Source organism: Rhineura floridana, chromosome 8, assembly GCF_030035675.1.
Source record: "Rhineura floridana isolate rRhiFlo1 chromosome 8, rRhiFlo1.hap2, whole genome shotgun sequence".
In the NCBI taxonomy this organism is placed as follows: domain Eukaryota; kingdom Metazoa; phylum Chordata; class Lepidosauria; order Squamata; family Rhineuridae; genus Rhineura; species Rhineura floridana.
In genome coordinates this window covers 20,377,217-20,521,395 of record NC_084487.1, presented here as the reverse complement: position 1 = coordinate 20,521,395, position 144,179 = coordinate 20,377,217, and the positions used below count along the sequence as shown (strand labels likewise).

At 43.7% G+C, this 144,179-nt stretch overlaps 1 protein-coding gene and 1 long non-coding RNA gene across 4 annotated transcripts; one reads left to right on the top strand and one right to left on the bottom strand.

The window, feature by feature from the left end:
- Nucleotides 1-56,887: 56,887 nt before the first annotated feature.
- Nucleotides 56,888-71,911, bottom strand: LOC133390249 (uncharacterized). 2 transcript variants are annotated; one of them, XR_009764353.1, is made up of 3 exons: nucleotides 71,825-71,911; nucleotides 69,612-69,662; nucleotides 56,888-58,416 (listed from the first exon to the last, which is right to left on the bottom strand). XR_009764353.1 is itself a non-coding variant. In XM_061638465.1 (3 exons), exon 3 carries the CDS (start codon nucleotides 60,289-60,291, stop codon nucleotides 58,846-58,848), a length of 1,446 nt encoding a protein of 481 aa, XP_061494449.1. In that variant the 5' UTR covers nucleotides 60,292-60,737; nucleotides 69,612-69,662; nucleotides 71,825-71,911; the 3' UTR covers nucleotides 56,888-58,845. The 2 variants fall into 2 exon arrangements, 1 of the variants encoding a protein (XP_061494449.1); XM_061638465.1 differs by having other exon boundaries at nucleotides 56,888-60,737.
- A 315-nt stretch (nucleotides 71,912-72,226) lies between these two features.
- Nucleotides 72,227-121,412, top strand: LOC133390248 (uncharacterized). Of its 2 annotated transcripts, XR_009764352.1 has the most exons (6): nucleotides 72,227-72,316; nucleotides 87,057-89,433; nucleotides 92,493-92,558; nucleotides 98,219-98,390; nucleotides 116,900-117,230; nucleotides 119,478-121,412. It is a non-coding gene; the product is annotated as an uncharacterized LOC133390248 (long non-coding RNA). The 2 variants fall into 2 exon arrangements; XR_009764351.1 differs by lacking the exon at nucleotides 119,478-121,412 and having other exon boundaries at nucleotides 116,900-117,456.
- The last annotated feature ends 22,767 nt before the right edge of the window (nucleotides 121,413-144,179 follow it).

Genomic DNA, 144,179 nt, shown 5'->3' with positions numbered 1-144,179 from the left:
CACTACACTAAGAAGGATGCAGACAAACTGGAATGGGTTCAGAGGAGGGCAAAGAGGATGATCAGGTGACTGGAAACAAAGCCCTATGAGGAGAGACTGAAAGAACTGGGCATGTTTAGCCTGGAGAAGAAAAGACTGAGGAGAGGTATGATAGCACTCTTCAAGTACTTGAAAGGTTGTCACACAAAGGCAGGCCAGCATCTTTTCTCGATCTTCCCAGAGTGCAGGACATGGAATAATTGGCTTAAGTTACAGGAAGACAGATTTCAACTGAACATCAGGAAAAACTTCCTGTTAGAGCAGTAAGACAATGGAGCCAATTACCTAGAAAGGTGGTGGTCTCTCCAAAACTGGAGGCCTTCAAGAGGCAGCTGGACAGCCACCTGTCGAGTATGCTTTAATTTGGATTCCTGCACTGAGCAGGGGGTTGGACTTGATGGCCTTATAGGCCCCTTCCAACTCTATGATTCTATGTAAACCATTCCAAATGGAACAGAAAAGTATGAATTCAGCAGAAGAGGTAGGGAGGTGGGTCCTACCCACCTCCAAAAAGAGATTATTATTATGTATTAATTTATATACTATCTCATGCCAAAACAGACTTCTACAAAATTGAGAACGTATAAAAACCAGTTACACAAATATGCTGGGTGACCTAATGGGAAGGGGCCATGCCAGGGTAGACGTGGGTCGCTCCTAATGGTAAAGGCTCCCTATTCTTGCAGGTAAATTTTGGGAGATTGGAACTTGGGATACTTAAGGAATTTATTCCCTTCTGCTCCTCCCAGAGTAACGTGCAGATCAGAGCATAGTTTGCTGTGATACACTTCTCAGCTCCAAAAATGGAGCAGAATACATACAATATTTCAGGGTAAAATGTATTTAGAAATGCATATATTATGAAAACACACATTTGAAAATATGTGTTCAAATGAGTATTTAAAAACACATTTTTACAAGGCTTTTTTAAAAAAAAATGCAGATTAATGTTGAAGTAGGGCAGAACAGATTTATGAATGACTCCATGCAGAACTGACACAGGCTGGAAATAGATTGACCCCCTCCCTCATTGGAACTACAACCCACCTCACCTCCACACCCAGCAGATGAGGGTGGTATGCAGGCAGGCAGGTGCTAGGCTTGAGCAGGAGTTGGAAGGGGAGGTTAATTGCATTGTCTGAGGAAGCGAGCAGAGTGCACATCTCTCAACCAGCACGGTCGGAGCCGCCATCCCTCTCCCCATAAGCTGCATCTGGCAAGGCTGAACTTTCCTTTCCTTTTTTGAGCTGTGTCTGTGATCTAATGGCTCACATCCAAACCACTGCAGGTGCGTACATAGCTGAACAGAACGTAGGCCCCATTGAATGGGGTCGGACACAGAAAGCTGTCATATACTGAGACAAGTGCACCATTCCATCCACACCCAGTGCTGTCTGCACTAGAAATGGGCCGATTATTTGAAGGGCTGCAAGAAGTTCTGCTCCAATGAGAGGGGGCCCGGGTTGAAGTTGGTACAGCCCCACTCAGGGGTTGTAGCCCACATTGACCATTTAGGGCTACAAATAGGATTGTCAGTGCAATGACCTTTGGCCGTGTATATGACGCTCTGCAAAACCTGCCAGGAGAAGTCTCAGAGGATCCCTGCTGAGCTATGTAGCCTGTTCTGCTTCCCTGCCCCCCACAGTTTTTTCCCCCTTGGGCCACTCCTGGCATCAGCACCTGAACTTCCAGGGCAGCTGCCAGAGCTCCAGTGCTTCAGCACAGTCCACTAGTGTTGACACCTGCTCTAGGCCCCCGATATCACATAACTAAGTTGGCATTAAAAGAGCAGTTCTCAACCATCCTCAGTATCCTGCTGTACCACCAGCACTTTGCCCAGGTCTCCCACAAACCTGGACCCGACCCTACTTGGGGAAGAAAAGAAACGGACAGGGAGAATGGTGGAATATTTTATTTATTTATTTACTTATTACATTATACCCCGCCTTTCTTTCACCATGGTCTCTCATCTAGGAACTGACCAAACCCAAACCTGCTCAGCTTCAGCAAGGTGGTGGCCTCATGTGCCTTCAGACCACAGAGAATGCAGGGAGCAAACTGGGCTGGTTGCTGTTGTTGTTGTTGTTATGTGCCTTCAAGTCGATTACAACTTATGGCGACCCTATGAATCAGTGACCTCCAAAAGCATCTGTCATGAACCACCCTGCTCAGATCTTGTAAGTTCAGGTCTGTGGCTTCCTTTACGGAATCAATCCGTCTCTTGTTTGGCCTTCCTCTTTTTCTACTCCCTTCTGTTTTCCCCAGCATTATTGTCTTTTCTAGTGAATCAGGTCTTCTCATGATGTGTCCAAAGTATGATAACCTCAGTTTCATCATTTTAGCTTCTAATGACACTTCTGGTTTCATTTGTTCTAACACCCAACTATTTGTCTTTTTCGCAGTCCATGGTATGCGCAAAGCTCTCCTCCAGCACCACATTTCAAATGAGTTGATTTTTCTCTTATCCGCCTTTTTCACTGTCCAACTTTCACATCTATACATAGAGATTGGGAATACCATGGTCTGAATGATCCTGACTTTGGTGTTCAGTGATACATCTTTGCATTGGAGGACCTTTTCTAGTTCTCTCACAGCTGCCCTACCCAGTCCTACCCGCCTTCTGATTTGTTGACGGTTGTCTCCATTTTGGTTAATGACTGTGCCGAGGTATTGATAATCCTTGACAAGTTCAATGTCCTCATTGTCATCTGTAAAGTTACATAAATCTTCTGTTGTCATTACTTTAGTCTTCTTGACGTTCAGCTGTAGTCCTGCTTTTGTGCTTTCCTCTTTAACTTTCATCAACATTTGTTTCAAATCATTACTGGTTTCTGCTAAGAGTATGGTATCGTCTGCATATCTTAAATTATTGATCTTTCTCCCTCCAATTTCCACACGTCCTTCATCTTGGTGCAATCCCGCTTTCCGTATGATATGTTCTGCATACAGATTAAACAAATAGGGTGATAAAATACAACCCTGTCTCACACCCTTTCCTATGGGGAACCAATCGGTTTCTCCATATTCTGTCCTGACAGTAGCCTCTTGTCCAGAGTATAGATTGCGCATCAGGACAATCCGATGCTGTGGCACCCCCATTTCTTTTAAAGCATTCCATAGTTTTTCATGATCTACACAGTCAAAGTCAAATTGAGTGCAAATCAAACGCTTGGCAAGCTTAAGACCAGTTCATCTTGGGCAAGTGCAAGCTTTCGTATCCCTGATCTACTCTGATTGGCAGCAGCTCTCTGCTGTCTCTTAAGTGTGGATATTACAAGCAGAGAACGCTGACATTGAACCTGAGATCTTTTCCACGCAAAGTACCTGTGCTACACAGGATGCTGCCTTATACCAAGTCGGACCATTGATCCATCTTGATCAGTACTGTGTACGCTGATACATAGTGGCTCTCTGGGTTTCAGAAGCGGGTCTCTCCTGCCTGATGGCTTAATACTGAGCTATGGGCCTAGCATTTAGGAATAGACCCTCAGAATATTTCCAGTGAACAATGTAGCTTGATGGCAGAGAAAGAGAGAGAGAGAGAGAGAGAGAGAAGCTTGCATATTAATATTTATATCTTCTTCTTGAGAAAACCACACTGCTATAGTGATGGCTTCTTTCTTTGGCTAAGATATGCACTTCCATGCTCAGAGTTGCTTTTTAGGAAGTGGTTCAAAAAGTTTCTTTGTGTCAGAAGCCTCGGGAGGGGAGAGTGTTCTTGCACTCAGGTCTTGCTTGCGGGCTTCCCCCAGGCACCTGGTTGGACACTGTGAGAACAGGATGCTGGACTAGATGGGCCACTGGCCTGATCGAGCAGGCTCTTCTTATGTTCTTATGTCATATAATTTTAGATAACATTGTAAAACATGCTTAAGAAACTTTTGTTGTCCTCCCTGAGCTGGAGGCTTTACAAAGGCTTTCATTTAAGTCCCGGCTGAGAGGACAAACATTCTGTTCAACACTTTTTTTTCCTGGGCAGTTCCGTGAAGGATAAATGCAGCAAAGTTGCATCACAGTAATGAGAAATGACCATTCCTTGTCGCTTTAGCTCGTACACCTTCAGTCTTGCGACACCGCCACATTTGTTGCTGACACCTAGTGGCTGACTGCTGCCACTGCACAGTACTAGTGTGAAATGCTGAAGGGCTCAGTTATAGGTAAAATGTAAATGTGCTGCCCAAGTCGATTCTGACTTATGGCGACTCTATCAATAGGGTTTTCATGAGGGTGAGAGGCAGTGACTGGCCCAAGGTCACCCAGTGAGCTTCATGGCTGTGTGGGGATTCGAACCGTGGTGTCCCAGGTTGTAGTCCAACACCTTAACCACTACACCACACTGACTCTCTCAGTTATATGTAGGGATGGAGAAATACATCATTTCCAGTTTCTAATTTTTCCAGTCTTAAGTTCAGTTCTCCACCTCTCAATGTTTTTAAAAAAGTCCTCATGAAATTTCATCAACATTTTAATGTGTATTTCTCCTAATTTACACATCTTTGAATGTAATTTTTCCTAATATATACATTTTGGCAAAGCAATTTTCCAGACTGTGCTACTTTATTGTATGTTATTTCAATAATATATGCATTTATATGCACACTTACCCTAGTTTATGCATTTTTGTACATATTACTTGGCTGAAGAACTGCACTGCAAAATTCAGAGAAGTGCAAAGTTCAAAGGATGGCTTAATTTTGGTTCATGCATTGTGTGAATGAAGTAGGTTTGCCTTTCAATGCAAACTGAATTGAATTTCTCCTGTTGGTCCCACTTGGTCCATAGCTTTCTCTTAGCCATTGTACTACTAGCATTCCAAGCTGATCTGAGTTTTAAAATAAACATTACCCAAGCTAGACTGTCATCTTGCCACCTTCGTATGGGGTCTAATCATGGAGCATTTATCAGGGAAATTCCCTATTCACACACAAATTGAAGTTTTGAACACCACCCACATATCTGCTTGTCAAATGCAGCATTCATTGCTGGTGAACGATAGCAGGAGAAAATTTGGTTAGCCACAGTGGGAAATAGGACACTGGACTAGATAGGCCTTTGGACTGATCTAGCTGAGTTCTGAAGAACATAAAGAGCCCTGCTGGATCAGGCCAAAGGTCCATCTAGTCCAGCATCCTATTCTCACAGTGGGAGGCCTGCAAGCAGGAACTGAGCACAAAAAGCACTCTCCCCTCCTGTAGTTTCCAGCAGCTGGTATTTGGAAGCATACCACCTTCGACTATGGAGGCAGAGCATAGTCATCATGGCTAGTAGCCATTGATAGCCTTATCCTCCATGTATCTGTCTAATCCTCTCTTAAAGCCTTCCAAGTTGGTGGCCATTGCTGCCTTTTGTGAAAGTGATTTCCATAGTTTGCATTGTGGGAGCAAATTCCATAGTCCAGTATCCTGTTCTCAGAGTGCCCAACCAGCGTGCCTATGAGAAGCTCACAAGCAGGGCCTGGGCTCAAGAGCACTCTCCCCTCTTGGGTGTTCCAGCAGCTGATAAGCAGAAGCATCCTGGCTCTGACAGTGGAGGTAGAACATAACCAGAAGGGTTGGTAGCCAGTGATAACATTGATGATGCTTGTCTGGATAGAAGGCGTGTGTGTGTGTGTGTGGAAAAACTGCTGGCTTTTGCATGGCTGGAATGTGGCCTACTGTAGCAAGGTAAGAGTCACATCTGTTGCCCTACCCAATTTTCTCTTCTGACCCCCACCCCCACTGGCATGCATGCCCTGGAAGGCTGCCTGCAAAGGAATGTAGCACTCAGACAGAAAAAGGCTCATGTACCTCTAGAATGGAAAAACAATCTAGTAGGGGGAAAAATCATTTCAACCTGATCTTGGTGCTCTGTTTCCTAGAATGAACAGAGCAGAAATCCATCTCTGGCTTCTTCCAAACATCAAACACTCTGTTTATTTATTTAGAGAATTTGTACCCTGCTCTTCAGCCAAAAGGGTCCCCGGAGAGGCTTACATACAATCAGTTAAAAGATGCATGCATTACACTCTAAGAAACATGACACAAGGAAAAGGGGGCAGGGAGGGAAGAGGGGGAAAAAAAAGCAAACTCAGGCATCGATTCTTAAATAGTAGTTCTTATAACGACCAGCAGGCATAGAAACAGTTCAGGGGTGGAAAGTGCCTGATAGATCTGGCCTTCTGGCAAAGTTGAAGGAATGAGTCATGCTTCTCATCTTCCCCACTGAGGCAGCATGATGGAATATACTTCAGGTGTAGTGCTCTACCCAAAATTTCTCATGCATTTTTCCAACCATTCTCCATCAGTTAATGAGAAAAGAAATTGCATTCATAAATTATCAAATGGGAGAGGAAATAGGGATGAAATTATTATGGTATGGGTGGAGGCTTTTGGTTATGTTTTCCATACTTTTGAGGTGGCAAGGGGTGTTTGTGACTGCCTTTCATTCTACAAATCATCTCTTCAAAAACTGTACTTTGAAGTCTCCCTGGGTGCTCATGCCTTGAGATGGGACAGCATTTTAATTCAGTTCGCATTCAAAGGTCAGCCTACTTAATTTACACTTTCTGAAACAATGTGTGGACTGAAACACAGCCATCCTTTAAAATTCACACTTCTCTGAATTTTGCAGTTCAGTTCTCCAGTCTAGGAATTTATAAAAACATGCATGTAGTGTCCATAAAAATAGATATATTGAGAGAGAATAACATACAAAAAGGGATCATTTTAGGGGCAACTGCTTTGCAAAAATGTGTATGTTGGGCAAAACTGCATACAAACATGTGTATATTAGGTGAAACTCACACTAAAATGGTGATTAATTTTCACAGAATCAAAGAATAGTAGAGTTGGAATGGGCCTAAAAAGCTATTGAAAGCAACTCTATGCTCAATGCAGGAATCCAACTTAAAGCATAAAATCCAACTTTAAACATGAAATCCAACTTAAAGCATAAGGACTTTAAAAACAAAAACCCAAACCACCACAAACTGATGTGGAAATGGGAAGGACTGGTTTTAATATTGGGAAAATGAGAAAGAGAGAGAAATCGAAATGGACAGATTCTACTATCCCTACCCATACCTCAGATAAAGCCCAAGGGAAGAGGTCATGAGGAAACTCCTCCCATGGGCCCAGGAAGTGTATGGGCAGCCAGGGAGGCTGCAGAAAGGCTAGAGAAATGTTAACTGGAAAGGAAACTGTACACACACAAACCTTGGACACCTTGCAATGATAAAATGGGCTCAAAGCCCCGCACTGACAAATTTTAGTGAACCTTGAGAATGAGGCAGAAAAATTAAAGTCATTTTCACAGAGGAAGAAACTTTTCAAGAAATTGGAGGACAGATTTCAGCACAGTACTGGTTCAGTCAGTATTCTTTTTAATCACTGAACAGAATTTTATATATGGGAAGAAACCGTTTCCTGTCTGATCATGTGAATGAATTAGTACAAATATAGTAATTGAAGGACCGCAAACATTGGCAGCCTAAACAGCATCTGAAAACAACTGTATTGTGTTAGAGGAGTTCATTAGAGTAAATGTAGCTAACTTTAATTAATACCAAGTTAAGGCTGATGAAATGCTTGTGATTATGAAACATTTTCATTTATTATTATTTTTATTATAATTTTATAGGGTCTTAGTCACATTGACCAAGGGCAAAAGGTTTCACCCTTCTGTTATCGTCCCTGGTAAAATCAACACACACATACACACACAATTTTAATTCCTGCAGAATACATTGGCACTGACACACACAGGACAAGTATCTCTCAAAACTGCAGGCCGCCTTTGCCTACAAAAAAAATCTAAAAATAAAAAGTGCAATACCTTAATGCAGGGATAGCCAATATGGTGCTCTCCAGATGTTGCTGGACTACAACTCCCATCACCCTCAGCAAACATGGCCAATCATTAGGGATGATGGGAGTTGTAATCCAGCAACATTTGGAGGGCACTGTGTTGTCTACCCTGTCCTAATGTTTAAACACAGGAACAAAGGAACATAGCACATTGCCACATTCTTTGTCAGGCCATTGGTCCATCTAGCTCCATGCTGTCGTCTACACTGACTGGCAGTGGCTCTCCAGGGCTTTAGGCAAGGAGCCTTTCCTAGCCTTACCTGGAGATGTGAAGGATTGACCCTGGGACCTTCTGAATGCAAAGCAGATGTTCTATCACTGAGCGATGATCCTTCCCCCCAAAGGGTTTACTCAGTCCAATATTCTGGATGAACACCTGAAACCATCTTACTCCAAGGTAAGCCATAGTCCAGTGTTCATGACTCTTGACTGGAAGCAGTTCTCCCAAGTCCTCAGGCAGAGTTTTCCCCAGCCTTGCCATTCAGGATCCCTTCAGCCAGAGTTAAGTTGGAACCTTCAGCTAGGGATGGGGGAGAAATTCATCCAAAGCAAACCTATCTAATTTGCGTTTCCCAAACCAATATGAAAACTATTACACAACTATCCTTCACAGAAAAGCATATATTGTGGCAGAGAGCACATCAAAATGCATGTCCATGAAAATAACATCCAAAAATGCATTATATTAAAAGAAATGTGCATGAACATGAATACGAATTTTTGTGTGGACTTTAAAGAGAAATTGGGAACTGGTGAAGAAATGGGTCCAACTGAACTTGCAACTGGAAAAAAATGAGAAGCTAAGAGAAACTGAAATTGACAGATTCTTCCATCTCTATTTGCAATATATAGTAGATGGGTCCACCACTGAGCTATGATCCTTCCTATATAGGCACACACCCATAGAAAGACTTCTTTCTCTCTACTGAAACTAATGCCATGCTCATGCTATCAAGTACATTACAAAGCATACATACCTCCCCCCTCCCTGTGAGATTCTTTACCAGATCAGATTGTACATTTGCTGCTCTGTCCACTTTGCCTCTGGCTCCTCCCACTACTGGCATGTGGCCCTCAGAAGGTTGCCCAGAACAGAATACAGCCCTTGGGCTGAAAAGGGTCCTCCTTTTTTATTTTCCAATCATGAAATAGTGAATGGTAGTGGATGAATGAAGTACAGTCAGATCGCTCCTGAACTCAACTGGGAAGCCTACTAAGCCTATTAACATGGGCTGTTTTCCAGAGCATCAAATCAGGGGCTGAACCAAGGCTGCATTCAGACATGGGGTTTATTCTGTGAGTTATACTGATTATAATGGTAGTGCTTCTGTCCCAATTCCTAGCATTCCTTTCACACTGCAGCACCTGTTGCCTTATGGAACTGTGGCTTCTTGACCATACCACCATGTCGCGCTAAATTTCATTCACACCAGCGGTCGTTCACACCAGCAGTCATTTGCTACTCCCCCATGCTTTCCCCAAAGGAGCACTCCTGTTCCACCACAGTTCCCCCACGAAAATGGCAGAAAAGAACCATATGCCAGTACACTACCCCAAATTTTATCACTTCATGTGCACAATTTTCTGGGTTCATAAGGTTGCAAATGGATTTTTTTCTAGAAGCAATTAATACAGAAGCGAGCACTGAACGTCCACTATATGCCACTAGATTTCCAGAAGTGGATTTTATGTCATGTGAAAGATCAAATAAAATGCCAAAATTATCACGTAAGGAAAAGTCAGTGAAATAGAATAAACTGCTGCCTGAACGCAGCCCAAGCCAGTACACACTCCTAATATATATTACCTCCAATATCAAATACCAGCTTCTGGGTGGGGGGATGGGATGACTACCCTGCCCACCCTATCATTGAACTACAGTTCTGATCATCCCTGGCCATTGGTCATGCTGGCTAGGTTGATGGGGATGAAGTCCAACAACATATAGAGGGATAGCAGAATCTCTAGGTGGGCCGTAGCTCAATGGTAGAGAACATGCTTTGCATGCAAAAGGTCCCATTTTCAATCCCTGATATCTCCAGGTAGGGCTGGGAAAGACTCCTTCCTGAAACCCTTGTGTGAAGGACTGGCAGGGACTGCCCCACTGTCCCCTGTGCTTCCCTCTGTGTGTGGATGCAGGATCAGGCCCCAGTCAGCATGGCTTGCCAATGGAGAAGGGCTGGGAGACCAGCCTGCAGGCATACAAGCCATGCCATTTCTCCAGGGCCGGCACCAGAGGGTGGTCAGATTTGGCCCTGGCCAAGGGCCCCTGTGGCCCAGAGGGGCCCCTGAATGGCCTCTCCTTAGGGTGGGAGGGTAGACTCTCGACCCTACCACAGATCGCAGAGAAGGAGCTTCAACCCCCCACACACAGACCATGTGGGCCCACAACACCTGTCTGCATGCCCCACCTACCTCTCCCATTGCTGCGAATGCTGTGCGTGCTGTGTGGTCATACCTGCCATCAACCAAGAAGGTGCCGGAGGCTTCTCTAAGGGGCTGTTGCCCCTGCCGCCATCTTGGTTGATAGCAGGCATGTGCGTGTATAGTGTAGCATGCATGCATGCCATTAACCAAGATGACAGCAGGGGCATGAGCCCCTTAGGGAAGCCCCCACTGCCATCTTGATTGATGGCAGCCATACATGCGCAGTGTGCAGGGCATTCACATAAAGCGACAGGAGAGGTAGGTGGGGCAGGCGGGGGATGCCACGGCCCTGGGGCAGGCTGGTGCCCAAGGGCCCAGTCATATCTGGCACTGGCCCTGCATTTCCTCCTCCCTGCAGTGGAGTTTGGTAAGACAGATAAAGAATAGGTATGGAGAGACACAGCCTTTGACAGGGAAGTTCCAGAGTTCCTTATATCTGAGATGGAAAGGAAGGGGTGGGGAAGAGAGAGGGTTTGGCTGGAGTTCTAGCTGAGCCAAAGTCCACTAGGGAGAAAGGTCTGAGGAGAAGTTTGAGTGGCTGGCAGGCCACAGGGCAAGGCTTCAGACTGTGCCCATCTGGTGCACCGACAAAGAGCTGCTGGACTGCAGTGGGGGAATCATGTGGGATGTAATGCCCTGTCCCTAATTAACAATGGTAAACTGAACAATCCAGTGCTTCTGGCTATTGGTGCATAGCAAGAGAAGGACCAGGGAAATGGACACTAGGCCTTCTGATGTACCCCTGCCCTTGGAGGCCCAATGTCTAGAGGGCCCCTGCCAGTCATAGTCAACAATGCTGAGCTGGATGAACCAGTGGTCTGACATAGTATACCTCTGCTTCCTATGTTCCTGTAGAGCTATGGGGGAGGAAATGCTTCAGGGAGGTATAAGCTGAAACTGTCTCCTACCATTGCTTTTTCTGATGCCTGTGCAGGAGCAAAAATCTTCTGTGGATGGAAGGACTCACCTTTGGAATCCAACCCATTTGTGTATGGAATGCTTTTAATACCTGAAACATGATGTGCATGTATATAAACATGCTAAGGTGAAGCATTATGTATTCTAGATGACCACCCATGTTTGTCCACTATAGCCAAAGCAAGGAAGCTCCTGGATGACTAACAAATTGCTTGTGACATGAGCTTTCATTGCCAACATTCCGGTTTCTCAGAAGCCCACACAATCTTAACACCACAGTTATATCTGTTGGTCTCCAAGGTGCTATGAGACTCTGTATTACTACTGATGATGTGAAATAGCTTTTCCATCCTGATGGGCTAACAATTAACATTTTGTAGTGCTTGCAGCAGCCACCTTCTCCGGCCCTATGGCTTGGTACCTTTTTTGTACATCTTCCTAAACTAAGGCAATTTCCTATAGGAGTAAATTTCACACACCATCGACTGTGAGCACCAGGCCCTGGATATTGAGTCACTATATTAATATTCTCATCAGACCAAATCCTGGAGTCATTATTCACTCCATACCCTGACACAGCTCCTGTTGAAGTCAAGGTGCTTTGATTAAGGACCACAGGGCTAGCCCATTGCTTTTATCTTAACATTAGTCATTTTCACTATAGAGGGTCGGATTCGGCATTTGGAGTTGCATGGGCACCTTCCCTACACTGACACAATAGCCCACTGGCCTGCAGAATTGAATTCAAAAAATGCAGATTAAAGTTCAGACTGCATGGAACAGCCAAATGAAATAGTATAGTCATTAAGTTTCTTGAATTTCATCGCATAGATTTGCAATTGAAGCTCATGGCACTATTTCCAGGCTGTTCAGGGTGTGTGTGTGTCAAGGATACCTGTTTGAAAGATTCAGAGATATTGAGTCTCTCTCTCTCTCTCTCTGCAGGTAGCTCTGCACCCTGGAGGTGAGGGACCTGGACAAGGCTACATAGAATGCCTCTAGCCTTTTGAAAGTTACAGTGATGTAGCAATGGCCGCTCACACTTCCTAACCTTCTAAACTAAGGATGGCTCACCTGCGACCTACACAAGGGATGGCTAGCTTGTGGTTCCAGATGTCATTGAACTACACCTCTCATCATCCTTGACCATTGGCCATGCTGGCTGGGGCTGATGAGAATTGGAGTCTAACAATTTATCCTGAAGAGTCCCGTATCTAGTGCATGTTCACTTCCATCCAATACAATGGTGCTTTCTGTTGGGAGTTCCTGGAATCTGGTGACAGCTGCCCTGTATGGTGGTGAACCACTTAACTGCAGGTGGCAGCTTCTCAGTGAAGTACCTTCAAGCCTTGGACTGACTTAATGCACCAAGGTTATCCAATTGATCCTCCTGGGCAAGAAGGAGTATAAGAGGACTTCCTGTTCTGGCTGAGCCTTGCCTTGAGCAACAAGGTATTCTGGAGCTCTGGTGTGTTCCTGTATCCTTGGTTATACTTTGGTACTGACTTCTGGATTGCTCCTTCATCCTGCCTCTTGGTTTGCTCTTTGATCCTAATTTGTTTTGACTCCTGGCTCCTGGCTCCTGGCTCCTGGCACCTGGTTCCAGGTTCCTGGCTCAGCTCAGACTGATGCTTCTGACCCAGCCCTGACACTCTCCCAACAGTTGAGGCTGGCATGTGAATTGTAAATCAGGAGCAAATGAACCAGAGAGCCCCACAGCACAACCAGGCTGCCACTGAGGTGGTAGTGGTAGTAGACATTGTCCAAAGCAGGAGGAGGGAACCTTTGGCCCTCCAGAAGGTGCTGGACTACAACTCCCATCACCTCCAGCCTGCATGGCCAATGGTCAAGGATGATGAGAGGTGTAGTTCAATGACATCTGGAACCACAAGCTAGCCATCCCTTGTGTAGGTCACAGGAGGACCTTAGGTTCCCTGTCCCTAGTTCAAAAGTGCGATGATGCACACAACAGAAGAATGTGGTTCTTTCAATTGAGGGGGAAGATGACTAAGGCTGCACGTACTAGGGATGACATCCGTTGTTAGGTGCCAGTTCAAAAGTATTCCATTGGCCTAATAGGCCAGAATTGATTCAAGTTCGTTCTTTGTCCACTAGCCACTGCTTTTACCTATTAGTTTTTTCCCTCACCAAAAATATTTGATATTATTGATATTTTGAAGGAAATATCAATAAATGAAAGGAATCGATAAATGAAATGAAATACTGATAAAATTATTGTTCTTAATATTGATATTTTAGAGGCAGACTTAAATTTCCCCCCCAAAAAATAACCATGGAAAATCACTACATAAAAATCCAATCCATAATGATAATTAATGGAAAATTCGATACCAAATCTGAATTGGGTTGAATTCTGCCACATTCCTTGTACTTGTACATGCTAACTTGTTTAAGCTAATTAGTTGTTCTCATTCCAGAAACATGTATGCTTATCCTCCACATGCTGCTTTCAATCTAGACCAGCCTTTCCCAACAAGTGGGCCACCAGATGTTGTTGGACCACAATTCCCATCTTTCCTGACCATTGGCAATGCTGGCTGAGGCTGATGGGAGTTGTGGTCCAACAACATCTGGTGGCCCACTAGTTGGGAAAGGCTGATCTAGACTGATTTTAGTTCCTGCCATCCACAAGGGTGGGCATGGTCATTTTATATGTGTTCAAAAACCATCACCTTGATTCAGTTGTCCATGCCTTTTCCTCCCTGCACATACCATATTCACCTGCACATAAGTGAAGGAAGGAGGAAGTGGTGATTGCAATCTTGGTATACACCCACCCACAATGTGAATGGGCAGGTGTGGATACATCTCCTGTTGCCAGGACTGTTTTCATTTGTTTTCACATGAATGCACTGTGAGGTAATGCAGAATCAATCTGAAGTGAGCTTCGGTTTTGGGAATTAATACAAATTTCTCAAGAAGCACTTTTAAGGGACAAAAAATATGCAGTGGATCTAGATTGTGTGTGGACTACATGGAAAAAACAAATACTCCTTCTCCATCAATTCCAGAATAAAATGCTGTGTGTACACAGCTTAAGAGACAACACAATACAACCTAAGTCCACTGTGCACAATGTAGTTAGGAAGAGCTTTTCCAGGGATAACTCCAAGGGCTAACAGGCACTCCCCAACCATTTCCCCTGCTACCTCTTTCACCACCACCCTAACTTTCAGTCCCAGTATATTAAATCTCTGTACAGCATGGACTAAATACTTTCTCCCTCTAATCATGTCTTTTGCCTCCTCTTTAGTCCCCCAAACTATTTTTCTCTCTCATGGAATTGCGCCCCCCCCACTACTTAAACTTGAGCTCATGTTGTGAGTGGAAGGTTCAAGATAGACAAAAGAAAGCACTGTCACCACACAATGCATAACAAATTGCGTGTGTAGAAGGGATAGTGGCATTGCCTTCTTGAAATGTTTGTACGTTTCTTGGAAGAACCTGTTGGCCACTATGGAAAAACGGATGCTGGGCTAGATGGGCTTGATTCAGCAGGGCTTTTCTTACATTCTTGCCTCATCTTGCCATTTTTCATACGAACGATGCCTATAAAGATGCAGTGCCCACCTTGAAAAGCCCTGGATCACATTGGATCAGAACAGCCTTGCTGGATCAGACCTCAGTTCCATCTAGTCCAGCATCCTGTGCTCACAGTGGCCAACCAAATGCTATAGGAAGCAAGACCTGAATTTTAACAGTCCAATCTCCCATAGCAGCGGACTAGCACTGATAGTAAAGGCCAGCCAGAAATTGGCTTGAAGTCCACTGATGGCCCATCAATGGGCAGTGTCTGTCTGTTCTAATTGATCCTTATGGGTTTATGTTCAGTTATGCTGCACAGTTGAAAGCATTAATGGTGCAATGCAGAATTATTGTTACAAACAGAAACACAAAACCAATTTGTTTTTTGAAAGACTGCACAAGTTGGAAGACAAGGCTGCAGCCATCACAACTTGTGGTCATAAAGAAGTTTTTAAAATGGCAAGCAAATATTCCCCACTTCTTTTTTTCTTTTTCTGGAAGCCACACAGTAAACAGCAAGCACTAACAAAGTCAAATATTAATAACCAAGAACTACACATCCCCAAATCCCCTTCCCCACACCGGCAAAACCCACAGAAATTTACACTGACCAGAGCAAATAAAGAATAAAAGTCAAGCCACTTAAATAGCTGACATTTAGGGAGAGATCCAAATACCCTTTCACTTTCTGGAATGACCAAAACGATAATACATAACAGCAAATAAATACCTGTGTAAGGGTGCTAACCACCTTAACTACCAGGAAGCTACTGTTGCAATCTCTTAACATGGTTCAGTGACACTTTAGGGGGGAAAATGTGGACAGATCTGAATTAATCTGTAGTCCACATGATCCCAATAGCTCTTTTCAGGGCAGCTTCTAGAGTATTAGGACTAAAATACATGTTAGTTCGGGTTTTTGTGTTAGGGATTTCCAGTGAAACTTTATTTTTATAAAATCAGCTCTGGGTCGGTAGCATTTTGGCCTGAGCCAATTTTTACAGGAGCAGGGAGATCCACCCCTTTGTTTTGCACTGCGGGCCTCATCACAATCTCACTTCTCAAAACTATGAGACATCAAAGGTGTGTGTGACTTAAATCAGGGAATCAGTGCAGGGTGAAGGGATGGGAACCCCTCGCACACCATGACCCTGATCGAAATCAGCTGCTTGTACAAGAAGAAACTATGTCAGGATCAGTAGTGGCTAGTGCCCATCGGGACTGGTAGGGTGGAAAGCAGAGAGACCAACAGGAGGTGGAGCCAGAGCCAATGACCGTCAGAGCAAATTAATTCTGGTTTTGTCCTGATCCTCCTCTCTGCTGAGTTGCTTAAGGGGCAACACTGAGACCAAGAACACAGAGACTAACAAATGGGGGCAACGTTTGTGGGGGCTGGCTGAAGGTAGACTGAGGTTGGTGAGGCAGTGCCCCATTACCCTAATGGACTAGTGTCGACTGGTTGGGAGTTCCAGTTACAAATGTGTATCTCCAACATAACGTGTAGTTTGGCTCTCTGGTGGAGACAAGAAAGAGCCTTCTCAGGAGCCCTATTCAATATAAAACACTTACATATAGCAACAGGAACTGGGCTCCACTTCTGGCTCCACCCCTGGAGTTGCATCCCCAATGCCACATGGCCCCCAAGCTTCATGTGATGAGCAGAGAAAGGGAACCCTTCACATAAGCACCTGCTCATGCAAAGGAGATCCACATGTGTGGGATACCCAGTCGCAAGGGTGGAGCCATGCTTGTGCTGATCCTCTATGTGAGAACACTTCCTCATATGAAGGGTCCTCCTTTATATATTAGTGCCACATTTATATCCCCTCTTTCCTCCAAGGAAGTCAAGGTGGCATGCATGGTTCTCCCCTCCGCATTATATCCTCACAACAAAGTTGTGAGTTAGGTTAGGCTGAGAGGCAGTGACTGGGCAAAGGTCTCCCAGTGTGCTTCATAGCAAAGTTGGGATTCAAACCCTGGTTTCCCAGGTCTTAGTCCGACACTGTAATCACTACACCACATTGCCTCTCTGGGTTCATCTCTAAGTGATGAGGATACAATCTCAGGAGTAGGTCTCAGAGCATGAACCCACTTTGGCTGCTACTTGTGGGTCTCTTATATATGAATAAATGCATGGATGGGGCTAGGATAGTGTCTGAAAAGAGAGATTGTTGTTTGTGGCATATATGTACAGTCTATTTTCATTCTGTCTTTGGTAGATAGGATTTGGGGGATATTGTCTGAAAAAAGAGTTTTGACCAGAGGCGACAGTGGGACGGTACCATGGGAAGAGAACTCTTTCTCAAACCAGTTTCAGCTTTCTCAAAAATTCCTCTCTGTCTTCAGTGTTACAGAGCTTCTCTGTTTTATTCCTTTGAGAAAGAGCCTCTTCCCTCTTATGCAGTAGTACAGAGTGCACAAAATGAAATAAGACCATGAAGAAGATACCCACCCTTGAAGGCCTGAACATCCAGCTAGAATGTGATGGAAGGAAGGAAGGAAGGAAGGAAGGAAGGAAGGAAGGAAGGAAGGAAGGAAGGAAGGAAGGAAGGAAGGAAGGAAGGAAGGAAGGAAGGAAGGACATCAGCTACATGTCTTCTGGCATCTGACATAGAAAAATACATATTTGTGGAAATTCAATCAAATGCATCCATCATATGATTGTGTCTTGCCCCCAAGTTAGTCTGGTTCTCTCATCATCTATAAATCTTATACAAACCACCCAATGATTCCCAGCTGAGAGTTAGCCTATACATTCTTCTTATTATGGGATCAGCATCGTAGCTGCCATTTGGCTCCTCTTCTCCCCAAGGTGTCTCCATTTGCAGCCATTGTTCCTGCCTGCAGCAGAAAGAGAAGTGAGACAGCGACATTTTGTGTAACTATGAAGAATTTGTGCTTGAATTGGCTTATTTTCTTGGTTCCTTCCCTATCTTCCATTTTCCCCTTTTTTGATCCCATCTATAGACTGTAAGCAGGGAAAGTGCTATTGTTGATGTTGATCATTTCAACCATTTATATACCACTTAATTACAATTGTCTCTAAGCAGTGTGCAAGAAACACAGTACAACGGAAGTAATAATAAAAAATAGTTAAAATTATAAAATCAGAATTCAGTTACAATACTTACTGGAACAGTAGTATTCAGTCTTCAGTAGGTCCCAGATGTTCAACAGGGTGAGAGCCTGTCTGACTCCAAGCGGAAGGGAGTTCCATAAAATTGGGCTCACAATACTGAGTGCACAGCTCCTGGTGAATATGAGTGGTGCATCCAAGCCATGGGGGACCACTAACAGTGACTCTCCCAAAGACCTTGGTGATTGGACAGGGCTGTAGGGGATCAGGCAGTCCTTGAGGTATCCTGGACCCCAGTTGTTAAGGGCCTTGTAAATTAATACAAGAACCTTGAACCTGGCTTATGGGCAGCCAGGGTAGCATATGGGTATGAGTAGCGTATGGACAACCAACACAAGCTTTTGAGCACTGGAATTACGTGCTGGCTAGGGTTGCCAGGTTCAGTCCTTGAGACTGATCCTGTATCTTTAGGAGAAAAGAAAGTCAGCCAAGTGCAGGTGTTCTTGCAACCCTGTAATGGGAAAAACCACAAGGTGGAATTTTCCCTTCCCTCTGCACAACTTTTAAAGATACAAAAGACCTCTTGGAGGCTGGACCTGGCAACCATTACCATTGCAAGAACACCTGCACTTGGCTGACTTTCTCTTCTCCTAAAGATACAGGATCAGTCTCAGGGACTGAACCTGGCAGCCCTAGTGCTGGCAGTTGTCTGTTCCCACCCACAGTCTAGCTGCAGCATAGAGCCTCCAGACCAGAACCAATGGTAGCATCTAGAAAAATGTTGCCTTAGATGTAAATAATCATTGTGACCAGGTCTGGCCACATATTTTCCACCCACCCATTCCCCTGGCAGCAGATGGATGACTGCAGCAGATGGTTTTGAAAGGCTGCTTGCCATTTACATTTTCCCACAATGCCCTGTATATGTCAGGGCAGCGTGGAAAATTTAAAATGGTGGCTGACTTGAAGCCACCTGACATTGATTGTGACAGTGTCATCCACCAGTCAGGGCTGGGCCAAGGGGAGCAATCTGAGGGAAGCCAGGAGAAAGAAACCAGGAGTCATGGGCCAAAGCAATACTCACTCAGGACTAGGATGTAAGAATGCGTCAGTTTCTGTTCCGTCCTGTATTTGTTGCATGTAGCGCTATTTCCATTCTGCTGCAGTTTTGCTTCCAGCAAAAACTACATTATTCATCTTGCTATAGAAAAATGTCAGTGTTGTTATGTTATCCCACACCATTCATTTCAATGCAAAGACAACACGGTGCAAATTGGGGAAAATTGCATGTTGTTTTGTACAGTTTGCAGACTGAAAACAACAGCAACAGCAAAACCCAGTTGTATTTGCTGGTTAGTTTTCTGTTCTTGAAATGGGACAAATAAGCAAACACTGGTAATTTCTGCTTCCGTTTCCCCTTTCATCAGGATTTCCCAACATCCCTAGTCAGGACCAAATGACAAACTAGGAGTCACAGTTAAGTAGCAAGCCAGAAATTGGGACCAGAAAGCAAACTATTTTTTATTTATTTTATTTATTAAATTTATTAGTCGCCCATCTGGCTGGCTGTCCAGCCACTCTGGGCGACGTACAAAATAAAAACATACAAATACATTAAAAATCTCAACAACAATAATAATAAAAACTAGGACTGATAATAACAAATTTGTCAAGGCCAGCTGACAATTGTAGAATAGTGAGCTGGCAAAGGATGGTCTAGCAGGGATAGCCAATGTGGTGCCCTCCAGAAGTTGCTTAACTACAGCTCTCATCATCCTTAACCAATGGGCCATGCTGGCTGGGGCTGATGGGAGGAGTAGTCCAATATATCTTTAGAAGTGGGGCTGCAGGGGGGGGGCTCATGATGAGCTCCTGCACATTAAATTTTACCACTACACCACTATAGTACTGTGGGGATAATAATTGTGGCCCATCAAAAGCCTGGAAAGTTGGATTCTGGCTATGTAAACATAGAGGAGAGAGATGCAGAGGGGGAATCATTTCCAAGTGCATCAGAACTTTCAAAGGGTGATATCTCTGTGCTGCAATCTAGCAATACTGAGTCCATCAAAAGGTAACTGGAGAATCCTAAGTGGGTAGGTGGCGTTAGGGATGGTTCCACCTTCAAGAAAGTATGAATGCCTTCCAGCAATCTATTAAAATGTTAATCGTAACACAACACAAAACAGAGTAAAAGGCAACATCAGCAGCAGCAATTTCATCCCTTATGATAGGTTTTTAATGGCTGGTGTATTAAAACGAAGCTCAGCTACCACAATGCTTTATTTAAGGGTGGGTGTTTTTGGTTTTGTTTAAACCTCCGCTTTCCATCTCCCTGCTGCCTCACACTTTTCTTTCCTGTTCTAAACTTCTAAGTAGCACATTTTTGTTTTGACCTTCAACGTCCCAAACTACAAAAGAAAAGACTTTCTCAGACACTCTTTGAATACACTGTGCTGTTCTTTTAAGGAGCCTTCTGCTGATTTTTATCCTTAGGGATCAATGGTTCCTTCAGTTCCATAATCTGACAAACTGAATTAAAAGCAGACGGCCCGCATTTCAGGAGCAATATGTTCGAACTTTAGTATGATGACAGCACAGATATTCTCCCCAAACTTGCAAGGGCTTTGAAAGTCTTTTACCTTAAGTCACTCTATTTAGGAGAAATGAGATGGAGAAACACAGTGGAGAAACTCTATTATTATATTTCAGATTACGGTATTACAAAAGCCTTCAAAATAGTGATTAAAAAAACAGGTGTGTTACAGTGTGCAAATATAATACCTTCTTATAAGAGGCTAATCACTTCTATAGTATGTTTCTTTAAACCAGAATCCCACAGATATTTCTCTGGCATGGAGGTTAAACAGATGGTAGAAGTGGGTCAGTTTGCTTTTTCAGCCGTTGTCCATGCTCTTTTCTGTGTGGTGATGTCACTGAATTTCATGTTTCCTGGCTTGGAGATGAACATTACAGATCCAAATGTTCTTTTATGTTTTGGATGAAAATCTATGACAGAGAAGAAATTAAGTCTTCCCACCTTGCTTCCCTCCCACGTCCAAAATCCCCCATCTTCCAACCGACTTGCTTTCTTTGCTATTCAAGCTGCAATAGTATAAAGATGTTGAGGAAGGGCTCTCTTGCTTTCCTTCAGGCACCTAGCATCCTGCTATGGCTATGAGCCAGGTCCTAGGGGCTCTGGGTAACATAACCCCAGTGCCCCAGCATCATTTTTACATTTTCCCAGGGCTTCCAGCATCGGTTTTGCTACTACAGTAGTATTATACAGCCACAAGAGTGGCTGTATACTATAGCCAGCGTGGATTTTTCACATTCCACAATGTTAAATTAAAAATACCCCCCTTACCATTCTGATGCTTCCCATAAGCTCATTTCAAAACAAAACCTTACAAAACTTTCAGTCCTGAACTCAGAAACGCTTGCTTAACAACACACTCAATTTTCATGGCGATACACAAAACAGTCAGAGAGAATACAGAGTTCAAAGTCTAAAAAGAGAGAGAAAAACCCCAGAGCCCTTTTGGACATTTTCCCGACAAGAGTTCTCATAATCTGTTGAAATTCATTAAAAACCAGCCATGTTCACAGAGTACCTGTAATCCTGATACTGACCTTGCCCCATACTTTGACCTTCGTCTTCTGCAGTTTAAAAGTTAACAAACTGCCTGGCTGATTTTTAATTAATTTAAGAAATTTTGGCTTGAACTCAATGATAATGTCAGGCATGCTTAGTAAGACCCAACTGTCAGTGTTCTAAAAGCCAGACTCACAGCTGCTGGGCTTGCCTAATCAGGGGCCCACACCCGACTTTGATTTCACTTGAGACAGTCATGGCAACCCCCAAAGAATCCTGGGAAGTGTAGTTTGTGAAGGGTGATGAGAGCAGACTCCTATTCCACTGACAGAGCTCCACTGGCCAGACTGGTTTAACAGTCAGCCACTCTGACTGAAGGTCTGTGAGGGGAACAGAGCGTCTCCTAGCAACTCTCAGCACCCTTCACTAACTACACTTCCCAGGATTCTTTGGGAAAAGCCATGACTGCCTAACATGAAATAACAATCTGGTGGGAATGTGGCCAGGGACAGTTTTGGTTTAAATTTGGGTGTGAGGCTTCATGTGCCTGCTGTAGAATAAAAAGGTGGGGGAAACACTGAAAAGCAATGATACCGTTCACAGTGTTTTCTGTTGGGAAAGGAAAGGGGCTTCCCCTCTGCCCAGTGCCCCTCCTCCTCCCCATGGTCAGTTTTACCTTTCTTAAGCATGATTGCATGGGAGTAAATCCCACTGAACTCAAAAAGCATGCATATGATCAAACTTGCCCTCCCCTCCACCTTCCTTCATCCCTCCCCCTCCAATCCCCTCCTTCTCCCTTCCCCTCCCCCTCCTTCTGCTTCCCTCTCCCCTCCCTTTCTCCTTCCCTCTCCTCTCCCCTTCCCCTCATCCACCCCCATGGTCAGTTTTACCTATCCTAACCATGATTGCATAGGAGTAAATCCCATTGAACTCAATACACATGCAAATGATCAGACCTGCCTTTCCCCCCCTTCCCCTTTCCTCTCCCTTCCTCCTCCTCTCCCCTCTTCCTTCTTCCCTGCCCACTCCATCTCTCCCTCCCTCCCCCCCGGTCAGTTTTACCTATCCTAAGCATGACTGCATGGGAGTAAATCCCGCTGAACTCAGTAAACATGCAAACAACCAAACCTAGCCTTCTCCTCCCCTCCCATTCTGCCTGCTCCCATCCTCCCCCCTCTGCCCTCCCTCCCCTCCCTCCTCCACCTCCTCCCTTCCCCATCCCCTGTGGTCAGTTTCTCCTATCCTAAGCATGATTGCAGGGGAGGAAATCCCACTAAACTCAATAAGCATGCAAATGATCAATCCATTCTCAGCAAACTTGCACAGGATCCCATTTCTACCTCCTGGATTAAAAAGCAGAGAAATTCACTAATAGGCAAAAAACCTTGCGGTTTAAGAATGTAGCTATAGCCCACAGATATTTCTATCCAACTTTAAAAAGCAGGGAAATTGGGCAGCTATAGTGAATGCACCAGGGGAGCAGGAGACCTGACCTCCTCTCCGAGATATTGTACTGCCCTACAAATTTGTCAAAAAGCAAACACAATTTGGATTGGTCTTTCACAGTCCAATCCACTTCCTGTGTAGCTTGGAAGAATTTGGTAACATCTGCCTCTGGGCATATGGTGAGTGGTGGCAACACCTGCAATCAGCCCAAATAATAGAAAGAAGACATGTGCTATGCTGATCTTGTTTTAGCAGGGAGGAAGGAACAATATTAAGGGAGTTGATATAATTCAGATGGTCACTTTAAAGATGTCTGATTTACATTGCCATTTTAGTGAAGTTTCCTATAGGAAATCATTTTCTTTTGTTTCTATTTCCATGAATATGTGAAGTACAGCAACAATTTGCAAAATTTACACTAAAAAAACCTCCAAAAATAATTGTGGAATAATGTGGAATAGTCTCCAGTAGATATCAGGAATGTCTCAGTTTGCACACAAGATAAAACAGTGGGAGGTGAAATATATTCTAGCAAAATTCTAGGTGTGCTCTATGTTTTTAATTGACCATACCCACCTTTCCTTAAATGAAGTGGTTTAAACATAGGAGGCTGAAAACATGCATCCTCTTTTTCAAACAGCTAGAGTCATTGCTGAAGTAGCAGCATATTGTAATCAGTCTGATTTTACATCAAACTGCAGTTTCAGATTCAACTGTTAATACACCCAAAATATAAATAGAACATAACCTTCATTTTGAAACACAAAAGGCTGTCTTCACCATCATATGACATTGACCAATAAAAAGGCTTTGAAATAAAAAAAAATTGACACAGGTTTCTAGGATGAATAATGAGGGAAATACACTTTTCGAGATTAGATTCTCTGTAGAAACAATAGTAACACAGGAAAGAAGCAAAGTAAGAACACCAACAAACATACAAAAATGTAATTCTCCATCTTTGGAGATGGCAACCACTCACCATATGCTCAGAGGCAGATGTTACCAAATTCTTCCAAGCTACACAGGAAGTGGATTGGACTGTGAAAGACCAACCCAAATTGTATTTGCTTTTTGACCAATTTGTAGGGCAGTACAATATCTCGGAGAGGAGGTCAGGTCTCCTGCTCCCCTGGTGCATTCACTATAGCTGCCCAATTTCCCTGCTTTTTAAAGTTGGATAGAAAGATCTGTGGGCTATAGGTATGTTCTTAAACTGCAAGGTTTTTTGCCTATTAGTGAATATATACTGGGGGGGCTGAGGGGGGAAGATCTCCCACCCTTTCCCCATTCCACTGTCTCCTCTAGAGTAACAAGCCAAGTAAGTGGGTGAGCTGGAGCAGGGTAGGATAGAGGAGGTAGCTAGAGAGGTGGTGGGGTGCGAGGAAACAAGTGGGCTTACAGGATCATCAGGGTGTGATGGGATTCTCATTGGTCTCAGAAATGAGTTTGGAATAAAACCCAACTAAATTTTGAAGAAAAGAGTTACAGTTTTCTCAATCCCTTCTGAGCCTAGCTGGGGAAGTTCAGCCCATCGCTAATGGTGAGCAAGAGTTACAAGACCTCTTAGCTCCCTTTGAAACAAATGCGGGGGTAGAATTGCATGACCTTCCTCCAGCCTCTCATCCCTTGAAATTCCAACCACTGCTTCTCCTCTACAAAATTGTGCCAGGAACTTAAGGGGCAATTTTTCAAGGGGAAAGGGAAGACTTGATGGTATGTGATTAACCATTTCCTTGTTTATCACTTTGCCAACGCAGCTCCCTTCCCAGGTTGTTCACCACCACCAGCACAAAGAGGGTTTCCAGGTATTTATTTATAAGCCACACTTTTCATATAATTATATCAAGATAGCTTACAGCATACAAAGACACAATAAAATTTAAAATGTATATATGTGTAGTGCTGATGCCAAAGTCAGGATCATTCAGACCATGGTATTCCCCATCTCTCGTATGGATGTGATGGTTGGAGAGTGAAAACAGCAGATAAGAGAAAAATCAACTCATTTGAAATGTGGTGTTGGAGGAGATCTTTGCGGGTACCATGGACCGCGAAAAAGACCAATAATTGGGTGTTAGAACAAATCAAACCAGAACTATCACTAGAGGCTAAAATGATGAAACTGAGGTTATCATACTTTGGATACATCATGAGAAGACAGGATTCACTAGAAAAGACAGTAACAAAAATTGTGCCGATGGAGCCTAGCTCAGCATTGTCTCTGCTGACAGGCTCTTCTAGGTTTCAGGCAGAGATCCTTCCTTCCCAGTTCTAGCTGGAGATCTCAGAGGCTATACTTAGGACTTTCAGTATGCAAGTTTTTGAGCTGCCTGTCAGTTCAGGGGCAGAGGCTGAAAGCCAGAGTCCCAGCGTTTTCCACTAGGCCTGGCCAATCCACTGCCTTCCTACTGACTGTTAAATACAGGGGCATATGTTGCATGGCCCTATTTCTCTCTGTGCCTGAAGAGAGTTCTGAAGGTTGCCCACATGCAGCTCCAGGTAGTTCATGAACTTAGGTCCCATCCTCAGTCCATGAAGCTCCTTCATGAGCATCCTAGCCAGGATGTCTCAGTGCTGTCCAAATTGTCATCTAGGCCTCTGGGCCCACAAGCAGCATGGTTTATCTTCAGCTCTATTTTGAACTGTTTTCTGAAATTTTGCTTCACAGGAAGACAGAATCAGTCCTGCTTCCAGGTTTTGGAAGGCTTTTGGGCAAGGCATTCTCCCAGGGCAATGCAATGCTGCCCTGGGCACCTGCTGGGAGGAAGGGTGGGATATAAGTAAGTAAGTAAGTAAGTAAGTAAGTAAGTAAGTAAATGTTGAGGCATTCTCCTCACCGCCATTATCACCAATGACTTCTCCTGCTCCCTTTCTTCCTCATCATTGCAACCACCTACTACCACTCTGTCAGGAATAGTGTCATGAACCCAGAGTCCAGCAGTGACCAAGACACAGAGCCAGAGGCTAGAGAGTCTCCAGCTAAGGAGCAGGTGCAGCACTCTGAGCCTCCTGCTGCTGGAGATCAGGAGACCACTGAGCCTGAGGATGACTGACAGAACAATCTGCCATAGCACCAGGACCTATAGCGCCAGAGTCAGGACCCTCATGGGTGCCTTATACTGATCCTGAGGAACCAAATGCCTCCCACAGTGCCTCCCCAGTCCAGCGGTGCTTAGAGTGTTCCAGGCAGGAGGCCAAGGAAAATTGGAGAAGTGCCCATCTTCTGGCCAGAGGGATGGCCCTTTAAAGAGCTACATTATAGGCAGCAGATGCCTAACCATGCTGACTTTTGATACTGCCCCGGACAAGAACTGAGCCCAGATTTGGGTTTGTTACATATGCAAGCAAAAGGAACAGCTTAATTCTCTTGCCCCCCTTCTCTCTCCTTCTGCCTCTCTGTCTCCTGAACGTTTTTCATTTGTTCTGGATCTCTAAAACCTCAGCTGTATTTGCACTTGACATTAAAAAAAAAAAAAAATCTGTACTGCATTTTCCCAGCTACCAAACATTGGTAAACACTAACAAAACATCCATTAGACATTTTGTTGACTGCCTTGAGAGTGTGGAAAAAGTCGGATGGAAATGAAGTGCTCCTGTGGGAAATTACATTTTTATTGGGAAAACATTTCCTGTCCTTACACTTCTTCAACATTCTTGACCAGCCTCATGCTGGCAAGGGAACCTCATGAAGCTTAAGGACTTTGGAGCATCCATTTGGAGCCACTGAGGATGGATTCTGACATTATCTCTTCTCCCCCTTTTAGACGTTCCAGAGTGCAATCCTATACACACACTTCCCTGGGTGTAAATCTCACTGTGTAGGCATGCATAGGATTGCACCCTAAGGGTAGTTTCTGATGAATAGGAGTCATACTGAGCGTGATGTTCTTGCACAAAAATGTCTTGCTATTCTTTAACAATTTTAACATGACCACTGCCTTTTAAAAAAATGTTTATTCAAATACATTTTAGACTCCCCTTTCTCTGGATTTGGTGGGTGAGAGTGGGCAAATTGTGTGTGGAGGGGAGAGAGAACTGGGAAAATGGGGGTTATAAGCACTCATTAAAATCCAGTGGTGGGGACTTATTGGGAACAGATCTTCCTTAACTTTTCCTGTCACTGTAACTAATGATTGTGGAGCTCCTACAAACCTTCTCTCCCCCACCCCCATAATAGCCCACTGGAACAATAATATGTCCTGATGTTGTATCATTCTGGAGGCTTTGCAGGTGAAAATCATAATAGTGCCCATTTATATGGCACTCCTGAGTAGGTTAATTGTATTACATATGTTACCTCTGTATTCCATAGAACCCTATAAGTCATTATATTTGTCTCTCTGTTGCAGATGGGCTTGAGGTTGAAGCCTCCTACAGAAAATACTGCTCATGCAATGTATGAGGATGGCCATGCTGGCTAGTCCCACCCCTCAGCATCTGCACAAACTGTATGCAGGAAGGCTTCACTGAAGCAGGCTGTACATACAGCTATCAGAGAGTGGTGCAAGCCAAAGTGTATGATGTCAGGAGTGGGCTAGTTCGTGCAACCTTGCTCTGGTTTTGACACACAGCAGGTGCCTTATCTAAACATCAAAGAGTGTAGGTTTCCCTTGCCAAGGGTTAACAAACCACAGATTAGGGATAGTAAAATTTTCAGTAGCAGCTAGGTAAGTAGCCAAGTTTGCAGAATGCAAATTTTTTTAACTCTCTCTCTCTCTCTCTCTCTCTCTCTCTCTCTCTCTGTGTGTGTGTGTGTGAGAGAGAGAGAGAGAGAGAGACAGAGAGACAGAGACAGACACAGACACACAGAGAGAGAGAGAGAGATCCAGGCTTAGAACTAGATTTATGTACATTTGTCTATCCATGCACATGCATAGCCTTGGGTTTGTTGATTTTTAATTGGGAGAGATGGTCCTAGGAAGTGTATTTGGCTTGATTGCACTAGTAAACTGAGTATTTCCTCCTGTGTCTTTGTCTTCCAAGGAAGTGAGTTCAACACTGCAATTCATTATAGTTCAATAGCAGCAAGGCATGGAATGCAAACTCCAGCACCTTGATGCAAGACACACATAGGTCTATTCCTGCGCTGGTTGCCTCTCTCTCTCCTATGCATCATGCATACAGGTCACTAGTCTTGAGATGGGGAAGTCAGATCTCTTTATGTGACTATGTCCACAGAATTGTTAAGAGGAATCTTCTCGCCTTGTACATTTAGCCATAACAATTGTATCAGATGAGAGTAAGAATTCATTACTATTATTAACATCATCATCAATTATAGTCATCAATCTTGCTTTCTTTCTGTAGAACCAATGGTGTATGATTGGTGCATCAAAAGATATCGATTCTGTTCCCTGACTGTAAATTTTTAAAGAGGAATATAATGAATTCTAATTAACAATACTTTCTTCATACACAAATACCTTCATTTATTTGTAAAGAGGGTTCTTCGGTCTAGGTTCAAGTGCACTCTTGTTAGGAAGGAGAAATTGATGGAAGTAACCAAACATCCCTACCTTTCAAGATGAACACCAAATATCTAAAAAAGAAAAATGGCAAAAAAATACAAAATATATTGTCTGAAATCTAACTATTTGTGTTATGCACAGAGCACGAAGGGATTTCTGTGAATGGAACTTTTGTTTCATGCACACAAAATCACAATGCACCAAATTTCACATGGGAAAAGGCCTGTTATAGAAATCATATGATGAAGGCTAGAGCACATCAAAGGGGATTTCTCAGTGAAAATTGGCGTTGGCTGTTTTCTCGGTTGGTACCTAGAACTTATTAGAATTATTTTAATTAAAACAAAAAGCTTAGGAGTACTTTGAAGACGAACAGATTTTTATTTTCTTTCTGAACCCAGGACTGTGTCTTTCATGATGGGGGCTGGGGGAGAAGAGAGCAGAAGAGTAGTTGATAACACAGCTATCCTGGCATTGGTAATCCATTAGCAGAGCATGCGTGAAGTTATTGCATACTTCCAGCCTCAATTTCACTTTGAGTGGTGAGGTGGAACCTGTGTAAATGGGACTGATCAAAAGGAGAAGGAATTTTAAGTAAAGCAAATCCTTGCTTTTATAAAAACCAAGAGACTTCAATATCTTTGTGTGAATGTTGGAGTCCCCACACCAGTGGAATGCTGGAGGAACTTGGGGAACGCCCTGCTACAGTATTCAGAACTGATCATATGGTGTGAAAGACTCCTTTTTCTAACATTTTGGCTTCTTGTTTTTCCCAACGTGCCATATATTTTTCTCTGAGCAATAGGAATGTAACAGTTTACAGAATTGGTTTAATTTAAAAAAAAAAATCCTGGAGATCTTCAGGCAATAACTGTTATCCATGATACTGCTGTGACAGCATCCCTTCTGAACCAAAGTAAGACACTACAGTTTAGTGAGGTGCTATATGCAAATATGGAATGCTTCAGTATCCACAGTATGTTTGCAAGGGAGGAGGTTGGGGAGAAAACCAAAACCTGACCGCTCCCCTATGACCTCACTGGACACACTCCCACAGCAGCCATACCAGGTCTAGCGGGCGCCATTTGCCACTGGCTGCACCCCCAAAAGATCAGATCATACTTTCAGCTTGCTGGTCTGGAAATGCTCCAACAGCTTAATCTTCTAATTCATTCTGCTTACCAAAACCCAATGCAAAATATATGGTTAAAATCATTGGGGGTATTAGGTCATTTAAAATCCATTCCAGACTTCCTGTCCGTGACTACCTCTTTTGTTATGGTTTTCTCTCTCATTTTCCCTTCATCCCCTCCAGACCTGTCACCCATTTCATTTAAGCACTTAGCTCCCTTCTAATGAATGAATTGGCATTTCATATTACCTTATTATCCTATAAAGCAAAATGCATACTCAATAACATTAACGGTAATTTCTCATAAAAAGACATTATCGATTGGGGTGCTACCTGTAAGCATTGAAAATTGCAGCCTGCACACAGAGCCTTCCACATCTGGGGCCTGAAGAATTAAAGAAAAATTAAATTTGACAGCAGTAAATTCACAGGCACAATCGAGGCAGCAATTTATATGCAAAATGAAATGCTTTATGAAAATTTCCTCTATTTTCTCACGGAGATTTGGAGGGTGGATGGGGGGAGAGATTTCAGTAGATGCTTCTTCCTCTAATATCCCTCTATTTAAATATTATACCACAGCCATTGCCGACTCCCTTTGATGTATAAATAATCAAGTTAAATTATATGCAGCAAGGAGACTGGTTGCTCTGCCATTCTTATTTTACAAAGTAATTTCTACCCTAGAGGGTCAAATTTCCCTGACAAATTCTTAATTACTATGTTGCAACAGCAGCAGAATCTATTTGTGCATAAATCCTGATCATTCCCATGTGGTAAGTAACTAATATTACCAACCATTTCACTTGGCCTGTTCACTGAACTCCATAATTAGATAATACTTTTGATGATGGTACATTTGAAGTCTTAATCCATTTAATTTTTTATGAGATTTTTTATTTTAATAGGGATATGTTAGTGACCACTGCCTATTTAAAAAATCATTAAAATTCTGTTCACAGCAGTAATAAAGATTAAAGATTACTAATATGGCATTCATAACTTCGCTGGTTTTCTCGAAATCCAGGGCTTAAGGTAAATGGTAAAGGTCATTTAATATGTTAGTCCCTAATTATAAGCCTGGGTAATAGGTTTCTTTTCTAATTATCCTGCTCTCTGTGTACACACACACACACACACACACACATCTATTAGGGTGCAAGGAGGAAGTGGGAGCACAAGGATAGGGGAAATAAATAATCCTGAAATTCAAGCTCTGAACATTGATGAAAGTTGGTAATGCATGATGATTAACTAGATAAAAGTGTATGTTTGAATGTGGCGGTGTCTTGCCTTGCAGCACCTTACAAAAGATGCAGCATCCATTTGCCAGTAGAAAATGAAGGGGAAAAGGTCATTAGGAAAGATTAATACCTTTTTAGTTTAATACCAAACACTGACAAATAAGATGAAAGTCTTTTGCAACTGTGCTGGAAGAAAGTCAGGAGCAGCCTAAGACAAAAAAAAAAAAATCTCTTAGTCCTCAACATCATCCCTACCACCACCACCACCAAAAAAGGAAAAAAGATATGGTTAGGAGATGTATTGGGGTTGTAGAGAAAGAGCTGAGATCACATTTACTAGCTCACAGTCTCTAAAGCTGATGTAAATAATAGCTGGGGGAGCCTGAGATCAGTGGAAGAAAAGATGCTTTGTCGGGAGGATTGGAAGTACAACAGCAGGGAGCATTCAGTGAGTGACTTAAGGGGTTAATTTTTATTTTATTTATTTATGTATTAAATGATTTATATCCCACCCTTCCTCCAGCAGAAGCCCAGGGTGGCAAACAAAAGCACTAAAAGCACTTTAAAACATCATAAAAACAGACTTCAAAATTCATTAAAACAAAACATGTTTAAAAACATTTTTTTAAAAAAAAACTTTCAAGACATCTTTTTATAAAAGGTTAAAATACATTGGTTTTTTTAAAAAAGGTTTAAAAACACATTAAAAAGCCATTCCAACACAGACACAGACTGGGATAAAATCTCACCTTAAAAAGCTTCTTGAAAGAGGAAGGTCTTCAATCGGTGCTGAAAAGATAACAGAAATGGTGCCTGTCTAATATTTAAGAGGAGGGAATTCCACAGGGTAGGTGCCACCACACTAAAGGTCCATTTCCTATATTTAGGGTTGCCAGGTCAGAAGCATCCCAAACCCTGAGATTTTGGGGGCGGGCCCAAGTGATGTCATGGGGCGGGTCTGAGTGACATCATGGGGTGGGTCCAAGTGATGTCACAGGGTGGGTCCAAGTGATGTCACAGGGCAGGTCGAAATGACATCATGGGGCGGATCTAAGTGATGTCATTAAGCATGATACATTAAGCATCAACCACAGTTGCTTCGCGCATACAATTCATACAAAAACATTTATCTGATTGGAAATTAAGATAGAAATCCTAGCTAAAAGATGAACCCTGGGTAGGGAACATTTAATCTAGCCAATTAGCTTCTGGCAAAAAGGGTTCAAGTGCCCTCAGGCCAGGCCAGGCCAGCCAGGCCAGGCAGGCCAGTCACCAGAAGGCCACAGTAGGACTTTTGCATGCTTATTAAGGAACTAAGCCTCATAGAACTCAATAGGACTTACTTCTCAGTAGATATGGTTTAGATTGTGTTGTTGGTAAAGCTTGACAAGGGATCCTCTGCAAAGATATCCATATCCAAGTAGGGTTGGCAACCCCCTGCCTGGAATGCCCTGCCCTTACCTTTTAACATCCAAATTTCTTTACAGATTTGACCCTTCAGAAAGAGGTCTGAGTAATGAGGAAGAAGATTCTCTATCCTTTTCTGTCTCCCCTGTGGGCTGCTATAAACTCACTTTATCAGCCAACCCAATTCCAGTGAATATAATTGACAGAGAGAAAGCACACATGATTTGGTCTACCTTCATAGGCAGTAGCTTAGGAACAACACCAATTGCAGCCACGCTGCCCAGTATGTGAATTCTCTTTTACCACTACTGGACAAGAAACAAACAACAAGGTGAATCAACAGTGGGTTTAAGAAGGTTGAGCGGAGCGCATGGAACCACTGTTGTTGCTTCCATGGATGAAAGGGAGTGAGGATAAAGGTAGATGAAATGCAAATAGAAAAAGAAGAACAAAACATAGTGATGATTTCTTAAATGCAATACCATACCAACCACAACAAGATTCCTATGAGTAAGGCAGAAAACTCAGCATCTCACAACCAGTCAGGATTCCTAACCACTGCCCTCTTCAAAATTTAAACCTGTCTGATTCCTACACACAGGAGAGAAAAAGACTGAAAGCTTACTTATTCAATCTGTGAGATGTTCAGAAAAGCATGAAAAAGCACATTTCTGAGTCTTGGGCCAGTCACTGCCTCTCAGCCTCAGAGGGAGGCAATGGTAAACCCCCTCTGAATACCTCTTACCACGAAAACGCTGTTCATAGGGTCGCCATAAGTCAGGATCAACTTGAAGGCAGACAGTTCAATTTGAATCTATATTTTTGGCTTTATCATTTCTTGTCAATCACAACCCTGATTTCTTATTGGCTAAAAACCTGAAAGGGCAAGGATTAGAGCAGAACTTAGAGCAACCAAGAAGTTGGGGGGGGCGGCGGCTGACGTTTTGGTGTGTATCTCTGGAACCAGACCACCTAGAAACTTAATTTATAAAAAATGAAAGCTGAAAGTCCGGAGATTAAGGTGAGTCAGCCGGACAGCCAGGGGGGGGACCCCCAAAAACCAGAGTCTCAGGCTGAAAAACAAGGTCTGGCGACCCTACCTATATTGTACAGAATGGTCCTCCTGATAAGATGGTATCTCCAGGAGGCCCTCACCTGCAGAACGCAGTGATCGACTGGGTATACAAGGTATAAGACAGTCTTTCAGGTATCCTGGTCCCAAACTATATACAGCTTTGTACACCAAAACTAGAACCTGGAACTTGGCCCGGTAGCAAATAGGCAGCCAGTGCAATTCTTTCAGCAGAGGGGTGACATATTGGTGATACCTTGATCCAGTGAGTGGTCTTGCCACAGCATTTTGCACCAGCTGCAGCTTCCCGACCAAACTCAAGGGCAGTCCCACATAGAGCGCATTACAGTAATCCAGCCTAGAGGTTACCAGTGCATGGACAACAGTGGTCAGGCTATCCCGGTCCAGAAATGGCCACAGCTATCTTACCAGCCAATGCTGGTAAAAAGCACTCCTAGCCACTGAGGTCACCTAGGCCTCTAGCGACAAAGATGGATCCAGGAGCACCCCCAGACTACGGACCTGCTCTTTCAGAGGGAGTACGACCCCATCCAAAGCAGGCAATTGACCAATTATCCAAACAACCCACAGCGTCTCCATCTTGCTAGGATTCAGACTCAGTTTAGTGGCCCTCATCCAGCCCACCACCGAGTCCAGGTAGCAATCCAGGGCTTGCATGGCCTCTCCCAATTCAGATGTTACAGAGAAATAGAGCTGGGTATCGTGAGCACTGCTGATGCCTCATCCCAAATCTCCTGATGACAGCTCCCAAGGACTTCATATAGATGTTAAACAGCATGGGGGACAAAATGGTACCCTGCAGCACCCCACATCACAATTGCCAGGGGGCCGAAAGACAATCACCCAATGCTATTCTTTGAAAACGACCTTGGAGCTAGGATCAGAACCACTGTAAAACAGTGCCTCCAATGCCCATCTCACCAAGTCGGCCCAGAAGGATACCATGGTCAATGGTATAAAAAACCACTGAGAGATCAAGTAAGAGTAACAGGGTTGCACCCTCCCTGTCCTTCTCCCTATAAAGGTCATCCATCAGGGCGACCAAGGCCAATTCAGTCCCATAACCAAGCCTGAACCCAGATTGGAATGGGTCAAGATAATCTGATTCATCCAAGAGTATTTGCAATTGCTGTGCCACAATCCTCTCAATCACCTTCCCTAAGAAGGGGGTATTGGCGACCGGTTGGTAATTGTTGCACACCAATGGGTCCAGGGTCGGCTTTTTCAGGAGTGGTCGGGTCACCAGCTCTTTCAGGGTGGCTGGAACCACTCCGTCCCACAATGATGCATTGACCACACCCTGGATCCACTTGGTCAAACCCCCTCGGCAAGCTTTAATAAGCCAAGAAGGGCAAGGGTGGAGAGGTTATGTTGCTGGCTGCATCATTGCAAGCACCTTGTCTACATCATCAGGCCATACCAACTGAAACTGTTCCCAAGATGTTGCAGCAGACATTGCACTGGACACCTCATTGGGGACTACAGTAGATGTGGATGGGGCATCAAGACAGAGGAGAGCAACTTTACCCTCAAAGTGCCTTGCAAACAATGCAAGTAGACCCCCGAAGGGTCTAAAACTCCATTTCCTGGAGCTGATGTCAACAGACCCCTCATGATACAGAAAAGCTCCACTGGATGACTACTTGAGGATGCGATGGAGGCAGAGAAGTGGGCCTTCTTTTCCTCCCTCACTGCCACACAGGCACAGTTATGATGTTTTACTCGTACCCAATCAGCCTCACAGCACATCTTTCACCACTTGTGCTCTAGCCATTGTCCAGCCTGTTTCATTAGCTCACTGGTGTACCAAGGTGCAAACTGGGCTCCACAATGCCAGAGATGGCGCTCGGGGGCAACTGTGTCAAAAGCCCAACGTGCCTCACTGTTCCACAGCACGACAAGGGCTTCAACAGAGTCACCTGCTCTATCTACTAGGAACACTGTTATTGGTCTGGCTGAGAGCAGGCTCTGATTGGCTGGAGGTTCAAGTCAGTTGGGAGTTAGTTGTCAGTGAGGAAGACTGTTAAGAGTTGGAAGAGAAAGTGGTTCTGAAGGGGTTTTCCCCTGGGTAGGCCTGACCTAAGAAAGACAAAGCTTTCTGTGTGTTGCAACTCACATTTTTGTTGTGTTTACCCTCAGTAAAGTATTATCAGTTTCTTTTCTCACATTCCATATGGAATGTCTGCTTTATTCCAGTCACTCTGCTAACATGCAGAAAGTTCCAGGTTTAATCCCTGGAATCTCCAGGTGAAAGGTTCAGGTAGGAGGAGAGACGAAAGATCTCTGTCTGAGGCCCTAGAGAGTCACCGCCAGTCAGAAGAGATAACACTGGCTAGATGAGCAAATAATCTGATCTGGTATAAGGCAGCTCCCTTTGTTACTACTGCGATCATCCTGGCCCCTACCACATGTTGGTAGTAGTAATTAGCAAATTGACTCCTGTTTGCCTTTAACTATCTGGGGTTTTACAGATTCCATGAAAATACTGACTGGTTATTCAATGAATGCTTGCAAAACCCAGATGACATATCAGAGCAGGAAGCTTTTTGTCCTCACTCTAAATTGACTTTGCAGGATAATCATGCAGTCTAGTCTGATTTGGCTTGTACCATTGTGATATCATCATATTGGCTACATGATCCCTTACTGGCTAGGATCACACAGGTAGCCAGGCAACACACTTTCAAAAAAATAAATAAAAACACCTTAGTGTCAATTACTGATTTCTAGTATCTGCCTGGGTCATGTTGGGTTGACTTGGAAATAAGCTGAGTACTTCCTGAAAATTGGGAGGAGGAGGGTAAGACCATTTCCTCTCCATGTAGCTTAGCTTTGGTAAACCAGGCTGAAGGACAGAGGGTTGGGTGGATTAAAAGACAGATGACTCAGAGGGGGATTGGAGAATTCCAAGGCAGAGAAGAATTTGGGGTCACGATATTCACTTTGTAGTTGAAGTGAGTATTACGAGCCTTGAAACTGAAATACAACAAGTTTTATGACATCACCAGAACCAATGACATTAAAGCAGATGGCAGGAAAGGCAGCCAACAGCTCCCCTCAAAAAAGTACCAAAAGCAGTTCAAAAGGTTAATGCCTTTTAAGGAGTCTCTTTTGTCCCCAGAATGTCCCTTTCAAAAATCCATTGTAGCCCCAATAACAAATATATATGCCCATGAAAATGTACTAATGAACATTTCAGAAGAAATGTGGTCCTGTCAATATGCATGAATCCAAGGCACTCTTAGTATGCATACAGAATATTTCCAGTGAGTTTTCCCTTTGCTCTCTGCAACTTTTTGTTTTATTTTATGTGTTTAGCATGGGGTTGATAGATTGAACTTCCCTGGAAGAAATGCGAGTTCCCCACCTCCACAGAAACAGCTTAGGCATCAAATCATGAAAATAATTTGCCTGTCAATGGTAAAGCTTCAAGATGCTACATCAGAATTGTGTATAAAGCCTCTGATTAGGAAAATAATCTCTTATAAAGTACTCTTTCCCCACTGAACCTACAAGAGTATGCATTTATCCTCATAAATATATGTTCATCATGCTGGCTCCCAATTGTAGGGATCAATCTAAGCTGCTGCACAGAGATTTGTTTATTCATTCATTTATTACAGATATATAACCCACTCTTGTTTCAAGGAAGTCAGGATGGCCTACAATTGTTTCCCATCCCATTTTATCTTCGCAACAACATTTCAAGATAAGCTAGGCTGAGACATTAGGCTTGTTTACATATTATACATGCAAGCTCTCTCTACACATATGCAAGTGTTTGTGTAAAAGAGTGTACACTTGTTGGTTTGTACACCTCAAGTATTGTGTACACGTACACGGATACAAAGACTATACACTCTTTGAATGTTAAATGTGAATTAAGTGTACAGTTCAACTAAGGTGCACACAGGTATACGGACTGTACACTTGTGAAATGTATGTGTGCACCCCTCCCACTGTGCTTGGCTCAAAGTTGCCCAGTGAGCTTCATGGTTAGCTCAATGGGAATCTGAACCTGTGTCTCCCGATCCTGGTCTGACTCTAACCTTCCCCCAGAAGAACCCAAGGTAGCAAGTAGCAATTTGTGCTCTTGCAGCTGAGGTGTCATTTTCTGTCCAGGAGACAGCCATGGGGTAGCTGCTAAGGTTCACTAGAAAGAACCCCCCTCCTCTTTAAAAATTGATTGATTCCCATATTTATATCCCTCTTTTCCATTTGTTCCAAGAGCTTTAGCATCAGTCCTAACATTACAAATAAAAACAAAATAAGAAAACAACAACATGATAATAATAAAAGTGGCTCTCTGGGACAGAGGCAAAGATATCAGCAGTGGGATGAGGTAGGAGGAAGGGGACATTCTAGTCCAACAGAGTGAGGAGAGAGGCACACTTCGTTCAGAGCATTGTAATTAGTGCTGTGCTAAAAATGTCTCCCACATTTCCCTGCCCATTCTCCCATTAAAGAAACTACATTTGAAAGTTATAAAAGGGGACAGGAAATGTTGGTGAAATTCTCATGGGTGGGGTGTAGGTTTTATTTTGTGCTTACCTTACTTCCAAGGTGGCCAAGAGTTATTTGAGTATCCTTTCTTTTATTCTGCAAATCACCTCTTGGGTAGTCTGGACCTTGCAGCCTTCTTAGGTGTTTGTCTTTCCTGAAAACACCATGGCATCCAAAGCTGGGCTTTCTTGTAAGGACAGGAAGGCTGCCAGCTGTGCACCTGATAACTCTTCATTGTAATGCTTTTAAGTGAAGTCTTTTTACTTTTAAAGAAATCACTGAAAGCACTTTGAAAGTGCTAAAATCCAGAGCGGATTCTCTGCTGCACTGACATTGGGTCCACCAGCCTTCACTCTCACTTTCTCTCTGTATATATATATATATATATGGAAGAACTTCCCTTAAAAACAAAACCAACAAGTGCCCAGATCTCAGGCATTCAGTAACTAGCTCTCCTGGCTTCCCACACCAATTAAAACACATGGGTAGCTGTCATGTTCAACATCTTCTATGGGATCAAGGAAGCACAGGCAGCCAGGAAAGTTGTAGAATGCTGGAGACATGTAATGGAAATGAAAGCACACACACACCAGTCATGACCACCTTGTAACAATGAAGCAAGCTCAACCCTTTGCCTGCCAAAATGCTGAGAAAATTCTAAAGAACATCTGAAAAGCTTGCTGGATCAGACCATCTAGTCCAACATCCTGTTCTCACCGTCGTCATTCTGTTCTTACAGTGGTCAACCAGGTGCATATGAGAAGGCCACAAGCAAAGTTTCCTGAGGATGAGGCAGAAAAATTGAGATGTCTTTCATATAGGAAGAAATCTTTTGAGGGATTGGGGGACAGGTTTTGTCACAGCACTGATCATAATGGCTGAGAGTAAACTTCTCTGTTTTGATCAGTGCAGAGAAAAAAGTATCTGGTATGCAACGTTTTTGTAAAAGATACTCTTGAAATACCTAGAGGTTATGACATAAGCGCCCCAAAATTCTGTGTCACCTCTCTCTTGTACGAACAAGGCAGCAATATGAAGTACTTTTCATTTAATATTAAGAAAGACTGGCATCAGACAAATCAGGCCTACAGGCGCACATCTATTCACCAAGTCTCCAGAAAATGATTCTCAGTGGAAACTTTGGTTTAACAATGACATTTGCCAGAAACTCACAGATATATTGCCCATTATTTTGCAAAGTTCTTATGAAGACATCACCATTCCAAAGCTGTTGCATATGTATGCTTGCTTCAAGACAGACACCTGAGTTTGTAAGATTCCATTTTGGGGCAGGGCCTTAGCTCAGTGGGAGATCACATATGTTGTATATAGAAGGTTCTGGGTTCAGATCACTGGTATCTCCAATTATAATATCATGGGTTCCCTCTCACCTTCAGAAGCCATTGCTGCTTAAAGGAGCATGTACTGGCCTACTGTGCAAAGGTGTAACTCATTACGAGGCAGTTTGATATGTTATAAACAGGAGAAAAACAGCCATTCTTTTGCAACGGATGTCTACACTTTCTTATTATTTATTTATTTATATCCTACCCTTCCTCCCAGTATGAGCTCAGGGCAGCAAACAAAAATGCTTAAAACACTCTAAAACATCATAAAAACAGACTTTAAAATACACAAAAACCAAAATATCTTTAAAAACATATTTAAAAATCTTTAAAAACATCTTTTTTTTTTAAGCATTCAAAACATATTAAAAAGCAATTCCAACACAGACGCAGACTGGGATAAGGTCTCTATTTAAAAGGCTTGTTGAAAGAGGAAGGTTTTCAGTAGGTGCCAAAAAAATAACAGAGATGGTGCCTGTCTAATATTTAAGAGGAGGGACTTCCACAGAGTAGGTGCTACCACACTAAAGGTTCATTTCCTATATTGTACAGAACGGACCTCCCAATAAGATGGTATCTCCAGGAGGCCCTCACCTGCAGAGCGTAGTGATTGACTGGGTATATAAGGTATAAGACAGTCTTTCAATGACAATGATGGATCCAGGAATGCACCCAGACTACCGGCCTGCTCTTCCAGAGGGACTATGAAGGCAACTGACCAATAATCCAAACTCAGGAACCATCAACCCACAGCACCTCCATCTTGCTGGCACAACTGTAATTATCGAGATGTCCAAGTCAATCCAAATGCAAGCAATTTTACCTGTGAAGTGCCTTGCAAACATTTCACAGTGAGCAACTTATGGTTCAGAGTCTACTGTCCGGCCAGAGCCCAAAAGACCCCGGCCCACCCAAAAAAGCATAGCTGGATGGCGCTGGGCAGACGCAATGGTGAAGTGAGTTTTTTTCGCTGCCATCACCTCCACATGGTAGTCTCAAAAATGAGCTCTAACCAGTGTTCGGTCAAAGACAGATTGAGTTTTTCTCCATCGGTGCTCTAGCCATCGTCCCTGCCATTTCATCAGGCCCAAGGTTTGAGTAAACCAAGGTGTATTACGGGCCTTCCCAGGTGGGAGAGGATGCTTTGGAGCGATAGCGTCTCTTTCATCCAAGAGTACTTGCAATTGCTGTGCCAAAATCCTCTCAATCACCTTCCTTCAAAAGGGGAGTATTTATGACCAGGTGGTAGTTGTCACAAACCAATGGGTCCAGGGTAGTTTTTCAGGAGCAGTTCGATCGCCTTCTCATTCAGGGTGGCTGGAACCACTCCCTTCTGCAACAATGTGTTGACCACACCCTGGATCCACTCAATCAAACTCCCTCGGCAAGCTATAATAAGCCAAGAAGGACAAGAGTCAAGGGGACAAGTTGCATCATCGCAAGTACCTTGTCCACGTCATCAGGGCTCATCAACTGAAACTGATCCCAAGAAGTTGCAGCAGGCATTGCACTGGACACCTCATGGGGGGACTACAGTAGATGTGGATGGGGCATCAAGACGGAGGCGAGCAACTTTACCCTCAAAGTGCCTTGCAAACAATGCAAGTAGGCCTCCAAAGGGTCTTAAACTTGATTTCCTGGAGTTGGTGTCAACAGACTTCTGACAATATGGAAAAGCTCCACTGGATGGCTACTTGAGGATGTGATGGTCGCAGAGAAGTGGGCCTTCTTTGCCGCCCTCACTACTGCACAATAGGCACAGTTATGATGTTTAACTTATGCCCAGTCAACCTCACAGCACGTCTTTTGCCACTTGTGCTCTAACCGTTGTCCAGCCTGTTTCATTGACCTTAGCTCACTGGTGAATCAATGTGCAAACCGGGCTCCATAATGCCAGAGAGGGCACTCGGGGGCAACAATGTCAAGAGCCCAGCACACCTCATTGTTCCACAGCATGACAAGGGCTTCAAACTCCTCCAGGGCATTCAGGAAGCCAGTGGATTCCATTAGTCTCCAGGGCATGTTAATCTGTCCACTACCTCTGCAGGGGAGGATCAGAACCATAAGTCTAAACTTCACCAGGAAGTGGTCTGGCCATAAGAATGGGGTGACATCCACCCTCATATCTCCAGACCACCCCTTCCTCTATCTGGAGCAAAAACTAAGTGGATGGTATGCCCTGCCCTATGTGCCAGGCCAGTGACAACTTGAGATAGCCCTATGGTCATCATGGAGGCCATGAAGCCCCAAGCTGGAACACTAGAGGCAGCCTAAGCATGGACATTGAAATCACCAAGGACTATCATTATGGGCCCCTTCAATACCACAGCCAAGATGGCCTCCACTAGCTCAGTCAGAGAAGCTGCTGGGCAGAAGGATGGATGGTATACCAGCAGCAACCCCAGTTTATTGTCTCCTTGGCCCAACAACAGGTGCAAGCCCTCACAGCCAGCTCCAAGACAGAGTGGTTTCCTGGTGACAGAGGTGGAAGTTCTGTAGACCACAGCAACCCTTCCCCCTGTCCCTGCAGCCTGTGCTGGTGTTGCACCAGGTATCCAGGTGGGCAAAGCTGGGTCAGATCAACTCCTCCCAGCCTTGCCCTCATCTTCTATGGTAGCTCACCACCTCCCCATGGCTATACCTCTCTCTACCCATGATCACTGAAATTGGGGTGGCATCACCCATGTCCCTCCTTACTAAGACTCCTCCTAAACAGCTGATATGGACACAAGAGCCCACCAACAAAACCTACCTGAACCAGTTGTCCCAGTAGGCCTTTGAGAGACTTGGGAACAATCAGACCCACTTAATATCTTTCACACAGGGCACATCTACTCCCCCCGTCTCACACCCAGGGAGGGCCAGCCTTCTGCCAGTTGCAGACTCTCACTCTGAAGGTACCTGGAGACTTTCTCCTATCATTCAGCTCACTGCACAGACTCTCACCCTGCACAAGAACTACACATGTGCCTTATGCCCTCCCCACTACCAATCTCCTCTGGATTGGTTAGAAGAAATAGAAGGGGGTAGGAACCTCACCCTCCGGACTCCCGAAGGGATAACCTCCTTTGCCCAAGGGCTTTTATGCCCCGTGACCCAACCAGGAGGTGATGCAAGAGGCTGCGAATTTGATCGCAGCCTCTCACTGAAGTCAGGGTCAGGCAAGGGGTTCCTAGTCCTTGCAGCACTTACCAGGAACCTCAGCTGTCTCAAGAGACAGCAACCCAGAGGAGCAAGCAAGCAAGCACCCAAATGCTCAAGTACTCAATCCCAGGGCAGGTCTTCTCCAGTCCTACAGTGCTGCTGCTGTTCCCCTTTCTTACGAGAAGAGTACTTGGCTCAATCCACTGAGTGGTTAGAGTTGACCTATACTCATTGAAAAGCTATAGAAATCTGTAAATATGTTCTAAAGATAACACGCAGGGTTGGGAAGTCTCACGGCCCGTCATACATGGATTTGCAAAAGACAGATATTAAAGGATTAATGATTAAATAACAGAAGGACACTTGAGGTTGTGAAATACAAATAGATTTCAGCACTGCCTTCTCTTTCAGCTAACCTTTGAGCAAGAGAAACTTCTGCTGATGCCAAATGACCAAGAAGACATTAACAAACATCCTGGTGCCTGGCAGGTGCCGCTGGGTATGTCTCTCCACTACCGAGCTGGCTTCCCTCACAGATGCTGGGTGACCTTGCAAACATCTCCGACAAAGGTCGGAATGGATTCATTGATCAGCTAGGCCAAGCATATGACAGTCTGTTCCTTAATTGAATCCCAAAAGGGGGCAGGCTGGGTTTTTATTACAGAGGCCAGACGATAGCACTCATTAAAAGCTCCACAGACTGTGTGGTTTACTAATTAGTTTATTATACAGACACCTTGATGATGGGCAAAGTTGTCATTTTGCCCTTTATCGCACAGGGGATGTTGTTAAAAGTTTAATCAGCTAACACTGACCAACTTAGCTTGGCAGGCGCTAGAAGGTCATTACTGAGGTCACCCCTGCTGTAGTGATTCTGACAGGGTCACAGCGTGAACCTCCACTAAAAAGAGTGTTACATAAGGTAAGAGGGCACCTGGAAAGGAACCAGGAAGGGGAGGGAAGAAAGAAAGATGCTCTGTAGGGAATAGGAGACAGATGGACTGTTAGGACAAGTGAATCTTGCCATTGTTTCTCTATGCCTACATTGCTTAACATATGACTTGTCTTAATGTGCGAGAAACACTTGGAGTTATCACTTTGATATGCTTCTCGCCGTGAACGCACAGAGACAGTTAGACGCAGGGCTCATCCAAATGGAGCGGGATAAACCACGTTTTCCATATCCGGTTTGTCATCTGACAGTCCTCACTTTGCCTGTTTGTTTGCTCTTTCTCGATTAAAAAAACCACTTTTTTTGCGCCCGCACACACAGCGGGAGGACCCGTACTTCTTCTCGCTTTTTCCCAGCTCCGCCCATAACACTCCCCCCTATCAGCCAATTGGTCCACAAAATATGGCATATGCTCCTCTCCCCCTTTGCAACGAAGCACAATAAGAGTGTGAAAGTTTGAATTTCCTGTGGCTGTAATGGAGTTCCTTGCTGCTCACCACTCTGGAGCAGGGCTGGCGGGCGTGTGTGTCTCCAGGTGCTTATATGCCAATAATTGCTGTATATATATTTTTCCTTGTATTTGCGACATTACACAAAAACGAATGTATGTGTTTTTGCCTTTATGCATAGTAAACATTCTGGAGATACACACGGCTGGCAATTCTACCTATTTCTCCAGAACTGTGTGTCATGTCTAGGAAGGTAGACCACCAGTCTCTATGGTTGTTGGTGCCCGAGACGCTGTAGCAAAAAACATTTGAACGTAAGAGCGCAACAGTTTGAAGTTCCTGTTGATTTGGTAATAGTGGCTGTAATGGAGTTCACCACGTTTTTGGCTCTTTTACAGCTCCACTTACAGCTATTACATTCCTGCCTTGTGCAGTTGAGGGCAGCCGGAGCCCAACAGGCGCCTGGACAGGGTCCTGTGCCACCATGGAGCCCAGGAACAGCAGGAGCCCGAGCAGTGCCTGAGCCATGCCAAGCTTCCTCGGCTCCTGTGGGGTGATGGTGGAGGAGGCTACTTCACAGCAGCTGCACTGGGGAAGGTTTGGGATAGGAAGCGCCGCAATGTAGCAAGCTCAGTGCGGCAGGAGGTGGCGGTGGCTACATTTCCCCCTTTCTGGCAACACTGTTAACAATCCAGGGCTTGGGGGAGGGGGTTCTCCCCCTCCCCCCCTCGCACCCCCTCCCACCCAGCCCCCAAAAGCCTTTCCTAGCTAAGGAACCCCACATGGCTGCTGGATCCCTCAATTCTTGGGGGCTGCTGCTGCTGGTGCCTAGTCCAGGGCCTCCTCTCCCCCTTTTGCACACACACACATCCATTGGACACATCTGTTCCCCTTTCTCCGCTTTGAAGTGTTCCCTCTGATAAAAGAGACCGGCAAACCACTTATCTGACAATAATTGCTGTATTATTGCTTTCATTTGCGATATTGTGCTACACTGAATGTATGTATTTTACTGGGGGTAAACACACCCGGAAATTCCACTTATTTCTCATGGAACTGCAAGCAAGTAAGGATGTGTCATGTTAACGGGGAGCACCCCCCTTCTAACAGCACCAATTTTTAATGGGAACCCTCCAAAACTCTGGAAAGGGAGGGGACACGGAGGAGGAGGAGGAGGGGAAAGAGGCGATCGCTGCAGCTGCTCCTGCCTCTGCCCTTGCCTTGCGCCCACTCACTGGCTCATAAATTCAAATTCCGTGCTCTTGCATCCAAGCGCAAAGGTCCAAGTGCAAGCAATAGGTTCCAGAGGGAAGGATCAGCCCCAGGCCTGGCAGAAATGGCAGCGGCGGGAGGAGAGGGAAATTGTGTGTGTGTGTGTGTGTGTGTGTGTGTGCAAAAGGGGGGAGGGGAGCCCCTGGACTCGCACCACCACCAGCAACCCCCAAGAATCAAGGGATCCAGCAGCCTCGCAGGGTTCCTTAGCTAGGAAAGGCTGCTGGGGGCTGGGGGGGAGGTGGGGAGGGGGAGGGGGAGATCCCCTCCCCCAAACCCTGGCTTGTTAACAATGTTGCCAGAAGGGGGGGAAATATAGCCACTGCCACCTCCCGCTGCGCTGAGCTTGCTACATCGCAGCACTTCCTATCCCAAACTTTCCCCAGTGCACTGCAGTACCTGCTTGTGCGCAAATGCGGAAATGCCCATTTCCACATCTGGGAACTACATGGCTCTGATTGGTTCAGTTTCCTGGGCTTTTCCAAGCACATTTGCGCACATGCGCACAAGTGAAAATCCATTATTGGATGGTAATGACGGAAGGGGTACTGGGACACGCCCAAGGTCTGCCCATGGACTACCTACATCTCTATAAACCACGGTATTTCATCCGAGCCCCTAATGTTGCAGCGGATGATTACCGGTTTAAAAAAGCAAATTGCATTTTTCGCGGTAATGCCAAAGCAGATTTAACCGTGCAAAAATGCGCAAAAGCGCGTGGCATCATATGGACGACCGAAAAATAATGAATACACAAAGCGATCGTGTCACACATTATACAGTCGTCTGGATGAGGCCACAGGTATGATTGCAGACTGAGTGTCTCTGCATGTGGAACAATGGAGGTGCCTTGCTCACAACAGCCCAAGTGATTAGGAATGTTTTGTTGAGTGTTGAAATTGAATAACACTGATGAAAACACCACACTTCTTTCCTAATATATTCACTTTAGAGCTGATTTCCCACTTTAGAGCTGATTTCCCACAAATCCCCATGCATTTGTGGTTAGCCAGAGGGAATTCCCGTTATACCATTGGAACTAATTAATTTATCGGTCATAGGCACTTAGATTCTGCAGAATCTCACAAGAATGAGCAGCTGTGAAGAAGGCCTTCAACCGGTAATGCTGTCAGGGTAGAACTGTGGGGCACAAGTCCAGTAAGGATGTGTTGAATCTGTCAGTTTCAGTTTCACTCAGTTTCTTATTTTTCCAATCTTTAGTTCAGTTATCTACATCACCACAGCAGTTTGTCATTAAAAAAAAACACCCCAAAGCCCTCATGAAATCCATCAACATTTTTTCCTAGTATAAACAGGTTTATAAGCAATTTTGCCTGATGATAGATAGATAGATACATAGACACATAGACAGACAGACAGACAGACAGATAGATAGATAGACAGATATTTCTATGCACACTTTACCCTAGTATATTCATTTCTGTACACATAACTTGGCTGGTGAACTGCAATGCAAAATTTAAAAAAGTGAGAAATTCAAAGGATGGCTTTGTTTTATTCCAGGTATTGTTTTGAAAAGTGTGAATTTGGAAGGTTTGTCTTTAAGTAAACTGAACTGAATTTCTCCCTAGTGCTAGCCCCCCTTCAACAGGAGGGCCTCCAAATAAATCAGGGCTTGTTTAACTTATTTTGAAGCAAATAAAATAATACACATTACCATTTAAAGGAAGGGGGGAGTTCTACAAAACCATTCAGTCCAGAGTCTAAAATAATCTAACCGCACCACTGTCTTCAACTGGCATCCTTAGGGCATTCCACTCTCTAGTGTTTACAGATAACTCTGGCATCAGGTTTGGCATTAATGCTAAAACTGCATTAAACTCTATGGTTGAGACTTGCAGTCCGTGTGACAAGAGAGTTAGTGTGATGTAGCAGATAAGAGTGTTGCCAGATAAGAGTGTTGCACGTGAACTGGGGAGCCCTGGTTGTGAAGCTTCTTCGGCAGGGAGTCTTATTACTCAGTGGTGGCTGGTTCCCATTGAGACTGGTGGGGCGGAAGGCAGAAGGACCAACAGTAGATGGAGCCAGAGGTGATGTCAGGCAGAGCCAGCAAATTCTAGATTTGCTCCCAACTTCCCCTCAGCTGAGTTCTACAAGGGGCAATACTGAGATTGAGGAGGAAGGTGACAGGCAGGTCCACCCCCTGGACTGGTTGTAAGTAAGAAGGCAGGCTGGTGGGGGCTGGCTGAGGGCAGACTGAGATTGGTGGGGCAGTGCCCCATTTGGCTTAATGGACCAGCCTCCATTATTATTACCTCTCAGCCAAATCTACAGGGCAACCTACAGGATTGCTGTGATGACAAAATGGGATACATCCTGAGCTCCTTGGGGGACAAGCCAATACAAAAGTAATAATAATTCAACCAGACAACTTTTGTATGAGGAGTATTTGGAAAGAGCACAACCTTATCACATTCCCTCTCTTGTTTTGCACCGCTTTCTGAGTTCCTTAGTATGAAGATTCCTCATAATATGAAGATGTTGGCCTGTGTGTTCCTCCACCTTTTGTGGAGCTTTCATGGGAGAAATTAAATTGTAGAAAGAGCATGGGAGGAATGGGTAAATGCCCGGTTTTGATGCTTCAGTCAACTTCAGCGCTCCCCATGGCTGTTGCCTGTTGTGGATGGAGATGCACTCCCTCTAAAGGAGCAGGTGCATAGCTTGGGGAAACTCCTCATCTTTGTCATCAGAGGCCCAAGTGTCCTCAGTGGCTAGCAGTGCCTTTTACCAGCTTTGTCTGGTACACCAGCTATGGCCATATCTGGATCAGGATAACTTGGCAGCTGTAGTCCATACATTGGTTACCTCAAGGCTGGATTATTACAGTGTGTTCTGTGTGGGGCTGCCCTTGGGCCTGGTCCAGAAGCTCCAGCTGGTGCAGAATACAGTGACTAGACTGCTGATGGAAGCAGATGGCCAACAGCATGTGACACCCCTGCTGAAACTTCTGCACTGGCTGTCCATATGCTACCGGGCCAGGTTCAAGGCTCTTATGTTGATATACAAAGCCCTGAACAACTTGGATCCAGGATATCTTAGGGGTACCTGAACGCTTATATCCCAGCCCAATCACTGAGACCATCCAGAGGAGCACTGTTACTTGCCCCCCATGCTAACCTCAACCAAAGGTCAGCGATTTAGTATTGCTGGTCCCATTGTGTGGAACATTCTTCCAGCAGGGATTCGGCAAGGATCTTTATATTTGACTTTCAGGCAATTCTTTGAGACTTTTTGATGACAACAGGCTGTGCACTTACTAAAACTATTTTTGAGTAGCCAATCATTTTAATGATTGTCCTATACTGCTTTTAAAGTTTTTCTTTTTTAAAAAAATGTTGCTGTACACCACCCTGATGTTTTGTAAAAGGGCAATATAAACAAACAAACAAACAACTAAAGAAGATGAAACTAGGACTGTCTCCCATTATTATTATTATTATTATTAGATTTATATCCCACCCTTCCTCCCAGCAGGAGCCCAGGAAAATTATGCAGCTATTTTCAGATCGATCTCCACAGAATGTTGTACTTTGTTTATTAGAGGACAAAAATGTGTATATCACATATAAAGTGGCTCGGTTTGCTTTAGCAGTGAAGAGGTTGCGTTCTTGTTACTTGAACAATTTAGAACATTTAATATAATTGTTTCAACAGTTATAATGATGCTATTAAGGGGGATATTTAATGCTGATTTCCTGACCTGTTTTGAATCTTGTATTTCTTTCTTTTAGTATTTTAGTATTTTAAATGAGTTTAATAATGTTGTAAATAGCTATGGCCAATGTACAATAAAGGATTGATTGCCAAAATTAGGACTGAGCTAAAATGGCCTCCCAAAATTCTGTATTCTATTTGCGGATGGTGAAATTGTGAGGAATTTTACCAAACATTATTGGGAAGAGCAAAATTCTCTTTCTGAGGCCCTTTGTCTGACTTCATGATATTGACTAAAACTCTCTTGTTGGTTCATACTGGTGGATGAAGGAAGCAATTGACTTAAGACAGGAGACCAGGAAGGGAGAGGGGACAATCCCATTGCTTCTTTGATGATATTAAAATCATTTTAAACAATTCATGAATGGTGAAATTGGGGAGGCCATTTCACTGAACATTCAGCACGAGAGGACAAATTCTTCAGCAGTTCAGGAAGAGCTCAACAAATAAAAATTTGAGAAAAAATAAGGCATACAAGCAAAGTCTCTTTGGGCTGAGAAATGTTAGCCCTACCCTAAAACCAAATCACCAAACTCTGATCCTTTTTAGACAGAGATGCTGAGAACTGAAACTGGGGCCAGCTGCATACATGTGCTTTGTCACTGAGCTACAGTCCCTCCTCTCAAGATAATCAAAGTTGGTATCTACTTGTGTGTGTGTGTGTGTTTCTGTGTGTGCTGTGAGTCACAAAGCAGCTTCAAGAGGATTTTTAGATTAAACTTCCTCTTCACTTCTCCTGTCAAAATCAGACATGTATATGCCACTAGGCTAATTTATAATGGAAAAGCATGGATGAGCCATGCTCATCTTAGTGTTGTGGCTCTAAATCGGAGTGGAGACCCTTTTCAATGCAAGGGCTGCATTCCATTCTGGGCAACCTTCCAAGGGTCACATGTCAGTGATATGTGGAGCAATAAATGTATGGCCTGAAGGCAGGTGAGGCCACCACCTTGCTGAAACTAAGCAAGTCTGGGTTTGGTCAGTGCCTGGATGGGAGACCATCTGAGAACCACATATATGTCACCTTGGGTTTTATGACGAAAGAAAGGTGGGATATAAATATAATAAATAAATTTTACCATTATTATTATTATTATTATTATTATTATTATTATATTTCTATCCCACCCTTCTACCCTATAACAGGGCACTCAGGGTGGCTTACAATAAAATCGAACATATACATAATAAAATTGTACACAGTAAAGATCACAAAAACATTAAAATAAATACAATTATATACACGCACGCGCACACACACACATACACATATAGCGGAGTGGTACTGAAGGGACTAAAAAGGTAAACATTAAAAATTAAAGGCATAAAAACAGTTTCAGGGTCTACCTTCAGTCCTTCCCAAAGGCTCTCCGGAACAAGATGGTTTTCAAAAGTCTCCAGAAAACCATCAGGGAGGGAGCAGAGCAGGCTTCTTGGTGTAGGGTATTCCAAAGCTTGGGGGCCACAGCTGAAAAGGCTCTCTCTCCTTTGTACTGTAGGGTAATTTCTTCACATACTCACTCAACCCTCTCTGTCCTCCATCCAGACAAACAAAGCATTGTCAGAGGTAATGCCATACCAGAGTTGTCAGAGTTCAAGGACACATTCTAGCTAGGCAAAAACACTCAGGGCGTGAAGCAGGGCCAGTGAGGGGTGTGGCGTGGGGAGAATTCTGAGTAGGGATGGGGGAGAAATTAGATCAGTTCTCATTTAAAGCTGGATTTGTCAGATTTGCATTTTCCGACACAATGTGAGAACCGAAAAACCACCATCCTTTGACATTTTTGTGGTTCAGTTCTTTTTAAAAAATGCATATATTAGTGGACACTGTGCAATTGTGATATAAAAATTGTGAAAATAAGATACAAAAATGTATTATATTAGGAGGAACTGCTTGCAAAAATGTGTCAAAACTGCATACAAAAGTGTGTTTATTAGGAGTAATTTGCACCAAAATGCTGGAGAATTTTCATGAGGATTTTTTTTAAATTAAAAAATTCACGAATGCTGCAGAAATGTGGAGAACTGAATTTAAGAATGGAGAAATGAGAAACGGAGAGAACTGAAACTGAGAGATCCTTCCATCTCTAGTTCTGAGGACCACACAGAGAGGCCTGGAGGCCTGAACTCACCCTCCAGGCCTGAGATTCCCCACTCTGCCTTAAGTAACAGGGCTGCTGAGAAGTTAGAAATAAACGTTTGGGGATTGAAGGAATCAGCCTGAACTGCAGAGATGCATTTGAACTGTTTAGGCAAAGGTTCTCTGGAGTAAAGAACATTTCAGAATCATGATAATTCATATGCTGAAGACATAATGATAACATCCTCCTGTACCACCACTAGTTAGCATTTCTTGGTACTTACTCCTGGAATTTTATCCTAGTGACAGATTGCTCTGTTACTTCCAAAAGAGGCAAATGCATCTTCAGTAACCCATTTTTAGAGGCTGCCTTTAACAGTCAAACCAAAAGGCTCCAACTTTCCCCTCAGCTGAATCTCCCTCAGGCAACGAAGGAATTAGCTCTCTGCGTGTCAATGAGGCATTTTGAGATTTCACACATTTAAATCATCTCAACTTTGACAGCATTTTAAACACATTGAAGCACATTTCTAAATTCAGATATTCACCTGTCATCTCCTCAGCAAGTTTTCCTCCTACAAGGCTCCTACATGGCAACGGAATAGAGTGTGTGTGGAAAGACTTGCTCCCTCCAAAGGTAAACCAATTGTAATGGGGGGAAAGAAAGTGTGGGGGTGGCAGTGTTGACCATTGAACCACACTGTCACTGAGTGTTTTTCCATCAAGTCTGAAAGTGTGGAAATCTGTAGCTAAGAGAAGTTATGTCTTTGCCCAGTCTGGGAACGGATAGCCAAGGCCGTTGTCATGGCAGCATCAAGATAGACTGGGAGAGTTCTAGCAGCTATCTGTGTTGAGCTGAGTCTTCTGTGTAATGTCTTTGAACTGAGAACTTCTCTCCTAGAAGGGGGGATCTTAAAGCCTTAAGCCATAATGTCTTAATAAAAAACTCTTAACCTGATCTAATGCATCTGAGAAGTTTCTTGAGCAACTTAACTCCAACGTAACGTATGCTGTTTCACGCAACAACGCACACACATCAACAGGCAGTAGAATCTTCTTCTGGTTCTGTAGACACATCTACCATCATCCCAGAGCCAGCATCAGCACCTGGCATCCTTAGGCAGGTTCCAGGCTCTCAGTTCCCAGGCAGGGTCTACTGGTACTTGCCCTAGTTTCTGAGTCTGTGAACTATTATGTCATTTTTTCCACAATACTCCTGATATAATGGTGTAGCATGACATGGGGAGAGATTCAAGTGGCCGTTCACATTTTCCACTGCTGTTACCAGGGAAACCAACCAAAATAGGAAGTGGCTCACCAGAGGGCACTTTGGGGGCAGCTCAAACCTGGATCCATCCCAGCTAAATCTCTGGACAAGACACCCTCTCTCAGAAGTTCTATGTAAGTGTTAAATAGACATCTTTCCCCATTTTAATTGAAAATCAAAATGTACATATTTGACTTTTGGATCTTTGTGGTGATAGGTGTTCCCTGCCCTGAGGCGATCCACATCTTCTTTTGGGCTAGTTATACAGTCACGAGAGTGGCTGTATACTGTAGTCAGCATGGATTTTGTGCATTCCACAATGTTAAATTGAAAATACCCCCATGACATTCTGACCCTTCCCGTAAGTTCATTTGAAAACAAAACCTTACAAAACTTAATAGTCCTGAACTCAGAATTAACAACCCTCTGAGTTTTCATAGTGATACACAAAATAGTCAGAGAGAATCGAGAGTTCAAAGTGTAAATAAAGAGAAAAAAATCCAGACCCCCGTTGGACTTTTTCTGTCAGTGGTCTCATAATTTGTTAAAATTAATTAGAAATCACCCATGTTCACAGAGTACCTGTAATCCTATTACTATCGTATGAGGGCTTTTACATTCTGGCCCTCGGGACATCATAGATTCATCTGTAGCCCGCTGTGATGAGTTCGCGAGGCACTTCCAGGATAAGATCGCATGCATTCGCCGGGACTTAGACTCCAATATTATGGCAGTGGGATCTAATGAAGCATCCAGAACACGGTCTTGTCCTTGTTTATTGGATGAGTTTCAGTCTGTACAGCTTGAGGATGTTGACAAGATCCTTGGACTGGTGCGGGCGACCACATCTGTGCTGGACCCTTGCCCCTCTTGGCTGGTGAAAGCTGGCAGGACCGGAACCGCTGGCTGGGTCAAGGAGATAATAAATGCCTCTTTGAGAGAGGGAGTGGTCCCTGACTGCCTAAAAGAGGCGGTTGTGAGACCACTCCTGAAGAAATCCTCTTTGGACCCAGATAATCTGAACAACTATAGACCTGTGGCGAATGTTCCGTTCCTGGGCAAGGTGCTGGAATGGGTGGTTGCCAGCCAGCTCCAGGGGCTCTTGGATGACACTGATTATCTTGATCCATTTCAATCCGGTTTTAGGCCCGGTTTTGGCACCGAAACAGCCTTGGTCGCCCTGTATGATGACCTTTGTCGGGAGAGGGACAGGGGGAGTGTGACTCTGTTGATTCTCCTTGATCTCTCAGCTGCTTTTGATACCATCGACCATGGTATCCTTCTGGGAAGACTCACGGAGTTGGGAGTTGGGGGTACTGCTTGGCAGTGGCTCTGCTCCTACTTGGTGGGTCGCCACCAGAAGGTAGTGCTTGGGGAACATTGCTCGATGCCCTGGACTCTCCATTGTGGAGTCCCGCAGGGATCGGTACTGTCCCCCATGCTTTTCAACATCTACATGAAGCCGCTGGGTGCGGTCATCAGGAGTTTTGGGGTGCATTGCCATCAGTACGCTGATGACACGCAGCTCTATTACTCCTTTTCATCCTCTTCAGGTGAGGCTGTTAACGTGCTAAACCGTTGCCTGGCCGCGATAACGGACTGGATGGGAGCTAACAGACTGAAGCTCAATCCAGACAAGACCAAGACGTTGTTGGTGAGTGCCTTCTCTGCCCAGATGGAGGATGTTCATCCTGTTCTTGATGGGGTTACACTCCCCTTGAAGGAACAGGTGCGTAGCTTGGGGGTTCTTTTTGATCCTTCCTTGTCACTTGAGGCCCAGGTGGCCTCGGTGGCACGGAATGCTTTCTACCATCTTCGCTTGGTAGCCCAGCTACATCCCTATCTGGACAATGACAACCTCGCCTCAGTTGTTCATGCTCTGGTAACTTCTAGATTGGACTACTGCAATGCGCTCTACGTTGGGCTGCCCTTGAAGACTGTTCGGAAACTACAACTAGTCCAGAATGCAGCGGCCAGATTGCTGACGTGGACCAGAAGGTCTGGTCATATAACACCTGTTCTGGCCCGTCTGCACTGGCTTCCTGTTTGTTTCCGGGCTAGATTCAAAGTGCTGGTTTTGACCTATAAAGCCCTACACGGCATGGGACCGCAATACCTGTTGAAACGCCTCTCCCAATATGAACCTACCCGGACACTACGCTCAACATCTAAGGCCCTCCTCCGAGTGCCATCCCATTGAGAAGCTCAGAGGGTGGTGACTAGAACCAGGGCCTTTTCTGTGGTGGCCCCCGAACTGTGGAACAGCTTCCCCGATGAGGTGCGCCTGGCGCCAACGCTACTATCTTTTCGGCGCCAGGTGAAACCTTTTTATACTCCCAGGCATTTTAAAGTGTGTTTTAATAGCATTTTCATCATTATTTTGTATTTTGGATGTTGTTTGGTTCTTTTATTGTTTGTTTGTTTTGTTTTCTTGATTTATTGTATTTATTGTATTTATACATTGCTTGTTTTTATCTTTTTGTACACCGCCCAGAGAGCCTTCGGGCTTAGGGCGGTATATAAATTAAATAAAATAAATAAAATAAAATAAATACTGACCTTGTCCCATACTCTGACCTTCATCTTGTGCAGTTTAAAAGTTAAAAAAATGCCTGCCCTATTTTTAATTAATTTAAGTCTATTATAGTGTCGGACATGCTCAGTAAGAACCGTCACTGTTCTAAAAGCCAGACTCACAGCTGTTTGGCTTAGTAATCAGGTGGCCACACGCAAGGCAGACCTTTATTTCACTTTAGATAGTCATGGCTTCCCCCAAAGAATTTGGAGAACTGTAGCTTGTGAAGTGTGCTGAGAGTTGTTAGGAGACTCCTGTTCCCCTGACAGAGCTCCAGTGGCCAGAGTGGTCTAACAGTCAGCCCTCCTTCTGGAAATTGTAGCTCTGTGAGGGGAATATCAACTGCCTTAATATTGTTGCTTCCTCCCTGCTAAAACAAGATCAACACAGCACATGCCTTGTTTCTGTTATTTGGACTGACTGCAGGTGTTGCCACAACACACCATATGCTCAGAGGCACATGTTACCAAATTCTTCCAAGCTGTACAGGAAGTGGATTGGACTTTGAAAGACCAACCCAAATTGTGTTTGCATTTTTACAAATTTGTAGGGCAGTACAATATCTCAGAGAGGAGTTCAGGTCTCCTGCTCCCCTGGTGCATTCACTACAGCTGCCCAATTTCCCTGCTTTTTAAAGTTTGATAGAAATATCTATTGGCTATAGGTATGTTCTTAAACGGCAAGGATTTTTTGCCTATTAGTGAATAATATGTTAGTCCTTTTTATGCTTTGCTACAGATTCATTTCCCAGCATATCTAATAAAAAGGGGTCTCATAAATGGCAGGGTTTGGAAAGACCTTTCTCCAAAATTCCTGGTGGCCAGGGTATATCAGTGATGGGGAACCTGCAGCTCTCCAGATTGTGTTGGGCCACAACCCCCATAATCCCTGATCACTAGCCATGTCCAGGGGTGATGGAAGTTGAAGTCTGGAGGAACAGATTCCTTTTTCCTAATGTAGACAGTACAAGATTAGATGGGTCAGTGATCTAACAATTGGACCCAGGGTGTGATCATCAGACACATGAGACCACCATCTTGCTGAAGCTAAGCAGGTCTGGTGTGGTCAGTGCTTGGATGGAAGGCCGCCTGGAAACCACATGTAGGTCACCTTGAGTTCCATGATGAAAGAAAGGCAGGAGAGAGAGAGGGGGGGGGAGAGAGAGAGAGAGATTAAATCAGATTCTGCTTCACAAGGTCATATTCAACCTTTGTTGGAGTGTTACATAAAAGCTTTCAATTTATCAAGAAGCTTCCATGAGCTATGGGGGATCATTTGTGACTAATGAAAAGCAGAGAACTATTTAATAAGAGTGACAACTAGTTTTGATATTAATATTGCTGGGTGGTTTCTTTTACCCAGAAAAAGTCTCTCTTGAAGTCTTTGGGATTAGGAAACTATTTATATATTATCTACCAATGCTAATCAAATAGACTAGGCTGCAGAATCTAACTTCTCAAGCAACTGCAGTTTTTTCCTATTCAGTTCCCTGTGCTGCTTCAGAATATATCTGTGTATGCTGGGCAGTGCATTCCTATACATGTCCTCTCATAAATAAACACCATTAGGATCAGTGGGGTTTCATTGTTTGTAAGTGAGCATACACACTTATCTTGGAGAAAGTCCCATTGATCTCAATCGGGGTTTACTTCCAAATGGGCATTCATTGGATTGCCGTGTAAATCTGACTGAATTGTGCCATTACCATCATGTATGATCCAGCCAAAATTAAGTACTTTTAATTTCTATTGATTTCAATGCAAGTGAATGAAACATGTACCTAGTTAACTCCTTTTGGAATCAATGAGATTTAAATGTTTTAGCTTTTTTTTTTTGTCCCAGAATATGAGCCTCATACTTATTATTATTCCTCATGTCCCAATAGCGATCTGGGAATTGCTGATACATCAAAAGTACAATAACACTTCTGAGATAAGAAAAGACCATTAATAAGCATTAAAATGTAAACCAAATTCAGGGTGGTTCTATTGCTTAAAAACAGTTTGTGCCAACATTTCTCAGCAGAATCCTTTTGTGAAAGTGTCACAATTTATTTGCAGGTGTGGGTTTGAGGGAAGGTAGCCTGTTGACCTACATCATAATCTTTCTAGGAATACTTTCCTAACACTTGTCAAGCAGGAACAGTCCAGAAAGCAGTGGACTGGACTGGCAACTCCACAGTATCCTAACCTCATCCAGAAGATATCACTGGGGTTAGGTTCGGTCTCCTCATACAGATTCTCTAGGTGACATATAGCAAGTTAAAGTGTTTTTTTTTAAGCATTTTTAAAATATAACCATGATACAAATACTAGGGGTATGAACAGAGAGCAAGATTTACCTTATTTATTTATTTAAAATGTTTATATTCCTCTTTTTACCCAAAGTGGAGAATACATACATATTAACTACATATTAAGTACAAATGTGGCAGGTTTTTGTTTTGTTTTGGAAAAGAAGTCCAGCCTCTTTCTGACACTGCATACACACTATATCTCTAAAGCACATTCAAAGCACATTTTCCACCTCAAAGATTTCTGGGCACTGTAGTTTGTTAAGGTTTGCTGGGAATTATAACTCTATGAGGGTTAAACTACAGTGCCCAGAATTCTTTGTGGTGGGAAATGTGCTTTAAAGCACATTCAAATATGTATATTAAATATGTATATTAAAATAAACTTTGGAATTTGCTCCCACAAGAGGTAATGATGGCCACCAAGTTGGATGGCTCTAAAAGAGGATTAGACACATTCGTGGAGAATAAAGCTATCAGTGCTACTAGCCATGATGATTATTGCTCTGACTCCATGGTCCGAAGCAGTATGTTTCTGAATGCCAGTTGCTTGAAACCGCAGGAGGAGAGAGTGCTCTTGTGCTCAGGTCCTGCTTGCATATTTCCCATAGGCATCTGGTTGGCTACTGTGAGAACAGGATGCTAGACTAGATGGGCCACTGGCCTGATCCAGCAGGGCTCTTCTTGTGTTTTCATGCACAGATCTGGGGAACATGTAACTTTTTCAACTGAAGCAAGAATCTGATTAAGATTGGAAATTGTCAGACCATAATATTCCATGGAATTCTGAATATTCTGAGTTTTAGCAGATACTGCAGTTCTATGAGAATCTGACTTGCCCATCAAGGAGGAAGTAGATAAAATATTGTCTTAATTCAAGGACAGGGCGCTTGATTTGTCCCTCTGGCATTCAAAGTCAAAGTCATCTTATCAACAATTCTCACACTGTGTGGGGTGGGAGAGGAAGGTGAAATTTAAACATGGTCATTTCTCTCTCTAAAGTCCAGACAGCCTAACCTTCTTCCTTGAGAGGCTTATCTCATAGGATTACAGCCTAAATCAATGTGGAATATTTGCCCAGCAAACTTCTTTAAGGGCACTTGCCTTACTGTAGGTGGCATTTTCATATGAGTCGTGGAAACCGAGATTCTGGCCTCTTGCAGTTATTAAAGATCATTTGACCTTCTTTATATTCCAAACAAAAGGATCTCTCTGAAGCAGTAGAAGGGCTCGAAATATAGGCTCCTTTCAGTTTGGAGCTGGTGGACTTGCTCAGGAAATTGCCTTAGAGAAATTCCTTCCAAAAAGGCTTGAGTCTTGCAGTCGGTGCCTACAACATTTTACCCCCAACAACTAAAAATTCATGTACACATCAGTGAGAAAAAACAAAACAAAAGCTATCTCAAGAGGGCCGTGCAAATTAAAAGGTAAACTTTTTCACAGTCATTCTCTTAAAACTGTTGAAAGGCAGTGGTGGCTGGTGCCTCCATGTCAGTGGGGCAGTGGAATCCACTCTGGGTTTCAGTCCAAACTTTCAAGGAGCTGTCCAAGGTGCTTCAGATCTGTTAAAAACAAAGCTCTGTTTTCCAACAATTCACTACAATGGGGAATCTGAAAATGGCTATAAGATTATTGTTGTTTTCCCCTTTCCACACAATATCAGAATGATAGCTAAGACTGGTTCTCCTACAAGGGCAGACTTCAACACTAATTTTATTGCCAATGATGTTTGATCGATTTTAGGGTAACTTTGTGTCACTGATTCCAAATATGGCATCGGTTTTGCTAGATTGGCTCTAATTTTTGAGATAATGGATGCCCCCATTGAAAAACATAACAAATTCAAAAAATGTAATGGTCAGGCATAGCCTACCCACAAATGACATGGAAACTGTCTCAAATCATACAAAAGTAAACACATGAAATACCTAATGGTGTTGTATTCAGTACAATAACATTAAAACAAAGTAAGCTGATTCAGATAATCACAATTAATGCATAGGAAAATGCTGTGTGTACAATTTTCTTTTATGTGGGGCATCAGGACAATTACGTTGGAGGCTCCAGCAGTAGTCTGCCATCATGTGTCTGTCCCATGTGCCTTGATACCTTTCCTCCATCACCTTTATATCCTGATGGAACCTCTCTCCTTGTTCCTCACTAAAATCACCAAGATTATCCAGAAATCTGTCTAAGTGGCTATGGAGATAGTGTACCTTTATGCTCATATTAGTACCCAAATGTTTAAAGTCAGCGAGCATGTTTTGCACCAATTCTTCATAATTGTCTGCTTTGTGGTTACCCAAGAAGTTCTTGACAACTGAGACATAACTCCACCAGGCAGAAGCTTCAACATCATTCATAAATTTAGTGAAATTCAAATCATTGATGAGTTTATGAATTTTAGGACCATCAAAGATTCCTGCTTTTAGTTTTTCCATAGTCAGTACAAGGAACGATCTACAAATGTATTTGCAGCAATCACCATCTTCGTCCAAGGCCTTAACAAATTGCTTCATCAGTCCAAGCTTGATATGGAGTGGTGGGAGAATGATTTTTTCTCTATCAACCAATGGCTTGTTAATGATGTTTGCTGCACCTACAGTCATGTGTTCCCTTGAAGGCCATGTCACTTTCTTCCAATGATCTCGCTTTGCCCTACTATCCCACAAGCAGATGAAACAAGGGTACTTCGTGTATCCACTTTGCTGCCCAAGCAAGAAGTTCACCATCTTTAGATCAACACAAATAGACCACTGGTACTCATGATAGCAGAGCTTCTGCAAGACCATTTTGATATTTTCATATTCTTCTTTAAGTTTTGTTGAGTGAGCAATTGGAAGAGATGCATAGCGGTTACCATTGTGCAATAAAACACATTTCAAGCTTCTGGTGGAGCTGTCCATAAAAAGCTGCCAATCTTCTGGTCGATATTCCAGTAGTCCCATTTGGAGAAGAAGTCCAGGAATGTTATTGCAGTATACAAGTTCTTCATCTTGTCTGAAGTATGGAAGAAGTCCCTCCTCTCTTGTCTGATAAGCTGTTATGTTAGCTTCCGGCTGTAGACAGTTCTTTTCCATTAGCCTGGATGCTAAAAGTTCAGATGCTTGCTTTGACAGACTGAGGTCTCGTATCAGATCACTGAGTTCTTTTTGGGAGAACTGCTCAGGTGTTGAAAAGCTTTCTTCATATCCACTTCCAGGGCTACCACCTGTGCTACACTCCACGTCCAGCATTTCTTCGACATCTGACAATGGAAGGTCAGGTGGTGAGGTAAACACTGGTATGGGAACTTCTTCGCAGTGTGGCACAGGTCGCCTTGCTGAGTCCAAATCAGGATACTCCCACTTATGTTTCTTGTAGCGATTGAAACCTTTCACATTCACAACACAAAAATAACAATCATCGTGATTGTTTTGTGGCTCTCTCCACACCATAGACACACCAAAGTTTAAACGTTTCCTTTCTCCATTTTTCCACTGTCGTAGGCACTCTACACAGGTTTTCCAAACCTTATGGGGAGCCCAAGCTTCACTCCAAAATAAGCAAGATACGCTTGTTTTACAAAGTCAGTGATGTTTTTTCTTTGTTTTTGCAGAGTGTATTCGCCACAAATGTACAGTAGGGCCCCGCTTACCGGTGCTCCGCTTACCGGCATTCTGCTAATGTGGCGGCTTTTGTTTTCAATTTTGAAGCCGATTTTGCCGCTTTTGCGGCATTTTTGCGCAACGCGCCCCATTAAAGTCAATGGGGTTCTGCTTTATGGCATTTTCCGCTTTACGGTGGGGGTCCGGAATGGAACCCGCTGTATAAGCGGGGCCCTACTGTAGCAGAATGCATTAGGATTGTTTAAGCAACCTCTTCGTGACGAACTCATATTCCCCTTCAAAAAAAAACAAAAAAGTATCAATATGATATTATATGCAATGGATAAACTTGCAAAACAATGTTCAAGAGTAAAAAGACAGACCAAACCCTGCTGCATATGTCAGCAGCTACAGGTCGTATTGGGGTACAATCGTCATTTGAGGGGTATCCATTATCTCAAAAACTAGAGCCAATTCGGCAAAACTAATGTCATTTTTGGATTTAGCACCCCCAATATACCCTAAAGTCATTCAAACATCATTGGCAACTAAATTTGTTGTTGTTGTTGTTGGGCTGTGTTAGAGGGTGGGTATAATACGGATCATAGGAGGTCAGGGGGTGCTGGTAGGAAAAAGAACATGGATCCTCAAGAAAGACTGGGGTGGGAAAATGTCATCACCCCAGCAGGGGTCATTGTTGGGGTTGGACTCCCTTGCCAAGTGATGGGGGGGCGATACCACCTCTTCTCTCTGGGAGAGAGCTATCTCTCCATTGAGTTGCACAGTGGAAGGGAGGGTAGCTGTTGTGGTTTTTTTTGTTATTGTTGTTATTGTTGTTATTCACCAGAAGGTCCCAGGGCAGGCCACAATACAAAATACAATATTGAAAACAGTTTAAATCAAATTACATTCACAACTAGAAAGGGTCTTAAAAATATACATCTCAAGTGTCGAAGGCCATGGTGAAGAGGTACATCTTAAGCATACAAGAAACTGTACAATTAAGGTATGAGATGCCTCTCTGTGAGGAGGGAATTCCACCAAGTATGGGCTTCCACAGATAATGTCCTCTCCCAGGCCCTGAACTTCTGAGGGTGATGGAACTACCAAGAGGATCCCTTCTACCAATCTCAACACCTGACATAATCTGTAGGGAAGAAGGTGGTCTTTCAGATATTTGGGGCCTAAGCCATCAATTTTCCCCTCTAGGATGCACACCTTAATGTGGTGAGGGGGTTTGAGAGTGTTGGAGAAGCTGAGAGCAATGCCGTCAGGAGTCTAGACCAAGAGGCTAGACTCCTAGCAGGGGCACCCAAGGCAGAATGGTCAAAGCTGAGACACCAGACTAAGATGCAGCCAAACTCAGAGGAAGGCAATGGGAAACCACCTCTGAATACCTCTTACCACAAAAACCCTATGAACAGAGTATCCAAAATGCAACACGAGATAGTGCTGGAAGATGAGACCCCCAGGTCAGAAGGCGGTCACTGAGCTACTGGGGAAGAACAACGGACAAGTACGAGTAGTGTTGTGACTAATGACGCAGCTGGGTCAAAGCCGAAAGGAAGCCCAGAGGCTGATGCGCACAGATGCGAAAGGAGAGTCCAGAGTTGTATGACGCACACAATAGGAACATGGAATGTGAGAAGCATGAACCAGGGAAAGTTAGAAATGGAACGCAAGAAATGGAACGCATCAACATTACAATACTTGGTGTGAGTGAATTAAAATGGATGGGAATGGGACATTTTCAATCAGGCAAGTACAAAATATTTTATGCAGAAAATGAGAAATTAAGAAGAAACGGGGTTGCTTTAATAGTGAGAAGTGATGTAGCAAAAGCAGTTAAGAGCTATAACATAAGGTCTGAGTGAGTGATATCAATGAGATTAAATGGGAAACCTATCAACATAACCATCATCCAAGTCTATGCTGAAATGGCAAACACAGAAAAAGAAGAATTGGAGAGATTTTACGCAGAAGTACAGGAGGAAATTGATCACACACCAAAACAAGGTATGATGATAATCATGGGGGACTGGAATGCAAACTTAGGGAACAGAGAAGAACTAGGAATTGTGGGAAAATGGGGCTTAGGAGACGGAAATGAAGCAGGAGACTTATTGAATTCTGTGAAGCCAATAATTTGTTTCTTGCGAACACATTTTTTGAGCAACCAAAAAGATGATTGTACATGTGGACATCATCAGATGGTCAATATAGGAATCAAATTGATTATATAATTGGCAACAGAAAATAGAGAAGTTCCATACTTTCTGTGAAAACAAGACCAGGAGCAGACTGCGGTACAGATCATGAACTGATCGTATCGAAAATCAGAGTAAAGCTAAAGAAGAACAACAAAGCACTCATAATGCCAAAATACAATTTAAATAACATCCCAGAAGAATATAAAGATCAAATAAGGAACAGATTTGAGGCTTTAAACTTAGTTGACAGAGAGCCAGAAGAACTATGGATTGAAGTCAAAGACATTATCAAGGAAGAATGCAAAAAAAAATACCTCTAGTTATAAAGAGAGCAAGACCTCAATGGATGACTGAAGAAACTCTTAAAATGGTTAAAGAGAGAAGGAATGAAAAAGCAAAAGCAAAAGGAGATAGAAACATGGTCAGAACCCTCAATGTAACAATATGAATGGGAAGGATACTCCAGTGGTTGTGACCTGCAAAGTATGTGCCATGTTTGTTTTACACATGCAACAAGTGCAAGCTCATGGCACTGTTGGAAGAAAAAGTGAGAGGCCTGGAACGGCGGGTGGCCACACTGAGAACTATAAGAGAAGATAAAGAGTTCTTAGACAGAATGCTGGAACAACAGCAGCAAAGAGACGTGGAGGTTGAGGAGCAACTGCATGTGGTAGCAGAAGAGGAGACTGCTTTGGAGAGGAACAATGAAGTGGAAGAAACTCCGTGGGAAAGGGTGACAGAAGAGCTAGAAGACATCCTTCACCAGTGGAACTATGGAACCACTTTCAACCACTCGAGACTGGAGGACAGCCTGTGGTGGAAGAATTACAGGAGACCCCGTGCGACAATGAGCAAGAGGCTGAAGTTCAATCAAGCAGAGCCAATGAAACCTCGCCCCACAACAAGAAGAAAAGGGTACTAGTAGTGGGAGACTCACTACTATGTGGGATCGAAACCCAAGTATGCAGAGAAGATCTGTGGACTCTCCAGGTATGCTGTCTACCAGGAGGACGGATTAGAGATGTCATGGAAGGGTTGCCATCACTCATCAACCCCACCGACAGGTATCCCTTTCTCCTCATCCATGTAGGAACAAATTATACTGCCAAACGGAGCTATGAAGAAATCACATCAGACTTTGAAGCTCTGGGAAGCAAACTCAAGGACTGTGGGGTCCAGGTAGTTTTTTCATCCATCCTTCCAGTACTTAGAAGAGGAGTAGAAAGGGAAAGAAAAATACTCCATGTGAATGAATGGCTAAAAAGGTGGTGCCAACATGAGAGATTTGGATTCTGGGACCACGGGTTATGCTTCCTGGCAAGTGATGGGTTGCATCTCACAAGGACTGGGAAGGAAGTGTTTGGCCACAGCATGGAGAAGTTCATCAAGAGGGCTTTAAACTGAATCCTAAGGGGGAGGGAGGTAATCACTGATGAAGGCTTGTGCACAGTAATGGGAACAGAGAGATCGGCTGTAATAGGGACCAGCGACAGTCCTCAGAAAAAATGTAGTAAGGAAGCCAAGCCATAAATCACATGGTCTTTGATGCCGGTATACTAATGCGCAGAGCATGGGAAACAAGCAGGACGAACTTGAACTCTTAATACAGGAGGGCAATTACGACTTGATAGGTATAACTGAAACTTGGAGGGATGACTTCCATGACTGGAATACAGCAATTGATAGATATAACTTGTTCAAAAAGAAAGAAGGAATAAAAAGGGAGGGGGAGTTGCACTATATGTTAAAAATATATATCCCTGCACAGAAATACAGGAAGATGAGTTTGGTAATTCCACTGACAGTATCTGGATTAAAATTAGTGGGGCAAGTAATAAAAGGAATGTGGCACTTGGAATCTATTACCAACCACCCAATCGAGGAGAAGACGAGAATGTAACTTTTGAAAAGCAAATTGCCAGTGTTTCGAGGAGTCATGATGTAGTAGTAATGGGGGATTTCAATTATCCCGATATCAGCTGGGAGACAAATTCTGCCAAACATGGCTCCTCCAAGAAATTTCTGACTTGTGTTGGAGATAACTTTCTCCAAAGAAAGTGGAGGAAGCAACCAGAGGATCAGCTATCCTGGACTTGATTCTAACCAATAGAGATGATTTGGTGGATGAAGTGGCAGTTACGGGAACTCTGGAGGAAAGTGACCACACCATACTTGAATTCTTGATTTTAAAAGAAGCGAAAGCTGAGAGTAGCCATACGCGCACCCTGGACTTCAGGAAAGCTGATTTTAATAAACTCAGAACAATTGTATGTACGGTTCCATGGCAAGCCACCCTAATGAGAAAAGGAGTCCAAGATGGGTGGGATTTTCTAAAAAAGGAAATTCTAAAAGTGCAATGGCAAGCAATTCCAACAAGGAAAAAAAGGGGGAAACAGCAGAAGAAGCCAATGTGGCTTCACAAAAAGCTTAGAGATGACCTGAAAACAAAAAGGACACATACAGGAAGTGGAAAGAAGTTCAGGCCACAAAGGAAGAGTACAGGAAGGTATCACAGAATTGCCGGGATGGTGTCAGGAAGGCTAAAGCTGAGAATGAGCTGAGGCTAGCGAGGGATGCTAAAAGCAACAAAAAAGCTTTCTTCAGGTACGTCCATAGCAAAAGACAAAGAAAAGAAATGGTGGCACAGCTACTCAATGAGGATGGCAAAATGATAACAGATGACAAAGAAAAGGCAGAAGTGCTCAATTCCTACTTTGGCTCAGTCTTTGCCCAAAAGAGGGTCTATGACCCTCCCGGGAAACATGAAGGAGAGGGGGCAGGATTGGACCTTGAGACGGATAGACAAATGGTCAAGGAATACCTAATCACTTTGAACGAGTTCAAATCGGCAGGGCCCGATAAACTGCATCCTAGAGTATTGAAGGAACTGGCTGAAGAACTCTCAGAACCGCTGTCTATTATATTTGCAAAATCATGGAGGACCAGCAAAGTGCCAGATGACTGGAGGAGAGCTAATGTTGTCCCTATCTTCAAAAAGGGCAAGAAGGAGGAACTGGGGAACTACAGACTAATCAACCTAACATCAATCCCTGGAAAAATTCTGGAGCAGATTATAAAGCAGTCAATCTGTAAGCACCTTGAAAGCAATGCAGCGATTACTAGGAGCCAACACAGATTTATGAAGAACAAATCCTGCCAAACTAATCTTATCTCATTTTTTTGATCGGGTAACCTCCCTTGTAGACTGTGGGAATGCTGTGGACATAATATATCTTGACTTGAGCAAAGCTTTTGACAAAGTGCCCCATGATATTCTGATTTGCAAGCTAGCTAATTGTGGGCTGGATGGAACAACTATCAGGTGGATCCATAGTTGCCTCCAGAATAGTACTCAAAGAGTGCTTATCAATGGTTCCTTCTCAAACTGGGCAGAAGTAACGAGTGGGGTACCACAGGACTCAGTCCTGGGCCCAGTGCTCTTCAACATTTTTGTTAATGACTTGGATGAGGAGGTACAAAGCATGCTTATCACATTTGCAGATGATACAAAGTTGGAGGGCATAGCTAACACCGTGGAAGACAGAAACAAGATTCAAAGGGACTTTGATAGGCTGGAGCATTGGGCTGAAAACAACAGAATGAAATTCAACAGGGATAAATGCAAAGTTCTACACTTAGGAAAAAGAAACCAAATGCACAGTTATAAGATGGGGGATACTTGGCTCAGCAGTATGGTATGTGAGAAGGATCTTGGAATTGTCGTTGTTCACAAGCTGAATATGAGCCAACAGTGCGATGTGGCTACAAAAAAGGCAAATGCTATATTAGGCTGCATAAACAGAAGTATAGTTTCCAAATCACGTGAAGTACTAGTTCCCCTCTATTTGGCACTGGTTAGGCCTCATCTTGAGTACTGCATCCAGTTCTGGTCTCAGCACTTCAAGAAGGATGCAGACAAACTGGAACAGGTTCAGACTAGAAACCAATGAGGAGAGACTGAAAGAACTGGGCATGTTTAGCCTGGAGAAAAGAAGACTGAGGGGAGATATGATAGCACTCTTCAAGTACATGAAAGGTTGTCACACAGAGGAGGCCCAGGATCTCTTCTCTATCGTCCCAGAGTGCAGGACATGGAATAATGCGCTCAAGTTGCAGGAAGCCAGATTTCGACTGGACATCAGGAAAGACTTCCTGTTAGAGTCATACAACAATTGAATCAATTACCTAGAGAGGTAGTGGGCTCTCCAAAACTGGAGGCCTTCAAGAGGCAGCTGGACAGCCATCTGTCGGGAATGCTTTGATTTAGATTCCTGCACTGAGCAGGGGGTTGGACTTGATGGCCTTATAGGCCCCTTCCAACTCTACTATTCTATGATTCTATATAGTGACTAGTACGCAGGGACAAAGAGAACTATCACAATATTTATTATTTTATTTATTTATTTATTTATTTATTTATTTATTTATTTATTTATTTATTACATTTATATACCGCCCCATAGCCAAAGCTCTCTGGGCAGTTTACAGCAATGAAAAACATTTTTTTAAAAAAATACAAATTTTAAAACACAAAAAACAATTTAAAAACACATTTTTTTAAAAAAAACTAAGAACAATTTAGTTATTGTATAGAAATAGAAGAGGACAGCAAAAAGGGTAGAACAAGAGCCCTATTCGGAAAGATTAGAGAAATTAAAGGGAAATTTAAACCATAAGTATGGATGTTGAATATAAACAGGGGAACACACTGACTGACCTAGATGAAATAAAAGGAAGATGGAAGCAATACACTGAAGAACTCTATAAAAGAGATGCAAGGATGGCAGATCATTCACGGAGGAACCATATGATGAAGAACCAGAAATTTTATAATGTGAGGTGAAAGGTGCTCTTAAAATACTTGGAAAAAACAAATCACCAGGAACAGATGACATATCAATAGAGTTGCTACAAGCTACTGAGATTGAATCTGTCCAAATTTTGACAACAATTTGTCAACAAATTTGGAAAACTAAACAATTGCCCACAGACTGGAAGCGTTCAACATATATCCCAATTCCAAAGAAAGGGGATCCCAGGGAATGCAGTAATTATCGAACTATTGCCTTAATATCCAATGCAAGTAAGTAATGGTCAAGATTCTACAACAAAGGCTGTTATCATATATGGAGTGAGAAATGCCCGACGTCCAAGCTGGATTTAGAAAGGGAAGGGGCACCAAAGATCATATCGCAAACATACGTTGGATAATAGGAGCAAGGAATTTCAGAAGAAAATCACCCTGTGCTTTATAGATTACAGCAAAGCCTGTGACTGTGTAGATCATGAAAAATTATGGAATGCTTTAAAAGAAATGGGGGTGGCACAGCATCGGATTGTCCTGATGCGCTACTGTAAAGACAGAATATGGAGAAACCGATTGGTACTCAGTAGAAAAGGGTGTGAGGCAGGGGTGTATTTTATCATCCTATTTATTTAATCTATACACAGAACATATCATATGGAAAGCGGGATTGGACCAAGATGAAGGAGCTGTGAAAATTGGAGGGAGAAATATTAATAATTTAAGATATGCAGATGATACCATACTACTAGCAGAAACCAGTAATGTTTTGAAACGAATGATGATGAAAGTTAAAGGGGAAAGCACAAAAGCAGGACTACAGCTGAACGTCAAAAAGACTAAAGTAATGACAACCGAAGATTTATGTAACTTTACAGTTGACAATGAGGACATTGAACTTGTCAAGAATTATCAATACCTCGGCACAGTCATTAACCAAAATGGAGACAATAGTCAAGAAATCAGAAGAAGGCTAGGAATCAGGAGGGCAGCTATGAGAGAACTAGAAAAGGTCCTCAAATGCAAAGATGTATCACTGAGCACCAAAGTCAGGATCATTCAGACCATGGTATTCCCAATCTCTATGTATGGATGTGAAAGTTGGACAGTGAAAAAAGCTGTTAAGAGAAAAATCAACTCATTTGAAATGTGGTGTTGGAGAAGAGCTTTGTGCATACCATGGACTGCGAAAAAGACAAATAATTGGGTGTTAGAACAAATGAAACCAGAAGTGTCATTAGACTGAAACTGAGGTTATCATACTTTGGACACATCATGAGAAGACATGATTCACTAGAAAAGACAATAATGCTGGGAAAAACAGAAGAGAGTAGAAAAAGAGGAAGGCCAAACAAGAGATGGATTGATTCTATAAAGGAAGCCACAGACCTGAACTTACAAGATCTGAGCAGGGTGGTTCATGACAGATGCTCTTGGAGGTCACTGATTCATAGGGTCATCATAAATTGTAATTGACTTGAAGGCACATAACAACAAGCCATCCGGGGGTTTAAACACTATTGTGAGAACCTTGAATTGGGCCTGAAAATGAACTGGCAACTAATTACATTTTCCCCACTCCAGCAGAATGGTTCTCCCACAAGCGCAAACTTTACCTATTTGGGATGGGTACTACAGGAATCCTAGGGATCAGGGCATGCTGATGGGAAAAAAGAGTAGGGATCCCCAGGAAAGACTGGGGTGCGAAAAATGTCACTGTCCCAGCAGGAACTCTGTCACCCAAAGATCATTGGTGGGGGTAGAATTCTTCTTACCCTATTGATTTTGGGGGAAACAGCCTACTTTTTCCTGGTGGGGAGAGAAATTTTGCAATTAACTTGCATAGGGTGGTGGTGCAAAAAATAGCATAAATTTCCAGGAAAGGCTGGAGTGGAGAAAATGTAATCCGCTGAGCAAGTTTAATGTTTTTTTTTTGTTTCTTATGAGGATGTGTTTAAATTCCACACACCCCTCTATTAAGGGCAAATTATACATCCCAACTCCCAGTGTGTTAGCAGTGGGATGTGTGTTATATACTGTACAGCTGGGAGATACAAACAGAGGCCCTGAGATGTTGGATGGTTCATTAACTAGGGCTAAGCCCTGGTGATTTTTTTTCATCCTTCCTTTTTTTGTACAGAACAGAAAAATGTCACCTTTCCAGATGGAACACTGTTAACATCCTGGATGGGTAGCATCGTACTCTTCTGAAACAAATAAAAATGTAGCTGTTAAAAAGGGAAAAAAAGTTTGCTTGCCATATGGCTGTTTATTTCTATATCTCATCGAGACTTCGCTGTGGAAATAGAGAACAGACATTGGGACAACCCCACTGTAAGGGCAGAGGTGTCTCTGCTACAATGCCCCTAATAGAGCAAGATCCAAGTTCTTTTTGGAGTATGTTAGACCCATTAGAAGCTCGGTGGGGGGGAAGTGTGAGGTTTGCTGGACCACCAGAAGGAGAGCTAAGGAAGCAGAGAGCATCCAACCAGGATTTAGCACCAGTTCAGAAGACTAGCCAGGATGTAGATGTGAAAACTCAGAAGAACACGGCAGACTGTTACTTATTTATAACGTTTTGTGCAGGCTTTGCAATGTCTATGTAAAATTCATGCTTCTGAAAGACTCAACACTGAAATGTGAGGCTCCCTATTGATCAACAGAACAAACAAAATAAAGGATCACCCCAATCCAGTGGTGTTTGGGCTCAGCAGAAAATCTGTTGCTGCGCCTTAGATTCCCACCCACCCATCCACCCATTCTCAGATTATTCATACATTTCAAACAAGCACTGCCAGCCACCTACATTGTCTCTTGCGCAGTCAGCTGGCAGTGGATGTTTGCCACAGCCAAAGGGAAACTTTTGTAAGAAAGTTTTCCTCCCGCTCCCCCAGGAGCAATAATCACACGACACTGGGGAGGGCAGTTTGGCCCCAGACATGAGCCAGAGACTGAGCAGCTGTAAAGGCCTGCTACCTTCCTCCCTGCTAGGAAAAGCTCTGCCCCAACTAGCAAAATTCAGAGAAGTGCAGATTTCAAAGGATGGCTGTGTTTCAGTTTGCATATTGCTTTGGAAAGTGTGAATTTGGTGGTTGGCCTTTGGTGGTTTGCCTTTCCGTAGAAGTCAGGGAAAGAATTCTGGCTTTTGACAATAGCCAGAGGGGAAAGGGTCACTATATAATTCCACCATCTCTATCCATAGGAATATAGGAAGCTGATTTAAGCCAAGTCAGACCATTAGTCCATCTAGCTCAATACTTTCAACACTGACTGGCAGCAGCTCTCCAAGGTTTCAGGAAGGGAGCATCCCCTGCCCTACCTAGAGATGCCAGAAATTGAATCTGGGATCTTCTGCATGCAAACCTCATCCCCTATCACTAAGCTATGGTCCTTCCCTGTCCAAGCAAGAATATCAGCAAGGAAAGTTGAATCTGACCCCTGACTGCTTTGTAAAATGTGGGGTGGGCCAAAATCAGAGCTTGGAAAAGTTACTTTTTGAACTACAACTCCCATCAGCCCCAGCCAGCATGGCCACTGGATTGGTCTGATGGGAGTTGTAGTTCAAAAAAGTAACTTTTAATAATAATAATAATAATAATAATAATAATAATAATAATAATAATAATAATTTAATTTTTAGGCCGCCTATCTGGCCGAAGCCAGATACAATACAATAATACAGTAAATACAATAAATACAATAAATACAAATAATCAACAGTGACAAAATAGCAGCAAATGTAGTACATAGCAACGGGCATTAAGTATATAATTAGCCCATCCCGATAGTCCCAAAGGCCTGACCAAACAGCCAAGTTTTTAATGCTCGGCGGAAGGTATCCAGGGAAGGGGCATGTCGAAGATCGAACGGGAGAGAATTCCAGAGAGTGGGGGCCGCCACCGAAAAAGCCCTCTCTCTAGTCCCCACCAACCTAGCTACTTTTGTTGGTGGGATTGAGAGAAGGCCCTGCGTGGCTGATCTTGTTGGGCGGCATAGTTGGTGACGCTGAAGGTGCTCCTTCAGATAAACCAGGCCGAAACCGTATAGGGATTTAAAGGTTAACACCAACACCTTGAATTGGGCCCGGAAAACTACTGGAAGCCAGTGTAGATTTCCAAGCTGCGGCCAAAATGACTGTCCCTATTTCACCACCTTCCAAATCCTCCAAGCAAGAATAGGGATGAAAACCCCAAGGCAAAACAAAATGAGCCCAGACCCTTATGCAGAAGATCCCAGACTGAAATACCCCCTTCCCCAGTTAAGAGTAAACAGAGGAGAGTCCTCTGTTTGAATGTGCCCTCCTCTGTTTGGGGGCTGTTCAGTCCAAGCCTGGTTTAAAGACAAGGATCCATAAATGGAGGAGGCTTACCAGTTAGCAGCACCTGGTCAACAGACTGAGCAGGCACAGAAGTCAGCTGGGGTTGTGACACTGGACTTTGCTTGTTAGAGTTAAAAATGTATTTTGCTTATTAAGTTAAAATGTATTTTGCTTACTGTGACCTTGTTTGCTAAAAGTAAATGAATACTGTGTCTGCTGTGAGATAAAAATGATGCTGGCCTCATAGAGAATGCTCTGATAAGAATGTGGGAAACAACTGTGCTGAAATGAAAAACAAGTGAAAAGCAACATTGCAAGAGATAGAAACTGCACGTATTGATTTCTTGTAAAGCACATGATTTTAGATGGGCATGTATTAGATGATGCTTGATGATGCTAATGTAATTAACATAACAAAGTTAATAAGAAGGCTGGCTGTGCTTAGATCAGTCAGAACTAGCCTGGCTTTTTCTCCACGTGCACGTGTTAGCAATAAATATACTCTTCCTCCATCTTGTTTCGTCGTTTTCCGAACTCTATTGGGTGAGTATTGGGAGCGAACTCAAGCCACCAGGATCCCTAAAAGGGACTGGGGCATTTTGTTTGTAACAGGGTCTTCCCCACCGTGGTGAGATGTACTCAATTTCTAAATGTTCATCTATGCATATCAGTTAGTACAAAATGTACTTTTTTTTCAAATTGGTGCCCTCCTTGTTTTGGTAATGTATAACTGGCTGTTCTGCTACTTGCTTGGAGGATTTGCCACGTTACCATGCTGCTGAAAGAGCTGTGTTGACTGCCAATTTGCTACTGGGCCAGGGTCAAGGTACTTGTGATCATTCACAAAGTCTTAAACAACTTGGGCCCAACATTCCTTAAGGGTCACCTGACTCCCTATGTTCCATCTTGATCACTGAGATCTTCTGATGGGGCATATTTGTTGGTTCTTCATGACCCTGGTTGGCCTCCACCAGGGACTGAGCCTTTAGTGAGGTAGGCCCTGCCCTGTGGAATTCCCCACCAAGAGAGGTTTGGCAGGAACCATCCCTTCTTTCTTTTAGGCATCTCTTGAAAACCAAACTGTTTAGACAGGCCTTTTAACATTTTTTTTCTCCCAACCAATGCAGTAGTTGTTGAGGCTTTTATTATTGTTTTTAATGATGTTTAGTGGTTTTTAATTTTATAATGTTTTGCGTGGGTTGTAAGACACCTTGATGTACTTTTATGAAAGGGTGGCTTATAAATACTTTAATTAATAAATAAAAGTAAATAAATGAACCAAGGGACGGGAAAGACCTCTAAGTGAGGCCCCAGAGAGCCACTACCAGCCAGCATCAGCCCCATCTGCATTAAACATTGAAAGTCGCTTCAAAAAATCATGGCTTCCCCCAAAGAATCCTGGGAACTGCAGTTTGTGAAGGGTGCTGAGATCCCTATTCTCCTCACAGAGCTACAATTCCCAGACTGGTTTGACAATCAATCCCCCTTCCCAGGGAACTCTGGGAATTGTAGCTTTGTGGGGGAATAGGAGTCTCATAACTACTCTCAGTACCCTTCACAAACTACAGTTCCCAGAATTCTTTGTGGGAAGCTATGACTATTTAAAGTGGCATGATGCTGCTTCAAATACAGAGTGCAGATGGGGCCCCAGAGACAATCAGAGCCAAATGGACTGACCTGGTAGAAGGCCCCTTCCTATGCTCCTATCTTTTCCCTCAATGGTAGAGAAGGACTGTAGCTCAGTAGCAGAACACAGACTTTACATGTAGTAGGTCCCAGGTTCAATCTCTAGCATCTCCTGGTAGGGTTGGGAAAGACCCTAGTCTGAAAAAAGGAACAAGGAAAAAAGGGGGAAACAGCAGAAGAAGCCAATGTGGCTTCACAAAAAGCTTAGAGATGACCTGAAAACAAAAAAGGACACATACAGGAAGTGGAAAGAAGGCCAGGCCACAAAGGAAGAGTACAGGCAGGTATCACAGAATTGCCGGGATGGTGTCAGGAAGGCTAACGCTGAGAATGAGCTGAGGCTAGCAAGGGATGCTAAAAGCAACAAAAAAGCTTTCTTCAGGTACGTCCATAGCAAAAGACAAAGAAAAGAAATGGTGGCACAGCTACTCAGTGAGGATGGCAAAATGATAACAGATGACAAAGAAAAGGCAGAAGTGCTCAATTCCTACTTTGGCTCAGTCTTTGCCCAAAAGAGGGTCTATGACCCTCCCGGGAAACATGAAGTAGAAGGAGCAGGACTGAAGCTTAAGCTTGACAGACAAATGGTCAAGGAATACGTAATCACTTTGAATGAGTTCAAATCGGCAGGGCCCGATAAACTGCATCCTAGAGTATTGAAGGAACTGGCTGAAGAACTCTCAGAACCGCTGTCTATTATATTTGCATAACCATGGAGGACTGGTGAAGTGCTGGATGACTGCAGGAGAGCTAATGTTGTCCCTATCTTCAAAAAGGGCAAAAAGGAGGAACCGGGGAACTACAGACCTGTCAGCCTAAATCAATCCCTGGAAAAACTCTGGAGCAGATTATAAAGCAGTCAATCTGTAAGCACCTTGAAAACAATGCAGTGATTACTAGGAGCCAACACGGATTTATGAAGAACAAATCCTGCCAAACTAGTCTTATCTCATTTTTTGATCAGGTAACCTCCCTTGTAGACTGTGGGAATGCTGTGGACATAATATATCTCAACTTCAGCAAAGCTTTTGACAAAGTGCCCCATGATATTCTGATTTGCAAGCTAGCTAAATGTGGGCTGGATGAGACAACTATCAGGTGGATCCACAGTTGCCTCCAGAATCGTACTCAAAGAGTGCTTATCAATGGTTCCTTCTCAAATTGGGCAGAAGTAACGAATGGGGTACCACAGAGCTCGGTCCTGGGCCCAGTGCTCTTCAACATTTTTGTTAACAACTTGGATGAGGAGGTACAGAGCATGCTTATCAAATCTGCAGATGATACAAAATTGGAGAGCATAGCTAATACCATGGAAGACAGAAAGAAAATCCAAAGGGACCTTGATAGGCTGGAGCATTGGGCTGAAAACAACAGAATGAAATTCAACAGGGATAAATGCAAAGTTCTACACTTAGGAAAAAGAAACCAAATGCACAGTTATAAGATGGGGGATACTTGGCTCAGCAGTACGGTATGTGAGAAGGATCTTGGAATTGTCATTGATCACAAGCTGAATATGAGCCAACAGTGTGATGTGGCTACAAAAAAGGCAAATGCTATATTAGGCTGCATAAACAGAAGTATAGTTTCCAAATCACGTGAAGTATTAGTTCCCCTCTATTCAGCACTAGTTAGGCCTCATCTTGAATGCTGTGTCCAGTTCTGGTCTCCGCACTTCAAGAAAAATGCAGACAAACTGGAACAGGTTCAGAGGAGTGCAACAAAGATGATCAGGGGACTGGAAACAAAGCGCTATGAGGAGAGACTGAAAGAACTGGGCATGTTTAGCCTGGAGAAGAGAAGACTGAGGGGAGATATGATAGCACTCTTTAAGTACATGAAAGTACAGAGGAGGGCCGGGATCTCTTCTCGATCATCCCAGAGTGCAGGACACGGAATAATGGGCTCAAGTTGCAGGAAGCCAGATTTCGACTGGACATCAGGAAAAACGTCCTAACTGTTAGAGCCATACGACAATGGAATCAATTACCTAGAGAGGTAGTGGGCTCTCCAAAACTGGAGGCCTTCAAGAGGCAGCTGGACAGCCATCTGTCGGGAATGCTTTGATTTAGATTCCTGCATTGAGCAGGGGGTTGGACTTGATGGCCTTATAGGCCCCTTCCAACTCTACTATTCTATGATTCTATGAAACCCTGGAGAGCTACTTTCAGTCAGTGTAGACAATATTGAGCCAAATGGACTAATGATTTAAGTCCCTATGTTGCAGCTGTCAGTGTTCCTATATATTCCCTTTCCCTTGTGTGTCTTGTCTTTTTATTCGTAAGTCTGAGGGCAGGGCCTATGTCTCATTTTTGATTGATAGGAGTCACTTTGGGGAGAGAATATTGTCTGAAAAGCAGGATAAAAATATAATACATGAATATAGTTTGCTTAACTCTGACAGAAGTTCCCCTTTGGACATTGCAAACAAGTTCAAACACTTCCAGAGCCAGCCAACAGTGGAAGAGACTGCAGGCAGGGCTTGCTGCTAAATTCTAAAATAGCACTGTGTGAAATGCTCCATAAAGAAATATTGCTAGTTCTGTTGTCAGGGGTGTCATTAGGTCCTTAACAGACCCATGGCACAAATTTGCATGAATTTGCATCTGTGAATTGATATATACATACATACAGAGAGGCAAATTTAGGCAGACTTTCAGAGCAAAACAAAAGCAAACTCTGGATCATGTTGTCAGGGCTTCTTCTGAGCTCTGGGGTGCTAACAGAATTTTATGGGCCCAGTGGGCAGTATATGGATTGATCCTTCTGCAAATTAAGATGGTAGGTGGATAGGTTATCATTGTCACTGTCCTTGGCAGTGCATCCAACTCTCCTGTAAGCAAAGTAAAAAAAAGGGGGGGGCGTGATCTGGCACGGTGCAAAATCCAGAGGTGTCCCTGGCTGTTGCCAAATTTTATCCTTAAGTCCAGTGGTAGCTGGTGGTTCCATGTCAGTGGGGCAGTGGAATCCACTCTGGATTTCAGTCTGAGCTTTCGAAGAGCTGCCCAAGGTGCTGAAGCACTCTCCCTCCTGCGGTTTCCAGCAATTGATATTCAGAATCATACTGCCTCTGACCATGGAGGTAGAGCATAACCATCATGACTAGTAGCCTTTGATAGCCTTATCCTTCATGAATTAGTCTAGTCCTCTTTTAAAGCCATCCAATTTTGTGTCCATCACTGCCTCCTGTGGGAGCAAATTCAATAGTTCTACTCTGTGGTACGTGAAATAGTATTTTCTTTTATCTATCTTGAATGTTCCAACATGCAGCTTCATTGGATGCCCACAAGTTTTAGTATTATGAGAGAGGGAGAAAACATCTCTCTATCTACTCTCTCCATGCCATTCATCATTTTATGATTGCAGTTGATGGGTGAAATAAAACACAGACACATCAGCTTGGGTTGAACAAGGGCCACTTTATTTAAATTACAGTAAAGAGAGAACCCCAATTTAAAGTGACCTGCAGAGGGAAACCTAGGTGCGGGAACTGTCTATAAGCAAGTAGCTTAGCACACAGCTCTCAGGTGACCAGCCCCTGCTGGGACAAGGGCAAGCCCATCTGCTTACCCTTTACCCTAGCCACACCTTGCAGGTGAGTAGGGGGGCCTTCCCATGTCATCCCCACCCGGGACTGTATAGCCCCTGGGTAGATGAGGATAAGTTGGCCCCAGAAGCAGCCCATATCCCGCTCTAGAGCCGTAAAGCCCTGAGAGACAGGCCCTCCGGAACCGCCAATCACCTCCAAAGGTGCCTAAGGGGGCCACCTAGCTGTCCTTACCTATTTCCCTTCCTGCACCTTCCCGCTTTGGTTTTAAATACATTGCCCTTTGGGCATGACCTGTTGTATGTCAATTAGCCAAATAAGCCAAATCTGCCTATTAAACACAACACCCCCTAACCCGATTCCCTCCCAGTCCCATAGTGTGGAGTAGGCAAAAAACCTGCCCGCCAACACGGGTGGGCAGGAGAAAAATTCCTACTGGGCCCCGAAGCGACCCCATGGGCACACCATGAAAGAGGGAGGGCGGGGTGGGCGTCGCGCAGCAAAGAGAGGAAGGTAAGAGGGGCGGTGAAACTTAAATAGTCCTGCCAGCCCCGCCCCTCACGTTACGCATCGCGCTTTCATCATCAGCGCGACGTGCGACGCTGCCTTCATTAAAGATGGAGGCAGCGTCTTCACCCCCACCTGCAACCTTGCCCCGCTCGTCAGCTGCACGGCGAGCAGGGCGCCCTTTGCAGTTGATGGGTGAAATAAAACGCAGACACATCAGCTTGGGTTGAACAAGGGCCACTTTATTTAAATTACAGTAAAGAAAGAACCCCAATTTAAAGTGACCTGCAGAGGGAAACCTAGGTGCGGGAACTGTCTATAAGCAAGTAGCTTAGCACACAGCTCTCAGGCGACCAGCCCCTGCTGGGACAAGGGCAAGCCCATCTGCTTACCCTTTACCCTAGCCACACCTTGCAGGTGAGTAGGGGGGCCTTCCCACGTCATCCCCACCTGGGACCGTATAGCCCCTGGGTAGATGAGGATAAGTTGGCCCCAAAAGCAGCCCATATCCCGCTCTAGAGCCGTAAAGCCCTGAGAGACAGGCCCTCCGGAACCGCCAATCACCTCCAAAGGTGCCTAAGGGGGCCACCTAGCTGTCCTTACCTATTTCCCTTCCCGCACCTTCCCGCCACAAAAGGGGGACAAATCTCTATTTAGTCCCCCTTTACCCCACTGCCGAGAAGCACCTCTCGCAGACATCTCTGCAGGTCTCCCAAAAATAAGTCGTTACCTGCGTCGGACAGGTGAACGCCATCGGCCCTGTACAGTTCACCCTTCTGTTGCTGAATTTGGGGATGCGGAATGACCAACCCCCCGTGCCCAAGAAGAGCCAACCGAATCTGCCGGTTGACCTTCTTCCGTGCTCTATCCATCGCCGCTGGATCCCAAACATCACGCCACACCTGGCGTGGAAGCAGGTCTGACCACATCAGACGCACGCAAGGCCAACGCTGCCTTATTGCTTGCATGTCCTTACATGCCTGTACGCTGAGGGCCTTGCCCTTCATCAAGCCAAGGTCATTACCACCCAGATGGATGACCAGCACTTGCGGAATTGTCCGCACCAAACCTTGCCGGAACAGAGCGGGTAGGAGCCCCTCCCAACGCATTCCTCGCCGGCCAAGCCACTGTACTGCAGCCCATCTACTGAGGCCCAACTGCGAGCCCATGCTTGACTTCGCTGCCCTCCGGGCTGCCCAGAAGATCATGCTGTGGCCGCATATAAGGATCTGTGTCTGCTCCGTCCCCGTCCAGCAACCTGCCAAAACAAATGAAAATTGTTAGGGTTCCGCATTCCCTGCGCTCTAGAAGGGGCGAATGTAGCCCTTATACGCGTCAGAGGACCATCGTCCCACGGCCTGTACTGTCGCCTGGGGAAAACCAAAACCTGCTGCCGTAGAAGCAGCTCCTATTCTAAATGAATGTGTTCCAAATTGTGAGGCATCATAACCCATCCTATGCAATGCTAGTTTTGTTAAGGCCCAAAATTGATAAATGGAAAGAGGGGCCATGTTCACATGCGTAAATAAATAGCCTTTGGCTGATCCCCTTGTTCTTAGGAAATCATTTAAAGCCCGTACTGGGCAGAGGTGAGGCTCTGATGATGGGGCCAAGTGCACCTGTCTCCCTTTATATTTTTGGTCCGTTTTAGACCATCTTAAAGTTATACAAGCGCAGCCTCCTTCTATGGAGACATCCGAAAACTGGAGGGCACGTCGAGACGTGTCATGTTTAGAGCCAGCCACCACCTCACTGATCCGAAAGGCTCCAAAAAATAGCGTAAAGGCTACTGCCCGGAATAGCTTGGCCTCATAATTAGTGTTACAGACCGTTTTCCACTGGTGAACCATCCCTAGTATCATGTCCAGTGAGAAAGGTCGCCGGGAATCAGGTGGGGCGGGGTGTTCCTTAGCCCATCCAGCCAGCATGCGTCGTACCCTGAAGTCCTCGCTATGGTCCAGAAAACCACCTGCCTTCGCTAAAAAGGCAAGCCCCGCCAGCTTACCTTGCAGTGTTCGGACTGACAGGCCCCGTTTCCTGCCATCCACCAGGAATTCAAGCAGGTGACTTACCGGAATAGGCCACTCTGGCGCATAGCCTTTGGAGGCCCAGAAGTTCTGCATGTCCCTACCTGCTCTCTGGTAACTGTTGAGCGTACTGGGGGCAATGGAAAGGCTTATGGCTCTCTCCGACTCTGCTCTCCAATCTCCCATAGCGCAGGGGGCACAGCTTCCGGCTGAGCCCTGGCCAGCGGCACCAGCTGACGGAAACGTTCCATCTGGTTCCGTGACAGAGCATCAGCAACACCATTGTCAATGCCAGGAACATGCCGTGCCCGAAAAAGAATATTAAAACGCAGGCACTGGAGAACAAAAGCCCGGACAAGACCCATAACCCTGGCATTCCTGGATGTGAGGGAATTGATAACATGTACTGTAGCCATGTTATCACACCAGAAGTGGACTGTGGAGTTCTGCAACTCCACAGCCCACAAATAGACTGCTGTCACTATAGGGAAAAATTCCAAAAAGGTCAGATCCTTGTCTAGACCCCCCTGAACCCATGTCTGTGGCCATTGTCCCTTACACCAGGAAGACCCAAAGACTACCCCAAAGCCATAACCCCCAGATGCATCAGAATGGACCTGTAGCTCAGCCTCCAGGAGTCGGTCCTGCCTCCAAAAGGATGTACCGTTAAAATCCTGCAGAAAGGAGGACCACACAGCCAGGTCGGCGCGTAAAGCCGTTGTAACCCGAAATCGATGGTGGGGTCGTGACAGCCCAACCATGGCCTCATATACATGCCTCAAAAATGCTCTACCAGGCGCTATGAACCTGCACGCAAAGTTAAGATGCCCTGCTAGCTCCTGGAGGGTAGAGAGGAAAACTTTCTTCGCCCTTATAACTTCATTTATCCTGGTGTGGAGGGTTAGCAGCTTGTTTTGGGGTAGCCTACAGCACTGCTGCTCAGAATCAATTTCGATGCCTAAAAAAGTCAGAACTGGAGCAGGTCCCTCCGTCTTTTCTATGGCTAAAGGAACCCCCAGTTCTTCGGTCAAATCCTGAAACTGGGCCATTAGGTGTAGGCATTCGCCTGTACCAGCCCCACCCGCAAATAGAAAATCATCCAGATAATGAACGACAGAAGTCCTGCCCGCCTTATGTTTGATTGCCCATTCTAAAAAAGTGCTGAAGCGCTCAAAAACTGTGCAAGAGATTGAGCATCCCATAGGCAAGGCGCGGTCCACATAAAATTTGTTGGCGAAACTAAAGCCCAGCAGGTCAAAATCTGCTGGGTGGACGGGCAGTAGTCGGAAAGCGGACTTAATGTCACACTTGCCCATTAATGCTCTTATACCACAGGCCCGAACCATGCGCACCGCAGAGTCGAATGATGTGTAGTGGACCGTACATAGGCTGTCAGGAATGAAGTCATTAACTGAGTGTCCACGCGGGTGGGACAAGTGGTGAATAAGCCTATACTCCCCTACCACCTTCTTGGGTACAATCCCTAATGGGGATACTCGAAGGTTAGGGAGAGGGGGTGATTGGAACGGGCCAAGCACCCGCCCTGCTTGCACTTCTTTGTCGATTTTCAATCGCACTATTGACTCCCTGCCTATGACAGATTTTAGATTTTGGGACATGTAAGAAACCCTAGGACCGTTGTAGGGAATTCGAAAGCCTGACAAAAAACCATTAAAAAGAAAACAGGCATCTCCAGCTACTGGATAACCGGCTAACAAGCCCTGTAAAACATGTAGCTTAATTGGGGAGGGGCCCTTTTCCCTGATTGGCCCCAGGTGGGGGCTGTTTTCTGCCCCATTGCTGGTCCCTGCCGCCTCCCCTGTATGACCTGCCTCTGCTGCAGGCAGTGGAAGGGTGTGAGGCTCCACAAATGACACACTCGTGTCGGAAACGACACGGGTTGCGATTGCAGGTTCCTCGGGCATTGAATTCCCAGCATAGCAGCCGTTGTTGAACCCCTTGCCCCGCATTAGAGCAGGGAAGGGTGGCGGTCAATTGCCTGCTGATAAGATGCCCGCTATCGCACCTATCTCCAGTCATGGCATGGGCCGCAGTCATAAACTGCAGCCATAGCTCAGGTTCCTTCTTGTCCCATGGAAGGGTCACATCGCACGCCGCCCGCATACGAAATGCCTCTTCGTAAGACAGCCAAGCCAGCCCACAGAATTCTATATACGCTCTATATATTATGTCTAGATACTTAAAGAGAGACAATGCCCTTTGAAGCTGTCTCTCGATCAGCACTCCTGCGTATATCAAATACGCTGGTAGCCAATTAGCCCAGGTGCGGTCGATTCTTCTGCGCCTGGGCCTGTCTATGTCACTCTCAGTCTCCTTATCTTTGTCTCTCTTGGGGTGCTCCCTATAAAGTAGCGAAAAGACATCCACGTACTCTCCCTTCCAAATTTTTTCTTTTGTGGAAGGGAGCAGGTGGAAACCCAAGGTGACCGATGTATTCCCAAAAGGGATAGCATTACTTGCCACCGACCCTAAAGGGTCTGAACTATGATAGGGACTTGCAGTTGTGGTTGGCTGCATCTGTGCAGCACCTAAAACAGCTGTTGTAGCCGGCCCCTCAGATGACACCGCTGATGTCATCCCCTGTCCATTACCTGCCTGTTGCCAGATTTGGCTGCATGCAGCCTGGAGAGATGGTAGAGATCCTCCCTGAGGAGACCACCCCAAACCTGTAGACTGAGAAGCCTGAGCAGACCAGGCAGACTCACCCGCTCCTATCAGCTGCCCAGTCAGAGATGATATCATGCCAGCCTGGGGTGTAGTTATTTCACTGCCGGTCCCCACTGCCGCTGTTGGAGTAGGGGGAGCCACCAGCCCATTGCTGACCATCTGTGTGGAATCAGGAGGTGTTTCAAGCACCTCAAGCCTCGCTAAAACCAATGCAAGGATATCACGGTTAGACCCTTGCTGTTGACCCTTAAGTGTGCCACCATGAGCCTTGGTAGTAGCTCGCTTTGGCCTGGTGACCCCCCCAGTGGAAGTTCCAGGACTGGCAGCGTCGTTTAAAGCAGTTGGGGTAAACCTGGGCGCAGGGGTTGGCATCACCCTCCCTCGCTGCTCTAATGCCTCAAGGTGCGCTAAGATGGCAGCCCATGGTGGTGCCTCCTCCTCATCCGAGGAGCCAGGCGCCGGGGGGGCGTTTTTGTGGAGGCCTGGAGGCTCTCCCCTTACCTTTTGCCCCCCCTTTTCCTTTTTTGGATGGCATGACAGTTGTCTTGGTTTTTTAAACCAATCCAAAATTATTATTATTATTATTATAAGATATTATTACTGGATAGTAAGTGTAATAATATGAGCAATATACAATATAGGCAATGTGATCTTGCTTGACTGGCTGCAAAAGGAACTTTGAATATTCAAAGCCCAGCAGCCCTTGTTTGAATAGCTGTAGAAAACAGCCTTGAAAAAACCGGAGTGTGCTCTTGTTTAACAGGCTATAGTAATAGCCTTAGAAGCGGCGCGCCTCCCTCCCCCTCCCGCCGTGGGGGGGGGTGCGGCCTCGTTTGGCTCCACAAGCCTGCAGCCGCTTCTCCGGCCCACCGGAAGATGCCGGAGTCACAAACCCGCGCCTAATGGCGCAGAGGCTGACAGCACAGCCTGTGTTGCCACAGATTGGCTCCTCGAAATGGCGATCTCGTCAGTCACGCGGCCTTCCAAAATGGCCGCCGCTGTTCTTCACTGCGCTCTTCTTTGCTCTTCTTCTGCCTGTCCCACGTCGTCGCGCAGCAAGGAGAGGAAGGTAAGAGGGGCGGTGGGACTTAAATAGTCCTGCCAGCCCCGCCCCTCACGTTACGCATCGCGCTTTCGTCATCAGCGCGACGTGCGACGCTGCCTTCATTAAAGATGGAGGCAGCGTCTTCACCCCCACCTGCAACCTTGCCCCGCTCGTCAGCTGCGCGGCGAGCGGGGCGCCCTATGTCTATAAAACAGGGCTGGGCCAAAATCTGCCCTCCAATTTCTTCCTCTCCAAATAAGTTTCCCATTTTTTGACTTCATTTTCCTGGCAGTTTAGAATTTCTTTAGGATTTTTGGCACATGCAGGGTTTAATTAATTTATTTATTTAGGGACTTCACTACAGACCTTTGCCAAAAGGTCACAAGGTGGTTTACAAACGTACAAGTGTTGCACTTACCTTATCATTACAAGGCAGATACGATAATTTTGTGCAGTTTTTTCCTTCTTTTCCTTAATAATTTCTCCAACAATCTGCAGCCTCCTTGGCTGCCTCCATTTCCTTTTCTGAAAAACGTCCATCAAAGGAGCAACCTCATGTCTTCCCCTGAGCTTTTATTGGAGTACAGGCACCTGAGAAGGCTGCAAAATGCAGACTAGGGATTGGGGAGAAAGTCAATTCAGTTCACATGTACAGATGAACTTGCCAAGTTCATATTTTCTGAAGCAATGTGCAAACTAAAACACTGCTATCCTTCAACAGTTGCACTTCGCTCCATTTTGCAGTGCAGTTCTCCAGGTAGGTAATGTGTATATAAATACACATACTATGGTAAAGTGTGCATATAAATTCATGTACTAGTGAAAATAACATACAAAAATGCATTATATTAGGAGAAATTGTTTTGCATATTTGTGGACACATTTTTGTGATGACTTAAAAAAATGAAAGCTGATGTACAAAATGTGGAGAACTGAAGTTTGGAAAAATGAGAATCTATGAGAAAGTGAAACGGAGAGATTTAGCCATCCCTATTGCAGACCATTGGCGAGATGACCACTGGTGGAGATTGAAAGAATGGATACTCGCAAACATTTCTCAGTCACCTCAGAATCATTGTAAATATGACAAAAATCTTACACCCCACCAAGGAGAATTTCACACACGCAAAAATCTCTTCCCTCTGATAATTTTCAAATGCACTTTCTTTTCACATTACTTAATGGAGAAAGGTCAGGGGTGAAATGTGGTAGAGCATCTGCTTTGCATGCAGAAGGTCCCGGGTTCAGTCCCTGGCGTCTCCAGGTAGGGCTCAGAATATCCTGTGAAACTCTGGAGAGCTGCTGCCAGTCAGTGTAGACAACATTGAGCTACAGTATATGGACCAATGGTCTGGCTTGGGAAAAGGCAGCTTTCTATATTTTCACTAGTTGCTATCACGGCAATTTGTCTCGAAGCCAACCTCTTCTCTACATCACAACACGTACACTCAGTGTTTACTTATCACCACCAAGTTCCCAAGACTTTCCCTGAGTGAACCCGACCACAGAGGGGTTCATAAATGTTAAATTAGAAAGACTTTGCTCAGCAATGCAAACCATAACTGTGACCTGAAGCAAGACTATGCAATACCTTTCCCTTGGTTCTCCTGTCACTCGCATTCCCTTTGAAGCTCTTCTCTTCCTTTATAGGAGAGAAAGAGAAGAGGGAGTTCAGATTTGTGGCCTGCTCCCCTGTTGTCCCTCGTTCCACAGGTCCCAGAATCCAAATGCAACTTTCTACGTCTCACATGCACGGACACACACACAAAAAACTCATCTTACTTTCATCAAGGAACTTTCTTCCCCTTTCTGAAAAGTTTCCTTGGCAAAGCACCCATGAGCCTTATTATACAGCCATCCCCGCACTAGTCACCACGTCCTCGTTAAAGATAAAGCATTTGAGAAGCTCTCATAAAAAGAGCTTCTACAGTCAGAATGAAAATCTCACCAAGTTCCTTTCTTCCTCACACTTTGAGGCACCGTAGAACTGAATGAGTCTCCATGGACTCTCCACGGTGAACAGATCATAGGGGCCTCTCTGGCCCTTTCTAACCTCCTTGGTTATCTTTATTACAGCAGCAGCTTCAGAATTGAAAGGTGGGGAAAAGATGAGTCAGCATTTTTATTTTATGAAGGAAAACCCCAGGAGTTTCATTATTATTGTTTTAAAAATCCTGGCCGTAACACTCCTTCCAAATCCAGCTTTAGTAGATGAGCAGCAATCTACTAAGTATATTTTAAAATAGTGACAGCAGCAACAACAACAATGAAAGTGTGATATCTAAGTCATACTCAGAGTAGACATATACTGAAATCAATGGACTTAACGTAAGTTCATTGGGTGGTATTCAGTGCTAGTCCTACTTGGAGCAGACTCATTGACGTTGATAGGCACGACTAACGTAGATTCATTGATTTCAATTTGTCTGTTCTGAGCAAGAGTTAGTTGAATACAACCCATTGATTTCAGAGGGACCATTCTGAGTATGACTCAGCTGTTTATCACCCATTCTTAACACTTATCATAGGCTGCAAACCTTAGTTTATGTAATTGGTAGATTAATCAACTAAAGCTTTTGTTAGATTTTGGCATTTATCCCTTGATTTATTCACTTCTCCCTGTGCTAATTTTGATGACAGAGAAATGGAAGATGCCTTTTTCTTCTAGACTTTATTCAGAACCAGCTGGAGTGACTTCCTTCTAGCCACTTGAGCCACTGGCGACCAAAGCCACTAATATTGAAATCAGCATCAATATATCCTTTCAGTCAGGGTATTCTACAATAATGATGGGATCTGAACTTCTTAATAATCTGAATAGGGTAGCCATGTGACAAATGCAAATCTGTGTCCTCCTTTAATGATTCATTTCCTTTTTTTTCAACCTTGTTGAAGTTATGGAGGTCTGAAACTCCTCAACATCTTAACAGGAGAAGTGCCTGGGAACCTTATGATCACTGACTTGACCTCCATGGAAGAAAGACAGGGTATAAAATACAACAAAATAATGGCCTGATGAGTTTAATTAACCAAAACAATTCAGACCACTGGTCTATGTACCTCACTATCATCTACTTCTTATTGCATGTCCCGGGATGTGGTCTGAAGGCTCATGAGGCCACCACCTTGCTGAAGCTAAGAAGGTGTGGGTCTGGCCAGTACCTGGATGGGAGACCATCTAGGAACTACATGGATGCCTTGGTTCCATGATGGACAAAAAGCAGGATATAAATGAAAGAAAATCAGTAAGAAATAAAGTGACTGCTCTCTAAACTTTCAAGTAGAGGTCTTTAGTAGTCTCAGTGATATGCAGGCCCAGTGATCTGAAAATGACAAGGGATGTGTCCCAATTGGCTTGTGAGGTCAACTAACAGTACTTAGGCTGGAACTACAATCTATGGGGCATCTTTGACATTCAGAGCCTAATCTGCCCGATTTCTTAAAGACTAGAGCTTTGTTGTTGTTGTTATGTGCCTTCAAGTCGATTACGACTTATGGCGACCCTATGAATCAGTGACCTCCAAGAGCATCTGTCATGAACCACCCTGTTCAGATCTTGTACGTTCAGGTCTGTGGCTTCCGTTAAGGAATCAATCCATCTCTTGTTTGGCCTTCCTCTTTTTCTATTCCTTTCTGTTTTTCCCAGCGTTATTGTCTTTTCTAGTGAATCATGTCTACTCATGATGTGTCCAAAGTATGATAACCTCAGTTTCATCATTTTAGCTTCTAGTGACAGTTCTGGTTTAATTTGTTCTAACACCCAATTATTTGTCTTTTTTGCAGTCCATGGTATCCGCAAAGCTCTCCTCCAGCACCACATTTCCAATGAGTTGATTTTTCTCTTATCCTCTTTTTTCACTGTCCAACTTTCACATCCATACCTAGAGATTGGGAATACCATGGTCTGAATGATTCCATGATTCTATGAATACAGGTTGAAAGGGACAAATGAGCTAAGTGGCAGGCACATCAAGCAAATCCTCATCATGACTGTCTTCCATCTGGAAACCTATGTCCTCACTGTGGGAGGCTATGTGGATCTAGAATTGGCCTCCACAGTCACTTACGGACCCACCGTTAAAGACCTTATCTTGGAAGACAATCTTACTCGGCCACGAGTGATCGCCAATGAATGAATGAATGTTAAACAACTGGGAGTCAGAATTCCTTGCTGATTGACTTCAAACCACCCAGAGATCTACCAGTAGATCCAGATCTACCTTCTACCCAACTGTGGCGAACAGAGCCTGGCAGTGGCCCTCCATCGCTTCATATACAAGTTTTTCCCAGCTCTACCTTGAAATGCCAGAAACTAAACCTTGGATCATTTGAATTCAAAGCATGTGCTCTTCTGAGCTACAGTCCCCTGCCTTGTGCTTAATTTATTGTTTACTTTGCTAAATAAAAAAGGTGTCTGATCTGTGTAGATAACATTCTTGTCCAGACTGCTGTTTGTAGGTGCATGCAACATGTCACTAACTCATTAATAGTGCATTTGATGTGGGCTTATACTGAACTGTCCATACATCATCCCACTTTATCACTTGTTCTGCAGTGCTTCCCCAATATTCCTACATTATTGCATCTACACTTTAACCCTGCCCATCACATTGTCCATGTTCCTTCGATCCCCAATTCCTCCCCCCTTGTTCCCATGTGTAAGTCAGCTGCACTATAGTGACATGTCACCATGCCATTTCTATACTTTTTAAGTTTTTATATTCAGACTGTGATTGCTGTACTAAACCATTGCTCATTTCCACACAAAAATCTCCCACAGGAATGCTGGTATCTGGCATTAATAGGAAGTAAATAGGTATAGCTATGTCACAAAGAAGAGGTTGCATGTTGGCACATGAAATGTGGGAGTAAAAAAAAGGAGTGGAACATTTGTAGAATAAAACATTATGGGATTATAGCAGGAAACTATGGGACATTTCACCTGAAGCAGGGTAACTGCCTCAAAACGTTTAAAGGCAAAACAGGATCATGCGTAACTGCAGTGACAGCATCATGAGCACATGTCAAGATCAGTGCACAGTATAAAGAATATCTGGATGGGCTCATCATCAATACAGAATGCAAATGGAACCTGGAACCAACCAGCCAGTCCCTCAAATGCAATGATGTATCATTGAACACCAAAGTCAGGATCACCCCAACCCTCGAACACTCTACACTTCATTCGGGAGAATGTGGCACTCGCAGAGCTCAGACAGTGTTGAATTTCAGCATCGATGACAGAGTTTGCAGAGAGATGGCTTCCAAGATAGGAAAAGTTAGTAATGTTCTCCAGTGTCGCACCATTAAACTGGATTGATGGTGCTACAGAGGGACTAGTTTGCACCTGTTGATGAAGCACTTCTGGTTTTTTATATATTAAGAGCCCAAGCTTTCCATATGTTTCTGCAAAGACATTTAGGATAGTTTGAAGATCTTTCTCTGAATGTGCGGAGACTACATTATCATCGGCATATTGATGTTCTGTGACAGAGGTTGACATTACCTTACTTTTTGCTTTCAGCCTACTGAGAGCAAAAAGCTTTCCATCTGTTCGATATATGATTTCCACACCAGTAGGAAGTTTCCCCTCAATAAGGTGTAGAATCATAGCAATGAAGATAGCAAATAAGGTTGGAGCAATGACACATCCCTGTTTTACACCTGATCTGACTCTAAATGGATTGCTCTGAAAGCCATTGTTATCCAAAATTGTCGCTGTCATGTTGTCATGAAGGACATAACTAGGAGCTTCCAGATTTTACAGTACTGCCCCCGTTGCCATTTGCCAATTGCCATGGGACTTTTGTTTTGTTTTGGTTGGAAGACGCCTGTGCATGAATTTGTTTTATGTGGGGCGATTGGCGCACAATGATCAACACACAATCTTGATGGGAAAAGGCTTCGATCCAATAGCATGGATACCACAATGATTGGAAGTCTTTTATCTGCTGCAGCCTTCATCCACCTTCACAGCCGTTGTAACATAAAAATGGTTATCCTCCGCCTGTTCTACCATTGAGGACATTCTTGGATCATTCTTTGTCTGGTTCCTCTCCCTTGACTTACCGCCATGGGTGACCCTGCTGGGAGTACATGACTCCCAACGGCATCGCTCATAGAGTTCAGTGGAACACGCAAACCCACTCACCACTACAAGGTGATGATCCAGCGAGTGAGAATTGTTTACCAATAGCAGCAATAAAATGATTTCCCCCTCCTCCAACCTTACATTATGTTTCTGAAATGACAAATGCTTGCAGTAACCAGGAGTGGCTTTTTGTGTGGAAGGACTATGAACTCAGTTCATCTCTGGTACAAATTCCTGGGCTCAGAATTCTTTGGTTCTGTGTGACTTTTGCAACACTCTCCAGTTGGTGGATCTTAAGGTTTTGATAAAAGACAATATAGGTCCTGGAAGCCTGAAGCCTGCCCACCCCTTTTGTAGAGACACTAGACAACACTGGAGTAGGTGGGCCAACGATTTAACTTAGCATAAGCCAGTGTTCTGTGTCAAGGGCAGGAAATATTTTCGAGCCTGAGGGCCACATTTCCTTCTGGGCAACCTTCCCGGGACTGCATGGCAGTGGTGGGCAGGGCCAGAGGTAATGCATATAAATTTTACCTTTGTACAACAGGCTAGTTTCCATACAGATCCACATACGCCTCTTTATCCTCCTTCCAGGCAAGGAAGAGGCACTATCAGAGTTTAAGGGCACATTCCGGATAGCAAAAGAATTTGAGGAGGGTACGAAGCAGGGTTGGTGAGGATGTGTGGCCTGGGGACAGTCCTGAGGGCCAGATAGAGAGGCCTGGAAGGCCATATTTGGCCCCTGGCCCTGCTGTTTCACATCTCGGTCCTATATTATGCAGCCACGAGACTGGCTGTATACGATAGCCAGCGTGGATTTTTCGCATTCCACAATGTTAAATTGAAAATAACCCCCATGCCATTCTGATGCTTCCCATAAGCTCATTTCAAAACAAAACCTTACAAAACTTACAGTCCTGAACTCAGAAACGCTTGCTTAACAACCCTCTTGATTTTCATGGCGATACACAAAACATTCAGAGAGAATCAAGAGTTTAAAGTCTAAAAAGAGAGAGAAAAAACCCCAGAGCCCTTTTGGACTTTTTCCCCTGAGTGTTCTCATAATCTGTTGAAATTCATTAAAAATCAGCTATGTTCACAGAGTACCTATAATCCTGATACTGACCTTGCCCCATACTCTGACCTCCATCTTCTGCAGTTTAAAAGTTAAAACATGCCTGGGTGATTTTTAATTAATTTACGAAAATTTGCATTGAACTAAATGATAATGTCGGGCATGCTCAGTAAGAACCAACTGTCAGTGTTCTAAAAGGCAGACTCACAGCTTCTGGGCTTGCCTAATCAGGGGGCTACACCCACACCAGACTTTGATTTCACTTGAGACAGTCGTGGCTTCCCCCAAAGAATCCTGTGAAGTGTAGTTTGTGAAGGGTGCTGAGAGGAGACTCCTATTCCATTGACAGAGCTCCAGTGGCCAGACTGATTTAACAGTCAGCCACTCTGACTGAAGGTCTGTGAGGGGAACAGGGCATATCCTAGCAACTCTCAGCACCGTTCACTAACTACACTTCCCAGGATTCTTTGGGAGAAACCATGACTGTCTAAAGTGAAATAAAGGTCTGGTGTGGATGTGGCCAGGGACAGCTTTGGTTTAACTTTGGGTGGGAGGCTACATGTGCCTGCTGTAGAATAAAAAGGTGGGGGAAATGCTGAAAAGCAATGATACTGTTCACAATGTTTTCCTTTTGGAAAGGAAAGGGGCTTCCCCTCTGCCCAGTGCCCACCCACCCAATCTCCTCCACTCCCCCCTCCCCCTTCCACAGGTCAGTTTCACCTATCCTAAATATGATTGCACAGAAATAAATCCCACTGAACTCATAAAGTATGGAAATGATGAAACCCACCCTCCCTTCTCCTCCCTCTTTCCCCCTCCTTCTTCCCCTCCCCCCTCCCCCCCATGGTCAGTTTTAGCTATCTTAAACATGATTGCATGGGATTAAATCCCACTGAACTCAATAAGCAGGCAAATGATCAAACCTGCCGTCCCCTCCTCCTTCCTCCCATCACCCCCCTTTTGCCCCTTCCCTCCCGCTTCCTTTGCACCTCCCCTTCCAATCCCCTCCTTCTGGAGTTTTTTAATGTATATTTTGCAAAGTGTTGCTGTGCTTCACATATTCACAGAAACAGAAGCAAAATAAAATGATTTACTATAGGAAACTTCACTAAAATTGCAAAGTAAATCAAACATATTTAAAGTGACTATCTGAACTATATCAACTGTATCTTAATATTGTTGCTTCCCCTCTGCTAAAACAAGATCAGCACAGCACATGTCTTGTTGCCAACACTCACCCTATGCTCAGAGGCACATGTTACCAAATTCTTCCAAGCTACGCAGGAAGTGGGTTGGACTGTGAAAGACCAACTCAAATTGTCTTTGCATTTTGACAAATTTGTGGGGCAGTGCAATATCTCAGGGAGGAGGTCAGGTCTACTGTTCCCCTGGTGCATTCACTATAGCTGCCCAATTTCCCTGCTTTTTAAAGTTTGATAGAAATATCTGTGGGCTATAGGTACGTTCTTAAACTGCAAGGGTTTTTTTGCCTATTAGTTAATTCTTATGTGGATCTAAGCACCTTGCTTAGATTCTGGCTGTGTGTTTTTGCTTCATAGATTATTATTCCCCCCCCAAAAAATTTGAAAATTATTAATTTAGCCTCCTCCCCCACCAACACACTCTAATACAGGTAAAGTTCCTCCCCCACCTTCCCAGAAAATAATGGCAGAAGTTTCATAAAAGAAATGTAAAAAGTTTGGGAACTGACATTTTACCATGTGTTTTCCTCTCGGTGTGTGTGAAATGTAGTTTGTAATTGAAACCTGGCAGGGGGTGCTATTACACTTCAGTAATATCTGTGAGCTTAACTTGCTTAGTGCTTGAGCCCAGTAGATCTTTCTCTTTAGCTTAAAAGAGAGGAACAGGGAAGGGGAGGAGGGGGAGAGAATAATACGGAGAGCGGAGGGAGAATCAAGGCAGATGACACCGGAATCCTCTCCCTTTGTACCGCGTGTGGCATTGCTAATGGTTTCACAAAGCTTTCCTAACAGGAAGATGATTCTCTAAGTAGGGATCCTAATTTGATTTTTTTTCCCCCTCTGTCTTGCAGTTCAGCAAAATGAGAAACGTGCCATTCCTATATCAGCTGCACTCCTCTCTGGCCTGGAAGCAGCAGGTAAAAATCTATTCGGCTCGCTGCCCATTTTATTCATTTGAGCTCTCAGTTGCTGCCTGATATGGCAAAATGGGAGGGGGGGTTAGACTTTTAAATGGCTGCTTCTGAGGAATGTACATTAGAGCCCAAAGTGGGGCAAAACCCGCCATCAGCCTAATTTTCCATTGTTCCAAATGGGCTTTGGGCTACCAGGACTTGTATGGCTGCCCTTCTGAAAACAGCAATTCTGTTCTTTATACAGCCATTTATAATGGTCTTTTACCAGGCAGTGGGGGAGGGGAGCGGTGGGTAGGAAGCAAACCTTTTAATGCTGAGGTTATCATACTTTGGACACATCATGAGAAGACATGATTCACTAGAAAAGACAATAATGCTGGGAAAAACAGAAGGGAGTAGAAAAAGAGGAAGACCAAACAAGAGGTGGATTGATTCCATAAAGGAAGCCACAGACCTGAACATACAAGATCTGAACAGGGTGGTTCATGACAGATGCTACTGGAGGCCGCTGATTCATAGGGTCACCATAAGTCGTAACAGACTTGAAGGCACATAACAACACAGTGAAGGATATAAACATGGCTGTGGAAGTCAATTAAGGGAAGGGTGGGGAACTTCAGGCCTGGGAGCCAAATGTAGCCCCCCGGGACTCTCTATATGGCCCTTGAAACTCTCCTCAGGCCATACCTTCTCTCCAGCCACTCCCCCTCTTCCAAGGCTACACCCCTCACCACCCCTGCTTCACACCCTCCTTGAGTGATCTTGCCTGGCTGGGATATCTTTGGAACTCTGATCATGTGTCTTGCTTGCCTAGATGGAGGATAGAAAATGGTGCATGTAGGAACTAGCCTACTGTACAACAATAAAATGCACATGTGTTGCTTTACCCACTTTACCTACTCTAGCCCCACTTACGACTTACATGTGGCCCCAAAAAGAGAATGCAGCCCTGAGGCTGAAAGAAGTCCCCCAGTGCTGAACTAAGGCAACTTAATTGCGCTCTTTTGGAACTTTGATTTGAGTTGTCAGCAACTTAGACAACTCCTTGAATGTGCAGCCTAAAACCTGGAACAGATTCCACTGCCCCACTGACATGGAATCATCAGCTGCCACCTTTGCTGAATTCCAATAAGGACATTACTGGGACTGCTCCCTTACCTGCATTCCCAAGCCCAGCAAATATCCAACTAGAAAATCTGTGAATCTGGTCTGAAACAAAATTGAAGAGGACTATAGTTCAGGTGTTGGAGAAGAGCTTTGCGGATACTATGGACTGCAAAAAAGACAAATAATTGGGTGTTAGAACAAATTAAACCAGAACTATCACTAGAAGCTAAAATGATGAAACTGAGGTTATCATACTTTGGACACATCATGAGAAGACATGATTCATTAGAAAAGATAATAATGCTTGGAAAAACGGAAAGAAGTAGAAAAAGAGGAAGGCCAAACAAGAGATGGATTGATTCCATAAAGGAAGCCACAGACCTGAACTTACAAGATCTGAACAGGGTGGTTCATTTTTTTTTTTTTTTCAATAATTTTTATTCAGATTTTCATAAAACATACAAGACGAAATCATAAAACATTCAAAGACAAAAAACAAAATCAAAAATAGTTAAACAAAAAGAAAAAAAGAAAAAAAAAACAAAAATAAAAAATAAAGAGTAAAATATTGACTTCCCATTTGTCAAAGATCAAATCAGTTATAAGTCTATAATATATAACAATCCTGTCTCTTAAGTCATATTATAAAATCACTTTCCTCCAGTAGTTATCTTACTTAATCATCAAATCTCATAAACATTACTTTATTCTTTCCACAAAAAGTCAAAGAGAGGTTTCAATTCTTTAAGAAATATATCTATCAATTTTTTTTTCCAGATAAGCATATCGATTAATCCATCTCATTACTAATTATGATAATCTTATTGTCATAACCATAGTCAAAATAAACATTTCAATTAATCCATCACATCAGAATCTGTTAGGTTCAGTAATTTCAGTAGCCATTGTTCTATTATCCCTATTAGTTCCATTTTCCATCTTCCATCTTCAGTAGTCTTGTTAAGTCCAGTAATTTCAGTATCCAATCTTCCATTATCAGTATTCCATAATAATCTTGCTGTCAAAGCCATAGTCATATAGTAAGAGTCTGATGGGAATTACCTCTATCCCAAATATTTTCTTGCCATCCATTCTGAATAGGTTGCTGAAATACTGCTGTAAAATCATATCTCTGTTCTTTTTTTCAAAATACACTGGGTCATCTCTTGAAAGTTTTTCCATTGTCACATGGCTGCAGTTAATTCCATAGATTTTCTCTATATTGGGCTCCATCACATCATTCCAGTCCAGAAGATTATCCATGCCATTGATAACTTTATCTCTAGAATCTTCATTAATTTCTTCAGAGATAACATTGAGTTCCAAACAATAGATTTTATTTCTAAAGTCCATAGACTCCAAATCTTGTTCCTGTTCCACGTTTGTTCCAATCTCCGGGATCTCCTCTCTCACAGGGACCCCTGTTCCAGTCTCCAGGGTCTCCTCTCTCACAGGGACCCCTGTTCCAGTCTCCAGGGTCTCCTCTCTCACAAGGACCCCTATGTCTTTAATCTCCTGTGTCTCCAAACAATAGATTTTGTTTCTAAAGTCCATAGACTCCAAATCTTTTTCCTGTTCCACGTTTGTTCCAATCTCCAGGGTCACCTCTCTCACAGGGACCCCTATATCTTTAATCTCCTGCTTCATTTTACTCAATTCAATTTTCAGCTCCTTACAACCCTGTCGCAGGTTTTGTTTCGTTATCTCAATCTCATCCATTATTTTCTGAAACATAGTTATTTCCAGATTCTCAGCCACTTTCTTAATTGCCATTTTAAAAGAAAAATATAGGAAAACCACTTCTTATTTCAGCAACAATTGGGTTAATACTCCAAACTTGGTGACATCACAGTATAAACAGAGCAGACAGCCTTATCTCTCCATGCTTAAGTAAACAAAATGCAGTTCCCAGGATCGAAACAATTAATGGCGGTCGTCAGGAAACAGATTCGTCAAAATAAAATAGACCAAAAAGAGAGTAGTCTCAGACAATATAATATTCTTCAAAATAAAAATCTGGAATAGAAATCCCTCTTCTGTGTATATCTTTAGAATGCAAATCCAGGACAGCTTTTTGCAACAAAAACAGAGATAAGCTATTAATTAGTGAGTAGCAGAGAGAAGTTATGGCTCCCCAGTGAGATGTCAAAAACCGATCAATCTGGCAAATCTCTTTTAAACAGCAACAATTTAAGTCAAGTAAAAGAAAAATATAGAAAGAAGGGTGCTTGCCTGTTAGTGCGTTCTCTCTTAGAAGATAAGATGAACGTTCGCTTTATCAGATAGAGCTTGTTGTTGAAAATCCGTCCCACCTTCGTCGGCTGGACCTCGTCCCATAAATTAATGAGATCTGGTCGTCCCAACAAAAATAGGCTTTGAGGTTAATCTCTTCGTTTCTCCCTACCCGGGAGAAGTTTAATCAGTCAAAAAAAAAAAAATCTGACTGATATATCTGAATAAGCTTCTTTTGAGGCAGGAGCCCGTCTCAAAAGCAGGCACAGGCTAAGTCACCCTTCCCGGAAGTCTGAACAGGGTGGTTCATGACAGATACTCTTGGAGGTCACTGATTCATAGGGTCACCATAAGTCGTAGTCGACTTGGAGACACATAACAACAAATGAATAGTTCAGTGGTAGAGCACACGCTTTGCATGCAGAAGGTCCTGACTTGATCTCCAGGTAGGCTCTGGGAAAATACCATGTCTGAGGCCAGTGGAGGCTGGCCCATTAGGGCAGATGGGCACTCCCACACCAACCTCAGTCTGCCTTCAGCTAGCCCCCACCCACCTGCCTTCATACTTACAGCCAGTCTAGGGAGTGGCCCAGCCTGTCAGTTTCCTCCTTCTTAGTCTCAGTGTTGCCCTGATAGAACTCAGCAGGGAGGAGGAGGAGGAGGACATAATTAGAATTAGTTGGCTCTGCCTGTCATGATCTCTGGCTCCACCTGCTGTTGGTCTCTCTGCTTTCTGCTCTACCAGTCCCAATGGGCACCAACTGTATGAAGCAATGGGGAACCACTGCCAATCAGTGTAGACAGTACTGAATTATACGGACCAAGTGTCTGACTTGGCATAAAGCATCTTGCTATGTTCCTATGTGTTCTTTTCTTGACAATGCTTCTGCCTTAAATAATGTCTTGATTATATGCTAGGATTTCTGCCATATCTTGCTCTTCAGGGCTGCAATCCTATGCACACTTTCCTGGGAGTAAATCTCATTGAACATAGAGAGATGTACTTCTGAGCAAGCAGGTTATACACACAATATTCACTCCTCCGAGTGATTTTTGTATTTCAGGTTTGCAAAATTTCTCTTTAACACAGATGAGGTAGAGGGATTAATGAGATATCAGTGGTTTGCAATTGGCTTGTTTTCACCTGCTTGGATTAGGGTTTGTTCTTTCCCTTTGTTAGAAGTCTTTTCCAACAAACTAAGTAGAATTTTACTGAAGGGGATTTGAAAGAATGTTTTGGAAGTCAGCTTTCTCTTCTTATAAACTGCCATAGAGTGTATGGTGCTCATGAAAAAGGATTCAATATATATTGAGAATAATGGTTGACTTGTTAGTTGAATACAGGCCAAGTGCAATATTGATTAACAACCAGGCAGAGTGGATCCTCCCCAACAGTTTATTGGTAGATTAAGAAAAATGCCTGAATAGTTTAAATCATGACAATTCCTATATATATTCTTCTTCATGATGTACATACATTTTATTTTCTCATTAAGATATCAAGAACCTCTATGTCTCTGGCTACATCTTCCTGTTGCTGGACTGGGATAGCCTGGCATCAGCAGTCCATGCTCCAGTGGCCTCCCATCTGGACTACTGCAATGTACTCTACATGGGACTGCCTTGTAGATGGTCAAGATTGAATATGCATAGGGTTGCCAGGCTCAGGGCCTGAGAATGATTCTGCCAGGCCCAGCCTCCAAGAGGTCTTCTGTATCTTTAAAAGTTGTGCAGGGGGAAGGGAGAATTCCACCTTGTGGTTTTTCCCATTACAGAGTTGCAAGACCACCTGCACTTGGCTGAATTGTCTCTTCTCTTAAAGATACAGAACCATTCTCAGGCCCTGAGCCTGGCAACCCTAAATATGCAGCTAGTCCGAAATGCGGCTACCAGTTTGGTAACAGCCATATGTCATCAGTCCTGAAAGTGCTGCTCTTCTTTCTGCTTGCCTTGGCTTCTCATGTCTACTCCCAGTAAGGAACAGGTACACACAACCAAACTGTGCAAGATTTAGCCCCCACTTGTCAGCTGAAAAGCAGGGGGTGAAGTCCTGTTTTGGCTGCAACTGCAGCCGAGGCAAATTGAAACTCACCCTCCTGCCCACCATGAGTGACGTCAGCTGAATGACAGGTAGGCATGGTTATGGAAAACGCCCCCATGGAGCAAGATTGGCCCATGGGCTGGAGGTTCCCCATCCCTGACCTAGAAGATTGCCTTCCCCAATATCAACCACCTTGGGCCAGAACTGGAAGGGGAGGCTTTAGTGGTGATGCTGTCACTTAATGCTACCCAGCCAACACTGATACTTCATCCATATCTTACAGCCTTCCGTTCCTGCTAACATTCTCATTGGGACACCCAGCCCTCCAAAACTCAATCGAAAGCAGGCATCTCAAAGACCAGAATGCTGCAGAACTGAGTGTTTGGTTTCTTAACATTTATGAAACAAATGAAACATTTATGGGACCATGGCTTTCTTCTGATCTGCAAATACCAGTCAGTATCTGCTTGGATTTGAAATTCTTTTTATATATGGAATTGTTTTTACTGTTTTTATATAGGGAATTGTTTTTCATTGCTTTTATATACCTAATTGTTTTAGATATTTTAGATTGTTTTAGATATACCTAATTGCTCACAGATGTGAAAGGAGAGTCAGGAGTTTTATGACGCACAAAATAGGAACATGGAACGTGAGAAGCATGAATCAGGGAAAGTTAGAAATTGTCAAGCAAGTAATGGAATGTATCAACTTTACAATACTTGGCGTGAGTGAATTAGAATGGATGGGAATGGGACATTTTCAATCAGGCAACTACAAAATACTTTATGCAGGAAATGAGAAATTAAGGAGAAACAGGGTTGCTTTAATAGTGAGAAGTGATGTAGCAAAAGCAATTAGGAGCTATAACACAAGGTCAGAGAGAGTTATATCAATGAGATTAAATGGGAAACCTATCAACATAACCATCATCCAGGTCTACGCTCCAACAGCAAATGCAGAAAAAGAGGAATTGGAGAGATTTTATGCAGAAGTACAGGAAGAAATTGATCACACACCAAAACAAGATATGATGATAATCATTGGGGACTGGAAAGCAAAAGTAGGGAACGGAGAACTAGGAATTGTGGGGAAATGGGGCTTAGAAGATAGAAATGAGGCAGGAGAAAGACTGAATGAATTCTGTGAAGCCAATAATTTATTTCTTGCAAACACATTTTTTGAACAACCAAAAAGATGATTGTGCATGTGGACATCACCAGATGGTCAATATAGGAATGCAATTCATTATATAATTGGTAACAGATGATGGAGAAGTTCCATACTTTCTGTGAAAACAAGACCAGGAACAGACTGTGGTACAGATCGTGAACTGGTAATATTGAAAATCAGAGTAAAGCTAAAGAAAAACAACAAAGCAACCACAATGATATGAAATTGAAGAAGCATCTAAACTAGGAAATGTGGTAGTAATGGGTGACTTCAACTACCCGGACATAGAATGGCCACATATGTGTTCCAGTCATGACAAAGAAGCAAAGTTTCTAGATATTCTAAATGACTATTCCCTAGACCAGTTGGTCATGGAACCGACCAGAGGGACGGCAACCCTGGAATTAATCCTCAGTGGGGACCAGGACCTGGTGCAAGATGTAAGTGTTGTTGAATCGATTGGGAGCAGTGACCACAGTGCTATTAAATTAAACATACATGTAACTGGCCAATTGCCAAGAAAATCCAACACGGTCACATTTGACTTCAAAAGAGGAAACTTCACAAAAATGAGGGGATTGGTAAAAAGAAAGCTGAAAAACAAAGTCCAGAGGGTCACATCACTCGAAAATGCTTGGAAGTTGTTTAAAAACACTATATGAGAAGCTCAACTGGAGTGCATACCGCAGATCAGAAAAGGTACCGCCAGGGCCAAGAAGATGCCAGCATGGTTAACAAGCAAAGTCAAGGAAGCTCTTAGAGGCAAAATGTCTTCCTTCAGAAAATGGAAGTCTTGTCCGAATGAAGAAAATAAAAAAGAACACAAACTCTGGCAAAAGAAATGCAAGAAGACAATAAGGGATGCTAAAAAAGAATTTGAGGAGCACATTGCTAAGAACATAAAAACCAACAACAAAGAATTCTATAAATACATTCAAAGCAGGAGACCATCTAGGGAGGCGATTGGACCCTTGGATGATAAGGGAGTCAAAGGTGTACTAAAGAACGATAAGGAGATTGCAGAGAAGCTAAATGAATTCTTTGCATCTGTCTTCACAGTGGAAGATATAGGGCAGATCCCTGAACCTGAACTAACATTTGCAGGAAGGGATTCTGAGGAACTGAGACAAATAGTGGTAACGAGAGAGGAAGTTCTAGGCTTAATGGACAATATAAAAACTGACAAATCACCGGGCCCGGATGGCATCCACCCGAGAGTTCTCAAAGAACTCAAATGTGAAATTGCTGATCTGCTAACTAAAATATGTAACTTGTCCCTCGGGTCCTCCTCTGTGCCTGAGGACTGGAAAGTGGCAAATGTAACGCCAATATTCAAAAAGGGATCCAGAGGGGATCCCGGAAATTACAGGCCAGTTAGCTTAACTTCTGTCCCTGGAAAACTGGTAGAAAGTATTATTAAAGCTAGATTAACTAAGCACATAGAAGAAGAAGCCTTGCTGAAGCAGAGCCAGCATGGCTTCTGCAAGGGAAAGTCCTGTCTCAGTAACCTATTAGAATTCTTTGAGAGTGTCAACAAGCATATAGATAGAGGTGGTCCAGTGGACATAGTGTACTTAGACTTTCAAAAAGCGTTTGACAAGGTACCTCACCAAAGACTTCTGAGGAAGCTTAGCAGTCACGGAATAAGAGGAGAGGTCCTCTTGTGGATAAGGAATTGGTTAAGAAGCAGAAAGCAGAGAGTAGGAATAAACGGACAGTTCTCCCAATGGAGGGCTGTAGAAAGTGGAGTCCCTCAAGGATTGGTATTGGGACCTGTTGTGATGTGTCCTTCCCTGGCTCTCCCTGTCAAGTTCCTACCTGCTCGTGGTTACTGCCTGTCTCTAGGCACCACCAGGGACTCCACCAGTCCGGACCGCTCTCTCTTATGGTTTCTCTCCCCGCTCTAGCACAGATCTCAACAGATCCCCCTGCTAGGCAACCACCAGTAACGTCACAATACTAGTATTCCCAGAGACTCTGAATACTGGTATTGTTATTCTCTTCACCGCTGCCACCATTTGTTACAGTTCCCCTTCAGCCTTGGTCATTACCTTACCCTCCCTTCTGGTCTGTGAAACCCCAGCCAAGGATTAGGCCTTTGGTAAACCACATTAAGTATTTATTACAGATAACAAAGCTAACAAGATTAACAAGATTTCTTCTTAAGGCACATAAGCATATGGTTTTACTCAATACTAATCCGAACTCCACCTCACTCCTGGTAAACAACTCTCTAAACCCCACCAAGCAACCCACTCAGTTCTCTTCTCCCCCCCAGATTCCACTCTCACTCTTCCTTTTATACCTTCAGCCATTTTAAACACTCAGCCAATCATCTCGCATTCACTCCCCCTCCTCTTTCACTCCACTTACCATGTATCTTCTAAAACAACAACACTTACCATATATACATTAATATAGGAACATCACATTTCCCCCCCCTTAAACAACAGCAGAGTATTATTCCTGTTCCAGGATTTATACGTCGCGTTAACAAATAAAAGTCTCTATGGGGAAAATGTCTTTCTTTGTTCCTCTGTCTGGTCACGTCACTGCAGTCCCAGCCACTTGCCTGGAAAGTCCATCAGCCAGTACATTGTCCTTGCCTTTTATGAACTGAAAGTCCACTTGATAGTCCTGTAGGGCCCAGGACCACCTCTGCAGCATAGTGTTATGGTTTTTCATAGTCTGCAACCATAACAAGGCCCGATGATCCGTAGTCACTGTGAATCTTCGTCCCCACACGTATGGGCGCAACTTGTTCAGTCCCCACACGACCGCTAGGCACTCCTTCTGGACCGACGAATAGTTTTTCTCCCTCGGCGTCAGCTTGCGACTCAGGTACGCCACTGGATGTCTGGTGCCTTCTCTCTCCTGTAGCAAGACGACTCCCAGCGCCAGGTCCGACGCATCTGTAACCACGATGAATGGTTTCTCATAGTCTGGTGCTATTAATATAGGTCCTTGGCACAAGGCTTGCTTCAGTAGATCAAAAGCCTTCTGACATTCATCCGTCCATACCACACGCTCAGAACACTTCTTCTTTGTTAATTCATGCAAGGGGGTTGCTATTTCCCCAAAATTTCTCACAAACTTCCTATAAAATCCAGCCACACCCAGAAATGCCCTTACTTGTTTTTTGGTTAAGGGGATCGGCCACGCTTGTATTGCCTCCACCTTGCTCCATAAGGGGGTGATTTTCCCACTCCCCACCTTATGTCCTAAATAGATTACTTCCTTTAGTCCAAACTGGCATTTCTTAGCTTTTATTGTGAGGCCTGCTTTTCTTAAGGCCTCCAATACTGTTGTCAGGTGTTGGACATGCTCCCACATCATACACACATTCCCTGGCTGTTCTGTCATACCAGTAACTTTGCTTCTCCTGTGCATGACTCAAATTCTCTTTCACTACTTCCATCATTGATGTTAATTTATTGCGGAATTCCAATACAAAATCTACTACAGAAGTTTTGTACTCTCCCAGAGTTCCTTCCCATGAATTTTTTAGCAGTTCCAAAGGTCCCCTCACTTTTCTAGTAAACATTAGTTCAAAGGGTGAGAAGCCTGTTGACTCCTGAGGGACTTCTCTGTATGCAAATAAGAAGCATCCCAAACGTTCATCCCAGTCTTGTGGGTGATCTTGAACATAGCTTCTTATCATGCCCTTCAAAACTCCATTGAATCTCTCAGTTAGCCCATTAGTGGCGGGATGGTAAGTAGTGGTCTTTAGATGTTTTAGACCACAACATTTCCACATACATTGCATCACTTCTCCCATGAATACACTGCCTTGATCTGTCAGCACTTCATGAGGGAAACCCAGCCTCATAAAGATTTTTAATAAAGCCTCTGCCACTACAGGGGCTTCTACAGATCTCAGTGCTTCTGCATCTGGGTACCTGGTAGCAAAATCCACCACCACCACTAGATATTTCTTGCCATGCCTTGTGGGTTTGGAAAAAGGGCCCACCAAATCTATTCCCACTCTATAAAAGGGTTGTCCAATTATAGGAAGGGGTTTTAAGGGTGCCTTGGTCTTTACTCCACTCTTTCCCACCTTTTGGCATATTCCACAAGATAGACAATGTTGTTTTACATCCTTGGAGATATTTGGCCAATAATAATGTGCTGCCAATCTCCTCTTGGTCTTTTTTATTCCCAGATGTCCTGCACATGGGACATCGTGGGCTACCTCTAGCAATCTGGTTCCGTATTTGCTAGGTACTATCAATTGCTTCACTGGTTCATATTCATCCTTTCTCTCAGCAGGCATCCACAGTCTATATAAAATCCCATTCTCACACACAACTTGGTTCCTCAGTTTGTCAGTGAAAGGAATCTGTTGGGTCAGAGCTTGTTCCTTTATCTGCTTCAAACTTATATCGTTATTTATTTATTTATTTTATTTATTTTATTACATTTTTAGACTGCCCTATAGCAATAAGCTCCCAGGGCGGTGTACAGCATAATAAAACAGGTTAAAATACAAAAACACAATAAAACATAATTAAAAATTTTCAATTTTAAATTCAAATTTTAAAATTTAAAAATTTTTTAAAATGCCTGGGCGAAGAGGTAGGTCTTTACCTGGCGCCGAAAAGATAGCAAAGAAGGCGCCAGGCGTATCTCATCAGGGAGGGCATTCCATAGTTCGGGGGCCACCACTGAGAAGGCCCTAGCTCTAGTTATCGTTCTCCGTGCCTCCCTATGCGTTGGGACACGGAGAAGGGCCTTCGACGTCGAGCGCAGCGACCGGGTAGGTACATAGCGGGAGAGGCGTTCCGCCAGGTATTGCGGTCCGATGCCGTTAAGGGCTTTATAGGTAAGAACCAACACTTTGAATCTGGCCTGGAAACATATTGGTAGCCAGTGCAGCTGGGCCAGGACAGGTGTTATATGATCAAAATTTTTTGTCCCAGTAAGAACTCTGGCCGCAGCATTCTGCACCAGCTGAAGTTTCCGAACCGTCTTCAGAGGTAACCCTACGTAGAGTGCATTACAGTAGTCCAATCTAGAGGTTACCAGAGCATGGATAACTGTGGCAAGGTTTTCCCTATCCAGATAGGGTCGTAGTTGGGCTACCAGCCGAAGCTGGTAGAACACATTCCGTGCCACCGAGGCTACTTGAGCCTCCAGTGACAGGAGCGGATCTAATAAGACCCCCAAACTACGGACCTGCTCCTTTAGGGGGAGTGTAACCCCATCTAGGGCAGGTCGGACATCAACCATCTGGGCAGAGAGCCCCCCCACCAACAGCATCTCAGTCTTGTCAGGATTGAGTCTCAGTTTATTAGCTCTCATCCAGTCCATTATCGCGGCCAGGCAGTGGTTTAGTACATTAACAGCCTCACCTGTAGAAGATGAAAAGGAGAAGTAGAGCTGCGTATCATCAGCATATTGCTGGAAACGCACTCCAAATCTCCTAATGACCTCGCCCAGCGGCTTCATATAGATATTAAAGAGCATGGGGGACAGAACTGAACCCTGTGGGACCCCATATTGGAGTATCCAGGGACTCGAGTAATGCTCCCCAAGCACCAGCTTCTGGAGACGATTCTTGAGGTAGGAGCACAGCCACTGCCAAGCAGTGCCTCCAACTCCTAAGTCCGCAAGACGTCCCAGAAGGATACCATGGTCGATGGTATCAAAAGCCACTGAGAGATCAAGGAGAACCAACAGAGTTACACTCCCTCTGTCTTTCTCCCGACAGAGGTCATCATACAGGGTGACCAAGGCTGTTTCTGTACCAAACCCCGGCCGAAAGCCCGATTGACATGGATCCAGATAATCAGTTTCATCCAAGAGAGCCTGGAGCTGGTGAGCGACCACACGCTCTAAAACCTTGCCCAGGAACGGAACATTTGCTACCGGTCTATAGTTGTCAAGATTTTCAGGGTCCAAGGAGGTTTTCTTTAGGAGCGGTCTCACCACCGCCTGTTTCAGGCAGGGTGGTACCACTCCCTCTCGTAAAGAGGCATTGATCACCTCCTTGGCCCATCCGGCTGTTCCGTTCCTGCTAGCTTTTATTAGCCATGAGGGACAAGGATCCAGAGAAGAAGTGGTCGCCCGCACCTGTCCAAGCACCTTGTCCACGTCCTCGAGCTGAACCAACTGAAATTCATCCAATAAAACAGGACAGGACTGTGCTCCGGACACCTCATCAGGCTCAACTGCTACAATATTGGAGTCAAGGTCCCGGCGGATGTTTGCGATCTTATCTTGGAAGTGTCTCGCAAACTCATTACAGCAGGCTATTGATGGTATTATTGCGTTCTGAGGACCAGAGTGTAAAAGTCCCCGAACAACCTTATAAAGTTCCGCTGGGCGGTTAGAAGATGACTGAATGGAGGCAGCAAAGTACTGCTTCTTCGCTGCCCTCACCGCCTTCACATAGTGCTTGGTAGAGATCTTCACAAGTGCAAGACCACAGCCGTCGGGAGTTCGTCTCCATTTGCACTCAAGCCGTCTCCTTTCTTGCTTCATCACTCTTAGCTCCGGGGTAAACCACGGAGCCAATTGAGCTCTGCAGAGGAGAGGGCGCACCGGGGCGATCGTGTCAACTGCCCGGGTCATTTCCGTATTCCACAGATTGACCAGGGTTTTGACAGGAGCGTCAGTTTTATCAGCCAGAAAACTCCCCAGAGCCTTCTGAAAACCTTCAGGATTCATTAGTCTCCACGGGCGGACCATCTTAATAGGTCCTCCACCCTTGCAGAGGGGAGAAAACATTGTGAGCCTACACCTCAATAGGCGATGATCTGTCCATGACAGAGGAATAGATGTAAAATCCCTCACTCCCAGATTACCATCCCCTGCTCCAGTAGCAAAAATTAAGTCTAGAGTGTGCCCCGAAATATGCGTAGGGCCAGTAACAAATTGAGACAGCCCCATGGCTGTCATGGAGGCCATGAAGTCCTGAGCCGCCCCAGACAAAGCGGTCTCGGCATGAATGTTGAGATCCCCCAATACCATAAATTTGGGGGATCGCAACACCAAACCCGAGACCACCTCCGTCAGCTCAGTTAGGGAGGCTGTTGGGCAGCAGGGTGGACGGTACACCAACAGTATTCCCAGTCTGTCTCGCTGGCCCAACGTAATATGGAGACACTCCAGACCATTAGCTACCTGGATAGGGTGCCTAATGAGAGGGATGGAACTTCTGTAGACCACAGCGATTCCCCCTCCCCGACCCTCGGATCTACCCAGATGCTGAACCGAGTACCCAGGTGGGCACAGCTGGGAGAGATTAATGCCTCCCAGATAGCTCACCCATGTCTCAGTAATAAACGCCAGATCGGCCGCCTCATCCACAATTAAATCATGGATGAGGGAAGCTTTATTATTTACCGATCTGGCATTAAGAAGCAGCAACTGGAGATCCGAGAGTTGGCTGATAGAACTACCAGCAATCCTGTGGATGTGGGGAGGACCGGAACACGGTACAGCCACCAATTGTCTGGGCCGAGTTCCCCTCAACCGGCATGTCCTCCTCACAACGCCATACCTCCCATTATGCAGCTCTTCCCTGAATTGCTCTGCTTCTTTCTTATCAGAGACCACTTGATACAGTTTGTCTCCTTCAGCAGGCCTGCTAGTGGTTGCTATGGTGACCTGAGGCTGGTTAACAGATTCCACCCTGTTTGTTTCAGCCCCCCTTAATATGGCTTCTTTTTCTCTGCCAAGTTGCTGTCTGGTCACTACATAGATCTTTCCTTGGGCGCCCATTACATCCCTTCCCAGTATTACTGGTTCTTGTTGCTGGGCATTAATGCCTACTTTATATCGGCCCTCTCGGCCTCTCCAAGTCATATCCACCAGGGCCACAGGCAAACTTTCTGGTTGACCCCTCACTCCTTGGATAGTCACAGTTTCCTGATGTAATATTACCTCAGATTTTATTAAATCTGGCCTCAGTAATGTCTGAGCGGCACCAGTATCAAGCAATGCCCAATAATTTGCCCCTTGTACACTCACTTCCTCTCTCAGACTTGAATCAAGGTCTGTTACTTCTGTCCAGTTTATCTGGCAGAACTGAACCTTTTTCACTGTTTCTAAAGCCTTGGGCTCTGTTTTCACTGCCCTTGTCTGAGCAGGATTACTAATGGGGTTGGCAACCTCACATTGAAAACGTAGGTGCCCCGGTCTACCACATTTGTAGCATAATTTCTCCTCACTTTTAGGGTACACAGATCCACTCTGGGGTGTCCTGTGCCCTTCAGATTTTAATGGAGGACTCACTCGCTGTGGTACCACATCCCTTCTGCCAGCACTATATGGTCTGGGTTTAAACTCTCTTGATGTTTTCCCCACCCAGCCAGTTCTATTGGAGGCGAAGTGATCCGCCATCTCTGCGGCCTCCTGCACAGATGTAGGGGAACGGTCTTTGACCAGGAGCCTTATTTCTGGTGGTAACTGATGGTATAATTGATCCAGTATCATGAGGTTTTTCACCTCCTCCACAGACTGAGCTTTTGCACTTGTCAGCCATTTCCCAAATATGTCCATCAGTTTTGCCCCCAGCTCCACAAAAGACCTCCCTGTCTGTATATGGCAATTTCTGAAAAGCTTTCTAAAATAATCAGGCCCCAGTCTGAATCTTTTAAACACTGCTTCTTTGAATTCAGCATAGGTGACGGGCCTGTCTGAGGGGAAATATTGGTATACCTCAGCCAATTCCCCTTTAATCAGGTTTGATAAATACTGCATGTATTTATCTTCAGGTAGCCCCCACAACTGAGCTGCTTTTTCAAAGGTGCTGAGGTAAATTTGAGGATCTTGTCCAGGCTCATAGACAGCAAAGTCCTTTGGAGTAATTTTTATTTTTGCTCCATCTCTGTCTTTCCTTGTCTCCTCAGAGTGAAATTTCTCTCTATCAAATTTTAACTTTTCTACTTGTAATTCAGCATCCAATGCTCGTTGCTTCTCCCTCTCCTCAAACCCCATTCTCATTCTCTCAGTTTCCATCTTCAACTTCTCAGCTTCCAACTCTCGCTGTTTATCTTTTTCCTCAGCCTCAAAGACCCGCTGCTTTTCTTTCTCATCAGCCTCCCTCCTCAATCTCTCAGCTTCCATCCTCAATCTCTCAGCTTCCAACTCCCTCTGCTTGTCTTTTTCCTCAGCCTCCCATCTTAACTTCTCTCTCAAGTACTCTATATAAGCGGGATTGCTTAAATATCCTTCTGGGGTCTCTTCTCTGACAGGTTGTTTTTGCTGGGCAGTTGCAAATCCTATAAGTGCTACCCTCAATTCATCTACCCCTTTACCCTCATGAGGTAAATTGAATGTTATGCACTTCTCCACCAGCTCCTCTCTTTTCATTTTTATGTATTCAGCCATGGTGTTTGAGTTCACTCACTCTTTGCCACACACTCTTTGCCAGTCACTCTCACAAGAAATCTTGTTTTGTTATTTCTGTTTGCCACACCACTGTATCTGGATTCTCTGTTGTTCGTATCCCGCCGCTACTGACACCACATGTGACGCGTCCTTCCCTGGCTCTCCCTGTCAGGTTCCTACCTGCTCGTGGTTACTGCCTGTCACTAGGCACCACCAGGGACTCCACCAGTCCGGACCGCTCTCTCTTATGGTTTCTCTCCCCGCTCTAGCACAGATCTCAACAGATCCCCCTGCTAGGCAACCACCAGTAACGTCACAATACTAGTATTCCCAGAGACTCTGAATACTGGTATTGTTATTCTCTTCACCGCTGCCACCATTTGTTACAGTTCCCCTTCAGCCTTGGTCATTACCTTACCCTCCCTTCTGGTCTGTGAAACCCCAGCCAAGGATTAGGCCTTTGGTAAACCACATTAAGTATTTATTACAGATAACAAAGCTAACAAGATTAACAAGATTTCTTCTTAAGGCACATAAGCATATGGTTTTACTCAACACTAATCCGAACTCCACCTCACTCCTGGTAAACAACTCTCTAAACCCCACCAAGCAACCCACTCAGTTCTCTTCTCCCCCCCAGATTCCACTCTCACTCTTCCTTTTATACCTTCAGCCATTTTAAACACTCAGCCAATCATCTCGCATTCTACTGCCCATTCACTCCCCCTCCTCTTTCACTCCACTTACCATGTATCTTCTAAAACAACAACACTTACCATATATACATTAATATAGGAACATCACACCTGTACTTTTCAACTTGTTCATTAATGACCTGGAATTAGGAGTGAGCAGTGAAGTGGCCAAGTTTGCTGATGACACTAAATTGTTCAGGGTTGTTAAAACAAAAAGGGATTGCGAAGAGCTCCAAAAAGACCTCTCCAAACTGAGTGAATGGGCAGAAAAATGGCAAATGCAATTCAATATAAACAAGTGTAAAATTATGCATATTGGAGCAAAAAATCTGAATTTCACATATACGCTCATGGGGTCTGAACTGGCAGTGACCGACCAGGAGAGAGACCTCGGGGTTGTAGTGGACAGCATGATGAAAATGTCGACCCAGTGTGCGGCAGCTGTGAAAAAGGCAAATTCCATGCTAGCGATAATTAGGAAAGGTATTGAAAATAAAACAGCCGATATCATCATGCCGTTGTATAAAAATATGGTGCGGCCACATTTGGAATACTGTGTACAGTTCTGGTCGCCTCATCTCAAAAAGGATATTATAGAGTTGGAAAAGGTTCAGAAGAGGGCAACCAGAATGATCAAGGGGATGGAGCGACTCCCTTATGAGGAAAAGTTGCAGCATTTGGGGCTTTTTAGTTTAGAGAAAAGGCGGGTCAGAGGAGACATGATAGAAGTGTATAAAATTATGCATGGCATTGAGAAAGTGGATAGAGAAAAGTTCTCCCTCTCTCATAATACTAGAACTCGTGGACATTCAAAGAAGCTGAATGTTGGAAGATTCAGGACAGACAAAAGGAAGTACTTCTTTACTCAGCGCATAGTTAAACTATGGAATTTGCTCCCACAAGATGCAGTAATGGCCACCAGCTTGGATGGCTTTAAAAGAAGATTAGACAAATTCATGGAGGACAGGGCTATCAATGGCTACTAGCCATGATGACTGTGCTCTGCCACCCTAGTCAGAGGCAGCATGCTTCTGAAAACCAGTTGCCAGAAGCCTCAGGAGGGGAGAGTGTTCTTGCACTCGGGTCCTGCTTGTGGGCTTCCCCCAGGCACCTGGTTGGCCACTGTGAGAACAGGATGCTGGACTAGATGGGCCACTGGCCTGATCCAGCAGGCTCTTCTTATGTTCTTAATGCCGAAATACAATTTAAATAACATCCCAGGATAATATAAAGATCAAATAAGGAACAGATTTGAGGCTGTAAAGTTAGTTGACAGAGAACTAGAAGAACTATGGAGTGAAGTCAGAGACATTATCAAGGAAGAATGCAAAAAGACAATACCTTTTGTTAAAAAGAGAGAAAGACCTCAATGGACGACTGAAGAAACTCTTAAAATTGGAAAGAGAGAAGGAAAGCAAAAGGAGACAGAAACATGGTCAGAACCCTAAATGCAACAATACAATGATTGGCACGTAAGGACAAAGAGAACTATTACAGTAGTTATTGTATAGAAATAGAAGAGGACAACAAAAAGGGAAGAACAAGAGCTGTATTCGAAAAGATTCAAGAAATGAAAGGGAAATTTAAATCAAGAGTAGGGATGTTGAATAATCAACAGGGGAACACACTGACTGACCAAGATGAACTAAAAGGAAAATGGAAGCAATACACTGAAGAACTCTATAAAAGAGATGCCAGGATGACAGATTGATTCACGGAGGAACCGTATGATGAAGAACCAGAAATTTTAGAATGTGAGGTGAAAGCTGCTCTTAAAATTCTTGGAAGAAAAAAATCACCAGGAACAGATGACATACCAATAGAGTTGCTACAAGCTACTGAGACTGAATCTGTCCAAATTTCGACAAAAATGTGTCAACAAATTTGGAAAACTAAACAATTGCCCACAGACTGGAAGCATTCAATATACATCCCAATTCCAAAGAAAGGGGATCCCAGGGAATGCAGTAATTATCGAACTATTGCTTTAATATCCCATGCAAGTAAAGTAATGCTCAAGATTCTACAACAAAGGCTCTTACCATATATGGAGCGAGAAATGCCAGAAGTCCAAGCTGGTTTTAGAAAGGGAAGAGGCACCAGAGATCATATCGAAACATACGTTGGATAATGGAATGGACCAAGAAATTTCAGAAGAAAATCACCCTGTGCTTTATAGATTACAGCAAAGCCTCTGACTGTGTAAATAATGGAAAACTATGGAATGCTTTAAAAGAAATGGGGGTGTCACAGCATCGGATTGTCCTGATGCACAGCCTATACTCTGGACAAGAGACTACTGTAAGCTCAGAATATGGAGAAACCAATTGGTTTCCAATCGGAAAGGGTATGAGACAGGGGTGTATTTTATCACACTATTTATTTAATCTATACACAGAACATATCATATGGAAAGCGGGATTGGACCAAGATGAAGGAGCTGTGAAGATTGGAGGGAGAAATATCAATAATTTAAGATATTTAGATGATGCCATACTACTTCCAGAAACCAGTAATGTTTTGAAATGAATGCTGATAAAAGTTAAAGAGAAAAGCACAAAAGCAGGGATGCAGCTGAATGTAAAGAAGACTACAGTAATGACAACAGAAGAGTTATGTAACTTTAAAGTTGACAATGAGGACATGGAACTTGTCATGGATTACCAGTATCTTGGCACAGTCATTAATCCAAATGGAGACAATAATCAAGGAATCAGAAGAAGGGTAGGAATGGGGAGGGCAGCTGTGAGAGAACTAGAAAAGGTCCTCAAATGTAAAGATGTATCACTGAGCACCAAAGTCAGGATCATTCAGACCATGGTATTCCCGATCTCTATGTATGGATGTGAAAGTTGGACAGTGAAAAAAGCGGATAAGGGAAAATCAACTCATTTGAAATGTGGTATTGGAGGAGAGCTTTGTGCAGTCCATGGACTGTGAAAAACACAAATAATTGAGTGTTAGAACAAATTAAACCAGAAGTATCACTAGAAGCTAAAATGATGAAACTGAGGTTATCATACTTTGGACACATCATGAGAAGACATGATTCACTAGAAAAGACAATAATGTTGGGGAAAACAGAAGGGAGTATAAAAAGAGGAAGGCCAAACAAGAGATGGATTGATTCCATAAAGGAAGCCACAGACCTGAGCTTACAAGATCTGAACAGGGTGGTTTATAACAGATGCTATTGGAGGTCGTTGATTCATAGTGTCACCATAAGTCGTAATGACTTGAAGGCACATAACAACAACAAAATTGTTTTATGCATGTCTTTGTTGTATTCTGAAATAGCCTGGAAATGCTTCATAGGAAGCAGTTCATCATCATCATCATCATCACCACCACAACAACAATAATACAAAATTAAATTCTGGGATATTGGAGAGGGTGGCTCTTCTGAGCCACCTGAACCATTCAAATAAAGCAGCAAAAGAAGACAATGTAGTGTACATTACTGCTGCTTTAAGACAAACTGTGGGACAAACTCTAGAAAAAGGAAACTTCAGTCACACTGTAAGAAACTAGGAGGAACCTGGTTGAGGCCCACTGTTCAGCTAGCCACTTCTTATAGGTCAGTTTAATAGATGATAATTCATCTTGTCTCCCCTACTATTTCCTAACCTAAAGATAATATTCCACATGAGTATATAACTTTCTCTGCATGATTCTTGTCCACCCATAGCTCAGTGGTAGAGCATCTGCTTTGCATGCAGAAGATCTAACCCTGGCATCTCCCAGGGAGGGTTGGGAAAGACTCCCTAGTCGGAAACCCTGGAGAGCCACTGTCAGTCAATCTGGGCAATACTGAACTTGGTGGGCCAAGCATCTGACTTCCTCTGTTTCTGTGAAGTAGGAGAGCCTCTCCCTGTCACAATTCTATGTCTCCTTCTCTCCTTTCAAACAATGTCTGATCTCTCTGATGAGAACTGAAGAAGAAAAGACAGAAAAAGGAAGGACTGGAGAAGAATCTTCCTAATCTCCTTTCTAAATTTCTTTTGGGTCTCTCTCTCTCCTTCCAGTCCTTCAAGCTGTTTTAGAATGAACAGATGGAAAAACATTGACAAGGGTCATACCTCAGTGGTAGAGCATCTGCTTTGCATGCAAAAAGGTTCAAGCCCAGATGGCATCTCCAGGTAGGGCTAGGAGAGAATCCTGCCAGAAAAACTGGAGAGATGCTACCAGTTGGTGTGCATAGCACTGAGATGGATGGACCAATCATTTGACTCAGTATAAGGCAGCTTCCTATGTTCCTATGACAACCAGGTCAACGTTTCTTAGCCCTGAAGGGTGGGTTTGGTCTGAGACCTCATTCATCTAGGCCAGAGTTGGAGAACCTTTTCAAACCAGAGGGCCACATTCCTTTCTAGGCAACTTTCCAAGGGACACGTGCACATGCCAGTGCTAGGTGGAGCCAGATACAAAAGGAGGTAGAGCAATGGATGTAGATTTTACCTTTGTGCAATAGGCTAGTTTCTACACGCACTTTCAAACTGTCATCTATCCAGGCAAGCAAAAGGCATCATCAGACTTCAAGGACACTTTCCCGGTAGTCAAAATCATTCAAGGAGAGTATGACGCAGGACCAGTGAGGGGCATAGCCTAGGAAGGGTTCTGGGGGCCAAGTAGTAATACCTAGAGGGCTACATGTGGCCCTGGGGTCTGAGGTGCCAGGCCCCAGCTCTAGGCCAGTGGTTCCCAACCTGGGGGCCGGGGGCCGCAGAGTAATCCAGAGGGGGCCGCGGAGTAATCCAGAGGGGGCCGTGAACAGTAAAGAAATGAATTATTTATTAATTTTTTAAAAAAACTCTTCACTCCCTCGACACTGTCTGCTTTCCACTGGCGCTGCAGATGACACCTCCCCCTTGCTCCAAACAAGAGGGGAGGCCTTCTGCTGAAGCGCCAGAGCGTCTTTCAGGCGCACTAAGGGCAGGCATCTGCCTATAAAATGCATGGCAGATGCCAAAGGAGGCTGAGGGTGGAGCTACCAGGAAGAAGAGGGGATTACTATCACTGATTCCTGTCTCCTTGCACTGCCGCTACTGGCAACGCCCTTACCTAGAATGAGAAGAGAGAGCTTTTTGTGAAGCAAAAAGAAGCAAGCCTGCAAAGAAAGGCTGCTTTCCCCCTTCCTTCCTGGCAGCCAGCCTGCCTCCCTGGGGGGAGGGGGTCAGAAAAAAATTTCAGCTTATAAAGGGGGTCCCGTGCTCATAAAGGTTGGGAACCACTGCTCTAGGCTCTAGGTCAACATGTAATTCCGTGTGACACACTCCCAATTAACTGGGTCAGTTTTTGTTTATGAATTCAATGAGTTCCCTTGATTCCTATTCCTATCAACCAGAATAGAAGAAAGCCAGCTCTTTTTACAGGATCAGCCCCTTTATTTAGGCAATTTCTTTCCTTCTTTTCCCTTTTCATTTGTAGCTGGCATTATCTTGTTAGAGAGAATTTTTCAGAAAATAAGTTTCCCTTGTGAAATAGAGGACAACTTTTTGTGTGGGAGAAAATAGTTTTTGACTTTTATTCTAAATTAAACATCATACTGGGGAGGGAGATGATCATGCTTTTTATTTTATTTTTTAACAAAAAAATAACCCGGGCAGATGAAAGGTCTGGCTATGAATAATTGACTCCCAGGTCTTTCGTGTGGACCACTGGTGTGTGTAAACCTCAATGAAACCCTAAAAAGTGCTTTTGTAGAACAAGAGAAGTCTTGAGAATCTGAATAAAGCCACCTTGTCAAAGAACATGATGAGAAATGGGAGAACTCTTAGATGTGCCAAGCCACACATTTTAGATTCATGCCCTAGTTATTAGGAAGCTTTGAAGTCTCAGCTATTGAATGAGTTATATACTGTAATTCATTTACTTGCTTTCACTGGATGCTCAAAAAAGTCCCAACTGCAGCTTTGTTGCTGTTCACTTGGGACATACAAAGGGGAAAAAAAGAATCATGTCTCCCTTTTTATATAGTACTTAGAGTTAATAAGCCAAGAAAAAGTATTGCTGTTTGCTCTTTTGTTTGTTTGTGAAAAGTCTGGGACATTTTTCTTTGTTTCCCATGGAGGTCTGCCAAAGTCCTCACCTGAGTATTTTGCATAGTTAGGATGCAACCCTGTACATACGTGGCAGTAAGTCTAGCCAAACACAAAAGGGACTCACTTCCAGATGCTGTTGGACTACAGTCATCCCTGAGCATTGGCCCCACTGGCTGAGACTGATGGAAGCTGCAATCTGACACAGTGGGTAATCTTAGGATATACACTGCCATACTTTTTTGCGGGTCCCACTGTTAATAACAGTAAGAGCACATCAATGCCACATCAAAAGAACCCTACACTTAGTAAACCAAAATGTTCTCTTCCTCCTTTTTGTGATCATAATTCAATGAGAACACTGTCCAAAAACTTGCATACCCTGGAGCCCAAAGTACCATTCTACCAGGACCAATCTCTCTCTCCCCACCCACCCCTCAGTGATTTATCAAGTATTTGGCAAGCTGCAGGATAAGGCTGACATGTCCCACACAGCTCAGGTGTTTATGTTCTAGAAAAGGGACTGACATGTGTGCCCACAGAGACTTCCCGTGATGCCCACAGGGTCCTTTCATCTCTCCTCCCCCCAAATTAGACTTGGGGAAAAGCAGTGTATTAAAGCCAACGGAATAAGTTGTGGCATGTGCTTGGTCGCAGTATGTCTGTGGTGCTCCCAATAGCTTCTCTGGTTTGTAAATGAGTTCACAGGCCCCAAAACTTTGGCAATCCACATTGTTCTAGAGGTCTGAGAAGTTTGTGTATTTTTGTAGCTTTCCCATAATATCTGAACAATGAACATGGGTTATGGGTTCTTGTGGGTTGGCATTATTTTGTTGCCTGCCATGGTAACAAGGTCTTTGGAAGGAACAGGTAGCTCTAATTTTAAAGTGGCCATTTTGCATTGTACTCCCTCGGATTCGATTTTCTGCCCTTCCAGTTGGCAAATATTTTTAGTTCCTCTTAATCCCCTCCCCCACACGCTTATTCATGGCAACAGGGAAACTAGAAACTTACAAGAGGCTTGCTCTGTTTTCATTTATGCTGGGTGTAAATCCAGAATTAACTGTTCCACTTCAGTTACACTGGGGGTGGGGGGAGAGGGAGAGAGAGCGCAAACAAGCAGAATTTGGCCCAGAAAATCCACTTTGTTTTTATTCTGTCTACATTGCAATTCCCAAATGAGCAGCAATAAGTATATAGTTATTGAGCTTGTGCAAGATTGAAAACACGCTGCTAGCCCTCTTTGGCTTCTGCTATGCTAGAAGGTTTTTTGGGGGGGGATCTTTGTTTACATCAGCACATGTGCAATGTTCAGATGGGAAATCACTAATTTATAAAAGGGCATTGGGAAGCTTTAAATTCTGACTGATCTATTTATCCTAGAGCATTTCTGTGCCTGCTATCATCAACTTGTGTCAAGCAGCGGAGGAGTTCATCGCAGATTCTGTTATCTCTTCCCTCCCTCACACAGATCCATTGCCCCATACAGAGGGATAAGCACACTGTTTTAAAACAGGGTTCCAGTCCCAAATGAAATCTGCACTCAGTCTTTCCCCTCTCATTCCACATGATAGTCTTATGTCCTAATCAGAAGAATCTGAATTTATTTATTGTTTGTTTGTTTGTTTTAAGCTTATTATTTCAAATAGAATAATTTCCTTGAGAATTTCTTCCCACCACATTAGTACCTTTGCGTTCCTGAGACATAACTTCTCATTTTAGCTTGCAGGAAGCCAGATTTCGACTGGACATCAGAAAAACTTCCTAACTGTTACAGCCATACGACAATGGAATCAATTACCTAGAGAGGTAGTGGGCTCTCCGACACTGGAGGCATTCAAGAGGCAGCTGGACAGCCATCTGTTGGGAATGCTTTGATTTGGATTCCTGCATTGAGCCTGACTTGATGGCCTCGTAGGCCCCTTCCAACTCTACTATTCTATGATTCTATGAGGCTGGAAAACATGGGGCAAGCTTGGTGTGAGAAAAAAAGGCCTCTACAGCAGCGGTTCCCGAACTTTTCCCCTAATGGACCACTTGGAAATTGCTGAAGGTCTTGGCAGAGCACTTCATGACTTTTTCTGCCTGTTGTAGCAATTCTAATGTGCTGTGCTAGATGCTGTCTGATTCTGCATTGCATTTGCATTGCTCCTTTTATTTCTTACATGATGTGTTTTATTGCATAGCAATTTGCATTCCAAATTATTCAAATTGTATATAAAAACAGTAGAAGAAAAAAGAAGCAATACAAATACAATGCAAATAGTATGAATAGGAAAGGGTGAGAACTCGACTTACTTTGGATTTGTTACAAGGTTTTTCAAAAGTTTGCATGCTCGCTCTGTGGGTGAAGGGAACTTGCTTGCTGAGACCTCAGCAGATTTCCCCCAGTGTCTGATTTCTCTGACACTGGAGCATGTGGCATGCAAGCTGTGCTTGTAGCAGCTGCCCTCACACACCACCGGACACACTTCCCTGCCCTGTCTGGCCCCACAGGATGGAACAGGATGGATTGGTAACCACATGCAGATCCCATCCTTAAATATGAATATTTGATGTGGAGATGTCATGGACCACCTAAATGAAACGCACAGATTACTGGTGGTCCATAGACCACAGTGTTGGGAATCCCTGCTCTGTAGAATTACCTGCTCCTGGTGGCTATTGGAGGTAATGCAGTGTGGCTCCTGGGGAGGAGGTTGCTGCTGTGGTGAATGGCTAAATTACATATTAGTAGAAATAGACAAAAGTGACAGGCAGAGACAAATCCTACTGATGTACTCCCAGAACAGCCAATGTTCTAGGAAATCACTTCAAACAGTTAATCAGAAGATCTTGGTCTGTGTGAGGAATGTGGTCAGCCCTACCGAAATCCAATCCTGGAGATTTTCCCAGTTTAGAGTTCCTGAGGTCAGTGGCATAAACTGGACCTTCAAGAAGCAAAATGCTGCTCTGCTGTCCAGTTAAGGACAGCAGGTCAAACTCCCAGTGTTTATATGAGGCATAGCTAATCCAGCTGCTTCATACCAACTGCCACCCAGAGGGGGCAATGTTCACAGGAGTTCTCTAAGCCATCATTTGCCAACCTGGTGCCCTCCACCAGCCCACGCCAGCATGGTGGAGGTTGCTCTAAAGTAGACTCGGCCTCAGTCCATCAGGATACACCTTAGAGTTCCTGATAAAGATGATACTGAAACAGACCCAAATTGCAAGGTAAAGTGCTATCACAGGTAAGATGCTAACTTATTACTTACTAACAGAGGTTATCAATGTTTTTGAACATTAACAATATTACTGCTCCTAGACATGCACTGTACTGAATAGCGGCTTTGCCTTAGACCAAGAAGAGCTGGGTTGAAATTCATGTTCATCCTCGACGCACAGTGTTCACACACACCTCAGCCAAGCCTACTGTCCTCCTTCACCAATTTCTAAACATTGAAGGTGTCAGGAACAGTCTGAGCATGTACAAAGAGACTGGTGGGCTAGCCAGGGAGCTGTCCAGCATGATCTGAGCCACAAGAGCTGGGAGCAGATGGATCTGTCCATCACGAACTGGGAAACCAGTCCCAGCACAGGCGCTGCCCTCACAGAGCAGTTGCATCAGCAACTAATAGGCAGAGTCTGAAGACTATTACAGTGAACTCTGCTGCCTGACCTCTTGAAACACAGGAAGCTGCCTTACACTGAATCAGATGATTGGTCTATCTAGCTCAATACAATTACATATTAAAATACCTGTCAAATTTACATGTCTGGGTAGGCTTGCTTAAACAAAATCATTTTAGCAGGAGTCAAACAGTGCAGTGGAGATGCCTGCCTGATGTCAATGGGCAGGGAGTTCAAGAGTGTAGGTGCTGCCAAGGATCAATTCCTTGCAATGGTCTTATGGAGGGGCACACATTTAAATGGTCATGTGTATTAATTCAGCTGTGAAGCACACACTATTTCTCTCCTCCTCCTCCTCTTTCCCTCCATTCTGTGCTTGACAACTGCTTCTACATTCTTGATATGCTAGAGTGAAAAACAGTTTGTCAGCCCTGATTTAGATAGGGAAAAATACACACTCTGAGCACGTGCAGTTTTGCATGTTTAACTCACTTAAATCATAGCACCATCATGACTACAGGAATAACATGGAGTTTGTTTCAGCCACTCTGAAGCTAAATACTTTTACATCTACAACATTTTGTTGTAGAAAAATATAACATTTTAAAAGTAACAATAATATGAGCATCTGAACCAGGTACATGTCTGGCTTGCCAACCCCTGATTTTATGTATTTATTTTTTTAAAAAAGGAAGAAGGAAGGAAGAGAATGCTGCAGTGAGGAGTGTCAGAACGTAAGAAGAGCCTGGCTGTTGGATGAGGCCAATGGCCCATCTAATCCAGCATCCTGTTCTCACAGTGGCCAGCCAGACATCCCATAAGCAGAACCTGATTGTAACAACACTGTCCCCACTTACGATATCCAGCAACTGGCATTAACCATCCCCATCATCTGATGTTCTCTGCGTGATCATGTGGAGAGTCCCTGGTCCATAGGGCCATGGACCCTAGATGCTGGACCACTGCTCCCCCCCTGAGTGCCCTGTTTTAATTGAGTCATTGTTTTAATAGGGTTGTTTTGTTGCACATTTTAATTATGGATAATTATATTTTAATATTTGCATCATTGGTTTTTATACATGTAAACCACTTAGAAGCCAATTTGGCATGAAGTGATGTAATTATTATCATTTCCTCACAGCAACCATGTGAGGTAGGTTAGGCTGCGAGACTGGGTCCATGCCACCCAGTGAGCTTCATAGCTGATTGGAACTCAGGTCCCTGCATCCCTAACTTGGGAGATGTAGGTTTAAGTCTATACTAGGTGTGTCACAAGCATTCGAGGAGAAAAGTTCATGCTGGTGAACACTCTCCTCGAATGTCCATGAACAAGGACAGGGCAGGCTCAAGGTCACCCCATCAGCTTCATGACCCAAGGGGGGCTTCACACACTCATCTCCCCAGTCGAAGTCCAGCACTCTCTGGCTTGGCTCAATGGAACATAGGAAGCTGTGTTATATCCAGTCACACCATTGGTCCAGCTAGCACAATAGTGTCTACGCTGACTGGTAGCAGCTCTCCAGGATTTCAGGCAGGGGTGTCTCCCAGCCCTACCTGGAAATGCTGGGGACTGAACTTGGGACCTTCTGCATGCAGGGCAGATGTTCTACAACTGAGCTATGGCTCCTGTCCCAGCACACCTGTGTGTATTTTTCCTAGAAATTAATCACATATTGTCACAATATGTTAACAGCAGGCTACGAAAATGTCCTCTTGCCCAATGGCAAGGAACACTTGACATACATGCAAGCTGTGCTCTTACCTTGTTGTTCTTTACCACGTGAAGATAGAGCAAGCTTTAAAAATATGGCGGGAAGCGATCTTGTTGGCAGCAGTGGCCGTGTTCCAGAAAACACAATGATTTAAAGCCCCATTAAACAAATACCTTTCATTCTTGGCATCAGATTGCAGGCCTGCTATCTGCTCTTTAAGCCCAATTTACAGCAGAGGGCCACTGACTGGAATCATCTGATTAGAACTGTTGTAAAACACCATCACTGTCACAGGTTGCTTTTCTTTCTTTTTGTTTATTTATCATTAGTAGCTGATAGGCAGAGCAGCTTTGTCTACAAGGTAGTGTCTAGGCCGGATAGGCTGGAATAATCTTATGCTCCTTCACAGTGATATCATAAAGGTGCTCCTTCCGAAGGGGTTCGAGGGTGATTTAGGTTTTGCCACCAAGGGGATCCTTGCACCTGGGAGAGGGCAAAGCAAGCAACAAATGAGGCCTTGAGTGTAGAGATAAGGTGGGAGGGAATTATTTGATCAATCCTTGTCCAACAGTTTCTCCCCTCTTGCCTAACACCTCTAATTAAAAGCTGTTTTCATATGTGTGGGGTGGACTGAATGAACAGCATACGTTGGCAAACCACGCTGCTGTTCTCAGTACACTATCTCTCAAGACATTGCGATCTGACCAGTGGAAAAACAGGATGTGGTTAACTTTATGGCTGTAAACGATACTGACATCTGTAGTGGTTAAATAACTGCCTGCATATTGCCACGTAGATAATGCTGTTGTACTATGTATGTACGTGATGTTATACAATAGTTAAAGGTCATAGGCTGTTTATGGAGAGAAAATAATCCACGCCTCCAAGCGGAGGTAAAATAAAAGCGGAGACGAGAATTACGAGGGGGGCTCCGAAATTGAACTCTGGTCTCACCGTGTCTCACTGTGTCGTGATATCTACATCTGGTGACCCCGACGTGATTCAGAACAAACACCCTCGTACCCACTGGCAGGATCAGCCAACGGTGCACCTCAGCGTACAGCTCCCATTCGTGAGTATGGGGGGGGAATTGTCAGCTCAGCAGAAGGTTCATGCACAAGAGCTACAAAAAATTTTAAAACAGGATACCTCAGCTTTTATAAGTCGTTCTCACATTGAATCATTGTTAAAAACAATTCAATGTCAATGTCCATGGTATCCAGAGCAAGGATCACTACGTCAGTCAGATTGGATAAAGATAGGGAGAAAATTACATGAAGAACCAAGAGCACCTATTCACCATCTCTTATTATGGCAAAAGTGTGCTGAGGCCATTAGTCATTTAGGGATAAAAGAGACATCGCTGTTTGCCAATTCTGACCAGAAAACTCCTCTTTATCCCCAACTTTCTTTACCTACACCTGAAAAGGATATTGAGAAATTTGTAAATGCTCCTCCATATAGCCCTCCAGTTCAACAAGAACAGGTTACTGGGAAGGTTAAAGCAGCCATAGCTCAGGCTGCAGCCTCAGGATTATTATCTATGGAAGAAATGGGAGACTGGGAGGGTACAATTTCAGCTTTTCCCGTTACATATCAGCCAGATCCTAATAATGCTAATAATCGCATAGCAACTTGGACAGCTCTTCCGTTTTCTGTTATTAGAGAAATAAATAAGGCAGTAAGAGAATATGGGATTACGGCTAATTATGTACAAGGGATGTTGGAAGGAGTAGCTACTGGATATAACATGATCCCTCAAGATTGGAAGGATCTCTTTAGGATGATTTTGACTCCTTCGCAATATGTAGTTTGGGACCAAGAATTTAGACATGCTGCTATAGCAGCTGGGGATGCTAATATCATTCCCGAGCAAATTTATGGGTCAGGTAATTTTGCTACCATAGCACAACAAGGGGTATTGCCTGAAGCCGCATTTCATCGAACTGCTGAGTGTATACAGAAAGCATTTAAAAAGGTGCCTGCTGGGAAAGAACCCTTACGTTCTTTTACGAATGTACGGCAGCAAGCAACAGAGCCCTATTTTCAGTTTGTTGACCGTTTGAAAGAGGCTCTGACACGGCAGGTTGATAACCCTCAGGCACAAGGGGAATTATTGTTAAAATTAGCTTACGAGAATTCTAACACAGACTGTAAAAAGATTTTGAAAAACATTATTCATAGACCGCAATATGAATTGGGAGACATGATTCAAGCTTGTGCAGAGGTAGGTACACATGTTCATGCCATGACATTGTTAGCTGGGGCATTAAGACAGGGTAACAAACCTACAGGCAATTGTTTTAATTGTCAAAAGCCTGGTCATTTCAGAAGGGAATGTCGGGCTCCTGGCGGAGGAGCATTTAAAGGTGGGGGCACTGTTACAAACCGGCCAAAGAAAATCTGTCCGAAATGTAAAAAGGGTTATCATTGGGCTAATCAGTGTCGTTCAGCTCCCACTACCAATACCAATGTGTCTTCCCGTCCTATTGAGGGAAACTGAACTTGGGGCAGGCTTCCAGCCCCGAATCTCAAGGAAGTGTACCCACCCCTGCTACTCAAGGAAGCGCTGGAATTGATTTAATACATGCAGAGTCAAAAGATGTTCCTTTGCCTGGAGCAGTTCTTTTAATGCCTACCACACTCACTGGCCCTTTACCAGAAGGCACCGTAGGCCTTGTACTACCGCGATCCTCTGCTTCCAAGAATAATATAATGGTGGTACCTGGTGTTATTGATTCTGATTATCAGGGAATTATTTATATTCAGTATTGGAGTCACCTTCCCCTTCAGTTGAAGAAGGGAGATTCTTTTGCGCAACTATTGTTATTGCCATATCGTCTTTTCACATCGAACACTTCCTCCCAAAAACGTACTGGTGGATTCGGATCTACAAGGACGAAATCGCCGAGTGTGAGTATTTCAGGTAATCCTTTCCATCCACAGGTAGCTGCAGTACTGGCAGAAGTGACCAGGGAGAAACCGGTTCGTAAGTATTGTTTAAACAATGTTATTTTTGAAGGTATTATAGATTCTGGGGCAGATGTCACAGTAATTGCTGAACATAACTGGCCATCCTCTTGGCCAGTAGAAGTGGCCCCTTCTGTGTGGGGAGTGGGCGGAGCTCAGGATTCAAAACGGAGTAAGGATTGGATACAAGTTGTTGCTCTTGATGGTGATCGTATAGCCCACATTCGCCCTTGTATTTTGGACATTTCAGTAAATCTGTGGGGAAGGGATTTACTGGAGCAATTCCAGACCACCATTGTTATTAATGATTAGCCAACAAAAGGCAGCTCTTCCTTTACAATGGAAGACAGACATACCCATTTGGGTAGAACAATGGCCCTTACCCAAAGAAAAATTAGAAGCTCTGCACCAACTGGTAAAGGAGCAACTGGAAGCTGATCATATAGCAGAAAGTAATAGCCCTTATAACACCCCAGTGTTTGTGATTAAAAAGAAATCTGGAAAGTGGAGGCTCTTACATGATTTACGAGAAATAAATAAATTAATTGTGCCCATGGGTCCGCTACAATGTGGGACGCCCAATCCAAATTTAATTCCATATGACTATTCCTTAGCTATTATAGACCTGAAAGATTGCTTTTTCACAATACCGTTACAAGCGCAAGACGCACCGAAATTTGCGTTTACTGTTCCCGTATATAATAACTCTGGCCCTGCGCAACGATATCAATGGAAAGTGCTACCTCAGGGCATGTTAAATAGTCCAACCCTATGTCAACAGTTTGTAGACATGGCCCTGCGACCCTTTCGGGCTCAATACCCTACATTATTGGTCTACCATTATATGGATGACATCTTGGTGGCTGGGAGAACCCTCCCATCTATGTGGCAACAACACCTTACCCCAAACTTCCGCTCAGAGATCTGAGTTGGCCGCTGTTAGTATGGCGCTGTTGACTTTTGCAGATCAGGAGGTTAACATTATTACCGATAGTCTTTATGTTAAGAATGTTGTACTTGCATTACCCGGTAGTTATGTCTCTCCCATGCTGGACACTAATCTACTTGCTCTTATGCTTACACTTCAAAAACTCATACATACTCGGTCTTGTCGATTTGCTATATTTCATATTCGCAGTCATCAACCTTTCCCAGGATTGTTAACAGAAGGTAATCAATATGCTGATCAGGCTCTTCGTGCCCTCCTTTGCACACCCATAGAAAGTCATGCCCTTCATCATCAAAATGCTAAAGCACTCCAGAAGCAATTCCATCTTACTGCCCAGGAAGCCTCTGCCATTATTCAACAATGTCCCCAATGCACACAGTTAACTCTATCCCCAGAACCAGGAGTGAACCCACGAGGTCTCATAGTTAACCAGTTGTGGCAAATGGATGTTACACATTTTCCTACTTTCTCCCCATGGAAGTATTTGCATGTTACAGTAGATACATATTCCGGATACATATGGGTAACTCCTCAGAAAGGGGAAAAAACTAAGAATGTTATTAATCATGTCATTCGTTCTATTGCCATCATGGGCCAACCTCAGACGATAAAAACTGATAATGGTCCTGCATATGTTTCACAGCAATTTGCACAGTTTTGCACTAAGTGGTCCATTACACATTTGTTTGGTATTCCTTATAATTCTACAGGTCAAGCTGTCGTCGAACGTACCAATCGTACCCTTAAAGAGCATTTGCTTAAACAAAAACAAAAAGGAGGAGTACCACTGGGATTGGCCACCAAAGAGGAGTGGCTGGCACAAGTGTTGTTTACCATTAATCATTTAAATTTGTCTCAATCTCCCAATACTCATTTTTCCTTTTCTACTCGAGCGCAGCGGCATTTTCAGCAGTCGGAGTCTCTACCTGCCCCGCGGGTGCAGTTTCGGCAACTACCAAATCCAGAGTGGAAAGGCCCAGTTCCGCTTATAACGTGGGGTCGAGGTTACGCGGCTGTGTCTACGCCTGACGGTCCTGTGTGGGTACCTGCTAGGTGTATCCGGCCCTGGAAAGACGATGTCCTGGCACGATAATCTTAAGAATCCCATCCCTAATTTTTCTCTGCAACTTCAGGATACTGGGATGTCTTCCAGGAAGCGTGGTCGGAATGTTCCGCAACCTCCCGTGACTTGGGGCCAAATAAAGAACTTAGCAACACAAGCAGAAAAAGCAATGGAACAAGCCGGGGTGGACAAGACAACTGAGAATACCATTCTTGCTTTAATTGCGTCTTTAAATACAAATTCTATTTTTGTACTTTGCATTTGTTGGATTTTAGGAAGCGCCGGGGCTGACAGGTTGGGGCAGGAGTTGGGGATGCGGTTTCAACACAATATCTGGGTTCAGTTAGCAAGAATGACAAATGTGAGTGACTTTTGCATGACTGAACATGTACAGGAAATGGGTATGTTGGGAACATGTTTAATACCCGTATGCAAAGCACCTGGGGATATTGGGAACATTACAGGACTTGGGCGGTTCATGAATACTTCAGAGATTAAATATCATACTGTTTCGAATTGGGGAACTCCAACCTTCCAGCTGCCTGTTAATGCTTTTCAATTATTTACATCACATGTTGCAAATTCCATTAATAATACGTGTGCTCGGATGGTTAATTGTAGTCGACATAAGGTGCAGAAGGGATGTCTAAAGGTTGGGAGACCCACATGGAATTGTACACAGCACATTAACATATCCAGTATGTACGGACACATTCCTTTACCAGGTGGATGGTTTTGGACATGTGGAGAAACCACTTTTAATTATGTTCCCGCTAATATTTCTGATACCATCTGTTGCCTGAGTCGACTGGTTCCCATTTTCCTTCATAAAAGGGAGTTGCTAGCCCAACGTAGGAAAAGAGAAGCTGTTGCCATGCCGGCTGATTGTAATGACAAGGTGGAATTGCTTAATAAAGCAGAAAGTGTATCACTAGCCATCTCCCTTGTTGGACTTCCTGCATTGGCAGTAAGTAACAGCAATCAATTACATAAATTAGCCTGTAATTATGTTAAGATGATAAATGCCACCTCTCGAGCCATTGCTTTGTTAAATGAAGAGCAGGGTATATTAAGACAAGCTATCTTGGATAATCGTGCAGCTATAGATTACCTGCTATTACAACATCAGTTGGGGTGCGAAACTATAAAGAATATGTGCTGTTTTAATTTAACTGACAACAGTTTTGAAATCAGAACACAGGTAAAAAACTTGAAGGATCTAGCTAATAACATTTTGCAGGACGCCCCTACAACTTGGTGGCAGTGGCTTTGGAGTTGGCTGCCCACTGGATGGCTAAGTCAGATTCTTAGATATGCTATTCTTTTACTCATTTTAAGTATAGGCTTATGCTGTTTTTTACAATACCTTTTCCAGACGTGTACACCTGTTGCTCCGCGACCATTACGTAGTAATTACTTTTTGCTAAAAAATAAAAAAGGGGGAGATGTGGGGTGGACTGAATGAACAGCATACGTTGGCAAACCACGCTGCTGTTCTCAGTACACTATCTCTCAAGACATTGCGATCTGACCAGTGGAAAAACAGGATGTGGTTAACTTTATGGCTGTAAACGATACTGACATCTGTAGTGGTTAAATAACTGCCTGCATATTGCCACGTAGATAATGCTGTTGTACTATGTATGTACGTGATGTTATACAATAGTTAAAGGTCATAGGCTGTTTATGGAGAGAAAATAATCCACGCCTCCAAGCGGAGGTAAAATAAAAGCGGAGACGAGAATTACGAGGGGGGCTCCGAAATTGAACTCTGGTCTCACCGTGTCTCACTGTGTCGTGATATCTACACATATGTAACACCAAGAGCCACTTCTCATCTAGGCTTGTTCACACATCATACTGAACACAGGTACAAGCCGTCTCTACACATATACAAGTCTTTGTGTGAAGGAGGTTTTTTTAAATTATTTGTCCTGCTCAACTATTGTGTTGAGCTCGTTGAACATATGTACAGCTCAACTATTTGTGCACACAGATTATACACTCGTTGAATGTGAATGTGTGAACACCCCTGCATAGCTGCAAAAGTTGTGAACATTCCAGAGATTTTTTTCTTCTGCCCAATGACTCATGATTAGAATGAAATTCACTAATAGGCAAAAAAAAAAAAACCTTGCTGTTTAAGGATATACCTATAGCCATCAGATATTTCTATCAAAACTTTAAAAAGCAGGGAAACTGGGCAGCTATATTGAATGCACCAGGGGAGCAGTAGACCTGATCTCGTCTCTGAGATACTGTACTGCCCTATGCCTTATTCCACTCACAGAGCTACAATCCCCAGAAGAGGGGCTGACTGTTAAATCACTCTGACCATTGGAATAGAAGATTCCTAACAACTTTCAGCATCCTTCACAAACAACACTTCCCAGGATTCTTTGGGAGAAGCCACAACTGTTTAAAGTGGAAAAAAATGTCTGGCGTGGGTGTGGCCCCCTGATTAGCCAAGCCAAACAGCTGTGAGTCTGGCTTTTAGAACACTGACAGATGGTTCTTACTGAGCATGTCTGCACTATCATAGACTCCAATGTTAAATTTCTTAAATTAATTAAAAATCAGCCATGCATTTTTAAAACTTTTAAACTGCAGAAGATGAAGGTCACAGTATGGAGCAAGGTCAGTAATAGGAGTACAGGTACTCTGTGAACATGGCTCATGTTTAATTAATTCAACAAATGAGACCACTGAAAAAAATTTTCCTCTTGTTTTACACTTTGAACTCTAGGTTCTCTCTGAGTGTTTTGTGTATCACTATGAAAACTTACAGGGTAGTTAAGCAAGCATTTCTGAGTTCAGGACTATATGTTTTGTAAGATTTTGTTTTGGAAATGAGCTTATGGGAAGCATCAGAATGGCATGGGGGTATTTTCAATTTAACAATGTGGAATGTAAAAAATCCATACTGGCTATAGTATACAGCCACTTTTGTGGCTGTATAAACAGACTAGTTTATTTTATAGATATATATGTTGCACTTAAAAAGAATACACACAAAAAACTTTATAGAGTGACTTACAACCATAGTCAGTAAAACAACAACATGTATGTACAAGACAGTCTCATATTAAAATGTTTGTTTAGTCTGCATACTTTACAGTGGTATACTTTTACGATACAATGCTGTATATATCTAATCAGAAGAAAGTCCCATTAAGTTAACTGGTGACTATGTCAGTTAAAAAAAGGTGGGGACCTTTTTTTCCCTCCGGCCCAACAGGCCAGATCATTGTGAGCCAACTTTGACAGGTAGGCGGGACAACCTACCTGTTAATCACCTGACATCATTATGACACTGGATGATTGACAGGTGGGTTGTCCCAAAAGCCAGGGTGTTTTCTTACATGTACCCACATCTCTCTTACCCCCTTCTAAACAAGCCATTTGAATTATCACAGCCCAACAACAAATTCCAGCCCAACAAAAGCACTTGAGGAATGCATGGAACATAGCTAGTGAGAGGTGTTGCCAGAGAAGGGTGTGTAACCTGGCGAGAGTCCCATGATCCGAAGGGCTGCATTTGGCCCTCAGGCCTGCAGTTCTCAATCTCCACCTTTGATAATCCATTATTTTCTCAGAATTGGCCCCTGGCTGCAATATAGGGATGATACTGACCTACCTCCTAGGGTACATCCCTAAAAATCACAAGAATATATCCCCAGGTTTCTCCAACCCCCAGGTTACATCATGGCATTTTAGAATCTCCCTTTAGTACTCATGGTCAGGATGGACCACTTGTGGATTAGGCCATGTTAATGTTTGCTACCCTGTAGAGGATCTGAGGTTATGAATAGGGTTTTCACGAGGCTGAGAGGCAGTGACTGGCCCAAGGTCATCCAGTGAGCTTCATGGCTATGTGGGGATTCAAACCCTGGTCTCCCAGGTTGTAGTCCAACACCTTAACCACTACACCACACTGGCCCCTTTTTTAGAGGATCTGAAGTTTTGCACAAAGTTCTGTTTTGATCTATGAGCTCAGCTCTTGCAAAGCTTCCACTAATATCTCCTGTAACGTTGTCTGGAAATCTCAGCAAATCAAAAACATTTTAAAGCTTTTTCAGTGAAAGAGAACACAACAATTATAGCATAAGATGGTCAGTTTCAAACCACTTAGGGAAAGTGAGCAACTCTTGGTTCTCTTCCTTGGAAGGACTATCAAGCCTCCTCTTCCTATTTATTTGAAAATCTTTTTTAAAAAAAACATATATGGATTTTTTATAATTGAGTCCTATTATCTTTATGCTGTCACCACTTCTTTTTAATGTTGCTGTGATATATATAATTCGGAATTATATTTTTAAAGAAAGAAAAAAGTGGCATAGAAATAATTAAAATAAATAAATAATGGTGTGACTATATCGTCATCTTCTACCTCAGATCAGGATAGGATTTGGCTAGACTCCACCAACAAGATACATTGATTCAGGAGAGATTATGGTCATATTTAACTAGAGACATGCTCCACTGGATGAGGTCCATCAGGCTGAATGACATATTTCTGGTTCCCCCTAAGCAAAGAACAAATATCATTTTGTTCAAATGACATTAGGCCACTGCACATAAATTCTGCCTCCTTCTCTTGTCAAGTTTGCTCAGGTCACCAGTCATTCCCTCCCACCCACTCACCCCAGCTGATGCCTTTGCAGTCTGCGCAGTGGAGTTCAATTTAACTTATGAAAATCAACCTGTCTCTTCTGTTTCATTCATCATCATCAACAGAATTCATTCTGGAATCCAAACTTGTTTTCCTATTACTTTGTTGTATTTTTTTGTGGGGGGGGGAGGAAGGGATGATATATGGAGCAGAAAGCAGACAGTGGCAGGGATGCGGGACTGAGCCGACATTTCCTAGTAAACATCTGCCAGTACAGGAGAACCCTGGGGATGGCTGCAATGGCAGCGGCAGCTTTCATAAAATGCTGCATGTGGTGGGGTGGTAGAGGGGGGCTTCATCCTTGCATTCAGAATACAAAATTATTTTCTTAAACAAGGCTGGTTCGCCAAACGGCTACATTAGGCTACTGGGGAATCTTGCCTCTAGTGAGATTCTGGTAGCTACCTAGAAGAGAACCATGAAGATTCTTAGTTTCACTTGTTAAAAAAGCAAGCACCTATCCCTCATGGTTCCAGGGGGAGGGGAAGCACTTAGCCCTCATGGTTCCAGAAAAACCTGAAAATATTTGACTAGTTTTGTTCCTTCTGACTGCCTAAATATGGATGGATGTCAAATTTTGCCTATTTTAAAAAATTTATATCCCATCCTTCCAATAGTGCTGGATAATTTCTATATCTATGCTGAGTCTGCCTCTAGGACTTCACGGCCTCCATAATCACCATGGGGCAGTCTCACATCATCACTGGTCTGGCAAATAGGGCAGAGCACACCTTTGATTTGGATTTTTGCTCCAGATGAAGGAAGGGATAGTCTGAAGATAGGGAGATTGGAGATTGATGCCACCCTATTATCACAGTCAGATCACTTCCTGGTCTCTGATCTTTCTCTGCAGGGTTGGTGACACATTAATATGGTCCACCCCCTGTCTAATGGAATCCAATGGATTCCTGAATGTCCTTTCCAGACCATTTTGCACTTTGGGACATTAATGAACTAAGGGCAATGAAACAGGCTGGACAATGGCTAGAGCACAAATGGCAAAAGATATGCTGTGCGGCTGACCGAGTACAAGTGAAACAACATAACTATTGTCTACTGTGTGAGGGTGGGAAAAGGCCCACTTCTCTGCCTCCATCACATCCTCAAGTAGCCATCCAGTGGAGCTTTTAAATATTGTCCAGGGTCTGTTAATGTCTACACCAGGGAATGGAGTTTTAGACCCTTCATAAGCCCACTGTGAATTGTTTGCAAGATAATTTGAGGGTAAAGCAATTTGCCTCCATAGCAATCTTGTCACCACGTCCACATTCAGCGCAATCTCTAGTCTAGTTCAACATTTTCAGCAACTTCTTGGGATCAGTTTCAGCTGAAGCAGCCTGATGATGTGGACAAGGTACTTGTGATGATGTGGCCAGAAAAGTGTCTTCTTGAGCCTTGACTCTCTTGGCTTATTAAAGCTTGCCAAGGGCGGATGACTGAGTGGATCCAGGGTGTGGTGAACATAGATGGAACGAGTGGTCCCAGATGGGCAATGGAGAAACTATTTTACAGGGTTCTGATCCTATCTCCAGGGTCGGTTTCAGAGAATAGCATCTTTCTCCCCTCTGGCAGTTGTGCTATTGGGTGCCATCTTGTCTCCAATTATGTTTAACATCTGAACCTGTTGAGAGCTGTCATTAGGAAAGTTGGGGTAAGGTGTCAGCAGTATGCTGATGATACCCAGCTCTTTCTCTTGGTAACATCTGAATCAGGAGAAGGCATGCAAGCCCTGGTCTGGTGGTTGGACAAGATGGTGGGCTGGATGAGGGCCAAAAATACTGACTCAGAATCCTAGCAAGAAGGAGGCAGTATGGGTAGGTGGTTCTTGAGTTCATATAACTGGTTAATTTCCTGCTTTGGATAGGGTTATACTCCTCCTGAAAAAGAGGGTTTGTAGTCAGAGGGTGCTCCTGGAACCATTTGTGTCGCTGGAGGCCAAGATGACCTCAGTGGCTAGGAGTGTCTTTTACAAGCTTCAGCTCATAAGATAGCTGTGGCCGTTTCTGGACCAGGATAGCCTGACCACTGTTGCCTATGCACTGGTAACCTCCAGTCTGGATTTCTGTAATCTACTCTGTGTGGGGCTGTCCTTGAGGTTGGTCCGGAAGCTGAAGTTGGTGCAAAATGCAATGGCTTGACTGCTCACTGGGGCAGGATATTACCAACATGTTACGCAACTGCTGAAAGAATTACACTGGCTGCCAATTAGGTATCAGGCTACATTCAAGGTGCTGGTTTTGGTGTATAAAGCCCTATACATCTCGGGACCAGGATACCTGAAAGGTTGTCTCAGCTTGAGTTGTCTACTGAGAACTTCCAGATCTTTGAGGAAGGGCCATAGTTCAGTGGTAGAGCATCTGTTTTGCATGCAGAAAGTCCAGGTTCAATCCCTGGTATCTCCAGGTAAGACTGGGAATGCCCCTTTCCTGTAACTCTGGAGAGCTGTTCCTGGCCAGTGTAGACAGTATGGAACTAGATGGACCAATGACCTGGCTCAGGATAAGACACCTTTCTATGTTCCTCTATACAAGGCATCACTTGACAATGGCACTACTTGGTGATGAGTACACATAGGTCAATTTGCCCTCCATTGCAGCAAGAAAGGAGGATTTCTCCCTTGCCACATACAGGATGCCACATGAGTTTGCATCAGCTAAAGCTGATTTATAGAACTGGACTGTGTGTCTGTGTGAGAGAGAAAGAGGGTTGCAGTGGGGCAGGGGAGATAGCGAAAGAGAATATCCAAGGTAGAGTCAAGACTGCATGATGCAAAGGGGGGGAATTGCTTCTTGTCTTTGATGTGCAAGCCTTATGCATAACAATGTGTTCTCATGGGTGCCATGTGCCACTTTTGACACGCTAAGGTTGTCCCTTCAGAGGAACTTGGTAGCGCGTGAGCATATGTTCTCTCATGGTACTCCACAAATGAGATCATTCAGCAATCCTGAAACCATTTTATTAAATAAAAATAAAAGAAATCTAATGCAACTTTTGCAAATGCTTCGTTAACATTTGTCTATCTTGGGTGCAGCTTCAGATAATTGCTCAGTTTCACTTAGGTGGTAGCAGATAATCAGTTTTAATTTAATGTGCAATTACTTTTACTGTAACTTTGCTTCCATGCAAATGAAGCTGGCCCTGCCACATGCCTGCTCTGGCTTCAGCAGTGCTGAGGTTCTTTTACCTTTGGAATGGTTTAAAACAATGTATCCATGCCCTACCTGTGGGATTCATCTCTGCCCTAACTGCAGAATTGTTTCAACACTGTGGCCATGGAGCTGAAGGCACATTCAGCAATCTTTTGTTGGTTATATACCAAACTATGAAACTACAATACAAAATGAAATAATAAAATCCCAGAAAAGCAGACATGAGGAGACCTGATGGATCAGGCCAGGGGCCCATCTAGTCCAGCATCTTCTCACAGGAGGCAACCAGATGCCTATGGGAAGCCTGCAACATGAACGCAACAGCTCTCTCCCCACCTGTGATTCCCAGATTCAACACACCTGTCAAAGTTGGCCTGCGGGGTGGAGGCAGATCTTTATCTCTCACCCCCAAATTGGGCCAAGAGTTTCCCCTCTCCTACTATGTAAGTTTTTAATGCCCTCCAGCATCCAGTACACAGTGGGGGGGGGAGAACCCTTGTCTGAAAACACTAATCTATGGACAAGTAAAAAATGCTACTCAGTCTAGAAGCAAGTACAATAATCTTGTACTGCAGCTGAGGGTGGGCTGGGCAGGAGCCAGAAATTTGAAGTGAGTGGAGATGGCCTGGAGGGAACTTATAGACCAATGGGCCAGCACAAGTGTCAGCAGGTGTGTGCATTTGCCATACCTTGCTGACCCAGGATCTTTTCTCCACTTGGCGCAGTTGCAGTGGAATGCCAGGGGAGCAACATTACTGCACTTGTTGGATTTAGGGAGGTTTCGAAAGTACAAAATATTGAATGTGAGGTGCCTTCATGCCTTAACATTTCTCAACAAGCTTGAGGGTGCAATCCTAAATAAACCTGCTAAGAACATAAGATCTGCTGGGTCAGGCCAGTGGCCCATCCAGTCTAGCATCCTGTTCTCACAGTGCCCAGCTAGATGCCTATGGGAAGCCTGCAAGCAGGACCTGAGTGCAAGAGCACTCTCCCCTCCTGCAGTTTCTAGCAGCTGGGAGTCAGGGAGCACAGCCATCATGGTTAGTAGCCACTGATAGCCTTACTAGGGAGTGAGTAAGCCTCACTGAATCCATTGGGACTTTCTCCTAAGTAAATCTGCATAGGATTGCACTATTTGTGTTTTGTCTTTGAGACCTTCAACAGCAAAGTCTTCCTAGTATTTCCATTAATTGCAGTACTCCTTGTTGCCTTGAATTCTTGGAACGATTCACAGAATAAATATGTTGGATACATTTGCCAGACAGAATATAATTGTGGCTCCCAGCTAGGTGTCTAACATATCTCATTGTGACTGATAAAATCATTCTTACGATCCTTTTATCTCAGAGCATGTGTTTGATTACGGTATAACGGTGGTTTTCAAACTTTCCGCCTTCAGGGAAATCTTTTCATATAGACTTATCTGCCAAAGAAGCCCTGCACTTTTTACCATGGAACTCCTCTTCATTGCAAAGGATTCTGGGACATATTTTAGGGCACACATTCAACTCACATGGGGCCCTGGTTGTGCTTCTTGTTATGTGCCTTCAAGTCAATTTCGATTTATGGCAACCCTATGAATCAGTGACCTCCAATAGCATCTGTTATAAACCACCCTGTTCGGATCTTGTAAGTTCACATCTGTGGCTTCCTTTATGGAATCAATCCATCTCTTGTTTGGCCTTCCTCTTTTTCTACTCCCTTCTGTTTTTCACAGCATTATGGTCTTTTCTAGTGAATCCTGCCTTCTCATGATGTGTCCAAAGTATGATAACCTCAGTTTCATCATTTTAGCTTCTAAGGACAGTTCTGGTTTAATTTGTTCTAACACCCAATTATTTGTCTTTTTTGCAGTCCATGGTTGTGCTTATTGGGGCTTATTATACACCTGTACAAATGGAGATTGTGTTCAACCCTCCCCTGTGGTTGCATGACACAAGGATGATTGAGAGTTGTCTTTCAGGGGAGTTTGTAATTTACTAAGCAGCTTATACTATCCTAAATTATTATTAGGGCTGTGCACAGCCCTCCCTTTCTGTCCTGTGTCCTCAATCTGTGGGCCCCGGAAAGGCCAATCCACCGTGCCCTGAACAGAGGGCCACCCACCCCATCCTGGATCCATCCCCAAACTAATTTGGGAGATGGGGATAAGGGCTTTATAAAAAAATTAAAAATATGGTCAGAGGGGGGAAATGGGAGATGCTACGTCTCCTAACTGAGATCAGGCGGGTGCAATCAGCATGGGCAGGATGGAATAATTCTGCTTACCAGCTGGTAAGAGGATGATTCCATCCTGCATGTTGCCTGTCACTGCTCCTTAACAAGCAGCTTCTAGGAAAGCCATCCACAAAATGAGCAGTGACCACCACCACACAAGATGAATCATCCCACTTATCAGCTGATAAACAAGAGGATTCCATACTGCGGGAAGCTGCTCCTTGTGACCGGATGACCTGCATGCAAGGAAGTTGCTCATGAAGGGGATTTGGTGCACGGGGCTTGGGGAGGCCTAGCAGGAAAGAGGAGAGGTCAGGCGGGTAAGGCACCTACCTTCTCCCACAAAGAGATGCCTCCTTTTCTCTCTTCCTTCCTACATACACCTGCTTCTTCTTTCTTCCTACACCCTTTCTCCCACCATGCCCAACCCGTAGTGACCCAGGGCTGTCTGAACCCAACTTGGCTGAGGCTCCAAGGCCTCCAAAGAGGCTCGATTTGGCTCAGGCCTTGACCAAATGCGCAAGCACAGCTCTACTGGTTATGTCACTAAGACATAATATGCAGGACCTTCTTTTCCATTTTAAAAAAATTGAGAAGACAAAAGAGGAATGGTAACCATTTCCACATATTTTTAATAGAATATGATTATAGAAAAGTTGTGGTATATAAAGCCTGAGCTTAGTATATTTTATTGTTTATCCTTTCCAAATAGGACTGTGCCCACCTATCCACTCTAATTTGCTTCAGGTATGGCTGTGTGTTTAATTAAGGGAAGAAGAAAAAGGCCTGTGTTGCATTGCTTTGGGGGGAAGAAATAAACTATTCTTATTTCTGTTTGAAAATTATACCAGATGTCTACGGCAATAAAAGCACAATTATACTCATGATATCATGAAGAGTTTCAGTTGGAGATCTGACAAAATTCTGAATTTACTTAACAGAGGTAAATACACTAGATAAATAGTAAGCAGAATTTAGCTCGCACATCACCTCAGGTGTAAGTACACAGTTGCTTGAGTCATAATTCATAGATATCCAGCACAGAACAATTTGACAGTTGAGATTTCTTGTTTAACCATCACAAAATGGTAGGGGGGGAGAATGAGGCCTCACAAGGGGGACAATTTGAAACAAGATGCAAGAGTGCTTGCTTCATGCAACCTATGAAAGGACTTGTTTAAGTTATGGATGGGGAAGAAATTTGATTTTGTTTCCATTTTAATTAAAAGTGTCAATGTAGTGCCTTCAAGTTGATTCCCTCTTATGGCGACCCTATGAATAGGGTTTTCATGAGGCTGAGAGGCAGTGACTAGCCCAAGGTCACCCAGTGAGCTTCATGGTTATGTGGGGATTCGAACCCTGGTCTCTCAGGTCATGATCCAACACCTTAACCACTACGCCACACTGGCTCTCTTGCATTTTAATTAGACATTACCTAATTCACACTTCTCAAAACAGTACATGAACCAAGTACACAACCATCCTTCAAAATTTGCAACTCTCTGAATTTTATGATGCAGTTTGTCAACCAAACAATACAAAAATGCATATATTAGGAGAAAGTGTGCACAAAAATGCATATAATCATGAAAATAACATACAAAAATGCATTATATTAGGACAGTAGGGAACACTGTGACCTGGGCCCCTGCTCGCTCTGCCAATTGTTCATGGACAACTGCAGGGCATCTACTGCTCTCTCAGTCATAAGACTGAGACTCAGTCTCAGTCATCTACTGCTCTCTCAGTACATAAGGAGGTCTCTTATACCAAGTCAGACGATTGGTTTATCTAGCTCAGCATTGTCTACACTAACCAGTAGCAGCTCTGCAGACTTCCAGACTGGGTTCTCTCCCAGCCCTACCTGGAGATGCCAGGGATTGAACTTTGAACCTTCTGCATGCAAAGCAGATGCTCTGCCATTGAGCTACAGCTCTACCTCAGATTCCTATACAAAATGTCCTGATCCACACCTCTTGGATTTATGTGAAGATTGGAACCTGCTATCTACCAGATTTTGCACGTCTCCAAATATTCCAAATATTCATACCTGCATGAGCAGTTGTCACATTTGATGGTCTACAGCAGCAATGAGGAACTTGTGCCCCTCCAATAGTTGTTGGACTACAACTCCCATCAGCCCCAGCCAAGATTCAGGGATGATGAGAAGTGTGGTCCAACAATGCCTCTTTTGCATTTTGAAGCCTACTAAAGACCTTCCTCTTCCAACAAGTTTCTTAAGCAGATATCCCAGTTTGCATCTGTACTGGAATGGTTTGTAAGATATTTTAGAGGTGCTTTTATTGTTTTATCCATTGTTGTTTGCCACCCTAGGCTCCTTTTGGGAGGAAGGGCAGGATATGCATTTAAATAACTACTGCTGCTGCTGCTGGAGGGCCACAGGTTCCCCACTCTGATCTACAGGTGTAGGTTTTCATGCTATTTCATGTATGGAAATGTTTTGTATTTACAAAATGCATATTTTGTGAAATGGCGAGATACACATAGTTGTGGGGAGGGTTACAGATTATTCGAGCAATGGGATAGGAATATAGGAACAGTGAAATTTGCCTTATACTGGGTCAGACCATTGATCCATCTACCTCAGTATTGTCTGCTCTGACTGGCAGCAGCTCCCCAGGGTTTCAGGCAAGAGCTTTCCCTAGACCTACTTGGTGATGCCAGAAACACCAGAGACTGAAAGAACAGGGCATGTTTAGCCTTGAGAAGAGAAGACTGAGGGGAGATATAATCGCACTCTTCAAGTACTTGAAAGGTTGCCATACAGAGGAGGGCCAGGATCTCTTCTTGATTGTCCCAGAGTGCAGGATATGGAATAATGGGTTCAGAGGAGGGCAACAAGGATGATCAGGGGACTGGAAACAAAGCCCTATGAGGAGAGACCGAAAGAGCTGGGCATGTTTAGCCTCGAGAAGACTGAGGGGAGATATGATAGCACTCTTCAAGTACTTGAAAGGTTGTCACATAGAGGACGGCCTGGATCTATTCTTGACCATCCCAGAAGGCAGGACGCAGAATGATGGGCTCGAGTTACAGGAAGCCAGATTTCAACTGAACATCAGAAAACATTTCCTAACTGTTAGAGCGGTAGGACAATGGAGCCAATTACCTAGGAAGGTGGTGGTCTCTCCAGCACTGGAGGCCTTCAAGAGGCAGTTGGACAGGCACCTGTTGGGTATGCTTTAATTTGGATTCCTACAGTGAGCAGGGGGTTGGACTTGATAGCCTTATAGGCCCCTTCCAACTCTACAGTTCTGTGATTCTATGATTAAACCTGGGACCTTCTTCATGCAAGTCAAATGTTCTGCCACTGAGCTACAGTCCTTTTCTTCCCAGGCAAGTTGGACTCCACTGATCTTTTATAGAAAGGAATTGGCTAGTTCAGATATATGCTGGCCATGTAATGCTGATAATGCCTCTTTGAGGCATATTATGTGGCCACCTTCTGCAGTGCCTTCTTTCTGGTCAGAAATTATTGTTCCTATTAACTTTGTTTTGGAAAAATCCTTGATATTTGCAACAGTTCACACACTTTTAACTTATATCTGTGTTGTTCAGGATTAAGAGATGGACAACAAAGGTAGTTCCTGCAAATCCTTACAGTTGCAAATTTACTTCAAGACTGGAAGGATAAACACCCATCATCCACTACTCACCAGTCAAAGGATGTCACTGCCCTGCCTGCATTTCAGTGTATATCTAATAATCATAATCTTATTTGAATATCTACCTGAAGATAAGGACCCTTTATATTAATCTATATGCTTAAATCAAGATTGGTGGATTATTCTTAAAGTGAGCAGACTTTCTTTCTGTTATATATGAATAATTGAGTCCAACTGGGATGGGTGGATATTAGAAATTGCAAGTGTTCCCACATGTAAAAACTCCCCATGCATACATAATAAGCATGTTAAAGAGGAAGGATCAGCTGAGTCTGACCTCCCAGTATACTAGACCTATATGCTATTTATTCTTCCCATACATATACACCATTAGACAATTACAACATACCTCTGAATACTAATTTCTAGGGATCACAAATGGGACAGTGCCATTGAGCTCATCCCTTGCTTGTGGACATTCCAGATACATTGTGGTGGCCACTGTGAGGATCAAATGCTGGACTAGATAGGCCTTTCATCTAATCCAGCAGGGCTCCTGCATTCTTATCTTGCGGTGATAGGAGATACTGTGAAGAGAGCATACAGTGAAACCTAGAAATGTAACACCAAGTCCAAAGGTTTCTTCTTCCTTCCAAAACTGCACAAAGCACTATTTGCCTCTACGCCACCTTCATCTGAACAACAGACTCAGAAAACACATTTATTGATTGTGTTTTGTGTATGTGCAATGTGAACTATTTACCCTCCGGGTGAATTGACAACAGAAAAAAAAATTAACAATCCATCCTTGAATTATTAAATAATAGTTGAATTATTATTCTAATAGCTGGATCCAACTAAATTATTGAATAACAGACTCTAGATGAATAGCCAGTCTCTATCTCCATGGCTAGTGCCTCCTGGATCAATTGGGTGTTTTTAATCTAAAGATGCACATTGAAAAAAGGGAAATGGCTTTTTCACAGGAACGTAGAAGCTTTCATGCCTCAATAAAACATTCAGGCTGTCAAATGTTTTGTTCTGCCGACAACTTAATTCTTCATACAATATGGCACATTCTGGCGTTTTAGACTATACCAGTGTTGGAGTTATGGGGACAATAGAGCTACCCATGGAGAAAAACAAGAGTGCATATATCATAATATTCTTCTATGCTTTTTGCTGATAGCCCCAAGGAAGCTACCAAGTAGCCCATCACCCTCAAAAGGCCAGTCTCTTGCCACTTTGCAGTAAATCCAACTATCAAATACTCAATGGAGACTGTTGGCTCTGATATCAGTGGGGCAGTGAATCTACTCTGGCCTGAACTTTCAAGGAAATACCTTCAGCCTTGGGGTGCAGACTAAAACCCAGAGTGGATTCACTGCCTCACTGGCATTCTCCACTTCAAATACTGAATAAAAAACCTTTTGGATGGAGGGGAGACACAGTAATTTTTTAAAGAAATGCTAGGGAATCCTTAGCTAAATCGCCCCCCCCAAAAACCAGGATGGTATTAAAAGCCACAACTTTATTGACTATCATCATGAGGACTTGCAAAGAGACAGGACTGAGAAGCTTAGTCCATGTCTGTATCCTGAACTGGAGGAGAGAGATGGGAGCAGCATCTGCACCATATATTTAATGAATATTCAATGCACATAGCTTCCCCCAAAGAATATTGGGAACTGTAGTTTACCCATTACAGAACTATAATTCGCAGTACCTTTAACAAACTGGAGTTCCTAGGATTCTTTGGGGGGTTGAAGTCATGTGATTTAAATGTATGATGTGGATTTGCCCAAGGTTATTTGATATGTGCCCTTTCTTGCCCTCTCATCATAAAGTGAGCCAAAGGACTGATTGCTCTGCCTGTCCCATGCTAGGAAGTGTTAGGAATTTATTTATTTATTTATTTAATTTCATTTATATACCGCCCTAAGCCTGACGGCTCTCTGGGCGGTGTACATAAGAGAATGGGAAAGTGTACATAATGGCGGTGTACATAAGGAATGGGAAAGGTTCAGTGCCCAAAAGTTGTTCTCCTCTCCATCGAGTCGGCTGGTAGTGAGAATTAGGTTAGGCAGCATTTCTTCACCATGTAGAACTAAAAGGATCTCTCCAAACTGAATGAATGGGCAGTAAAATGGCAAATGCCATTCAATGTAAACAAATGTAAAGTGATGCTTTACATTTCTTAATTTCACATATACACTCATGGAGTCTGAACTGTGACTGACCAGGAATGAGACTTCGGGATCGTAGTGGATAGTTTGATGAAGATGTTGACCCGGTGTGTGGGCAGCTGTGAAAGAGGTAAATTTCATTCTAGAGATCCTTAAGAAATGAATGGAAAATAAAACTGCCATTATACAAATCCATAGTGTGACTGCACTTGGAGTTTTGTGTATAGTTCTGGTCATCTCACCTCAAAAAGTATATTATGGAGCTGGAAAAGGTTCAGAAAAGGGCAACCAAAATGATCAACTTCCCTATGAGGAAAGGTTACACCATTTAGGACTTCTTAGTTTACAGAAAATATTACAGAGGTGTATAAAATTATGCATGGTGTAGAGAAAGTGGAGAAAGAAAATATTGTTTCTTTCATAACACTAGGACTCATGGACATCTAGTAAAGATGAATGTTGGAATACTGAGGGCAGACAAAAGAAAGTACTTCCTCACACAGTGCACAGTTAAATTGCGAAATTCATCACAAAGAAGTGATGCCGCTGACTTGAATGGCTTTAAAAGAGGATTAGATAAATTAGTGAAGGATAAAGCTATAATGGACTACTAGCCATGATGGTTATGTTCTACCTCCACTGTTGTATACTTCTGAAGACCAGTTTCTGGGAATCACAAGTGGGGAAAGCGCTGTTGTGTTGATGTCCTGCTGGTGGGGTTCTCATGGCCATCAGGTTGGCCACTGTGAGAATAGGATGCTGGACTAGATGGGCCTTTGGCCTGATCCAGCAGGGCTCTTATATTCTATGTGGCTATGGATGTGATATATGGATGAAGCTGTTCCCCAGCCTTCCCAAAGGACATGTCTGACACTTTAATGAGAGCCCCAGCTTTTGTTCTTGGCCAGCCCTACTGTATCATCTTGGGGCCACTTCACACAAACATTGTCTCTGTACGATTGTGTATGTGACCACATGGGACGAAGACAGCATGTGCCATAAGAACATAAGAGGAGCACTGCAGATCAGGCCAGCAGCCCATCTAGTCCAGCATCCTGTTCTCACAGAGGCCAACCAGATGCTCATTGGAAGCCCATAAGCAGGACCTGAGTGCAAGAGCAGTCTCCTTTCCTGAGTTTCCAGCAACTGGTATTCAGAAGCATGCTGCTTCCAACCATAGAGGCAGAGCATAATCATCATGACTAGTAGCCATTGATAGCCTTATTCTCTGTATACTTGTCTAATCCTCTTTTAAAGCCATCCAAATTGGTGGTCATCACTGCCTCCTGTGGGAGTGAATTCCATAGTTTAACCATGTGCTGTGTGAAGAAATGTGTTGATAGCTCAGACTTTGCTCTTGGTAAATAATTTAACTTGATGTTATCAGGAAAACAAGTAGCACTGCACATCCTGGCCATTCCTCTGTTTCTCACAATGTGAAAGTAGGAAGCTGCCTTAAACTGAGTTAGAACATTGGCCCACCTAGCTCATTATTGTCTACAGTGACTGGGAGCAGTTCTCCAGGATTTCAGACATCCCTGCCTAGAAATGCCAGGGATTGACCCGGGGATCTTCTGCACTCAAAGCAGATGCTCTCCCACTGAGCTCTGGTCCATCCCCCAGCTATGCTTCATGTGCCAGCTTCTATCAAAGAAGCAAAGTGCTTTGGAAAGCAACTAGTACATCTTTAGATCAACCGAGGAATGTGCTGCATGAGGAAAGCCATCCATGCTTATGTTAGCCGCAGGGATGACTCGTACCACAGAAATGATGCAAAGCAGCTTTGATTGTTAGAGGAATGAGGGCAATAAATAAAGGATCACAAAAGCACCTCATCATCTGCTACCCTTAATAATGGTCTTCACTTTACATTGTATGTCTGTATGATGCGTCAGATTCAGCTATGAATCTGGGGGTGCAGCCATACCCCAGTGAATACTCCCTCATTTCAGTAGCATCACACAAGTTTAGTTCACCCAGATTCTTCTTCAGAAAAAGTTGGATAAATGCAAATGCAGGACAGAAAGTGAATTTTAAAGTGCAAATTGGAAACCATGCAAATTACACCATGTTCAGAGGTTTGTAGGTTTCTTTTTCTTTTTTTCCTGTGGATGGTGCCCTTCATATTATTATGGTAGTGATATTAGAGCTCTATGTTTATGATTTCATCCCATACTGTTACGAAATTTCAAAAGGTGGCACTATTAAGTCCTTCCCATTAAATTGTCCCTCTCCCCTTGATCTTGGTCAAGTGATGATCAAATGGGAAAACTGACATTATTCCTTCTGTGTCAGGTGGAGAAATTTGATTCAGTTCACATTTAAAGGCAACTCTACCCAATTTGCACTTTCTTAAGCAATATGAGTACTGGCATGCGGACATCCTTCAACGTTCATAATCTCTGAAATTTGCAGTGCAGTTCTGCAGCCAAGTAATGTGTACAAAAATGCGTATACTGTGGCAAAAAGTGCATAAAATGCATATACATGAAAATCTCATACGAAAAATACATTCTATAAGGGCAAATATGGTATCCTGGAGATACCACATAGCCATCATGACTAGAATCCAGCTGCAAAAATGTGTGAATGAGGCAAACATGCATGCAAATATGTACCTTAGGAGAAATGGCACTAAAAGGCTGATGAAGTTCCATGAGGCCTTTTTAAATAAATAAATTCCAGACTGCTTTAGAAATGTAAAGAAACAAACTTAAGAATGGAAAAATGAGAAAGTAAGAAACTGACAGCTTTGCCTATCCCTAGATAAAACCATAGATAAACAACTTACATGAAACTCTTATTACTTATGAAGGGGCATTGTATATAGGCCATAAGAAGAACAAAAG

Excerpts from the sequence above, each read along its gene's own strand:
- LOC133390249 (XM_061638465.1), bottom strand. The coding sequence starts at position 60,291 with ATGGTGTGGAGAGAGCCACAAAACAATCACGATGATTGTTATTTTTGT.